Below are 144,179 nucleotides of genomic sequence, written 5' to 3'. Positions count from 1 at the left end.
ACTAATATTACAATATCTATTACATTATCAGATTCAATGACACCTAAACAAACCAGGAGCTCATCTGCATTCTTCGACCCCAAAATATTTTGCTGAAAAATGGTAACATTATTTTTTACTTCACTTTTGTGAGAATCTACTTTCTTATTTAATCCACCAATATTTTGGTTAAATATGGTAACATTATTATTTATTTTACTGTTGTGAGAATCTTGTGAGTTTTGGACCTCTTTAGCACCTGCCTGCCTGAACTTCTCATTGGACACTGATATTAGTCTAAAAAAGAGGTACATCCATGAGTACTAGTGTTCCCCTTTATGGATTTCGCTAAGAACCCTGCCAGTTTACACTTTCCTTTCCTATTGAGGTGTAGGCCATGCCTTATGAAATACCGCCATCAATAGCCTTGGCAATAGCCAATCCAATGTCTGACAGAGTGGCCGCCGTATGCAACTGATCCAACTCCATATTTACCCTCCTGACAGAACGGTTCAACTGGGGCTGATCATGCCACATGAGAGCAAGCATCATCCCAACATTGGTATGGCTCGTTTCCGAGGCTATTTTCACCAGGTCACACTCAGTACTGTAGCCCTGATCCCTATCAATACTGTTTCCCACTCCACCCACTATCATCACATGATCCTGCTTTGAGAAACCCTTGCACGAGGAACCTATATCCTCTACCATCTGGCTTAGACATGCACTTGGCTTGAAAAAGTTTGTGACCTGGTACCTGTCACCTAATTTTTCCTGTAAAATCTGGCCCACACCTCTTCCATGACTGCTACCTAGCAACAGAACTTCCCTCTTACTTTTTACTTTTTTGAAACAGTTGGTTTCCTAGAGAGATTCTATTGCATCTTAAGTACATCTACTTCTACTGGAGCCTCTTCCTTACTTAAGTGTGGTAGCAAGGCAAATCTATTGGTTGTGTCAATTGGGAAACTGTCAGGCACTGTTTTCTTTCTGTGGCCCCTGTTCTCAGCTACCACTTCCCACCACTGTTAACCCTCCTGCCTCTTAACCTCTTCAGTTCCTACATAGCTCTGTCAAAATCAGCCTGAAGGGCTCTAATTTTCTCCTCCTGTTCAGCTATAATCCTATCTCTTTAGCAAACCCTGCAAAAGAATGGAAGAGTCTCGTTTGCTTCCCCAATTCCCACGCCGCTACAATTTCCCCAATGAAACCATCAGTAACAACAGCTGCACAAAACTCCTGAACTAACTTTCCTACTGCAGCTCACACACTTAGCATTCATGGTAGTTCGGAAATTAGATAAGAGATTTACTAAGTGATAACGATAATATATTAAATACAGATTTAAACGGATACTAATTATGTTTTGGAAACTAATATGTAAGTAAACTATTAGCAAATGCACCTAAATTTGTGGTATAACGCTAAATATGGAAGTTCAAAAATTAGTCCTAAACAGCGGAATGTAACCAAAACGAACTTTTTCGATTACTGGAAGAATACGCAAATAAAGAAAAAGCCTTTGATGGGAAGCTTGAAGAGCACACTAATGAATGTATTTAATCAGTTAATCTATAGCAAATGCACTTAATATTGCGGTATAACGGTAAGTATGCACACTCGGAAAGTAAGGCAAAGCCGCGAAATGTAAACAAAACGAATTTTTAGCGATTAATGGAACAATACGCAAATAAAAGAAAAACCTTTAATGGTGAGCTTGAAAAGCACCCTAATGAACGTATTTAATCAGTTAAACTATAGCAAACTATTGCAAAAACTTAATTCTTCTTACGAAACTGACAGTGAGTGGGAACTGTGAGAGTTGTTATAGGGTATTCAGCTGGAGATTTGTTTCCAGCCTTGTAGGACATATTTTCACTGTAGATGCTCTCTCGCAAAACTGTAGGGTATGCAGCCAAAACATTTTGACTGAGGAACAGGAAAGGAAAATCAGTGTCCTTCAAACAGAGTTGAATGAACCAAGGTAAGAACTGATCAGAACCAAGTGAGATAGAGCAGAGGACAGTGGTTAGGAACTGGCTGTTGATAAGAAGATGGAGAGAAAGAGAACAGAAGCCGATAGTTTTATTATCAACATTAAAAAAGGTATCTACTACTGCCAGAATTAAGGCAGGGCAGGGCCAGCAGCAGGAAATGTGAAGCACATTTCAACTGATATCAGGAAGCCCAGGCATGTGCATAGTGTTTTGAAGAAGAAAGTGGTGCTACTAGGTAGTAGCCATGGGCGATGTGTAGGCAAATGACACATATGCTTCATATCATAAAGAAAACGAAACTGTTGAAAAAAACAACAGGGGACATTTCGCAGTCTTAACTATGCTTCATCAATACATGCAGTCAATAAAAACGTAGAATACAACAATTTTAAGTTGGGCCACTCTCTGTAAACTGCACAGTAGTTTATGTCATTGACTATTGGCATAGAGACACAGAAATCCAAAATGTAGTATTATCATTATATGAAATGACAGTCTCTACTACAAAGTGTGGAGGATCATGCATCAGTATCAGAAAAAGAACACAGTTCAAATCAAAATGTGATTGTAGTACTTCATTAAAGGCAAACACTATGAAATATCAGCTACTGAATTAACAGTGCTTCATTACGAGGAGATACAATCATAAACACATATATAATAAATGAAACCAGAAGCGCCCTTATAAATATCCTTTAGAGATTTGGCATATCCCTGTTGATCACTTGTGCAATGCCTGCCACAAATATGGATGGGGAAAAGTGTGATGTAGATCTTGGGCTATCAGATTATTTCTGCCAAATAATGACAGTAAAATTGTGGCATTTTCAAGAACAAATATTAGGTGAAGAACCTAGCTGTATCTATATCTGCATCTGTAACCTGTAGCATTTTATCAGGTCACAGGTAACTCTGCAATAAGTGTGATGTCCATTAGCATTTATTGTCAGGCCATAAAATACAGAATTAACAGCAGGGGCTCCAAGGCACTTTCCTGTGTCATGTCTAAAGTTACTTCACATCTGCCTCTAACTTCCCATCCAAGATAATATGTTGTATTTACCCTAACAAGAAATCCTTAATCCAGATGGACATTTTTTTGGTGTTGTGTATGATTGTACTTTTATTGGTAAGCTTTGGTGTGGTACTAAGGCAAATATATTTTGGAAAACAAGAAATACTGCAGTTACCTCACTGCCTTCGTCCACGACTTTCAAAGTATCATGCGAAAAATGCATAAGGTGCTTTTCACATCATCTATGTGTTTGGAAACTATGCTGATTGGCATAGAGGAGATCATTCAGTTCGAGATACCTCATTAAGTATCACATGATAATATGTCCTATGTCTCTTGGATGATAGTTTTGTGGATCATTTCTACTATCATTAATGTAGACAGTTTGTATTTCATTCTTATTTGCAGCAGTGTGAGAATAAAATTAGGGCGATACACTTGGGTTTTCCTTTTGTAAGTAATATTTGAAAACATAGTTCAGAATTTCTGCTTTTGCTTCGCTAACCCCACTTTTCAGTTCTGAATTCCTAGATAAGAGTTTTGGTGGCACTAACAGTCTTTACATATAATTTGAATTTCTTTTGGTTTTGTGAAAGATCTTCCCATTATATAGTGCTATGATAGTCATTGAAAGTTTCATACATCTCTGTCTTGACAGCCAAATGCTTTTTATGCAGCATCTCTCTGCCTATTATTTACTTATTTATTTAAATTCCGAAATCTTTTGGGTAATATATTGTACCCCAATGTCAGACTAAATTTTATTCGTTTAAACATTGTTAAATCGAATATTATTTGCAACGGTCATTTTTATGAGTTTTGCATAAGCATATTTTACAACAGAGAAAATTCTTTACATGGGAAGTTTATATAATTTTCTATTGTTAAGTAATATATGTTTAATATATAGCCCTACTCTTTGTTTTACATTCATCCTGCAGTAAGAGACGTTGGTAGGTACTGTGAGAGATGTGCTCTGAACTGAGTACCAACTTCAAGGGGGTGACAAAACTTGCTTTATCCTGTGACACAATTTGCAACCATTTTTTAAACCTATGCATGCTGACAGAAAATGTATTGAAAATAACTAACATAAAAGCCTTTTGCTACGTCTCCAATAGAGGACTTCTGAATTTCCATCACTGAATAATGTTTTGGCTGCAAGGAGTTCTTCCACCTGATGCAGCGGCTATAGGGAGTCACTTATGTGGCTACAAAACTGATGTCTTAAAGAAAAGAATGTAAGAAATGAAACTGTATCATCAGATTTAGCATTACTTTTTATTTTACATGAAAATATAAAAAAATCACCTTTTTTCATGTGTTGCAAGAGGGTTATCCCATTAAATCCCTTAAAGGTGATTTATCCCAGAGCATTATTCCATATGAATTTATGAATGAAAGTATGCCATATGTTTTAACTTAATTGTCTCTCCCCAAGATCTGCAATGATTCTAAGTGCATATGTGCGGAGTTAGGTTGTTTAGGAGATGTAAAGTGAGCTTCTTCTGGTCATATACTCATCATTATGGACATTTAAAAAGTTAGAGATTTCCTCCCTATTTATTATTTCCTCAGCATATTTTAGTCTTATTATTGGTTTAGTAACTCTAGATGTACAGAATTGAATGTGTTGTGTCTTCTTGAATTTGAGAATGAGGCCATGTGCAGATGACCAGTCAGTTATACCTTTTAGAACATTGTTTATAATATCCTCTGTTGCTGTATGTATGCTTAGAGGGGTAACAATACTAGTGCCATATCGAAAAGAAAATATTCTGCTTGTTGTACATTATGTAGAAGATTGTTTACATATATGAACGACAATAGTGGACCTAAGATTGAGCCTCAGGGAACCTAGTAGCAGATAAATATAAGGGCGCACGTGGCGCCCCCCCTCCCCCCCCCCCTTTGTGGGACTGTCCACATTGTCACCCCAGCCAGTCAGCCAGCATGCTGTTCATTTGTATCTTTCGTCAGTCGACTCAACTAAATTGAGTTATCGACTAGTTAGACATAGAGAAGAGTGTTCCTCATCTTAAAGGTAGACAAAGACACAAGAAAACTGCAATCATATGATAATGTTACGAAATATTGGAGAAGAGCTGTTTTTATTCCAACACTGGTCCATGTCATGACTGAAATCGTTTTGCTGAAGAAAATATTTATCTTTTAAAATTAAACATACATTTGCCCTCATACTACTGAAACATGACAGTAATGATCTGGCACATAAATTTAATAAGTGCTTAACTGAACTACCGATGTTTGAAGAAGAATCACTGTTTGTGATTAAATGAGACAAATACAATACAATACCAGCAAACGATCATAAACGCCCTTAATGATTGTGATTCTGTTATGCAAGCGTTGTCTGTTTCTCCTAGATCTGATATCCTACTTTGCACACACTGCACAAAATATTCGCCTGTCTACCTTCACCTATCGCTACAGTAGAATGAAGTTTTCCAACATTGCGACCTATGAAGACATGGCTGAGGTCGACAATGAAGGAGGATCGACTTAAAGGTTTACCACTGTCGAACACTCACCCTGACATTCACTGTCCTATTGATGATGTAATTACCAATTTGCCAGAAAGAACAGCTGCATAGAATTCATCATTTAAGGAACAGAACCAAAACTGTAACTTTTTATATCATAAGATGGTATTCTCTTGTATATGTGCATAATCAGTTTAAATAACATTTTTTTAAACTTTGCATGCAACTTGATTATCTTTTATTATGCTAAAAGTAAAGGTTGTTCGAGACATCTTTAGTGCCCCCTCCTTGAGGTTTTTCTGTATCCCCCACTGACGGAATCCCATACATGTTTTCTCCCTAGTCAGAATAACTTACCCTTATTGCATTGGTTAAACCACTAAGTCCAGCTTCCAGCATTCCTTTGGTTAGATATGACTTTAAACATTGATGGCTATACCATTAGTTTCATGAAACCTTGGTTTATACACGAAAAACTGCGACGGCAAAAATCATAATGGTAAACACAGAATGGACGAGGGTGGACATACCAGTAATATTGACATGCATAAAAATAAAAGTAAAGTAAATATATTATCTGATAGCCACGGTTACGACAGTGCACAAATATTACTTTAAGATCACTGAATGGAAGCTAATAGCTTTGTCAAACCAGGAGCATCTATCATTGAAATTGTAAAAAAATAAAAACTAAGGAAGATATTGTCGTCATTTCAGAAGCAAACAATGTTTTTAGAAATGAACTATGTGATGCAACACAATACTGAACTCTATTGGGAAAAAAACTGTCTTTGTTCTTGGAATTCCAGGTAGGCATTATCTCCTGGATTGGTCATGTGTAAATACAGAAATAAAAAAAGCCAACAGACAATACTTAAAAAATATGCAACGCTTATCAAAATACATATTTTGTAAGTGTGGATTACATACAAAGAGACTGCTATACAAGACATGGTATGCGCTTTAACAGAAGTGGGAAGACATTCTCATGCCAAAAATATTACCTGGATGCTGGAAGCAATAAATACTAGAAGATATAGTTGATGTTGTTCCAGTTCCTTCATTAATACCAGCAAAGTTTGAGGGAAAAGGGTACATCTCCCACAACAGCAAGGGCACGACAACCACCACCACAAGAAAATCATCAGCAGAAGAAGAAGCAGCATTCACACTATCACCATCAGCAAAAGCAACATCAGAGGACAGTGACAGAGTTCGACCCAAAAGAGAAACAGTTCCACCAACACATCTCAAGGATCTTTTATTGATAGGCAGTGTAACACAAATAACAAAGTGAATGGTTCACCAAAATAAGAAAACAAAAATATGTTAACTGTTTAGATGGTACAGAAGTCCTTCAGAATGAATATTTATAGGAAACTGAAGTCTTGCAGTGACTAAAAGAGATGCATTGACTAAAAGAGATGCAGACATATACTGCTGTTATTCATGAGTTTGAAACGATAAGTAAGTCTTGTAGAATTAACATTAAAGAAGGTGGTACACGCATTTATGTTACTAGAGGGATAGATGCAAACGTAAAATACGTGGGAGAAGACTTTGAATACTGTGTATGTGAGTTAAGCCAACTCAAAATGCTAATTGTGTGTGTATGTAGGCCACTGTCAGGCAATTTTACTTTCGTTCTCCAAAACCTTGAAGTGCAGCTAAATGATCTCAAACATGAACTAAAAATACAATTGTTCTGGAAGATTTTAATGTTATTTTTAAAAATAACTGTACTTAATAATGAGAACTGGTCAATCTGTTCTTATAATATGCCAACAACAGTATTCGAACATACTAGATGTGTGAAAGGGTCTGAAACAATAATTGATCAAGTATATGTCAGTAAACAGAAGTGTGAGTATATCAGTGCAATAACAGATACTGGGTTCTTGCATCATAAGACAGTCATGTTGATCTTAAATAATATATCTAATAAGGATCCAGTGGTCTGTGATAAATACAGAGAGAAGAGATTTTTTAATGATGACAGCATTGGTCTTTTTAATCACCTATTAAAAAATAAAACTTGGCACATGAAAGTAACCTATGATAAAGATAAAAAGTTTGAGTCATTTCTTGCGAGTTAGAGGCATTGTTTGCTATTAAGTGAGCCAGAATTAAAACTAAAGCAAAGACATGGGTAAACATGGGAATAAAAAAAAATCGACGAACACAATCAGAACTTTAAACATATCTGCCAGAAATAATACTGCATTAAAACCACATGTGAAAATTTACAGGAAATTCTGTAACAATGTATAATAGCACCTACAAAACTTAAAAATGGCTCACATATCAGGAAAGGGAGCAGCAAAATAAAATCAACCTAGGATGTAAAAAACAGGAGTATAGGTAAACAAAAAAGAAAGAAAACAACGATTTTATAATTTAAAGTGAACGGAAGACTCTTGAGAACCCATTACAGATAGCCAAGATATACAACTAACTCTACGTAAATATAATTTCAGCTCGAGAGTGCAACTCCCTAAGAATAATAATACCAAGTTCTTTTATCCTGTTACTGCATTAGAAGTACAAAATGCTATAAATCTGTTAAAGAATAAATGCACAGTGCAAGATAAATATTTCTCCAACTCGGTGACATCATTAATATATAATTTTAGTACAGGAGTGTTTCCAGAAAAACTAAAACATTCCATTGTTAAGCCAATTTACAGGAAAGGCGACCAGTCTGATTTTATCAATTACCACCTATGTCACTGTTATCTGTGTTTTCTAAAGTAAATGAAAGAGCAATGGATAAAAGAATGTCAAACGTTCTTAATAAAAATCAAGTATTAGCTAATGGACAAAAGGCTTTTAGGAAGAATAGATCACCTGACACAGCTGTTTATAATTTCGTAAAACTGATCATAGATTCCACAGACAAAAAGGAATTACAATGTGGCCTATTTTTGGACCTGACTAAGGTGTTTGTAGTCACTAACAATAATTTATTTCTCATTGATCTATTTTTCCATACGATTTGTGGAGTAACGTACGACAGATTCAATCCTCTCCTTCTAACAGGTATCCAATGGTACAGATACAACATTCAGGCAACGTTTACTCATCAGCAAACCAAAGAGTCAGATATGTGGTGCCACAGGGTTATGTCCTGGGAGCCTTGCTGTTCTTAATATTTATAAATGACATGTCAAACCATATATCAGCAACAGATACAGTATTGCTTGCCGATGACATCAGTCTTTTTGTTAAAGTTATGAATGAAGCTGCTCTACAGGAGAGAGCCACAGCAGCTACAGAAGAAGCAAAGAAGTGGTGTAGAGATAACACAGTAATTGAGAATGACAAGAAAACAGTTCAGATGAAATTGAGACATATAAGAAACAAACTGGGGACCAGCCTAACAATATAAGTTGGGCAGTGTCAGATAGAGCAACGCTCCTCTCCCCTATTAAATTTTTAAGTGCATGTCAAGATGAAATTTTAATGTCAGAGAAACATACAGAAATGTTAAACAAAAAATTAAGTCAGTATTATTACGTTCTTGGAATACTAAAAAGTTTCTGAAGTATTAATACAGTGTTATATTCGTACTTTTCACTCAAACATAGCATGTTAAGAAATGCCACCATATTTTGGGGGAATACCAGTCAGGTGCAACAAATTTATGCTCCAAAATGGTCTGATAAGAATAGTAAAAGGCGTGACACATAGAGAGTCACGTAAATTTTTTTTCAAGAAACTAAAAGTCATGAGCAACCATGTATCTATATTTATGAAAGTGTATGTATTCTAAAGGCACACCAGGGGAAAATATGTGTTAAACAGTCAAGTCCACATCGATAAAACAAGAAACAGAGACGATTTTCATAGAGAAATTCACACAAAAACCATGTATAAAACTGTGCTCTTTTTCAGTGAATTACCAAGGAAAATTAAAAGAATATAAAAATTCCACACATTCAAAAAAGAATGGTAAATAAGTAAATAAATAAAAATGTAAGAGAATATTGTGATTCTCACAATCCATTGCCATAGAAATTACCAACTGGCGCTATTTTTTATTTAATGCTTATGTAGTTTGGTGAGAAAACGTATAAATGGCATTCTCAGTAGAGCAAACTGTGATTAATAAAGATATAAATGCTGCTCAGGTGGGACACTATTCTAGAATGAATCACTTCCTCAAAATTTTTGAAAAATGGGGTCCGTAGTGAAACAGGTTAGTAGTTATTGACATCTTTCCTGTCATACTTATTGGAGAGAGGTACAATGGCATATTTCATCTCTCTGGAAAAATGCGTTGAGTTAGTGATGCATTACATATTTTAGATAAAACAGGGCTTATTGCATGGAAACAGATCTTAAGTACTGTTCGAAACGCCATAAAATCCAGATATACTTTCATTTTTGAGAGAATGTATAATTTCAGTTCAGTGCGAGAAGTTGGTAAAAGATTCTTATGACTCAATTTCATGAGCCCTTCTTTTTTAACATACTATTTTGATTTTTCTCTTGAACTGTTTGTCTCAATATTTTCTACTATGTTTAAGAAATGGTTGTTAGACACGTTTCTTACCCGTGACTCATCATTTGTAGCCCTTCCATTTAATTCCGTAGAGATGCAATCCTGTTCTTTGTCTGATTGTCATGTCTCCTGTTTCACTATGTTCAATATAGATTTAATTGTTGCAATTACTGATTTATTACAGAACGCTCACATTACTTGATTTTCAATAACTTTTCTTAGTAATGTGGGGTTGTTTTTGCAGAGTACAACGAATGCTAAATCTCAGCTTGTTCTTGTTAACAGACATATGTCCCTTTTCCTTTCACAAAATACTATAATCCCTCTAGTGGTCTATTGTTTTTTACATGAATGGTTTCTCATTAGCTTATACTGAACGCTATTTTCTAATAATGTTATGAATTTATCTTGGAACAGATTAAATTTTATGACAACATTTGTTTCATCATAAATTTCAACTCAGCTCATCTCTTGTAAGCTATTCTTAAAAACATTTGTTTTGGTGTCATTAATTATTGTAACTGATTTCCACTATGAAGGACCAGCACCATAAGGCACTATCTTATTTATCCTAACTAACTGTGTGTCATGAGAGAGAGAGCATGTGTTACTGGTATACGTTTATTTTCTTGCTTTCAGGTTCATAAAAACATAATCAGTTAACGTCCTACTGTCATTATCCATCTGCATTGGACACTTTATTACTGTTATTAACTCTTAGGATGCAAATAAGGTTTTCAGATCATTTTTCCTATCAGAATCCTATTGATAATCTACACTTAAATCCCAAAGATTATTAACTGCTTCTAGTGTAGCTAGCATTAAATAGCATAATCTAAAATCATCAAAAAACGTTCAGATTTTCCCATTGGGGACCTATGTACAGTAACAATTAAAACTTAACTATTTCTCAGAATTAATTCACTAGTTTAAACAATCTCTCATACAGCTTCAGTTGGTATCTCAGGGTGTTCCAGTTTCTTGTTTACTGAGAGAAATTGTGATATCCTTTTGTCCTACACTTACAGTTTCTGTATAATCTCACGGCTATCCATTTTAGGTTTTATCCAGATTTCTGTTCCTAGTGAGCACCACTGTTTTTTATGACTGTTTTTTCACTTTGATCTGAATGCTTTGGCAATTGATCACTCAGATTTTAGTAATTTTTGCCAGTGGGGGATAGTACTCCTTACACTAAGAAGTTAGAGTCTGATAAAGTTGTTGTTATATGGACTAGATGTATTCAAAAACTTTAAAAAACATCTGCAGATCACACACCATCATCTATCTAAGTAGCAGCCTATGATGTGTAGTGGACACCTCACTAATTTATGAGGAACTTACAGCTCTTAACCATAAGGTGCAAAGCTAGATAACTGCAGCCTTGCCTATCACAGAATCTTTTAAGTTACTGATTCAGGACTTCCAATCAGCTCAGTACCAGGACACTACGGAAATATTTCCTACTGTGTAACAGGGAATGCCTCAAAAATGGAGTAAAGTGGTTAACTGCACACATTTTTAATTCATGAAGCGCAGTACAATCATATGTCCACAACATATCATAGCTGAGATCGTAATGAAGTCTTTGATACATTCACAGATGTTTCTCTCCATGCCCACCAGTTATGTGTATTGCTCTCGGTATCCCCACAAGGTACACCCCCCACCCCACCCCCTTTTATATAGCATGAAGCAGTGAAGGGAAGATGTGAACTGCATAATTGCTTGGCTGGACTAGTGTGCACATGTGTGCATGACCAACTGATTGTGGCTCACTGCATGGCAGGACACAGCTGTGCTGTTCCACAGAGTTGTGACATTTATTGTGCTGGTGCTGTATAGCTGGCAAGGGAGTAGGTGATGCAGAAGGTGTCTAGTGCAACTGAACCAGTACTCTGGCAGGAAGAAAGCAGCAGTGGTGTGGTTGCCTCTGAATTAGGATTTGCTGCAGACTGAGGTGAGTGTGTAAGCAGCGATTGTTGTAGGAACTTCACACAGGTGTCAGTGAGGACGCAACCTATCGAAAGGTGGGATGATGTTAGTAGTAAGTGGGCCTGTTTGGTGCAATAACGGATTATTTAATGATCAAATACACACACCCACAAAAATAAATATAAAAATTAAATCAATAAAAATAAAATATAAAAAATTATTTTAATCTTATTAAATTTATAAAAAAATAAACATTTTTTAATATCTGTAGGGCACTGTATCACAATTTTCTGGAACTATTCTTTTCTCATACTGAAATCAGAATTCTTTCTTAGAGTGTTTGTTGACTAGATTGTTAGTATCAACATCTCTTGTCATCTTATTGTATTCTAATTGTACCTTTTCTATCACTTCTTTCTGAGTTAATCTTCACATAGATTCGCCAATCACCTTTTGATAATAAGTTTTAGGTCTGGTTGAAGCCCAATTTGTTATCCACTAACTCATCTGTCCATTCACCCAGCATACAATCTTTTCTAAATTGATTTTGCAATCATCAATGTATACCACAGAACTGGTATCAAAATGTGTAATATTTTTTCCTACTTTGCTTAGCATATCATACAATCTAAGCCTTGTGTTTGAATGCAGCTATAAAAATATTTATTGCTGTGTTATTTTCCACGTAACAATCCTTGAAATTAACTTCATCTGAACCATATTGTCAATAAGAAAATTTATATCTATATTATGTAATCGATCTCCAATAGTATCAAATAATATCACTGTAAATTTGTTACATATTCTTTTTGAGTCATATTTTGCGTTTGCCCAAATTTTCCCATAATGAATTATGACATGCCTTAGTAACAGTTTGTTTTCCTGGATTTTCTGTTATTATATTAGGATCTAAGTCAATATTTAATTTCTCTTTAACTGTTTTGTCACATTCTTCATCAGTTTCAAATTCATGTGGGCTGGTTTCTAACTTTATTTTCAGAAAATCTTTCACATGACTTATAAACAACATGTTACATTTATTTCTAAAATCCCACATTTCATGTTGTTGTTGTTGTTGTTGTCTTGAGTCCAGAGACTGGTTTGATGCTGCTCTATCCCGTGCCTATAATTCATAAACATTTAAAGTTTTATCTCCCATTTCTACAGCTTTTTCAGTTTGTATAGGTTAAATAATCACTAGCTATAGTTTCAACTATCTCATTTTAACTACTTGTTGAAAACAATTAAGTTTTATATCTTTTATCAATAATATTAAATAATTCTAACTACTTTTACACAAACCTAATAAATTTTTTCCTCTCTAAATGGGAGTTGAAAATAATACGCCTAATACTACTAAAAAGAAATATTCTATAACACAATGTTTTGGAAATAAAGTAAAACCAACCAACGAAAGAGTTGGATTATGGTTACTTACAGAAAACTTAGACAATAATAATCTTGTTATCAATGTTGGTGATACTGTCTGTATAAATGGACAACAAAAATTAGAAGGATTTAAACCAATTAGAGAACTATTCTGCTAAAATATTATGGTAGTTACAATTACAGATTTAATACGCTGTAAAAAAGAAGTTAAGAAAGAAATATGCGGCTTGTTAGATACTTTATTATGAGGAGTGTTTTCTAAAGTTTGTTCTGCAAAACATGTTGTTAAAGCAAAGTTACCTCTTTTTTTAGAATCGAATACAACAACATGTAAAGGGTTAAACAAGATATTAATGCAGATATGGACTTAATAAGAAGTAAATACACTTATACAGTTATTATTCCTTACAAGATAGTATTACCAGATGCCAAGATTGATACATTACTAAAAGAACTGCCACAAATATTGCAAAAACGTCGTAAAGTTATTTATTAGATTCAGACATAAGACAAGATTGTGTAGCAATTTTGAACAAAGAAGATGTAATAATTTTAATTTTCAGATGCGAGGAGTGCATAAAGAAGATTGTAATATAATAGTTAACAAATAATGCTTTTGTAGGAAAAGACTGTTTAACTGCGATTAATTGTAATTCTAGAGTGAAAGTGTACAATATATTTGTTTGCCATTACCGAGTCCAGGAGTTAATAAACAACTTGATAACGATAGAATAGACTTTTTTAAATTGTCCCAATAAAAGATTAAAGAAAACTTTAATTACAAGACTGGAAGCAACAATCTTATTAACCCAGATTTAAAAAAAAAAGGAGAATTCGTTCCATTAACACTGTTCAGAACTAACAGCAAATAACCGCAAATATTTCAAATGTTTTTAATTCTTTTCCAATATATAAAACGTGGGATAAATTAACAGATTTGATACAAAACAGTTGCTGTCTTATTTACAACAATCTCTTGCAATATGTATACTGGTGTAACAAAAATACTAAAAAATTACCTCGAATATAGATAAAAATTAAAACAGATAATAAAGAAGAAAGGAAAAAGTTGGTTTTATCTGAATTTAGCTTTAATTGTTCGCCCATTAATTGCATATAAGTTTTCGAAGAGACAGACAACGTAATTTCTGTAAAACATGCATGCTTTATAAAATCTGGCGACATATTTCTCGAAATCCTATAGTTTATTTTCTACAATACCCAAAGAAATAAATGTCGAAAAATTGGGACTATACAACAAATAGTATTATTCCATTTGTATGTAGAAAAAGAATAAATAAACACAGCAAACTTCGTTTATATATAATTTAAAAATTTGAACCAATTAATATGGTATATTTAGAGTCCCTTAAAAAAACATGAACAAGAATTAGAAAATTTAAGTATACCAGACAGAAAACTAGAATATTTGAATAATACACAATATTTAAAAGAAGAATACAAAAATATTTTGTAGAAGGAACAAAAAAATAAGAGAAACAGAAGAAAAAATAAAAAATTGTTTTAAACGACACTGGATAGATTTTCCTACAAGTGGACCAAATAAAATTTATGCTTTTGTAGTAAATGATAAAAACAAGCTTACATATATTGGCATATTGGGTGAAGAAAATGGTAAAAATTCGGTATATATTGTTAAAGGTCCTAATAAAATAAATTTATAGAAATGAAGAAAAATAACAATATTATTAAAAAGAAGGATTTATTTGTATACCATGTAGAAATAGAAATTTTTTACTATCGGAAAGGAGAGCCATTTTTGGAAATAAAAATACATGGTCATTCCAGTTGTAATGGAAATTCATTTCCTAAAATAATTTACTTGAAAACAATACCGAATTTCGAAGACAAAGACACTTTATTGTATAAAGAAGAAGATAAAGAAACAATCGAAAATGTGAAAATGGATCAAATATTAGAAAATATAAAAATACTAGAAGATCTAGAAGAAGGATTAGGATTAATTATGTTCAACATTACTGTCGAAAATTATTGTGGAAGGAACAGATACATTTTTAAATTCGAAAATATACCAGAATGTTATTATCCCAATTAGTTGTTGGGAGAAAAAATTGGAAACAAAAACATGGACATAAATTACAAGATTAAAATTAAATAAGATAACATTAAAACAACACCAAATAAGAATGTGAAAAGATTAGTGTTTGTAATTTAATTTTTATGTCCATTTCCTTGCAACTGTGTCAATTTTAACTGTTTCGAATATTTTTAGAAAACTATATTATTCTCTTTAAAAAATCTAACCTTAATGTTGGATTTTCGTAAATAAGTCCAACTAAGCTTGCTTTATTTGCGAATATAATAATTTCCAAAAATATAACAAGAACGAATTAAATTTCCATCTTCTGCAGAATAAATATTGTGAACAGTATATCGTTAATGACTAAATAATAACACAAACCATTCTTTATTCATAGTCTCCTTAGTTATTTAAATACATACGTTTGAGTGCCAGGGTGCTATATCTTTACGAATAATTAGTTTTTCCATTTATTTTAATTAAAATTATTTATAACTTACTAAAAATTTGTGGTAGTAAATCGAGGAAGGCAGAAATGCTAAAATTTTAGATGTACTCCACAAGAATAAAATTTATTACCAAGATAGGAAAAAAAATTTAATAGTTTGTTAGTTAAAGAATACCAAGTAGGATGTTTGGATTCAATTTCACTTAAGAATGGCTGTGTAAAAATTACAGATTAAGATAAAGAAAAACATGCATTTGTCTTTTTAAAAGATTAAATAAGATAGTAAAAGTAAACATATAAAAAAGATTCTTAAAGCATAAACATTAGCATAAATACAATTAACATAAATTTTAATATATAACGTTCATTTAACATTCGTTTAACATATGATTAGTTGTTTTGTGTGAATAGAACGAAATCGGCAAGAAGCATCAATGATTTCCTGTAAAGTATTTTGGTGAGAAACGCTTGTAGGTCCACCTTGAAGATGCCAAGTCGTACCCACAGCAAAGCTTTGGTCCACAATCTGTGGTTGCACATAAGCGTGCCTTTGAAGATCTGTTAACCACTCTACTAACCTATTCAGGGGGGTGGGGGGGGGGGGGTGATAGGTGTAGCGCAGTTGTGTTTGTTTCCACAAAGGTTGCACAGGCCACCAAAGAGTGCCGACTAAAACTGTCGGCCTTGATCATTAGCTATTATTTCTGGCATGCCAAAACATGCTATCCATGTTTCTACAAAGACAAGGGTGGTGGACTCTGTTGTGACGTCCTTGTGGGCGGTTGCTTCCATCCACCAGGAAACTCTGTCCTTTGATGACAATAAATTCTTGAATCCTTTTGACGCCGGTAAAAGGTGAAGGAAATCGATGTGTTTATGGTGGAAGTGGGCTTTTGCAATTTCAGACTGACCCAAATTGGTTTTTCACACCTTTCGACTTTATTGTGTTATAGGGATAGTACATATGTCTGTGCCCAGGTGCAGGAGGTTTGACGTTGGGCCACCTGAAACATTTCGTGCGGAATAGGGCTCTGACGTGCAGGTGCGACACACTAAGGAGTTGCTTGCAATTTCTAAGGACCATTGGTTGTGGCATTAATTGCCAAATCTCTTTATGGGACAGGTCGCAAAGAATAGGCATTTGGTCCCTGTGATTGTGCAACATTCGATTTGTAGACCAGTGTATTGTGACTACACATCAACTCCATGACGACAGTGTTGTTCCGCTGGTTGGTGGCTAGTTCCTCATAATCAAATTGGAGGGAGATCACACTGACTCGCAACAAGTAGATGGTATTGAGGTTACCAGCTCTGTGCAGGAGTTTTATGAATATCATGTCTAGGCGACATGCTACAGTTGTTAGTAACAATGAGGCTGACATTCTTTGACAGATGTAATATGGCATCGACTAGTCGTTTATGGTCTGCAGACATTGTAAAATGACTGCCTTTAATATCTTCCACAGAAGTATCTCATTACCTCATGAATGGCAAGGCTTTCTTGGTCAAAAGCCGACCATTTGGCTTGAGAGGATGCAAGTTTCTGCGAGAAGAACTGGAGATGCTGTGCCTTCCCAGCCACTAGTTGTTGCAGAATGGCGTCAAATGTGGTGTCACTTGCGTCAATAGTATCTATGACCTGCATATCTACAGTGGGGTGGGCCATCATAATAGCATGTGTGATGCCGTCCTTGCGAGTTTGAAAGCATACTTCTTCTCTGGGGTCCACTCAACATTTTGTGTCCCTTACTTATTAGATCCTGCTAACACATCGTTCAGGAGTGCTCATAAAGTTGTGGCTTACGTCACATACTACTGGTAAAAGTTCATTATTCCTAAGAGTCGATGGAGCTTGTGATGCTTCTTGTGGATGCGAAGTTGGATGATTGTGATGGCGTTGTTCAAGGACGGTTTGATCCCTGTGGCGTTAACTATGTGCCCAGTAAAGGTAACTTTGTTTTCAGTAATTGAGATTTGTCCTTATTGATCACCACACTTATGTCACTTTAGGGAGTGAGAAGTTTTTCAAGACTCTGGTCGCCATCTTTGAGGGTAGTCGAAAAATGAGGATGTCATCCAAATAAGAGTAACAGAAACTGGATCAAAAAAGTATCTCATAAGTGGGGTATTCCCATACCTGAGCAGCATTCTTCAAAATGTACAGCAAGAAAAGATATTCAACGAGACTGACCAGTATGATAATCGTGGATTTTGCAATGTTGCCTTTGTGCATGGCAATTTGCATGTAACCTTTTTACAGTCACAATGAATGCAGGTGTGCCTACTAGCGAGTGTGGGAAATCCTGCATAATGTATATTGGATAGCTGTCATGTATCGTATGGGTGTTGAGAACCCTGCAGTAGCAACTGAGTCTCAAAGTTATCTTATTTGTGGTACTAATTTGATTGATGATGCTCATGAGCTGTCTGATGGTTGAACAATGCCTGTCTGCAACAGTTGATCAATCACTGCATTAATGGTGTCTAAGTGAGCTGGGGCCAATCAGCGTGCCTTGTACTGTACTGGAGGCTCAGCAGTTGTTAGGATATGATGCACACATGTCATTACATATTTAACAAGCTTGCACCTTCACGCGAAGGTGAGTACAGAGAGTGGCAAGGTCTACCTCTGAGATACTGTGCATTGAGTCAGAGTGCAATGTACTAACCTTTGTACTGAACCATGCACTCAGTGTCACTGGCTGTACAGGTGCTGGTTGTGAGAGTGGAGAGCTGTGGTTGGTCAGTGGGTGCAAAGATGTGCACACTTCCTCATGTTCGTCGGAGTGGTGTTTGTGTGTGAGATGAGAGTGCCTACATACTAGCATGAGTGGATTGGATGTGTCCTTGATGCATTATAGGGCAGACAAGTCCTGCGCAGGGAGTGTGTCGGAAGCTTTGTGACAGTCATCATAACACTGATGTGTGACAGTACTTTTTCTGCCATCATGATACATACCATGAGTGTGTCGACATATCCAAAACCGTATTTCTGCTGCCCAGATGGAAAGTGTACTGTGTAATGTTAATATGGGGTTGTCAGGGCAAATAGCCTGAGATGCTGTGACCTGTATCGTGGTGTCTGAGAGAGGCATGTTGTATTTCCGGAGAGAGATGGAAGTGATGCAGAAAGTCGATTCCCGCTGTCAGTTCTGCGATGTCCATGAGATAACAGGTCCATGCAAGCTTATGATGTAGTGAAATTTGTAAGGTGTATGTGGTGGACCTTAGAAATACACTCCTGGAAATGGAAAAAAGAACACATTGACACCGGTGTGTCAGACCCACCATACTTGCTCCGGACACTGCGAGAGGGCTGTACAAGCAATGATCACACGCACAGCACAGCGGACACACCAGGAACCGCGGTGTTGGCCGTCGAATGGCGCTAGCTGCGCAGCATTTGTGCACCGCCGCCATCAGTGTCAGCCAGTTTGCCGTGGCATACGGAGCTCCATCGCAGTCTTTAACACTGGTTAGCATGCCGCGACAGCGTGGACGTGAACCGACAGGCGTGAATGGAGGGACGAATGGAGACGTGTCGTCTTCAGCGATGAGAGTCGCTTCTGCCTTGGTGCCAATGATGGTCGTATGCGTGTTTGGCGCCGTGCAGGTGAGCGCCACAATCAGGACTGCATACGACCGAGGCACACAGGGCCAACACACGGCATCATGGTGTGGGGAGCGATCTCCTACACTGGCCGTACACCACTGGTGATCGTCGAGGGGACACTGAATAGTGCACGGTACATCCAAACCGTCATCGAACCCATCGTTCTACCATTCCTAGACCTCCATTCGTCCCTCCATTCACGCCTGTCGCGACACCACTGGAGGCGGGCTGCACGATGTTGGGGCGTGAGCGGAAGACGGCCTAACGGTGTGCGGGACCGTAGCCCAGCTTAATGGAGACGGTTGCGAATGGTCCTCGCCGATACCCCAGGAGCAACAGTGTCCCTAATTTGGTGGGAAGTGGCGGTGCGGTCCCCTACGGCACTGCATAGGATCCTACGGTCTTGGCGTGCATCCGTGCGTCGCTGCGGTCCGGTCCCAGGTCGACGGGCACGTGCACCTTCCGCCGACCACTGGCGACAACATCGATGTACTGTGGAGACCTCACGCCCCACGTGTTGAGCAATTCGGCGGTACGTCCACCCGGCCTCCCGCATGCCCACTATACGCCCTCGCTCAAAGTCCGTCAACTGCACATACGGTTCACGTCCACGCTGTCGCGGCATGCTACCAGTGTTAAAGACTGCGATGGAGCTCCGTATGCCACGGCAAACTGGCTGACACTGACGGCGGCGGTGCACAAATGCTGCGCAGCTAGCGCCATTCGACGGCCAACACCGCGGTTCCTGGTGTGTCCGCTGTGCCGTGCGTGTGATCATTGCTTGTACAGCCCTCTCGCAGTGTCCGGAGCAAGTATGGTGGGTCTGACTCACCGGTGTCAATGTGTTCTTTTTTCCATTTCCAGGAGTGTATAAATGTGAGAAATACAAACTGCATAAACTTGCAACTCCATAAAAAAACCAGTGATATAATACTGAAAGTAAGCAATGATGTACTGGATTGTGCAATGGACACAAAATTATTGGGGATGAATGTGGATTGTCAGTTGAATATATGAGAATATTTTGGCAAAGAAGCTGTCCTCAGCACAGTATGCCCTGTGAATCCTTCGACCAGTATGTAACATTTCATGCCTAAAAGTAGCCTATTTTGGATACATTAATTCAATCCTGAGTTACAGGATAATACGTTGGAAAATAAGAGCTGGGAAGATACAGACTTTTTTTATGATGCAGAAAAGAGCTGCACGAATAGTAACAAATAGTTGTAACAGGACACACTGTGAAGAATTACTCAAAAAGCTTGAGATCCTGGCACTTCTGTGCAAATACATCTATCATAACATAATGTATGTAAGAGTAAACGTTAATCTCTACACCACAAACAGCACAATACATGACCATGGAAACAAATCCAGATATGTATACATCTAAACAGAAGAAACAAGTCAAAAATTCAAAATAGTCTATTATACTATGGAATAAAATTGTATAACAGTCTGGCACAAGAAATAAATGATGTAGGTGATCCCCACACCTTTAGACAAAGCCTAAAAAGTATTTACTAAATAATAGCTACTACACTCTAAATGATATTTAAAATAATTATAGTATGTAACTTAATGTTCATGAAAATTCTAGTGAGAAACAATTTATGATATTATTAGAAAAGTAGGACTAAGTATAGGAGATATAAATACTGTAAAATGGATGTTTATTTTAAAAAGAAATCTTGTACAAACATTTGATGACATCCATACCATGTATATTGTTCTACAGATGAATCAGTCAATCAACCAATCTACCTAGATGTCGATGTAGATTGTGCATAACCTGTTTAACTTAGTTATATTTCCATCCAGGAGCGAATCATTTAAAGCAACCCAGTTGTAAGAAACCCTCACTTTGACGAAACTCCTTCAGTCATTGGGCATAATAAAAAATTGCATTTCAGTAAGGTGTGTTTAATGTGTGGTAAAGATATGAGATCTTCTAATGCTGTTTATGTTGAAGGATTCAAAGAACTAGGCTAATAATTAATTGATACATATGTACATTATGGTGAAGTTAGAGTTACAGATGAAATTCCAGATCCCGTCTAGTATAAGTAGAGATGTCAAAAAACAGGCTAATGCAATTCAAAACAGCATAATGCTTTCTACTTTATTATGGAAGTTATTAATAAGGTATAGATTATGGCAGTTGATATGTGGACTGAGTTGCAGAGACAGATTCATTAAGGCTGATTCACACCTCACTGAATGTTATGTCACGTCACATCAACAATTTCCACAATGAATTTCAAATTGCGACTTTTACGCTGGTAATCACAAGCAAAGAAAGTCACTTTATGTCACATCAACTCAATGTCAACGTTTTTCGGAAATATAGTTTTGTCGGAGCCCTTGGCGGAGGGAACTGTCTCATCATCTGCTAATGTTGGAATATAACGTATTGTCATTGCCCTCCCTCAAGTTATAGAAAAGAATTTCGTGCTTTTGTTTCTTCTTAAAGTTTATTTTATTATTTTGCTTCATTTTCATGGCAAATTGCAAATGTTCCATGACAATTTGAATACTTTTCTATTGATTCTTCTTCTGTAAGCGAGGCCAGATCTCTGAAAGCAAAGAACGATTTAGAGTTTACAACAAGAGAACAGAGCTGACTCCTGCACTGGGTATAATTAAAAATGCAAGTTGATGAAGAAATTTTCGTTAAATAACATTTGTTTGAGTAAAAAAGGTAGCTTTATTAAAGGAGAAAAATACGGTTGTTTATGAAGTTATTCGCTACATAAGAAACAAACACAATGGATAAGTCAAACAGGCTCTATTTGATCCCTTATTAATGTTATTTGCTGTGTTTGTGTGCATATATTTTCCCTATCAAATAAAAATTAGTGTTTTAAAATGTTGTTTCATTTCTCAGCACATTATCACACAAAACCGATTAAGAACATACATGATGAATTTGCTTTGGTCATTAGTAAACGGTATCGCTATCAGTTTTCCAATTCTGATACTACACTCAAACTGTTTGTATTCTCAATGGTATTCATAAGCGTACTTTCACTGTTCAATACTGGTCTAAGCAAATGGATGTGATATGACATCCAATGTTAATACAGCCTGATGTGACCCCCTTTTCCATTGACATTTAGTTATGAATCAGCCTTTCTTTGATGTTTACCTCACGTTGTATAAACATAGATTGGCCTCATGTGAATAATATTTTTATTTACAACTAAATTCCCTGATCTTAAGAAGACTAAAGTGGCTATTACGAAAGAAATTGAAGAAAGGATGACTGATTGAAAAATTTCGACAGACATCTATCAAGTTGCAAATGTGAAAAGGTTATGCTTCTTTCCAAATATATAACTGTTACGTTTCTGTGGCTGTATTATTGTGTAGTGCCTTATTGTCAAATAGAAGTGTTATAATTTGTATAGTATTTCATCAATGCACACCAAATTTTTTCTCAATAAGCCTTCATAATTTCCGCATCAGTTCTGTACTACTTCTTTCTTCTTTGCTTGTTCATTAACATAGATTCTTAAAATGCAATGTCATCGCCAGTCAGAAAAAATCGGTAGTTTCAAGGACTGAAAAATAACAAATACTTTGCGGCAGATGAAGCAGATCTCTATATTTTAATGCACCATGAAGGTGATGATGACACTCTAAAGTGATGAAGCAGACATAAAAAGGATCTACCAAACCAGACTGCTGTTGTAAGAAGTATTTTATGTTTACCAGCAACAAGAGCAACCAGCGTTTTATTATCGACAAAATGTGTGAAAAGTTATAGATGTACAGGTTCCTCATATATTTGTTTATAAACACATTTGTGTCCAAGATTTCAGGGACAGTATTTATTTAATGTGAACATAGCCTCCTATCACTAACAACCAGAATAAATCTTATGATCAGAAATGATTTTTCTTTTTTCTGTGATTGCGCAGCGATTATCCATCGAAAACCGTACTTATCAAGTTTCTAGAACTAGAATCAAGTGAAGATACTAGGAACACGTGGAACCCCTCACATATCGCGTCCACAGGAACCGTAATGACGAGGTTACACTAATTACAGTACACAGACAGGCTTTTCAGCAGTAATTCTTTCCATGATGTGTGATGTGATGTGATGTGAGTGGCACGGGTAAAATCCTGATATATGATACAATTGGAAGCACCTTTCACAATGCATATTACAATGGTTTGCAGAGTATGTACTGTGACATTGAAGAATAAATTATGGGATGTAAAACGATAATGAGTGTTCACACTGCTCTTCTTTCTGATTCATATTGGAGGAATAATTATCTAATGGTGAAGTTAATAACCGTTGTTTCCACTGAACATCGACTCATGAGCCCCCAAGTACATTAGCACAAACTAACAAAAAATTGAATAAAAGCAAGCATAAGCTCTGTTCATAGGGCCTCCTTATGTGTGGTTAGATTTCAAAATATTGCCTATGCCACTGTCCAGGGGCCAACCAACACATGCATCCCATTAACAACAAATAAAATCAGTAACAAGTTATATATATGTAGGTACGAATTTGTGGCGAAATAATGCACGTCACACAGTGTTTTACATTATTTTTTAAAGAAACTGAGTTTATTGCATAAAACGAAAATGTCTCTTCATGCTATTGACAATCAACATCCGTCAGTGCGAGGGCCTTATTAAATTGACTAACATCACGTTTTCGCTTAAACTTTCGTAAATCCAAGAAAAAGTTTTGAAATAGTTGCAACATATTTTTAAGCTGAAGTTCTTTGATCACGAATCAACAATATTCTATGTGTTGAACACTCTCAAAGTTAACACAAGTACAGTTTTTTAAAGTTTCGACTAAGCAGCCTAACCTGGAATTATTCAGAGTCCACATACTGCAAGTATTCCAGAGTCTTTTCAACTGTTAAGCACGAAATACTTCAAGTCCCCACGAACCAGTCTGGCCCTTGTGGATTTCTATGTCCACACGAATTAAAGATATTTCAGAGTCCTTGTGGTCATCACACGTAAACTTTTACAAATCCGTTACCAAATGCTTAGAAAATATTTTGTTACACATATGAGGCAACATCCAAGCCCACATTCGTCACACCTATTCACAAACCCCACTCCAAGTGCGCATGCAACAATGGCCATCATTACTTACATCCTTGCACTGATGTAAGTCAAGATCACGCACTTCTATTTCCTAAATCATGCACAAACTATGAATTTAATTTTATATGTACATATTTTCTGAAAAATGCCTTTAGCAGGTAGCTCGGTAGCCTATATGCAATGGAAATAGCTTAGACCTTGAGCTACAAATAGGCCAGACCTTATCGATAACTTCAGCATAGAAAAGGGGATTAGCGATCATGATGTCATTATAGCAATTATGATTACAAAAGTTATTGAACCAGTGAAGAAGGCTAGTAGAATGTTTCTGTTAGAGCAAATAAGCAGTTGTCAGCATCTCACTTAGACAGTGAATTGACATCACATAGTTCCAGTAAGAAGGCCGTAGAAGAATTATGGGCAAAGTTCATGCAGATTGTAAATAGTGGTCTGGAGAGTTATCTGCCTAGTAAGTGAATAAAGGATGCAAAAGACCCACCATGGTTTAATAACGAAATGTGGAGGATGCTGAGGAAGCAGAGGCTGTTGTACTCTCGGTTCAAGGGACCACACAAAGTTATAGAGATTTGTGCTTCTGTGAAAAAATCTATGCGAGAAGGATACAACTACCACTGTCATACCTTAGCAAAAGATCTGGCAGACAACCCAACAGAATTCTGGTCCTATGTAAAATCGCTAAGCGAATCTAAGGCTTCCATTCAGTCCCTTGTTGACCAGTCTGGTGTGGCAGTTGAAGATAGCAAAACAACAGCCGAAACTTTAAATTTCGCCTTCAAGGAATCATTCACACAGGAGAATCGTTCAAACATACAGTCATTTGACCATCACACAGACTCCTGTATGGACGACATAGTAATAAGCATCCCTGGTGTAGAGGAACAACTGGAAGATTTGAAAATAAAAATCACCAAGTCCGGATGCAATCCCAGTTCAGTTTTACAACTTGTACATCATGACAATGGTCCCTTACCTAGCCTGTATTTTTTCGTGAATCTCACGTCCAGCACAAAGTCCCAAGCGACTGGAAAAAAAGCGCCTGTGACTCCCAGGATAGAATGAGGGTAAAAGACTGATCTGCATACCTAACATTGGTTTTCTGCAGTATCCTTGAACATACTCTCAGTTCGAATATAATAAACTTTATTCAGACTGAGAAGCTTACGTCCACGAATTTTTTTCGTTTTAGACAGCATCGCTCGTGCGAAACCTGGCTTGCCCTTTTCTCACATGATATACTGTGAACTACAGATGAAGGGCAACCGGCAGATTCCATGTTTCTAGATTTCCAGAAACCGTTTGAAATGGTGCCCAATTGCAGGCTGTTAACGAGGTTATGAGCATGTGGAATAAGTTCACAGATATGTGAGTGGCTCGAAGACTTCTTGAGTTATGTGAGTGGCTCGAAGACTTCTTGAGTATCGTCAGTAATGACCCATACATAAATGATTTGGCAGACAGAGTGGGCAGCAATCCGCAGTTATTTGCTGGTGATGCCGTGGTGTACGGTAAGTAGTCGAAGTTGAGTGACTGTAGTAAGATATAAGACCTCTTACACAAAATTTCTAGTTGGTGCGATGAATGACAGCTAGCTCTAAACGTAGAAAAATGTAAGTTAATGTGAATGAGTAGGTAAAACAAACTCATAATGTTCGGGTACAGCATTAGTAGTGTCCTGCTTGACACAGTCAAGTCGTTTAAATATCTGGGTGTAACGTTAAAAATGATATGAAATGAAACGAGCATGTGAGAACCGTGGTAGGGAAAGTGAACGGTCGGCTACAGTTTATTGCGAAAATTTTAGGAAAGGGTGGTTCACTTGTAAAGGAGACTGCATATAGGAAGCTGGTGTGACCTATTCTTTAATACTGATCAGTTGTTTGGGATCTGTATCACGTTGGTTTGAAGGTAGACATTGAAGCAATTCAGAGGCGGGCTACTAGATTTGTTACTGGTAGGTTCGAATAACACGTGTTACGGAGATGCTTCGGGAACTCAAATGGCAATCCCTGGAGGGAAGGTGACGTTCTTTTAGAGAAACACTATTGAGAAAATTTAGAGAACCGGTATTTGAAGCTGACTGGCACGCGATTCTACTGCTGTCAACATACACTGCGCGTATGTACCTTGAAGATAAGACACAAGAAATTAGGGCTCATACGGAGGCAAATAGACTGTCGTTTCTCCCTCGCTCTATTCGCGAGTGGAACAGGAAAGTAAATGACTAGTAGTAGTACAGGGTAGCCTCCTCCTACGAGGGCCGTACATTGGCTTGCAAAGTGTCTATGTAGAGGTAGATGTAGAATTCGGAAGCAAATTTCATCAGCACTCATCAAGGGTACACAAGTGGGCCTTCAGCTCTGAAAGCCCATATGAATGCTTCGCACGCTGACACTTGTTGATGGCCCAGCATTGAAATCTGCAGCCATTTGCGGAACTGTTGCACTTCTGTCATGTTGAATGAGGATCTTCAGTCATCGTTGGTCCCGTTCTTGCAGGATATTTTTCCGGCCAAAGTGATGTTGGAGATTTGATGTTTTATCAGAATCCTGATATTCACGGTAAACTCGTGAAGTGGTCGTACGGGAAAATCCCATTTCATCGCTACCTCGGAGATGCTGTGTCCCATCGCTCGTCCGCCGACTATAAGACCACGTTAAAACTCACTTAAATCTTGATAAGCTGCCATTGTAGCAGCAGTTACCAATCTAACAACAGCGCCAGACACTTGTTGTCTTATGTAGGCGTTGCCGACTGCAATGCCGTATTCTGCCTGCTTACATATTGAATACACATGTCTATACCAGTTTCTTTTGCACCTCAGTGTATATCTACAACATTAAACTTTCAACAACTTCTTTACTAAATATCGTAGCGAAGATACGTCTCTCTCATGCACTCGTCTAGTTTTTCTCTTTAAAACCAGGTGCCTGGCTTCTCTGTCACTGGTTTGATTTAATTTTCATTTAGAGGTTCTCTTATTTAATATTTTCCTTATTCATTTAATTCGACAATGGCAGTTATCCTCCAAATCCACTCCAATGCCCATGTTTTTTCCACCACGCAGCCTGTGTCTTCTTCTAGCTGACCTGTACTCGGGATTTCTCAGGCTTTGAGGTCTGCCAGTCACTGCATGCCATTTGAACAAGGAGGGGCAATTGACGCTCAACACAAGCAAATGTAACGTACTGGAAATACGCGGACAGGAAGACCCTTTCTCGTTTGATTACACAATTGCAGCACTATCGCTGAAAGCAGTTTCTTCCGTAAAACATCTAGGGGTATGTATATAGTGCGATTTAAAGTGAAACAACAAAAAAAAACTAGTGGCAGGAGAGACTGTGTCACACTGAGGATCACTAGGAGAATCCTCTGAAAATGTTGTTGATCAACAAAGGAGGTAGCCTACAAAAGCCTCATTGGACCAGTACTTGAATGTTGCTCCTCAGCATGAGATGTGTACCAAGGAGAACTGATAGAGCAAATAGAGAAGATCTAAAGAAGACAGCACATTTCGTTACCGGTTCATTCAGTAGACAGGAAAGCATCACATGTATCATCAACTAACTCCAGTGGGAGACACTGCAAGCGCGGTGTGCTGTATCACAGTGTGGTTTATTGTTAAAGTTCGAGGTGGATATGTTTGTAGATGAGCTTTCTTCTACATACATCCCACGAAAGAAGATCGGTAGTCGGTGTATATTGTTGGAATATGCAAGGGGCATTGTCGACATCAGCCCTGCACACGAAAGTGTCACTCTCATGTGCTACAAAAGGCGAGGGCTTTGCCTGTCGATGTGCAGCACCGAGCTGAACACTGTATAAGTAACTGCCTTGTATTCGTACTTCTCCAACACTATAATTGCGAGATTGTTCCATTGTTGTCACATATAAAATGAGATGATGAATGCAGGATAATCTGTAGTAGGTGGTGACATTCGTCACGGGTCATCAACGCGGAGAAGATAAGGTGAGGATGCTGCTGTAATGATTGTAAACACAAATACCGAATATTTACACTTAACTGCTTGGAAGCAACACATAAGAAAACGTCTGAATACAATTGGAGCTCAGAATGACATGACTGCAAAGATAGTCCTGCAGCACATATGCGTCACTGAGCAGACAGTTTTCTTAAACCAGCAGATGTAATCGCTGCTCTGTCGCTACAGAATTAACCATTGTAAAAGTCTGTATTGTCTGCTTCTATGCACCCCATACGTAGGTGCTAACTCTGCCACTTATCTAGGCGCTTAACGCTCCTAGTACACGATTGAAATCATACAAACTCATAAAATCTAAATACTTGAAAATGGACACATTCAGGCGACAATCAAAACTATAAAAATAATCTAGTATGTAGCACATCAGTTGTTGTAATACCTTATTGTACAATTAAAAAAAAAAGTATAGCTTCTAAATTTTTTGTTCAATCAATCAGTGCTGTACGTCAAAGTTTTCCATTTTAAATTCCTTTGCACTGTAGTGCTTGATTTTGTTATAGCTCAGCCAGTACTGAAAGGTGTTCGTTATACAAAATCTGCATATTGCTGATCTGCCATTATTAATTTTCAGTACGAGATGCCGTTACCATGTAAAACCATAGATTATGCGTATGGTGTAAGGTTACCATTCTCACCAGGAGAACTTCACCCGAGAGAGTTTGGGATGCTGGACTAACAAAGAAACTGATAGCTGCTTCTGCAAAAGTGGCTCTGAGCACTATGGGACTTAACTTCTGAGGTCATCAGTCCCCTAGAACTTAGAACTGCTTAAACCTAACTAACCTAAGGACATCACACACATCCAGGCCAGAGGCAGGATTCGAACCTGCGACCGTAGCGGTCACGCGGTTGCAGACTGTAGTGCCTAGAACCGTTCGGCCACTCCGGCCGGCAGCTGCTTCTGCAGTCAGAGTTTGGAGAACATCTTTCAATGATCCCGTAACACACACTTTCCGATGTGAGCCTTTTATTATTCACAGTTATATACATATACCCACATATGCAGAGAACAACTTCACAAACTTTTTGGTGAACAAAACGTTAGACAGTCAGCTCCAAACAGATTGCAAATCGTCCATACCAGTGCACCAGTTCACAACCGATCTTCAATGTATGTGTGCATCCATCACATCAGTCCTCCCTTTTTTGGGAGAACTGTACCTCAGTCATATTTGCTAAATGTTCATAATAGTGGGCACGAAAAACAGCATCATAATATTACAATGTTGTGGAGCACTAAGTGCTATGAATGCAAAACAATGCAAAATACAAGAAAAGATAAACGTATTACGAGAGCAAGGTAACAGTAGATAAAAGTATAATGGATCAAGAACTGTTGACACAAGAAAACACACATTGAAGCAAACAACATAAACACTTAAGTAATATATATCCTGCCGTCTGCAGGAAAACGTAGAAATTGTTTGTTCATACATGGATCTCTCTATTAATTTTGGCGTGAAAAACCAGGCGCACCAGGAATCCACGGAAAAGTACACCTCACTGGCCTGCCGGAGCATGTCTGCACTACTTGTTGGGTAGCCTGTGAAGAGGAAAGAAAGTAGAAATGCTCAGTCAAGGGACCCCTGTGGCTAGGGGCAGACAAAAACTCATGCTAAAGGGCATGCTGTTCATCCTCAATGTACGCCAGTTTAAGGTGGTCAGCCGATATCGTATCCCGCTTTCCATTCCTATCAATGCTGAAGGTTTCTCTTTGCTATCAATCATCCGAAAGTGACCCACATACTGGGGGGCAAGTCGTGGCTTGACTGGATCATCTTTGACCGAAATGAATTTACAAGTAAAGAGTCCTTGTGCTAGAAAACTGGCTTAGTCCCGTGTTGGATAGGATGTATATGCTGAAGACTACGTCTGTGAATTTGGAAGTACAGTATTGCAAAAATTCGGAATATTCTCCAACTGATAAAAGTGAAGGAGGAGTAGGGGAAAAAGTTCATTAGGTATCCTCAAAGCCTCGCCGTACTCCAGCTGGGTGGAGGAATATCCCAAATCGTCCTTGATAACAATCCCTAAGCCCAGTTAGCACTAAAGGGAGCGCAATGGTCCAGAACTCTGTCTGACAAAACAGAGCAGCCTTTAAAGTGTAGGTGCACACGCTCCACTATACCATTACTGTGCAAATGCAAGAGTTCCTCAAACAGCTGACAATCAAACTGCTTGCCTCTATCTCATGATTAGACCACGGATTTTTAGGTCGTAAAAAAGTGTTTTAGGCACCTAAAATAGGCTCCTTCAGTAGTTCATTTAGGCTATATAAAACCTAAAATAGGCTCTAATAAAAATGATGCAGAGAAAATAAAAATAAATTAAAATACACAGTGTTGACTGTATGAACATCTTATTAGTCATTAAAACAAGGAGAATGAATATTTACACAGTTACAGAGCACAGCAATCTACAACATTAATGCTGAACATAACTGCAAATATTTTTGAGTTCCTGCAAGATAAAGATCTCCGTAAAAAATGTGGCAATGGTTCAATTAATACATTCCTAGTTTCACATATTCTGACCTTAGTTGGCTTCACAATAAATAACCAAAATCTTTTCTAGGTTTTCTAGTGAAAAACTGTGGCGCTTGTCAGTCAGAATCAATTTATACGCTGAAAAAGAACGTTCTACTTCAACAGATGTGACAGGGGCGTACTTCATTTTCGGCACCTGTTGGACAGGAATGCTGCAGTCAGGAGTGCTGGAATTTCCATTAAGAATGTCGGCAGCTGCACACAACGCCTCCAGGCCAATGATCTTCTGCAAAACCGTTTGCATTTTTGCCCGTACTTTTTCCCCTACTTCACCTGGCGCTTCATCAATTTTCATTTTGACTTCTTCAAGCAAAGAAATATTGTCGTAGATAGGTCTCCCTGAGCCTTCTAATTGTGAAATTATTCTTGCCATAAATGTGTGGTGGGCCCTAATGTAAGTCCAGTTTTAAAGAAAAATCTTTGAGTAACTCCATTGCTGCAGTTACGGATGCAGCATCTTCCGGTATATTTTCAACCACCTTCTGGACAGCTGAGAGATGCGTACTATAGTATTCTGCTGCTATCAGCCACGTGCCACAGCGGGTGACAACAGGCTCTGGCGGCAATTACATGGTGCATGGGAGCGGTAGGGGAAGTACCGTACTCGTTGCTGGACATATGGCACCTGACAGATGGCCGCCCCTTCTGAACAAGCGAATGGAATCTACCGGTGCTTCAGATGAGAACATCTCACGACTGGCAAATTATTTTTCGAACCGGAAAATCAACGTATAATACCTTTTACGAAACAGAGTAGTTTGACAGGACTGCGTGTAGACAGCAGCGAGAAAATGCGCGAAGGGCATTAATTTAGCGATGGAGTGCGTCTACGATTAACACTGTGATTTTTTAATCCGTGCTCAGCTTAAAGCCTAAGAAACCGTTTCTTTGCGAAAATACACAGCTGGCCAGAATCCTACGAACGAAATGTTTTCAAATATAACATTTAGTACTCCCACGTTCGATTCTAATGTATAACTCAAATCTTTGAGCGGTTCCCATTCGCTCACCGAAGTTAAGCACTGTCGCGCTCGGCGCGTACTTGGTTGGATGACCATTCAACCGTGCCGAGTGCTGTTGGTAGTAAGGCAAGCAAAGGAATCGTAAACAGTCTCTAACGGCCTTCGCCTTCGATGAGACGTAAAGCCCTAAGTTTACTTCCTTTTTCTAATCATTTGAAAACACAAAAACTCTGTAATTAACCAAATAGGTACTTTTTAGGATTTTGATGCCGAAATAGGCAAAATTAGGCGTCAACGTCGAAATACGCAATTTTAGGTCCTAGAGAACTAACGGTATTCAGTTTAGTTAGTCATGAAATGCATAAGTACCAACTTATATGAAAATTGGAGCTTAGGAAAAAAAATAGGTTTTAACCTAAAGATCCGTTATCTATTTTTTACATATGAATAATAAAACACCTATAAAGAGTATTTGGTATTAACAGGGATAGCGATATAAAAGATAAAAAAAGACCGAAGTGTTAGGCAAATACGAAGCTTGAGCGCATATCAACTAGCCACCTTGCTGCACGCTAGGCAGAAAATATTTTTTTCCATCTGTCGTATAGTGTGGAAAAACTTGGAGCCACTGTTTCATATGATGAAATAGGCACTTTTTAGGATATTAAAGCCGAAATAGGCAAAAATAGGCACTAGGAACTCAGGAACAAAATAGGTTGTTACCTAAAATCCGCGGTCTACTCATGATATCAGCTTGGGAATCCGAAATGGGAATACTAAGAGCAAACAACAGCAAGCACGAATGAAACAGCGGAAATGTCAGAAACAGGAATCGCCTCAGGCCACCCAGAGAATCGGTCCACCTTAGTAACCAAGAAACGGAAGCCCTCTGAGGGGGGTAGAGGTCAGCAATATCCACATGGAGGGGAAAAAATCTCCCTAATAGTAGGAAAAGCTTCTACAGGGGCAAATATGTGTCAGGAGACCTTAGATTTCTGACATTGGATGCAGTTTCATACTCAACGATGACAATCTTTCTGCATACCTGGTCACACAACTTTATCTGATATCAACTTTGCGGATACCCTGATCCCTGGACGTGATAAATTGTGGAATTCTTAGAAAACAGCACGATGCCAACCAGATGGGATGAAAGGATGGGCCCTGCTGCTGACATGTCACACCAGATGTGGAGTGCAGATCCTGTAGTGGCACTTGCCTTAGATGCAGTCCAGTGGAAGCAGCGTTTGATCGGCATTTCAGGAAGAACGGGTCAGCCTCTTGCTCGGCAGCCACTGCTGCCCAATCAATATCAGATATGGCTGTGCAGTTACGGCTCAGACAGTCAGAAACCACATTCTGCTGTCTGGGAATGTGTTGGATATCCATAAAGAACTGTGCGATAAAATCAGCTCGGAGTACGTGTCTGGGAGAGTTGAGCTCATTAGCATGCAACCAGGAGTTTGTGATCTTGAACATTTGGCCCTCCAACCATGGCCAAAAGTGTTTAACTGCCAAATAAATGACCAAGAGTTCCCTGTCGAAAGCACTTCAACACTTCTGTTTCCCTGACAAGTTCCCAGAAAAATATGCCATAGGCTGCCATGTGGATGAAATCATTTCCTGTAACACAGCACCCACAACGATCTGACTCGCCTCTACTATCAATGCGATGGGTCCCAGGGACAGGGTGAGCAAGCAATGTTGCACCTGGTAAAGCTAGTATCAAAGACTCATAAGCTTTAGTGGTCTCCAGATTCCAAGAGAATTCCTGCTACCTGACGTGTTCTTGCCTTTAAGAAATTCATTTATAGGGCCTTGCATCTCAGCTAAATGTGGTAAATGTCGGCGGAAGTAATTGAGAATTCCAAGAAATCGGCGGTGGCGTTTAAAAGCTAAAGGAAGTGGCATCCACATGGCATCTGCTACCTTAACTGGATTTGGAGAAATGCCAGATTGTGTGATAATGTAACCAACGAACTCGATCTTGCCTTCCAAAGACACACTTGTCTATATTTATCTTGATCCCATATTTGTCCAGTCTTGATGGTAATGCACACAAATGTTTGATGTGCTCCTCCATTGTGTGAGAAAATGTCAGTATATCGTCAACATAACAGAAAAAGAAAGGCAGCCCATGCAGTGCTTCATCCATGAAACGCTGCCAAGTATGGGCTGCGTTTCGAAGGCCGAAAGGCGTAACATTGTATTGAAAAAGACCAAATGACGTTGTCACTGCTGTCTTATGTTTCTCCCGATCTGCCATCGGAATCTGTGTGAAAGCCTTGGTGCAATCAGTGACGCTAAAGAAACTAGCACCACTCAAATTATTGTTGAAGTCAGACACATTGGGAACTGGGTGTCTGACAGGAATAGTGCCTTCGTTGAGACCCCTATAATCCCCACAAATGCACCATGATACGTTTTTCTATTTTACCATTTGCAACGGCACTGTGTGATCTAGACATCGTCTCATCAGAAATCATTTCATCAAACGCACCTCTAGCGGCGCGTAATCTTTCAGGAGGTAAGCGCCTGGGCCCACTAACCACAGGTGAGCCAGCACTAGTGCATATGTAGTAGAGCGCCCCACTGTACCCTGGGCCACAGCAGGGTCTGTGTGTCGGGAACTCTCGAAGAATCAGCTTACCAAGGTCGTTGTCCGCTGGCGGTGAGTCCAAGGAGGGGCACCCAGAGGAAGGGGAAGAGGGCTGCATCACGCGGGCACCGTAGCTCCGCGAGCATGTTCTCCAACTGCTGTTTCCGTGTCGCCACCTTCAATTTCAAATCGGTGTTTTCTTGGCTTAGTATAGCAACATTCTGTACTTCCTTGGCATACAAGACGTTGATCTCGGAGATTTTTGCGCTAAGCGTCGCAAATTCCGCCTGTAATGCAGCACCCTCGGAACTGTCACGCGACAGCGGCGGCGTCTTCTCGCGTAGCGCACACGCGTGCGCATCCACATTCAGGCGAAAACGGAGGCGGTAACAACTCATGTGTCGCGGTAGGAAAACTTGACGTGCTCGAAATCGGCGGCATCCCGCAGTACGCGGCCAGCGCGGTCGCGAGCTCAGAAGACACACGTATGTTCATCAGGCAGCAGCGTACCAAATCAGGGACCAAAGAAAAGTGACTGAGAAAGTCTGCTCCCAATATCACGCCTGAAACATCAGCAATCACAATTGTCCATGTAGGGGAAAGCTCGTCGTCAAATGTCAACTTTCAAGTCTTTTTGCCAAACGTGGAAATGTGCGAAATATTTGCCATCACCAAATAGCAGCTGCATGCGAATCGGAGGACTGTTGGCAGTGATCTTCCTCTCATGGAACAACATTAGTCCCCGAGCCAGAATCCACAAGGAAATGAATCCCCGACGTTCTGTCAGTAACGAATAATCGTTCAGATTTGTCTACTGCCGACACATAGCATTCGGTGGATGAGGTAGATGCTCTGAGTAATCCGGACGAGTGCGCGCGCCTACTGGTGCTCGTCGATAGCATTTGGATAGTTGCAAGGACGGATGCACTGTCTTGCAGCTTTTCCAAAACGCCTGTGGTAACAACACCAAGAATAAGCCGTGCATTCAGCCTGGCAAATTCGTTGAGTAGTTTGTTCATAGGTGGTTCTGGAGCCGCGGCATGGGTTGTGCACTGTGAAATACAGGGATCGGGGGCAGATGCCGATGCTAGCATGCGCGGTTCGTGGCCACCGTCCAGAAGCCTGCTCGTCAAAGCACAAGAATTACTAATTGAACAAGCAATTGCCACAGCGTCAGATTAGCGCGTGAGTTCATCTAGAGAGAAGTCAGAGAAAGCAGAAAGGACAACCCGTACATTTTGAGGCAACCTGCGGAGCCAGAATAGCTGTAATGATTGTCCAGACAACAGTTCATTTCCCACCAACGAGTGCAAAGAACGGAGCACTTGGAGGAATCACTAACACAAACCTCATTATCTACAATACGCTGCAACTGCGCCTCTGTCGGTAAAAGGAAACGCTGCAGCACAGTTTCTCTGAACAACACATACTATTGATGGGTCAAAATATCGTCCAGCTGATAAATAGTCAAAGTAAATCTGTCAGTATCAGACGCAATGCCATACAGCCTGAAAATGGCTTCCACTTCCGTCAGCCAAAGTTGTGCGCGTGTGGCACAGAAGGGCGGAATTTTAATGTTTGAAAATCTGTTACCGTTGCTGCCGTTTTCGACATATGCAGGAGCAGCAGACGCCTGTACAACACCAGAAAAGGAGGCAAAACTGGATCTTCCGTCTTTACGTCGGCAGGATTCATTTGTGAATGGAGGTAGCACGACGGAGAAAATGAGAAAAATCCGTTCAGTACGGGGTCACCACTTTGGAGAACAATATTCAATGATCCTCTAACAGACACCTGATGTGAGCCCTTCATTATTCACACTTATATGGATACCCACATATGCAGAATACAACTTCACAAACTTTTTGGTGAACAAAACATTAGACAATAAGCTCAAAAGAGATTACAATCGTCGATACCGGTGCATCCAGCATGCTACATCAGTTCACAATCAATCTTCGATTTATGTGTGCATCTGCCACAAGAGTACCCAAGATCCTATACAGCGACAACCATTCCAGCAGATGAAGTAAAGCAACAATAATACTTTCATTGCAATTTCGAAACCTATTGTTACCTTTTCATCCTTCACGAGTGATACACCGCCAACTTGATTCGTAAGATTTACATGAGTTTCGCGAAAAGTGATAAGAAATTTCCTGCTAGTACAAGACTGCATAAGTATGTTTGGTTAAAATTTACGTCCAGGTTGGTAGCTCAGTTTATAATAGACAAATGTCCTGTAGGTTTTTAGTTCTAAACTGCACTACTGCAACGCATTTTTTCCAACTTACCACATATTTCACCTCTGACATCGGGATTTTTAACGTGATAAATGCCAACTTGCAACTTGGTATGGAGTCTGCATTGAACTGAGTGCGCCAGTTCTTAGATTGGAAGAGGGCAAGGGTTTATCAGAGGCAACAGGACTATTCCAGTGGTAGCAACATTCATTTGTTACAGTGCTCTCTGTCTCTACATCCTGAGATGGTACATCTAGGAAATGGCTACAAAGAAACTTTAACAACAGACATGGCGTCCTGTTGTAATTCTAGCAATTAAACTAGCAAGTGTTGTGGCAGCTACGAGAGTGGTGCCTTAACAGCTGCGGGGGACAATTCTGAGCTAGACGAACTTTGTGGCTTCGACACATCGCTCCTTTGCAGGTCTTCCCCATTTCGCCACGATTTCCTAGCATCATGACTACTCTATACACAGCAGAACCATCTGCGAAAAGCCTCGTGGAACTTCCGTTGTTACCTACATGGTCATTTACATATGTTATGAAAAGTAATGGTCCTATAACATTCCCCTGGGGAACACCCTAAGTTACTCTTATGTCTGAAGACTTTTCTCCACCCAAAATAACACGCTGTGCTCAGTTTGCTAGAAACTCTTCAGTTCAATCACACAGTTGGTCTGATATTCCATACGTTCGTATTTTATTCAATAGGTGATAATATGGAACTGTATTGAATGCCTTCCGGAAGCTAAGGAACACAGCATCTATCTGGGCTCCTGTATCTACTACTCTCTGCGTCCCGTTCAGAACCCATGCTAGTTCCTACAGTGGAGATTTTCGGCCTCCAGAAACGTCATAATATGCAAGCATAAAACATTTTCCAAAATTCTACAACTGACCAACCTCCGAGATATAGGCCTTTGGTTTTGTTCATCTGTTTGACGACCTTTTTTGAAAGCTGAAATGACCTTTGTTTTTTTCTAATCAACAGGAACACCTCACTCTTCCAAAGAACTATGGTATACCGCTGCTAGAAGAGCGGCAATTTCTTTCACATACTCTATGTAGAATCACACTGGTTTCCCATCATATACAGCGACGTTCCCTCTACTGAGCGATTCCAGTTGCTTTTCTATCTCACGGTCACTTATGTCAATACTAACCACACGCACGCACGCACCGCACGCACACGACGACGCAGTGCTGCTCGAAATGTCGATGCGAGAGGTGTCTTTCCATGCAAAGGGTGTGGCGGATCGTCGTCCGTCGGGGCCAGCTCAGGCGACTGAGCTGATCCCGGTGGCGGTCCCATCCGGCCCCCCACCTATGACGAGCCAGCTACCGACTCATGACTACGCTAAGGATGACTCTTTTACTGCTGACTTGCACTCTAGTGACCGAGCGTTCATCCTTATGAACAAGCTCGCTCATGGAGGCTCCTACCCTGGCCGAGAAGATTATGAAGCGGCCATACTCGCCTTCTGTAACATTCGGAAGGCTGCTGCACTACCGCACACGAGGCAGCAAGAGCCGGGTGTGCCACCGAGAGCCTCGCCGAGCGCAGTGCAAGAGTTTGCGGGCCCGGCGGCGGCGGCCTCGGCGGGTGTTGCGCCGCTGGACTCGACCATTCGAGACGTCGATGTGCCCCCGGTTGCCCCTCTGGCCCCAGAGACACAGGAAGAGCCCGTGGCTGCGCTAATTGATGCCCTGTCCTGCGCTATGGGAAACCGCGCGGTCTGGACGGAGGCACAGTCAGCTGCAGAGACCACCGAGATGGACGCCGTCGAACTGCCGGACGCAAATCTTGCTGAGGCAGTTGCCGAGGCAGAACGTCGCTACATCGACCCTGACGACGCCCGCGCGCCCAGAAAGCGCCGGGCTGTGACGCACGACGATTCCGACAACTCCTCCCTGACCTCTGACACCGCGAGGCCGCGGAAGAAGGCGGCTAGGGCCTCCCGTGCCTCCGCCACAGAGGCTGTGAAGACGGTTGCGGGCTCCTCTCGGAGCACCGCCAAGCCGAGACCGGCAACGAAGACGCAGCGACCCACTCGTTCGCCTGCTGTCTCCCGGCAGCCTGATACGGACGGCTTTGTTGCCCCACCCAGGCGGCACACCGCCAGGGCTGCTGCGCCGCAGCAAACGCAACCGCTGACGACCACCAACACGTTTGCAGGCCTCAGCGTAGACGCGACGGAGGACGGCGACGCGCCTCTGGCGCCGTCCTAGAAGAAGCCGCCACCCCCGCCGCCTATTGTCGTCCAGTGGGACGGCGTACACAAGGATTCGCAGCAGAAACTCGACAGGGTGGCCAAGTCCACTACTGTCAAGGCCGAAGCCGTGACCTCTACAAGGTCACAGTGACGTCAAATGAAGAGTACCGCGCGGTGGTGGACACCATCTACACGGAAGGCCTCCCGTGCTACACGCACCCTTCCGAGCCGCTCATACTTCTGAAGGTGGTTTTCCGCCACCTTCCCCTCAAGTTTGGCGCGGACTACCTCCGTGAGGAGCTCGACGGCATGAGCTTTGTCATCTGGTCCACCGGCCTGATGAAGGCCCCTCGAACGCACCGAGACATGCCGCTGTACCAGGTTGTCCTCGTTGACAACCTGGAAAACCGGAAGATTTTCCAGGTGCAGCGGGTCGGCCGTGTCAAAGTCGCGGTGAAGCCGCTTCGGGCCAAAGGCAAGAGGGCCCAGTGCTTCTCCTGCCAGCGGCTGGACCACGTCTCCCGCTACTGCCCCATGCTGCCCCGCTGCGTAAAGTGCTCGGGACAGCACGAGAGCACACCCTGCGGGTTCAACCGAGACGAAAAACCGATGTGCTGCAACTGCGGCGGGCCGCACGTTGCCAGTTACAGAGGCTGTTCGGCCTTCAAACGGGGCCGACACCAGCAACGGGGCGGGGCTGCTCCTTCTCGTAAAGTGCACCCGTCCACCAGCTTTGCTGCCACCACCGAGGGCGGATCGTCTGCCTCCTCCACCCAGCGAAAGGATCAGGAAGCTGGCGAAAGGCAGCAGCCGACTGCCCCGGCCGCGGCTTCGCCCGGGTGGGTGGCAACCACCGCACCCACGCCTGGCGCGCGGGATGCCGCCCCACGCAGGCGTCGCCATCGCGCGGGCCGGGCCACCACTGCCGCTGCGCAACGGACTGCCGCCGACACTCTGCCGTGGCAGCAGCCGGCAACTAGTGCTGCGCCGCCACTGCAACCGGCTGCCGATGTTCCACGACAGTCGGCTACTACGGTGCAGTCACAACAAGCCCCAGCGGCCCCCGCCGCCCCCTCGGCTCCCGACGCAGCTGAGCTCCGATCACTTTTGCGGTCGTTGAGCCAGCTGCTTGACCAACTCCCGGTGCTCGTCACCGCGGTCACGACAGCCCTCCAGGCCGGCGTTGCTACTTCTTCTCGCCATGGATAAACGCCACATCCATGGCCTTACCGTCTGCGCCTTCAACGCGAACAGCTTGGTCCCCCAGCAAGGGGAATTCCGGGCATTCTTGCGCGACGAGGTAATTGACATTTGCCTTGTGTGCGAGACATTCCTGAAGCCGGGAATTCATGTCAAGGCGGCCGACTATCGGTGCTACCGCACCGACAGACTGACCCACGGTAGCGGGACGGTCATCTATGTCAAGACGTCCCACAAACATCACGAAGTCCGCCTACCGCCCCTCACCGCGGTGGAGGCCACTGGGGTGGCTGTCACCACTACAGGCCGCCGAGGGTACTGCTCCAGGAGGCTGACTTCGACGCCCTGCTGGCGTTGGGCGGGAAGATCTTCATTGCGGGCGACTTGAACGCCAAGCATATGCAATGGAACTCCCGCATCACCAACGCCAGCGGCCGCCGCCTCCTTTGCGCCACACAACGGCGTGGCGCGATAGTACTGGGGCCCTACGACCACACCGTCTTCCCCCATCGCGGCCAGCCTGACGTGCTCGACGTCGCTGTACTCCACCTCCCGGTGGTCTTCGACATGGTGCAATTACAGGGAGCCGACGCAGGGTTGGCCTACTTCACCCGGCACGATCTCGGCGCAGCAGAGGCGGCCACTCCCAGGCGGCCGGAACTGCCGCTAGGCATGTCGTGCCAACTCAAGCCGCACATCTTGGAGGCGATCGCAGTCAAAAATCGCCTCTTTCGAGAGTGGCAGCTCACGCGGCTGCCCGAGACGCAGCGTCGCCTCAACAGAGCGCGAGATTCGGGCCGCCATAGATGACCACCGAAATCGTGACTGGGCTGGCCTCGTGGCCACCCTAATGACGACAGATGGCAGTGCTTGGCGGACGGCCAGGCGCTTCCTTCGTCGTCACCAGCGAGTCCCGCCCCTCCACGTGCATACGAACGTTGTCTGCGAGCCGGATGCGAAAGCCAGCATCCTTGCAGACACGTTCGCGGAGAATTTCCAGCCCGCCGATGGCGTGTTCAATGCCGACCACGCCCGCCTCGTGGAGGAGCGCCTCCCGGTTTTCCTCTCTGCGCGTGAGGAGGACGACGCGATAGAGGAAATCACGACTGCAGAAGTCGATCTGCAGCTCCGTCGCCTCAACCCCAAGAAGGCGGGTGTCATGGATGGTGTAACCAACTGCCTGTTGAGATTGCTACCGCCAGAGGTACACCAGTCTCTGGCGGACATCTTCAACAGCGTGCCCTGCTCTGGGACTTTCCCTTCCGCGTGGAAACACGGGGAAATGGTGGCCATCCCCAAGAGCGGCAAGGACCCACGTCAGGCAGCGAACTGCCGGCCGATCAGCCTACTCTCGTCCCTCTCAAAAGTCTTTGAGAGGCTGTATGTGGGGCGGTTGCTACGCCACGTGACGGAGCAGCAGCTCATCCCCGAGGAACAGTTCGGGTTCCGGAGCAGCCACTCAACCACCCAGCAGCTGTTGCGCCTCGTGGAGCAGGCGATGCGAGCGCTGGAGACGCGGGAATACCTAGGGGCGGTGCTTCTCGACGTCTCCAAGGCCTTCGACTGCGTGTGGCACGACGGCCTCGTGTACAAACTTTTTGTAGACGGGGAACCGACGTGGCACGTGGTCCTACTGCGCTCGTATCTCTCGGACCGCACATTCCACGTCCGAGCAGATGGTGGCACCTCCACCGACCGGCAGACTCGAGCGGCAGTGCCGCAGGGGTCGGTTCTCGACCCCCTGCTGTACTCCCTGTACACCGCCGACGCACTGCGGGTGGCACGCGTGGAGTTTGCGCTTTATGCTGACGACATTGCGTTGTTCACCCGCAGCATGAATGCGGCGGAGATTCGCCGCTGCCTTTAAGTCGGATTGACGTCCTGGGCGCCTGGTCCACGAAGTGGCGCCTGAAGTACAACGCTGCGAAGAGCCAGGCTGTCGTCTTCAGCAGGAAGAGGCTACCTCCGGACCTGCCGCCGGTCACGATCATGGGTGGGCCCCATATCATGGTTGCGGACCGGCAAGTACCTCGGGGTCACGCTGGACAGGCATCTGACGTGGCTGCCACACGTCCGCGACGTCAGAGAGCGAGCAGTGGGGAGACTACGAGCGCTGTACCCGCTGCTCAACCCCTCGTCTACACTACCTCCACGCCACGGCCTCTCCATGTACCTGGCCTCGGTACGGACAGTTCTGGAATATGCGGCCGTGGTGTGGGGCAATGATGCAGAGACGCACATTGCGACGCTCCAACGCGTCCAGAATAGGGCGGTGCGACTTGCCCTCCACAAGCCGCCTCGCTACCCCACGAGGCTGCTCCGTGAGGAAGCAGGCATCCCTTTCCTGCGGGATCGCTTCCGGCACATCGCCAGGGTGTTCTACAACAACACAGAACACTCCGACAGCTGTCTAATTCGTGGGATGGGCCAACAGGTCCACCACAGGCCGACAACTCGTTGGCCCGACCTACTGCGGGAGTAGTTCTCTCCCGCAGTCCCGATGACGATGCGAAGAGCGTCTCTATAGCCAGGGACGCTCACTGAGGACAGCTCGTCACGATATGTCACATTGCCAACACCATAGGTCAGCGCAGGAACAGCAGCGTCGCTGCTTACTCTGCCTCTACACCTGGCATATGTCGCCAGTGTTTTACAGCGAGCGAGCGAGCGTTCGTGCTACGATTTGAAGGACGCACTACAGTGCGATCTTCCTCTGTGAAACAGTTTTGGAAAAAGACTTTTAATATTTCGGCCTTTTCTGTGTCGTCCTCCATTTCAGTGCCATTTTAGTAACAGAGTGTCTGGACAGATGGCCTCGATCCGTATACCAGTTTAACATAAGACCAAAACGTCTTAGGATTTTGTGTCAACTTGGTAGACAGAATTTTACTTTTCTAATTCACTGAACTCTTCTTCACGCATGGCTCTCCTTGTGCTAGTTTTGGCTTCGTTTGTTTTTTGTTTGTCTGAGAGGCTTTGGCTACATTTAGATTTGCAGTGAAGCCCTCTTTGCTTTCATAGCAGTTTTCTAACATGGCACTCGAACCATGGTGGTTCTTTTCCATCCCTCACAATTTTGCTTGGAAGAGGCCTGTGTAAAGCCTATTGTACACTTCTCCTGAGCTTTGCCCATTGATACTCAACAATGTTAGTGTTGCAGATGAAATTTTCGTACTTACCCCTCAGGTCATCGGAAATCTGTTTCTTGTCGCTCTTGCTAAGGAGAAAGATCTTTCTACCTTTCTTTGTATGCACTCTTCACGAGTTGGTTCTCCGATTAACTGTTCAAGATATTTCTCTGATAAAGCACTTAGAACAATCTCAAATGGTTCTCTGTCGCTACCACCCATCCTAATCACTTGAGTTTCCCAATATACAGCTGGTAAGTTAGAATCTACACCTAAAACAATAACATGACCAGGGAATTTACGCGAAATATTCTCGAAGTTTACCCTCAAGTGTTCGGTGACTACTGCTTCTGTGGCAGGGGGTCTACAAAAGCATCCAGTAACCAAATTTGTTAACATCGAGTATAGATGTAAGTGTCAGGAAGTCGTTTCTGAAAGTGTTTGTATGGAGTGTAGCCATGTATGGAAGTGAAACATGGACGATAACTAGTTTGGACAAGAAGAGAATAGAAGCTTTCGATATGTGGTGCTACAGAAGACTGCTGAAGATTAGATGGGTAGATCATATAACTAATGAAGAGGTATTGAATAGGATTGGGGAGAAGAGAAGTTTGTGGCACAACTTGACTAGAACAAGGGTTCGGTTGGTAGGACATGTTCTGAGGCATCAAGGGATCACCAATTTAGTATTGGAGGGAAGCGTAGAGGGTAAAAATCGTAGAGGGAGACCAAGAAATGAATACACTAAACAGATTCAGTAGGATGTACGTTGCAGTAGGTACTGGGAGATGAAGAAGCTTGCACAGGATAGAGTAGTATGGAGAGCTGCATCAAACCAGTCTCAGGGCTGAAGACCACAACAACAACAACAACAACAACAACCATTTTTGATCCACTTTTAATACTTGTCTTCACCCAAATTATTTCGCATTCCGTACCTGTATTAATCTCACTAGATATTAACGTAGTGTTTGTGGCTATAAACACCCTTCCAGTACCAGCGTTCAGTCTTACTTTGCGATACGCATTCAACCGGAATTTAGAATTTCATATTGAGTTTCAGCCAGCTTTTTGTCCCCAGTACTATGTGTGCATTGTTACCCTTTGAAAGCAAAATTAGTTACACAGTCTTTTCGTAGATGCTCCTGCAGTTAACTAATATTATGTTAAAACTTTCTTTCTCTGGTCTGCTATGACAAATGCTACTCTGTCTGACTCTCAAGGCGTCATATTGGAAGGGATTTCTCTATCCCAAAAAACCCAAAAAATGGCTCTGAGCACTATGGGACTTAACATCTATGGTCATCAGTCCCCTAGAACTTAGAACTACTTAAACCTAACTAACCTAAGGACAGCACACAATACCCAGCCATCACGAGGCAGAGAAAATCCCTGACCCCGCCGGGAATCGAACCCGGGAACCCGGGCGTGGGAAGCGAGAACGCTACCGCACGACCACGAGATGCGGGCCCAAAAAACCCAGATGAGCACACAACATATACTCCACTACCCTAGTAGCCGCCTCCTGCGTGTGAGGCATGCTTAATGGGAACCCAACAGGTGTCCATTCGATAGTGGAGGTCGAGAAATTTGCATCAGACACCATCGCAGAATCATCTGAGCACCTGTTTTACACCTTCACTCTGGCCCAAACCAGAGCACCACGATCGATTCTGGAAAAGATGTTCTTCTTCCATCATATGGGCGAGGCTAGCTGTCTTCATCAAATCAGACCAAGAAACAGAAGATGACCTCTGAACCCAGATGGCAGGCTTGGTGACTTTGGTGAAAATTGCAACCTGTTTGCATACTAAGATGATGCTGTTGAACGAACCTTTACAGATAGACACAATGGAATTTTGCTCGATATTTGTCATGCGTATCACGTTGCATACAGCTCTGCCAAACCAGTTCTCATTGTCGTGTGGAACCTGTCCAGCTGGGCCACGCATGAACACTTTTGCAGAATTTTCTTCTGCGTCACAGTTGTCCCAAAAGAGCTTGTCCATCATTGCTGCCTGTCAGCTGCGATGCCACATGCATACCAGAATTTTCGTGACATACCTATTAGCCTCAAATAACAATCCAAGCTGCTCACCACAACTGGTTGTGTGGTTTGCTATCGCAGGGGCATTCTTTACAACCATGGAATGTCTGATGGCAGCTATATGTTTCTGACGTTACTAAGAAATCTGGGTGAATATGTCAACATTATTAAGACACTGTTTCGTCCATCCAACTAGCAGCAAATATAACATGGCGAAGATACGAAACAAGAGGACATTCTAAAGACAGCTGTTACCATCCCTTCCGAATTTTATGAATTCCTTTTGTGACATAGCCATGTATTTATTATGGTAGCCAATACCTTCCTACAGGTGATGAAAAGTTGCAGTTTTTGTTGCAGATGTATGTTTCCGACAGAACAAAAAAATGGTTCAAATGGCTCTGAGCACTATGGGACTTAACATCTGAGGTCATCAGTCCCCTAGAACTTAGAACTACTTAAACATAACTAATCTAAGGACATCACACACATCCATGCCCGAGGCAGGATTCGAACCTGCGACCGTAGCGGTCGCGCGGTTCCAGACTGAAGTGCCTAGAACCGCTCGACCACACCGGCCGGCTTACGACGGAACAGATCATAATTGCTGCAGCCGTGGCTGAGTGATGTCATCATCATAGGAAGTCCTAACCAGTCAAAACAATGTAAAAAAGGGTACTATACTTCTTACATCGAGAGAAGAGCTCTGACAGCTGGTAGCCCAGTTGCCAGTATTCGACATGGACAGGCAGCGAGCCAGCAGCGGTCTCCCAGTACTACAGCACGCTGGGGCGTTGCCACAGTAACGTAAACAAAAGCTCACTATTTCATTGGCCGTCTTGGATGCGCGAAGCACGTGCGCCAAGGTCGCGTCAACTGTAGAGCTCGTCTCTCGCCATACGTGCTGTAGGAAAGTTTTGCAATACGACGCAAAAATAAGTCGCTGGAGGCTGATTATTGCTGTGTTCTGTGAATATTTCATACTTGTACTGTAGCCGCCGTGCCAAGTCTGTGGGCGCAGTCGTTCACTAGCAGGGTTTGTTTGAAGTGCTTGCTATGACACCGTGGTCATGAAGTGAGATTCGTACGGTTTTGCGGTACACCTTCGAGTGTCATTTAAACATAGAACATTGCTTTGAAGAAATGACTCTTGCACTTGGTGATGTGTGTCCACATTGTACAAGTATATTCAGGTGGTGCAGAGAATTCCAAAGAGGAAATTTCACTCTGGAGGACTCTGAGAGGGCGGGAAGGCCATGATCATCAATTACGGAGGAAAACATTGATGCTGTGAGGAAAATGTTAGACAAAGACAGGTGAGTGACCTATAGGCAGATAGATGATACCTTAGGGCTAAATACACCATCATGATCATTTGTAAGTAATGAAGCTTTGTTTTCTCTGTGTGCCGCATAGACTGACAGAAAACCAGATGACATGCCGTCAGCCCCACCGCTTGTGTCATAGTGGAGACGTGCTGATGCACGCAGTCTGGGGAATGCGACACCACGCTCAGTCAGTGGCTGCACAGGTGGGAGGAGGTTAGTGGCATGAGGCATGGCCCAGCTCGCAGATGCGGCGGCTTGTGACGACGCCGGGAGTCGCTGGTGCAGCAGCGGGCAACGCCCCCAGCCGGCCGGTCCTTGGGGACAGCGTCACTGATGATGATGATGTGAAAGTGACCGAACGCCCAATCGGTCGAACCGAATGCTGACACCCACCTCTGATGCCCTTAAATAGTGCAGGCCACTGCTGAATCCGCCAGTTACGCGGCGGCGTGTTTATTAGAAAGTTCTCGATGAGTTGGCTAACGCAACCGCGCCACACGCGGCCCACGCCTGCGTAATTCTGCTAATGCGGCGTTCTGATGGCTGCCGCGCACGTACACACATACCTACGCTCATTGCAAAACTGTGTCACCTGCATAACGCGCCAGCCAGCCTTCGTCCGCCATATGCCGTGAGGCTGGTGCATCGTGCACTGAAACACACTAAATCACAATTTTGCACCATATTTCCTAAAAATAGCCCCTTGTCCTCTAGACTCAAGATATCTTTAGCGCCTCCTCCTTGAGGTTTTTCTGTATCTGCCACTGATGACACGGAATGTGACTTAGTGCCAGGAGATGTTAAAGAAGTTTTCTAAGGGACAATCTCAACATGTGAATAACCTCTTGTCAGATGATGAGACTTGGGTCATGCCAACTAAGACTAAAAATAAAGTTTGGGTGTTTGAAGATGACGACACACCTGTAGCTATCAGAAAATCCCGATCAGTAAAGAAGAAACTGATAGCTGTTTTTTCTCAAACCGAATAGAACTGTGGAGAATGTTGTTTTGGACACACATAAGACAGTAACAACTAAGTGGTACACTGAGCAATGCCTGCTCAGAGTCATCCAGTCTATGAGGAACCTGCAACTGAAGTCAAGAATTGACACTTGGTTTCTCCATCACGACAACGCTCCAGCTCAGCACGCCAAAGCATGCACTGAATATTTGCGGGTTACAGGACTGAAACTTCTTGAGCACCCTTCTTACAGTCCAGACCTTGCTCCTTGTGACTTTCACTGTTCCTGCATGTGAAAAATAAAGCTGAAAGAAGTGCAGTTTTCAAGTGATGAGGACCTCCTGAGAGCTTGGAACAATGAGTGCACCTTACTCCCTACAGAAACTTGGGAGAACTGGTTTAGGGGTTGGTTTCAGAGGATGGCAAGGTGTATTCAACATGACGGAAATTACGTCAAAAAAATTAAATAAATAAAGCTGTATTGCAAAACTTTCCTAGTACTCTTTGTATTTTAGTAATTATATTTTATCTTCTGCTAATATGATATCTTTTATTAATTACTGCGATTTAAAACATTTAGTTGTTAATCTGAATGAAGGTATGAATGCAAAGTAATTTGATAAATTAATATTGTTATGTCTATTAAGTGAGTAAATGATAGCATAGGAATTTGTATCTTTATAACATGAGTTACGTGCTTAGGGGAAACTTGTCATGTATAATTCACCAGTTTGTGCTACTGGAGAAACAAGAAACATATCAGACAATTTAGTTAGGTATTTGTGGGTTTTCTAAATTTGTGCATTTAATAAATCGCTCCAAAAACATATTATGTTGTAATTTCTTCATAGTAAAAGATGCAGGATAGGGTGGTTAATATAGAAAACTGATCGGATTTGATGTCTCTTCACCAATCAGAAGCGAAAAGATTCACACGTATATTATGGAGTCTAGAATTCATTTCGAGCTCAGTCATTATAGTTTTGTGATGCATATACTAGGAGTACTGAAAAGTGGTTGTAATTTTGCTGAATTATGAGTTAAAATTGACTGTGAAGTGCTGTAAGGTAATCGCAGACGACCGATAAAGACAAACGTGTGAATTCTGTAAATTCTGTGCAATCTGTGACTAATGAATAACTAAAATCTGCGTGGCGCTTTGTGCAAGTCGTAACCAAGAACTGAACATTCAAAGTGACCGATTTATGGGATATAGAGGGATTATTCAGAAACACAGAACATCTGCTTATAAACTTTCCGCTGATGGGACTGGTTAGACATGATAAGCTGGCTATTAAGAGTGAATGTGATAGTGCGTGAATGTCGAAACTGTACTCGTAACTTCAGATGGGTATGAACTTGATCGTTATTATATATCAAAAAGAAGTAATAATACATTATTATGTTCATTCGGTGTCTATTTATCACTTGGCAGCCCAGTTAACCTGATACTAGAAAACATTCGATGCAGACTTTAGAATCATTTAGAGTGACTAGTTCTACTACAGCTTAGCCAGTTGAGAACCATTATTTGTTTTCTAACAGGGCAGGTGTGTGAGCCACTGCAGGAGAAGATTCTCTGAAAGGTGAATGGAAGATTTTATAGCTGACAGAAGGAAACCACAATGTCTTGCTTCGTGTGCCATACGGAGTCAGACACGCAGTAGTACCTTGGCAAAGGTTAATAGATAATGTTATTTTCAGGTTTTCCTTTTTCTAAGCCTTCTTGGGTGATATTTTAATTTTCTCTATTTCTCAACACAAAGATGAGAAGCATATCAAACTACGTTTCAATACCTTAAATGTGCTTGGCATCATACTCAATAATGATCAGTGTCAACTGTAGCACTCAAAGGTTACTTTCCTTGGCCATTCAGTTACCAGTTGTGGCATATGGCCTACTATACAAAGGCCTGAGCTCATTAGTCAACTATCGAGGCCATGGAACTTTCAAGAATTAAGCCGACTTCTCTCATGGTAAAATTTTATCGCAGACTCCTACCTGGCACAGCTGCCATCCAGGAATCACTGACGAACGTGTTATCAGGCAAACACCCGATAGGCACAAGAACAAATTCAAGATTGCCTTTCTCAGGCTATGGTGTTGTCTCACTCACTGCCTACTTCATACCTGTCTGTCACTTCAGATACAAGCGGTTAGCGATTCCACGACTGGAGCAGTCACCAAACAGTTAGCATCAGGAAAATAACAATCAGTATACTTCTTTTCCAAAAAGGTGACCGACTTCAAGGGTACGTGGTTGTCTTGTTCCAGGGAATTGCTGGCGATGTATGAAGCAATGTGACATTTTAATGACGATGTGGAGGACAGACCTATGACCATCTATACTGCCAATTGGTCTCTGGCAGATTCCATTCGCAATCTAGCACAAGACTGTTGCCCACAGTGTTCTAGCCATTTAGATTAATTGTGCAATTCACAGAAGATATCTAACATCTTCACTGCACTGATATTGCTGTGGCAGATGATCTCTGGAATTTCAACACACTCTCAGTGGGTAATGATTATGGCAAACCAGTGTAAGTATAACTGCAGGATGTGCAATTATGTGAACTCCTACTTGACATATTAATCAGTTTACACATGCAATGGCACACTGATGGGAAAAAAACCTCAGTACTAAGAATCAGGTGTGCAATACGAGGTGCATTCAAGTTCTAAGGCCTCCGATTTTTTTTCTCCGGACTGGAAAGAGATAGAAACATGCGCATTGTTTTAAAATGAGGCTGCGTTCATTGTCAATACGTCCCAGAGGTGGCAGCACCATAAGACAGATGGAACTTTACCGCCAGCGGCGAGAATGAGAACTGTTTTAAATACTTAAAATGGCGACGTTTTCCTTACTTGAACAGCGTGCAATCATTCGTTTTCTGAATTTGCGTGGTGTGAAACTAATTGAAATTCATCGACAGTTGAAGGAGACATTTGGTGATGGAGTTATGGATGTGTCGAAAGTGCGTTCGTGGGTGCGACAGTTTAATGAAGGCAGAACATCGTGTGACAACAAACTGAAACAACCTCGGGCTCGCACAAGCTGGTCTGACGACATGATCGAGAAAGTGGAGAGAATTGTTTTGGGGGATCGCCGAATGACTGTTGAACAGATCGCCTCCAGAGTTGGCATTTCTGTGGGTTCTGTGCACACAATCCTGCATGACGACCTGAAAATGCGAAAAGTGTCATCGAGGTGGGTGCCACGAATTCTGACGGATGACCACATGGCTGCCTGTGTGGCATGTTGCCAAGCAATGTTGACGCGCAATGACAGCATGAATGGGACTTTCTTTTCGTCGGTTGTGACAATGGCTGAGACGTGGATGCCATTTTTCAATCCAGAAACAAAGCGCCAGTCAGCTCAATGGAAGCACACAGATTCACCGCCACCAAAAAAATTTCGGGTAACCGCCAGTGCTGAAAAAATAGTGGTGTCCATGTTCTGGGACAGTGAGGGCATAATCCTTACCCATTGCGTTCCAAAGGGCACTACGGTAACAGGTGCATCCTACGAAAATGTTTTGAAGAACAAATTCCTGCCTGCACTGCAACAAAAACGTCCGGGAAGGGCTGTGCGTATGCTGTTTCACCAAGACAACACACCCGCCCATCGAGCTAACATTACGCAACAGTTTCTTCGTGATAACAACTTTGAAGTGATTCCTCATGCTCCCTACTCACCTGACCTGGCTCCTAGTGACTTTTGGCTTTTTCCAACAATGAAAGACACTCTCCGTGGCCGCACATTCACCAGCTGTGCTGCTATTGCCTCAGCGATTTTCCAGTGGTCAAAACAGACCTAAAGAAGCCTTCGCCGCTGCCATGGAATCATGGCATCAGCGTTGTGAAAAATGTGTACGTCTGCAGGGCGATTACATCGAGAAGTAACGCCAGTTTCATCGATTTCGGGTGAGTAGTTAATCAGAAAAAAAATCGGAGGCCTTAGAACTTGAATGCACCTCGTATAAATGAAAGTCGGTACGAATGTTTCTACATCAGGAAGATGTTGTCTATTCAAATTTCGCGCCAGTCGCATGAGAGTGGCGCTAGTAGCGCCACTATGAGGATGCAAATCACGTTTGCTTTAAAAAAATCAATTGCTTGAAAGTTGCATGACAAGGAAAAAGTCTTTTGTAAGAGGACTTCTGAAGTCTGATGCATATGGTTGGGCACCTTAAGTTACAGAATCTTGTAGTTCATGGGAAGAGTTTCAGAAATTGTTTTTAAATAAATATTGGTCTGGAGGTGAACAACAGAGAATTTTCACTGACTTTTGGGATTGACATATATGATCCTTGGAGAGGTACTATTAAAGGTTTTTGTCAATTTTGGATTAACAAATTAAAGTATTAAAGTATAACTGGGCGACGTGGTTCATGGTGTGGGTTCCTGTAGTCATGTCCTAGTTCATGAACCACAGGCAACGTATGAGTGGCCAAGTAAGTGGTACCGACAGTCGGAATACCAGTTACTTTGGAATAATGCTGGGCATCTCGGACATATTCTGAGTCGTGGTCATCTTTGTGCTCATATGGCAAAGACTACCAAATCCAACGGTTAGTCCCTCAGCCGTTAGGGGTAAAACCCAATGGGACTCGGGGCAAGTAAGGCTAGCAACCTGCTTCCCTGGTACTTTAAATATGATGCTGGCAACAATCAGAGCAAAATGCCTCGGACCTTTGGAGGTGACGGAGTCCCACCTCTAACTGACAAACCAGGGACTCCTAAGATACGACTTGGCAAACAAATGGTAATGAGATGGGGAGCTATTAATATCAATGAGGGCTACTCTGGGAAGAAGGTAGAGCTGGCAGAGGCTGCAAGTAAGATGGGGCTGGACGTTTTAGCTGTTAGTGACATTCGGGTAAGGGGTGAGAAAGAAGAGGAAGTGGGAGAATACGAGGTCTACCTGTCAGGAGTCAAAGCAGGAATACCACAATGGGGTGTAGGGCTTTACATCAGGAAAGAAATGGAACCCAGCGTAGTTGCAATAAGGTATGTAAACGAACAACTGATGTGGATAGATTTGACAGTGTCTAGCAAGAAAATTAGGATTGTGTCAGTATATTCGCACTGTGAAGGGACAGATCAAGATAAGATGGATAGTTTTTATGAGGCACTCAGTGATGTAGTTGTTAGAGTAAAGGACAAGGACAGTGTTCTGCTCATGGGTGATTTTAACGCCAGGATTGGAAATCAAACAGAAGGGTATGAAAAGGTTATGGGTAAATTTGGAGAGGATATGGAGGCCAACAGGAACAGGAAATAACTCTTGGATTTCTGTGCCAGTATGGACTTAGTAATCACAAACTCCTTTTTTAAACATAAGAACATTCACCGGTATACTTGGGAAGGCAGGGGAACCAGATCTGTCATTGACTATATAATAACAGATCAGGAATTCAGGAAGGCTGTCAGGGACACACGTGTATTCAGGGGATTCTTTGATGACACTGATCATTATTTAATCTGCAGTGAAATTGGGATTGTGAGGCCAAAAGTGCAGGAGGTCAGGTCCATATGTAGGAGGATAAGAGTGGAGAAACTTCAGGATAAGGAAATCAGGCACAAGTACATAACAGCGATCTCAGAAAGGTACCAGTTAGTTGAATGTAGTCAATTACAGTCATTGGAAAAGGAATGGACAAGGTACAGGGACACAGTACTAGAAGTGGCTAAAGAATGTCTGGGAAAAGTAGTGTGTAAAAGTAGGATGAAGCAAACAGCTTGGTGGAATGACACAGTCAAGGCAGCCTGTAAAAGGAAAAAGAAGGCGTATCAAAAATGGCTACATACCAGAACCCAGGTAGACAGAGAAAGTTATGTTGAAGAAAGAAACAAAGCCAAACAGATAATTGCAGCATCCAAGAAGAAATCGTGGGAAGACTTTGGAAACAGGTTGGAGACTATGGGTCAAGCTCCTGGAAAACCATTCTGGAGTGTAATTAGCAGTCTTCGAAAGGGAGGTAAGAAGGAAATGACAAGTATTTTGGACAGGTCAGGAAAACTGCTGGTGAATCCTGTGGATGCCTTGGGCAGATAGAGGGAATATTTTGAAGAGTTGCTCAATGTAGGTGAAAATGCGATCAGTAATGTTTCAGATTTCGAGGTAGAATGGGATAGGAATGATGATGGAAATAGGATCACATTTGAGGAAGTGGAAAAAATGGTCAATAGATTGCAGTGCAAAAAGTGGCTGGGGTGGATGAAATTAAGTCGAAACTCATCAAATACAGTGGAATGTCAGGTCTTAAATGGCTACACAGGATAATTGAAATGGCCTGGGAGTCGGGACAGGTTCCATCAGACTGGACAAAAGCAGTAATCACACCAATCTTTAAACATGGAAACAGAAAAGATTGTAACAACTACAGAGGTATCTCTTTAATCAGCGTTGTGTGTCAAATCTTCGCAGCTACTGTTGAAAGGAAAGTGCGAGTATTAGTTGAGGACCAATTGGATGAAAATCAGTGTGGGTTTAGGCCTCTTAGAGGATGTCAGGACCAGATCTTTAGCTTACAGCAAATAATGGAGAAGTGTTATGAGTGGAACAGGGAATTGTATCTATGCTTTACAGATCTGGAAAAGGCATATGAGCGGGTTCCTAGGAGGAAGTTATTGTCTGTTCTACAAGATTATGGAATAGGAGACAAACTTTTGCAAGCAATTAAAGGTCTTTTCATGGATAGTCAGGCAGCAGTTAGAGTTGACGGTAAATTGAGTTCATGGTTCAGAGTAGTTTCAGGGGTAAGACAAGGCTGCAACCTGTCTCCACTGTTGTTCATATTATTTATGGATCATATGTTGAAAACAATAGACTGGCTGGGTGAGATTAAGATATGTGAACACAAAATAAGCAGTCTTGCATATGCGGATGACTTAGTTGTGATGGCAGATTCAATTGAAAGTTTGCAAAGTAATATTTCAGAGCTAGATCAGAAATGTAAAGACTATGGTATGAAGATTAGCATCTCCAAAACGAAAGTAATGTCAGTGGGAAAGAAATATAAACGGATTGAGTGCCAAATAGGAGGAACAAAGTTAGAACAGGTGGATGGTTTCAAGTACTTAGGATGCATATTCTCACAGGACGGCAACATAGTGAAAGAACTGGAAGCGAGGTGCAGCAAAGCTAATGCAGTGAGCGCTCAGCTACGATCTACTCTCTTCTGCCAGAAGGAAGTCAGTACCAAGACTAAGTTATCTGTGCACCGTTCAATCTTTCGACCAACTTTGTTGTATGGGAGTGAAAGCTGGGTGGATTCAGGTTACCTTATCAACAAGGTTGAGGTTACGGATATGAAAGTAGCTAGGATGATTGCAGGTACTAGTAGATGGGAACAATGGCAGGAGGGTGTCCACAATGAGGAAATCAAAGAAAAACTGGGAATGAACTCTATAGATGTAGCAGTCAGGGCGAACAGGCTTAGATGGTGGGGTCATGTTACACGCATGGGAGAAGCAAGGTTACCCAAGAGACTCATGGATTCAGCAGTAGAGGGTAGGAGGAGTCGGGGCAGACCGAGGAGAAGGTACCTGGATTCGGTTAAGAATGATTTTGAAGTAATAGGTTTAACATCAGAAGAGGCACCAATGTTAGCATTGAATAGGGGATCATGGAGGAACTGTATAAGGGGGGCTATGCTCCAGACTGAACGCTGAAAGGCATAATCAGTCTTAAATGATGATGGTGATGATGAAGTATAACTGGGAAGAGAATCAATAATTATGGCATTAGAAAATAAGTTTCCAAATAAATGATTTTTTGAACAATGTGGGGAAAATAGAAAGAATCAGGCCCAGAGTAGTCAGTAGTGAGAGAAACTTTGATATAGGAACCAATAAAGGATGAATTACCACATAAACAGGATGACTAGAGCAGATGCAAGAAGTAATCGTGGTTGTCCTCCGAATAATTGAGAGGATAATGATCCAGATGGAAGCAGAAATTAGTTACTTTGTATTTAATGTATCACACTAGAAATGAAAAATTAAATATAAGAGTAATAATTTGATGAAATATTAATAATTTTCTGCTACGTACCTAATTTTCTTGCTGTTGGCAATCACTATTTGTCTTTCCAATAAGAATGATGATCAGTAGAGGAACAAGGTTTTGATAATGAAGTGAAAGTAATTAAAAAGTGACTGGAAACTGAATATGCTGACCAGATTTGACATTAATGAGATAACAAGTATGAGAAATACTACATAGCATTTTGCAAATTTGACAGAAAACTTGACTTTTGAGTTCAGTAAAGTGAGATAGTATTTGAGTTAAAGTACAGACTAACATGAATCCGACTCCATCCTCTTTACATTATGTTAGATAATGAGTTATGTGAAACTAAAAAAAATAGTATGTATGTATGTGTAGCATCTCATTCTGTCCCCATAAACGCAATGACAGTGGTGCGTCAACATTCCATGTGACTAGTATTTGTCATTATCGTTGTTCTTTGTCGTTAGTGATATAGATGATTCCATGCCTCTCTTAACAGTTAATTGTTCAGCTTTCTTCATTTGCAAGCTATCAAGTACAGGGGTGTTTTATATGGAAATAAATGTTCAATTCTACCAGATACCACAGATTTATTGACCCCCACAATTACACAACAACATAAACCACGTCAGCTTCAGCTTTCCACATCGTATAATAACGCGAATGTTCCTTACTTATGCATCAGTCATGCTGTGCTCATTCTTGCACAAAAATGGACTATCCGCCAGGCACCACAGAGCCAGCTACAAGCAGCACAGTTAACAGGGTTATAATTAAACCACCACTGTTTTGGCAACACAACCTGCTGTTGTGGTTTGCGCACCTTCAAAGCCAGTTCATCCTAGCATAGATATCAGCATACCAAACGAAGTATAGCTATGTAGTTTCAGCACTAACAGAAGACTTAGCTGCTGAGATACGAGATATCCTTGCTGCACAAACAAATGCCAAATGGTATGTGTCAATTAAGAATGGGCTAGCGATGCGCCTATCACAATCGGAAGCAAAGTGACTAGAGAAACTTTTACACACTGAGGAGCTTGGCGATCGAAACCTGTCACAATTTTTATGCCATTTGTGCATAATGGCAAGTTATACAGTGAGTGACGATGCGCTGTGCAACATTTGGTTGTCCTGATTACCCTCTGACATTAAAAAAATTCTGATAGTGTGCGTGAGTGATCTGAATGCACTAGCGCAAACAGTATACAGGCTCATTGAGATGCAGCCCACAACAAATGTGGCAACACTGACACTATGCCCGCAGTGACACTAAATTGCTCCAGTCGCAAATAGCCACATTACGAACAATGCACACACATCGTCAACTGAGGCGACGAGCGTCAAGAAGTCGTAAACGCTCACCATCGGCACAAAATTTGTGTTGGTAACACAAGAAATTCAGCAATGATACGTGGAAGTGTACACCACCATGCAAGTAGAAACATGAACTGGAAAACGTAGCAGCAACAACTGCTCATACCGGTAATGCATGTAGACTTTTTGTCACAGACCACAACACAAAAGTAAAATACCTAGTGGACACAAGGGCAGAAGCGTCCATGTACCCGCTAAATTGTGTACCACACCAGAGCTGTGAGGATTCTTGTCTGTTTGCCGCTAACAACTCTAAGATTAAAACGTATGGTTAGGCCACATTGTTGCTTAACCTTGGACTATGCTGTAAATTTGAGTGGTGCTTCACAGTAGCAGATATATCACAGCTTATTATAGTAGCTGATTTTTTTATCCTTTTATGATCTGACACCTGACCTCTGACACAAGTAGCTGATCGATTCCACTACAAACCTGCACACTCCAGGGAAGCTGTGTTGCATCACTATGATGACGGTACTTGTGGTAGAGGAGATACGCCATACACACGATTACTAAAAGAATTTCCTGAAATGATGCAGCAGTTATCTACTCTCCCGGTGGTTAAACACACAACAGTGCATAACATTTTGACCATGCCAGGCCCGCCATCTCACCCTAGGCCTAGACATTTAATGCCAGAAAAGTTGCGAGTGGTGAAGCAGAATTCCACAGTATGCTGTCAATGGGCATTTGCAGAGTTTTGAGTAGCAGTTGGGCAGCCCCAATCCATGTGGTACCAAAGAGGAATGGATGGCATCCATATGGCGATTACTGACAGCTCAATGCGAGGACCATCCCGGATTGGTACCCAGTGCCACATATAGAAGGCTTCTCTGCCAACGTTCATGGTAAGGCTATTTTTCTACTATTGATCTAGTCTGAGCATATTATCAGATCCGTGTTGCTGTGGAAGATATCCCCAAGATAGCAGTGACAATACCATTTGGTCTGCTCGAGTTCAGTAGGATGCCTTTTGGTCTGTGTAATGCAACACAGATGTTTCAACGTTTCGTGGATGAGATCAATAGGGACCTACACTTCTGTTATGCTTACATAAATGATATTTTGGTGATGTCTGTTACAGAAGAAGAACACTTACATCATATGGCTCAGACATTTAATCATTTACACGCACAAGGCTTAATAATTAATCCTTCGAAGTGTACTTTAGGAGCGAGGGAATTGCAATCTCTGGGTTACACAGTTGACACACATGGTATTCAGTCACCGCTAGATAAAGTGGAAGCCATAAAAGGGTACCCTCAACCATTTTAATCAGAGAGCTACACTGGCTTTTAGGGGTCATAAATTTTTGCCAAAGATCTGTATACAAATACGCATCGAAAACTGCACCCCTGAATGAATTTATTAAGGGCACACCAAAGCCAAACAACAAGTTTCATTGGACAATTGAAGCAGATGACACTTTTCAAGCAGTATAAACAGCAACTACAGAGGCTGCACAATTAGCACACCCTGTGGCACAGGCTCCACTCACACTTATGGTTGATACCTCCTCTAAGGCTGTTGGCACTGTACTGCAACAAGTCGAGTATTGTTGGCAGCCCACAGCATTCTTCAGTCAGAAATCGTCACCTTCACAGCAACGTTGGGTAGCTTATGACCTCAAACTGTATACAGCTTATGCCACAGTCAAAAAATTCAGGCATTTACTAGAGGGCCAACAGTTCACTATTTATGCAGATCACAAGCCTTTTCTGTAAAACCAGAGAATGCATCACCGAGGCAACTACACGATTTAGACTGCATTAGCCAATTCACCACCTGCATTGTTTATATACAAGGGAATCTGAACATACCAGTGGATGCACTATCATGTGTAGAGGCTATGAAGGTGACAGCAGACACATGCTCACATGTTTAAGCTGTGTACAGGATGGCAGCCAGTGAAGGAATATTTTAGGGAATTGGTTTAAGAAATTTATTTCAAAGGCCCAGTGGAATCTTTACAAGTTTTCACCCAGAGTAATTCACGCCATGTCTACGTGACACAAGTCGCTTATCTTTCAAATCCGAGGCAGTTCTGTCCAGTTAAAGCTGCTGACAGGAGATGCCCTGAGCCCTCTGCTGAAACTGCTAGTGAATTCATGCCATTGATTTTAGCCAATAGCATGCGCGGAATACCGATCACATGTGTGGATGCTGGAGCATCCTGCGGTGCAGAACACACTTGCTTCTCTCTCCTGTAATCCAGACCTCGAGCAGAACAGATGTCTCTTCAGAAGGCAGAACCTCTGGCTCTGCTTTTCATGAATGGCCACCAATGTACGTTTACATGAACCGCTTCCCCTTCCATTGCCCATTTCAATCAATTGTTCGACCTCCTAGACTGGCCTAAAACTGGTAACTTCCGACCATAGGCATGCTCCTTGTACACCATACATTGAAATACATCCTCTTTATTCTACCTAATTTCCTGTTTTGTTATTTAACGGCAGCCCTGGATGCCCACTCTCTAATCCTGACTGCTCGACCTCCCGCACCCTGTCGTCATGAGGCATATGTAACAACCAGCTCCCCCCTACCCAAACCCTATATACATTTACAATTGGTGTCAGAAGTGCCCGTATACATCTACATTTGATGTCAAATGTGGTATAAACTCTACAGCTGTAACGGCTACCATTGATTTTGATGGCCTTGCACAGGTTCATCAATGTGATAATGAGTTACAAGATTTGTTGAAACAACCAGGATGACTGAATTTATAATTTGTCATGATGCCTGAAGCGAATGTTGAATTGTATTGTGACCTCTCTAGAGTGAAAGCATGTCCATTTGTGCTGCAACACTTTTGAGCACAAGCAATTGCATCACTACACAATCTGGCACATCCAGGAATACAAGCCAGTATTAGATGGTCAAACAAAGTTTCACCTGGCCTGGAATATATGCAGAACACAAAACATTTGTCAAGCAATACATTGTATGTCAGAGGAATACAATTAGACAGCATGTTGGAGCGCTGCTAGGCGCATTTATACTGCCGACTCATTTTGAACATACGAATGATGACATTGTAGGCCTGCTCACAGTCTCAGAAGGCTACAATTGTCATCTTACAGTTATGAATTGATTTAACAAGTGTCTTGAAGCTCTCCCATTGAAGGATATCAGTGTCAAACCTGTGGCGCAGATATTTCTTCACAGTTGGATCACCTGATTCGGTATACCACTACGGATTACCATAGACCAGGGACGACAATTTGAAGCCTACCTTTTCAGAACATTTGCTACATTATTAGGCATGAAGCACATACACACCACAGCCTATCATCCTGTGTCAATGGTATAGTTGAAAGTGTGCATCGCCAACAGAAAGCAGCTGTCACACGATGCAGAATTGGATGGAGGCACTACCTATTGTACTCCTCTGACTATGGGCATCATTCAAAAGCAATCTAAAAACTACGGCAGCAGAGATAGTGTATGGGCAAACATTACGCCTGCCTGGAGAATTCTTGCACAGTATGGCACGCCAGATTACGAGCGCACGTACGCCAACTTACAACAGTGGCACCAAGAAGTCAGGCTGGGAGACACTCCTTGAGAACTGCACACACGTTTTCTTATGCTCTTACTGACTCAAGCCTGCATTTTTTGACACATTGCACACAGCAAGTACTGCAAGAAGTGAATGAGAAGATACGAATGTAGCACCAGAAAATGTCCCCATACCCCACAGCCATCACAAGACACTACAGATGCCAGGCGCCCCGGAGAAGGAAACTACACCGAAGACTGGCACCTCACATCTGTCTCGAACCACTGGTTCCAGTGGTACAATGCCAGGTTTCAAGAAAGCAGTGGTAACGTGTGCAGGATGATGTTTGAAGTTTAACCTGCGATATCGTTAACACTAGGAGGGGAGTCATGTAGCATCTCATTCTGTCCCTGCAAATACTACAGTACAGTGGTGCATTAACATTCCCTGTAACTAGTATTTTTCATTATAGTTACTCTTTGTCGTTAGTGATATAGACAGTTCCATGGCTCTCTTAACTGTTAGTTGGTTAACCTTCCACCCTTGCAAGCTATCCTGTATAGAGGTGTTTTATGTGGAAATAAATGTTCAATTCTACCAGATACCACATATGTATATAACTGTGTGTAATGAATGTGTAATTTTAAAAATGAAACGTTCACTTGTTGGTGTAATTGTGATAATTATTAGTGTACTAAAGTAGGATATTTTCTTTGTTTTCCTTCCATGTGTAATGATGGAGGGTAACCCCCTCCAAGGGCACTAATGAAATCACATAACATAGCCCAACAATTTGGACCTGTCAGAGATGTGGATCAGTTTGCACCTAAGTGTTACAGTTAAAAGTGTATCTGTCATAAATAATTAGTGAAGTGACTGGAAGATAGCAAATTCCTTCAGTTTCCTGTTGTGTCTGTGTACAACAAAGAGTAAAACATGTTGTCTTTCCAATTTTGTTCTCTCTTGCTACATAATTTATGATTTTCAGAGACAACAAATTAAAATTAACTGAATTTAAAAAAGAAATTTTAGTAAGGAGATATGTTTTCTTATATGGTGTATGATTTTGTATGTGAATATGTTTTGAGCAGTTTGTATTTTTTGTATTGTAGGTTTAGGGCCAGTTTCAGTAACCTAAAATAATCTTGAATCTGAGTGTGTGATATGTTTTGCAAACAATTTATAGCTAATCATCTAGACAATGGACTACATACTCAGCTATTTGGCAATATCTATTTACATAACACAGTGTGAGGGTGATGTGACAAAGCAGCTAAACTGTTTACATATGTTACATTTAACCCCCCACCCCCTCCCAATCCCCCAAATTCTTTTGGTTTTTTTTAAGTTTTACAAATTTTGTGATATCTTCAATATTGTCATTTATAATGCATGTGCGCAGTACCTTAAAATTTCAATAATTTCACATTTTGTTATCATTATTCATATGTAAACATATACCCAGTTACTGTCTTCCTGATAATGTAGATAAAGAGCTATAGAAATAAGTAAAGTATTCATACATTCAGTAAAGAAAATATGTTTGTGACAATTACACTCAATTTCAAGATAATTAATGATTGTAGGTAAAACATTGTTACTGAAATAGAATAACCAGCATAAGTCAACCAAACATTATTACAGTATCTGGAAGTTCATTTTGAAGAGATCCATTATTTAGTTACTCAGAAATGTAATTTTGTAAATTATAATTTGTGAAAAATATTCATGCAAGAACTGACAAATTCAATTTCTGCTATTGTAAACTTACAAAAGAGGCACTGTTGGTAGCCATTTTAGTTATCTGTGTGGTGAGTTACGGAAAAGGCAACATATGTGTCCAAAAATATGTACACAATTTAGAACAAAAGTCAGCACATGCACTGCATGCTACATAAATTTTGCGTTGGAGAGTTTGTTCCATTATTCAGTGACTGTTTTTAATGATTGATGGTGAATTTGTGATTATATTCCTTGACAGTGTTTTAAACTTCAACAATGGCTAGTGAAAACTGTACAATAGGATCAAACTATGAACTGTGTTATTTCCAAATGATAATTACTGTGCACATCATGTTTGTACCAATATGACTGTAACATTTGAAAGATGGTGCTTTAAGAGTTTTATTCAGTGACTGTTAATTATGTGTGTTTACCACATATGAAGGTCTGTAAATAATTACATCAGTGTTAGGTTACTGCACTCAAACAATATTTCAGGACATCTACGAAGTGCAGTAAGTGGCTTCTCATTTATCTGTATTGTAATTAAAATAGATTACACTCCGATTGGTCACAAACAGTTGTTCATTCAGCATCCATGAGAAATTAACGTGTTTGAACTTCAATTTTTGGTGTGAGCTAAATTATTGACAGTAAATTATACCTACCACCAATTTTCAGCCAATTTTGATGGAGGCACTGCTACTGAGGATAACTGTGCATGTAAAAACAGGTAGGCTACCAGTTTCACCCAAGTATATGAACTTTTAAATTGAAGTTTTTAGTACCAATACCATAATTCTATGAAAAGTGTATGAGATTGTTACAAATATAAGATGTAGCCAAAGTACAAACATATTTAAATCATTAGGAAATTCAAAATTACTGTTAAATAATTTACCAGCAAAATGTGACCTTTATTTTTCAAATTTTTTTGTTAAATATACAATGATGTTACTGTATCACATAAATATATGGCTGTGTTTGGAAGACTTTATGAACACAAGCGTTTCATATTCAGTCTACTAAATTACTGACAATGAGGGCTGATTAAGCTAACAATATCTTACTTTCTTTAAAAGAAAAATTATAAAAAGCACAGTCAAAATAAATTCAGTCCTATACAGTGAAACTACCTTAAACAAATTAACTCAGCATCATTCAGTATACAACCAATCACTAGAATATGAAATCTAAGTTTCAATTAATATACTGACTTCATTAACTGTTTCATGCAGTCTGCATATTATGTGTCAATTCTAACAATTACTTTGATATTTTTCGATAAATACAATACCATAACAGAGAGTAATAAAATCTAGCTATCAGAAGTAATTACAATACTCGGGAGTAAATAAACTTTCTATATAATACAAGGCATTTATGTATGCTAACTCTCTCTCTCTCTCTCTCTCTCTCTCTCTCTCTGAAAAACAAAACATGACACATGAATTAGTATTGCTGAAACATCAGTATTTTGGAAGACTACCATACTTAATATCTATTGGTGACATATATGTATAGTCAAAACAGCTTATTTTCTTCATTTACACATGGGAAAGCAAATAATGTGCCAATTGACTTCTCCATGGTAACTAAAAAAATGTTACATTCATTTTGTACTTTTCTCATTCAGCCTTTACTACTCCTTTCATTATTTTAACTGTTTATATCTCCATAACATCAACATTTGGAGCACCACTGTGAAGTTGGAACAGCTTAATGACACATTCTTGAAACACAGGAGGAAAAGTTATGATACTGATTTTTCCAGCAGTCTATATAAGATATCATTAGCTGCCAACAAATAATAGAGCTACTGTCTCTAGGATGTTTTACTTGAATGTTTAAGATTAGTAATCAGTTTCATAAACATGTTACAGAGAAGCAAAAAGTGATGATCCTTATTTCAGAATGTGAACTGTGGCAAGGAAATAAAAGAAAATTTTATCTCAGGATTTTGTGAGGCTCCTATATATTTTTTTCTTTTGTACTTTCACTTCTTCAATTTTGTTACACAGTTCAGCATTTGGCATTGGACAGACCATGTGTAATGACAATAGGAATGTAAAAAATATAAAAGTGGACCAGTGGAAGAACACTAATTCATGGGAAATATATGTACAACATACATGAACTAAAGCACAAGATTAGATGCTAAACAAAAAAATGCATTCATCATAAGAATTTTGTGCAACACACAAAATATGAAAAGTAAAATGGGAAAAAATAAAACAAAATCAGCAAATGCAAATTACAGTCTTTAAATTGCAGAATGTTATTTATGATATAAGTGATTTGTCAGTTTTTAAAAGTATTATCAAATGTTACACTATATTACACCATCTCTGTGGAAACAATCTTCAGGAATATTGGTAACATTTCCAGATATTATTATTATTATTATTATTATTATTATTATTATTACTACTATTATTATTTGCATTTTTAGATGCCTTTCACTTTTAGTTGCACTGGTTAATCTCTTTAGTGTCTTCAACAATAGACTCTTTGTAAGACTGAACACAACAATCTTGCAGGAGTTAAAATCTCACAATCATAAAAATCAATACAAAAATTTTACAACACAAAGACATTATTATGCCAACAAAGCAGCAAGTGTAAAACAGTTTAAAAAATTAATAATAAAAATAGTTAAATGTTTGTCGTGTCAGTAAATAAAGCTCTATTAATGTAGTACACATCAACTTCAATGAATTATTAAAATTTTTACTAATAATATTAGGTAAGTATAAAAAAACATTTGCAGACATGTTTTTTCTTCTGTTTTCCAAGAAGATAATGTATTACAATTGTTTGCTTCTCCGTGCTGTGTATACAGCTTATTGTTTATGTAAAGAAATTTAAAAATCCAATAAATTTCTGTAGAGAAGTCACACTGTTAGGTTTTTAAAATTAGGCCCCAGAACTGATATCCACAACTGGGTTTATTTAGTTTCACGTAGAACTTGTCGGAATTGGTCCAGAAAAATTTCAGCATGTTGGGTCTGGAATATCAGAGCTGGTCGTATACGAATGCTGTATTCTCCGCATCCCCCAGATTGTATTCCTGTTAAAAAGAAATCATACATTTGAAGATAATAGCAGCTTGTGCTATCAACGAGCAAGAAGTTTTGATTCTAAGTTAAAAGAAAAGTTTCAATCAAGACCCCTAACAGATTATCCTGGTGTTGAAACCAAAGACAACAGATAGACGCAAATTATTAAATTCCACATTTAGTAACACTTTTGTGCACACAAATACTATTGCCATACCAATGTTTGAATGCTACATATAATGATGAATGATAGATATTGAAATAATCGCTTCTGGCATTGGAAAATGAGAATGTTGATGAATGTGGGCCACATAACAGCATGACCACCATCACCATTACTGTCAGTATGTCATACTTGTGGGTGGGGGGGATGAAGGCTTTCCCCACAGGCAGAGTTGTGGATGATGATGATGATGATGATGACGTTAAGTCTGGTTAAAAATGGAAAGTGACGCGGACCTTGATCAAGCGTCACTTCCTTTTAACTGTACGGTATATGTTATATTGCATTTAGGAACTTTCGGGTAATTGAACATGTATCAATAATTGCAGATTTCTGTAATTGTATATATAAGTTTGGATGTAGCTGTATTGCATTGATGTACTGGTGGATATTGTGTGGTATGACTCCTGTAGTTGATAGTATAATTGGTATAATGTCAACTTTATCCTGATGCCACATGTCCTTGACTTCCTCAGCCAGTTGAATGTATTTTTCAATTTTTTCTCCTGTTTTCTTTTGTATATTTGTTGTATTGGGTATGGATATTTCGATTAGTTGTGTTACTTTCTTCTTTTATTGTAGTGTAGTATTTATATCATTACTGAATACTTCTGTTATCTTTAGTAATTGGTTGAGTTGTTGATTTGTTGCTGCCAGTAGTTTATAATCACCCATGTATAGCAAATGTGTGATTTTGTGTGGGTATGTTCCAGTAATATTGTATCCATAATTTGTATTATTTAGCATGTTGGATAGTGGGTTCAGAGCAAGGCAGAACCAGAAAGGACTTAATGAGTCTCCTTGGTATATTCCACGCTTAATCTGTATTGGCTGTGATGTGATATTATTTGAATTTGTTTGGATATTAAGTGTGGTTTTCCAATTTTTCATTACTATGTTTAGGAACTGTATCAATTTAGGATCTACTTTGTATATTTCCAATATCTGTAGTAACCATGAGTGGGGTACACTATCAAAAGCTTTTTGGTAATCAATGTATGCGTAGTGTAGCGACCTTCGTTTAGTTTTAGCTTGATATGTCACCTCTGTATCTATTATCAGTTGCTCTTTACATCCTCGTGCTCCTTTGCAACAGCCTTTTTGTTCTTCATTTATAATTTTGTTCTGTGTCATTAATTTCTGTGTAATGACTGAAGTTAATATTTTGTATATTGTTGGTAGGCATGTTATGGGGCGATATTTAGCTGGGTTTGCTGTGTCTGCTTGATCTTTAGGTTTCAGATAAGTTATTCCTTGTGTAAGTGTATCAGGGAATGTGTATGGGTCTGCAATGTGACTGTTAAATAATTTAGTTAGATGTGAATGTGTTGAGGTGAACTACTTTAGCCAGAAATTTGCTATTTTATCTTTTCCAGGGGCTTTCCAATTGTGAGTAGAATTAATTGCTTGGGTGACTTGATGTTGCAAAATTATCACTTCAGGCATTTGTAGTATCGTCTTGTATGTATCTGTTTCTCCTTGTATCCACCGTGCATGCCTGTTATGTTATACCGGGTTTGACCATATGTTGCTCCAGAAGTGTTCCACGTCTGTTATGTTTGGTGGATTGTCTATTTTAATGTGTGTGTTATCTATTGTCTGGTAAAATTTCTTTTGGTTTGTGTTGAATGTTTGGTTTTGTTTCCTTCTATTTTCACTTTTTTTGTATCTTCTAAGTCGTTTGGCCAATGCTTGTAATTTCTGCTTCTTTTCATCTAATTGCTCTATCGCTTCTTGTTGTGAGATTTTACCTAACCTTTTTTGTTTTTTTTCTGACATTTCATTTCCTATAAATTGTGTTAGCTGTCCAATGTCTTTTCTCAGTTTTTCTATTCTGATCTGTAGCCTGTGTTGCCGTGCTGGTTTTGTGGGTTTCTTCTGTGTGTTGGTTGGTTCTGATCTCTGCCTAGTGTGTATATTTAGTGTAGTGAGTGCTCCTATATAAACCAGTAGTTGTAACTCTTCCATAGTTATGTTTTCATTTATTTTGTTGTGTATGATTGTGTTGATAGTTTTTATTGTTGTTTCGACTTGTGGGTTATTTGGCGGTCTATGCAAGAATGGTCTAATGTCTGTATTTGTGTCTTTGTATTCTATATATGTCAGCTGAAATTATTCTTCTATATCTAGCATGTGTTTTACTTCGAGTTATATTTGTGCTTGTTCTGGTGGCTGTCTTAAGATTTTGTTTTCCTCTGATTGTTTAATTGACACATTTTGTTCTTTGTTTGTTTTCTCTGGGATGTTTGAGTCCGTTACGGTATTTTCTTCTTCTTCTGATTGCACATTATTTTGTTCTAGTATTTGTTGTACTTGTTGTTTGATGTTTTCTAATTCTGACTGGGGTATCCTGTTATTTTTTATTATTACACGGATCTGATCAGCTAGTCGTCGTTCTGTTAAAAATTTTAATTCTAGGTATTTGATAATAAATGTTGTGTATACTTGTGATCTGTATCCAGTTGTGTTGGTTCCTAGGTTTGTTGCTTGGTAATAACAGAACATGAGGTGTCGATTACCTTCATCTGACCATCTCATCCTCTGTCTGTTTTCCTTCTAGGGTGGTTGCAGGAATCATATCCCGCAAAACACCTCTATTTGGATTTAAATCATTTTCCAGTTGGCTAGCAGTGTCATTACCACTGTGGGCGGGCATAGGGTTCAAACGTCGTCCCCGACCATGATGGCGCTTGTCCGAGGCTTCTTTAGTTCTGTCCTGAACCAACTAATCACACTAAAAGGGGGGTTAGCCCTATTAGTGGTTTGTTCTTTTCGTTGCCTTTTACGACTGGCAGAACATACCAGAGGCCTATTCTTTTCCCGGGCCTCCACGGGGTTTATTATTATTATTATTATTATTATTATTATTATTGGAAGGATATCAGTAACTGAACTGTATGCTCAATTAAACAATTTAGGAAGAGAAAGGGCACAAACCTGAGAATGCTTCCGACACTAATATGTTGAGTGTGTCACTCTGAGTGAGATGACAAGTCCTGAATGATGTATTCTTTTGCAAGTCTAAATGCAGAGCTTCAGGCGTCAGCCAACAGGGTGTTGTAAAAATCTGTTTAAGGGTGTAGCGCTATAAATAGCTTTCTTCTTAAAATTGTCACTGTAATCACAGTACATCTTCAATCTGGGATGCTGACAGTAAGCATATAAAAGTGGAATTGTGTGTGTGCGCATGGAGATATGCTAAAAACACAAATTTTAATAATTTGTGAGTAGGAGACTTAAATGAAAGTTGAAAAAATTTCAGGGACACAGATCATGCATAATGAATCATCATTTGGAAGTCACATAAACTGAACAGATGCACCTTGTTGGATTCAAGTTAATACTACATTATGACATGTAAAGTAGACTAAAATTCCGGATCTTAGACCTAAACGAATACTGCATTGATCAGTTCTTTGAGTGTTGTGTTTCAGTAACATGCACTGAAACATACAAGATTGCAGGCCTAATAGTTTACAAGGACACACTTAAAAAAATGTTAGTCAGTTTTGAAGTGTTGTATTTCAGATAATTTGACCCCAGATGTTACCCACCCTCACTCTCAGCTTCCAGTGTCGTTATCCCTGATACCATTGTAAAAGGAAACAGGATTCACAGTGTTGTCTGAATATTTTTATGAAATATTTGAATTTCTTATCTACCATGTGTCCTTGATAAACTTACTTCCATTGTTTGCCCAGTACATTATCTGTGAACAATGGACCGAGTCAGCATTTATGATTCTATGAAACAGTTTAAACTTCAGCAAGCAATTAGAGAGAATAAAACCTAATCGAAACAACTGGAAGACATGGTACGTAGAAATTTCAATATTTTTTTTCATTTCAGATAGTACTTATCAAGAGCACCTAGCATAAAGTAACATTTATAATAAGAATACGAGAACACAGTGCAACAGTAATTATTAATTTATTTCTAAATACAATTGAGTTTTATGAAAGATGCATGCATCACTTAGTATGTGGTTCTCTGAACATGTTAGCCAAATGGCAACAATAAAGGATCCGTATCAAGCAATTTTAACTAAAAAGGTAAAGGTACAGATTCATATAATCATAAATGCTGACTTGGTCCACTGTTCAGGGATAATTTACTGGACAAACAATGGGAAGAAGTTTATCAAGGACACAAGGTAGATGATAAGAAATTTAAATATATTCTACAAACTGTCAGGATGCTGTGTTCTGTGTATCTATATAGTCATTCGACTGCTGACCGCTTCTGTGTGTGAGCCAATACATGATTCCAGAAGAGAGTGCCTTGCTGGTGGTGGGGCAACATGGCACAGCTCTGCTGCAGGCAAAGAGTACTGATGTCTATCCATTCTGTCCAGGGATGCAACTGCCTTCACAAGAGAGCACTCATTTTGTATTTTCTTAATGGTGTGATCAAATGCTGTGCCGGAGTTGAAATCCTCCACCCCACTTTACTAGGTTGTTGTGCAGGTTTTGACAATCAAGCCCCAGAACCCACTGACACTGCATACTTTCTTTATTTCTTCAAAATAGAAGGTGTGTTCCTTCTTGAGGCTATGCTCTGGCACTGCAGACTTGTCTGTCTGCTATAGTTGAATGTTCCCAATGTGTTCTATATGGATCTGAGATGCATTGCTGTGTCTGTTCAATGCACAACATCCCACATTTGCACTCAGTGCTATAAGCACCTGGTGTCTGCAGTTTTAACTGGTCTTTGGTTGAGTCAAGCATGTCCTTAATTTTCTTTGTTACATAGAAAACAATCTGCATTTGATGTTTCTGTCCAGAGAAAACCTGCAGGAGTTTCAATGCCATCTCAAGGGCACATGACAGCATCAAGTTCATTATGGAAACTTATCATGATGGAAGCCTACCCTTCTTGGATATTTTGACCGAGTGAAATCCAGACAACAGGTCAGGAGACTCGGTTTATGGGAAGAAGACACATATGGATCTTTACCTTAAGCTCAGAGATCTCCGAATATATTGCAGTGCAATTTGGTACCAACCACCTTAGCACACAGAAACAGGACCGTCTGCAGCAGGATGAGCCTGCCGCATGAGTTACAGCATCTGCGCAGCACTTTCCACAAAAATGGTTACAATAAGAAGCACCTTAAAGGCAGATAGGAAGACAGAAGAAGAAGAAGAAGAAGAAGAAGAAGAAGAAGAAGAAGAAGAAGAAATCAAATGTGTCACATTCCTGCATATGAAAGACCACCAACAGCCAAGATCGCAAGAATATTGGAGAAAACATCAAACTAATGCCGTTTTCCGTGCAACGCAAAAATTAAGGACATGTTTGGCTAAGCAAAAACTGGCTAGGCCTACAGATGCCACATGTTTATAGCACTGAGTGCAAATGTCTGATGCAGTACATCAGAAAGACACAGTGGTGCATCTCAGTGCCATACAGAACATAAGAAATAGTCATTTAGGATAGACAGATGAGCCTTCAGTTGCAGAGCATTGAATTAATGAGGAACACACCTTTGATTTTGAACAAAAGAAGAAGCTATGCAGTGCCAATGGTTTCTGGAACTTCATTGTCAAAGACTCAGTAGAAATACACCTGCACAACGACCCAGTAAACCAGGGTGGACGATTTCAAATCGGCACAGCATTTGATCCTGCAATTATGAAAATAAGATAGGGACACTCCGTTCTGAGTGCAGTGATATCTGTGGACAGACAACGGTACAGTCTGCCCACAGCAGGGCCATGCAACATTCCCCTACCACTAGCATGGCACCCTCTTTTGGAAGTGTGTTATTGATTTGCATACAGAAGAGGTCAGCATTCCAGTGGCTACATAGACATGCAGAACACAGCAAGACAACACTTTACCTGAAGATGATGGGTACAAAACTCATCTAAATGTTGTGACAAGATGATGCCACCACTCTGTTAATCACCTAAGGAGATTTTATCATTGGAATATGCTGAGAAAGTCAGCAATCCCAGAGAAACACTCAGTTTCAGACAGTGATTACATTGATCCAAAGAATACATTCTCCAAATTCCAGTCTCTGGGGCAATCATTCAGTGAAAATTTGAAGTAGTTTTAACATGGGCATGTAAATTTGTTATTAAATAGGGACAATAACCATAGTATGGAACACACTGAACACAGCAGTGTATGCATGGTAAGCTACTTAACTTTGGTTAGGAGGCTTGGACCTTTGCTCCCATTCTGATTATTTAGAACAGTCAGTTTCATATGCCAACTGACAACAGGTAATACTATTCCAAGATTTGAAGAATTTATTGTCACAGGCCTAGTTAGTCCTCTGGAAGGATAATAAATTTTAATCTTTCTTTGGCAATTTATTTATAAGTTTTACTTTATTGTAAAAGCTGAAGGGCTCAGTATATAATTGCATTGGTTACTGGGGTAGTGGAAAAGATGAGGAGGAGTATCAAGACTGAGGGTGCACTGGTGGAATAGAGGGCCATGTAGTTCTGGGATGGGAACAGGGAAGGGCAAGATGGGTAATGACAATGACTAACGAAGGTTGATGCCAGGAAGGTTACGGAAACATAGGATATATTGCAGGGAGAGTTCCCACCTGCGCAATTCAGAAAAGCTGGTATTGTTGGGAAGGATCCAGATGGCACAGGCTGTGTAGGAGTCATTGAAATGAAGAACGTTGTGTTGAGCGGCATGCTCAGCAATGGGATGGTCCAGCTGTTTCTTGGCCACCGTCTGTCAGTGGCTATTCATGTGGACAAACAGCTTGTTGGTTGTCATGCACACATACAATGCAACACAGTGGATGCAGCTTAGATTGTAGATCACATGGCTGTTTCCACATGTAGCCCTGCCTTTGATGGAATAGTTGACGTTTGTGACTGGACTGGAGTAGATGGTGTAGAAGTATAAGACAGATCTTGCATCTAGGTCTATTACAGGGATATGAGCCATAAGGTAAGGATGGATGAGGATATTGTGTAGGTCCAGTGGGTGGTGGAATTCCTCCATGGGAGAGGTGGGAAGGATAGTGTGCAGGACATTTCTCACTTCAGGCCACAACGAGAGGTAGTCAAAACCCTGGCAAAGAATTTAATTCAGTTGCTCCAGTCCTGGATGGTACTGAATCATGAGCGGATTTCTCCTCGGTGGCCAGACAATGAGACTTTGGGAGGTGGAGAGATAAGGTATGGGAGATATATTTTTGTACAATGTTGAGAGGGTAATTACGGTCTGTGAAGGCCTCAGTGAGACCCTTAGTATATTTTGAGAGGGACTGCTCATCACTACAGATGTGATGGCCATGAGTGGCTAGGCTGTATGGAAGGGATTTCTTGGTGTAGAATGGGTGGTAGCTTTCTAAGTGGAGGTATTGCTGATGGTTGGTAGGTCTGATATGATCAGGCGTACTGATGTAGCCATCTTTGGAGATCAATGACGAAGGTGGCTTGCTGGGTTCAGTAGGACTGGGTGAAGTGAATGGGGGAGAAGGTGTTGAGTATCTGGAGGTCATTCTCAATCCAGTTTATTAAGATGTCATCAACAAAACTGAACCAAGTGAGGGGTTTGGGATTCTGGCTGGTTAGAAAGGATTCCTCTAGATGGCCCATGAATAGATTGGCATAGGAAGGTGCCACGTGTGTGCCCATAGCCATACTGTGGATCTGTTTGCAGGTGATGCATTCAAAAGAGAAATCATTGTGGGTGAGGATATAGTTGGTCATGGTGACTATGAAGAAGGCTCTAGGTTTGGAATCCTTTGGGAATTGGGAAAGGTTGTGTTTAATAGTGGTAAGGTCATGAGCATTGGGGATCTTGGTATTAAGGGAGGTGACACAATAGTGACGAGCAGGGCATGATGTGGCACAGGAACAGGGACTGTGGAGAGTTGGAGGAAATGGTTGGTATCTTTTATGGACTTTAGGAAGCATGTAGACGGTAGGAGTGCAGGTAGTGGTAAGGGCGAGGAGAGAGATGGATTCCAGGGAGAGGTTCTGGGATGGGCCTAAGGATTTGAGGAGAGATGGGATATTTTGTTGGATTTGTGGAATTGGGTCACTGTGGCAGGATTTGTAGGTGGATGAATCTGACAGCTGGCAGAGTCCTCCTGCTAGCTAATCCTTGCGGTACAAAACAACAGTGATGGACCCTTTTTCAGCAGGTGGATTATAAGGTGGTTCTTTCTGTAGATGTAAGGTTAGTTTGAATGTTGAGGAATTTGGAGAATGATGGTGAGGCAAGGTTTTACGTGAAGAAACTCTGAAAAGTTAATGGCAGGTGGTTTGGGGCCAGTAGGTATGGATCACAGGTGGATGGAGGCCTGAACTGAGTCAGGAATGGTTCAACATTGGTCTTTGGCTCAATCTGATTGGTAGTGTTGGTGGCAAAAAAGTGTTTCTTTAACAAGTCCGGCATGATTGAGTTGGGGAGTGGGGCTAAAGATGAGACCTTTGGAAAGGACTGATACCTCTTTGGGTCTAAGGCTTTTTGAGGAAATGTTCATGACTGTGTTTTGGGTCTGTTTAGATTCTGGATTTATATAGTGGTGGTACACAGTTTTTGAGGGTAAGATAAATGTAGTAGGTCTATGAGACAGGGTTTGTCATCTATGAGGGGACTTGGCGGGGGAGGTTTGGAGGTAGTTGTTGAGCTGGTGGATAGTTGTAGTACGAGGCAGGAGTAGGTAGTGCAGAGGGTGGAGAGTTTTTTGAGGTGGCATTATGCATGTTGCTTTAGTTCCTGGAGGACAAGAACTTTAATGTGTGTTACGAGATTGCATAGCAGGAGAATTTTGCGCATGGAGAGAACGTATTGCGAGGAGGTTTGAGCCTCATTGATATGGTTTTGCAGGACTAAGTTGGCGAGGGTTAAGGACTGGCAGAATCTGAACAGATTGAGGTCACTGTGCAAGGAAGGGTGGCAGCTGGAGATGGTTAATTTGATGGTAAGACTATTTGGGGGGGGGGGGGATTCCATGAGCCAAGCAACAACACAGGGACAGTATGTGGGACTGGGTTTTGGCTAGGAATCAGGAAACTTTTCTGTATTGACGCAGATGAAAGGAGCAAGGATCCATGGTGGTGGATAAAAATGCGTAAAAGTACGTAAATAACATAGCATTACATCCAAAAAGTTTTCACAAATGTATACCCAAACACAAAAGGAAGAAATGGATGAAATAAGGGGAAATGAAATGAAATCTGAGGGAGTGGGCAATGTGAAAGGTAAAAACCAACTAATTGGCTTGAAGACACAATGAGATCAAAGAAAAAATAAATAAAAAGATTGAACTGTGGGTGGATAAGTGTGAAGAAGCGGATGGCAGATGTGACTAGATTATATGAAGTTAGTAAATGCAAACTGCAATAGAGAGGAGAAGGAGTGAGGTGATGGGGAGGGACTGGTAGGATGAATTACAAGTTTGTGTGGCACAGGAAAGGTATGAGAAATAATGTGCAAAAATACGCAATAGTGATACACGAAGAGTGATCAATTTGAATGTACAGGATTAATGATATAGGCAGGAGTAATGTGGGACATGAGATGCTGTACCAACTCAGCATAGTATTGTAGCCATCGGTTGTGCCCAGCCAACATGGTTGATACAGTGTGGCTTGTAAGTAGACCGTGCACTGCCCTATTCCCATTCCAACAGTACACAGTCTTCTATTCCACTAAGGAACCCTTTCAATGTTTTTGCTTCACTCCTTTCCTGCTACCACTGCCTACTCTCCGACAGTACCTAGCTGCCCTACCCTCTCTCCACCTTGTCCCTGTATGCTTCCACAAGCAGCACTTTACCGTCCCCCACCACTACCCCACTAACCCTCCCCACCCCAGCCGCCTCCTTATCCCCACCACCTGGTTGCCTCTCCCATAACTCACTGCTGCTCGCAGCCTGGCTTCAGCTGCCAGGGACTGTGGTTGTGTGTGAGAGTTGGGTTTGCGTGAGTGTGTGCATGTGTGTTACATTACATGCTGGATTTTCCATAGCTTAAATTTTCTAATTGAAAGTTTTCATAAATGAAAACATTGTTGTAGTAAAATTACACATTTTTGGAAACACAAATTTAGAGCTAGAAGACGACACTGAATTTTTGACAGGATTACATTTGAAGATTAGAATGCTCTACAATTTTCAGCACAATGATAAATTATGAGTAGGGGTACCTTTCAAAATACAGAATTTCCAATGTTCGCTAGAAACAAGAAAATAAGGATTTCAAGTATAGTGCATCTATTCTAAAGCAAACAGTTATTAGTGGGTTGAATTTTCAAGTGCATATGGTTTTGGATGGCTGGTTTAATGATTAAAGGGACTAAGTTACGAGGCCATTGGTTCCTTCTACCTGGAACAGCCAAGTCACCAAAACCACACAGCAAAGAAGGGCCTTTTCTGCAAAACTCAAGAAAAGAAAATCCCAAGGTCTACCAGATGCCCTCAAAGGCAGAAAATGCAATGGAGGTTATACCCCATCAAGTTACAAGAGGCACCCCATCCATCACTACACAGAAAAAACTAGTGACACGGACAGTGTGATAGAAGCACAGGAAGAACACCAAGTAAAAGAGAACATGCAAGAAGGGGAAGAAGAGTAAACGAATGTATAGTGTTAGGGCTGGGGCAAACCACCAAACCCAGACAGCCATTACCTGGTTGGGGCAGAGGAGGTAACAAGGCATTCTGCCAACCCCTCAGTGGGCTGACAAGGCTGAGGCGGCCACCCTCAGAGTGATAAACCCCCCTTCATGAATGAACTGTAAAACCAGGTCAGCCACTGATGCATTGTCCGCTAACAGCAGGAGTAGAGTGTCAGGAAGATCAAGAGTCTGCCACACGGCAGCTAGGTTAGGACAGTGCAGCAAGATGCAGACCATCATCATATGGGCATCACAACAACAGTGGGGTGGATCCTCATGATGGAGGAGACGACCCTGAGTCAACCAAGTATGGCCAATTTGAAGCTGGCAAATGAGGATGGAGTCCTTCCGGGAGGCCCGCATGAAGGACCTCCACAAATTCGTTGTTTCCTTCATCACTAGTAGTTTGTTTGGCGAAGTCAGAGTATGCTGTTCCATATTTCAGATCTTTAGAACTTGATGACATAATACCAATCAAAGGTCCGATTCCCGAATACTTATCTCAGGAGGTGGCTTGCCGGTAGCCAATTTTGCCAGCCTGTCAGTTAGTTCATTCCCCTGGATCACAACATAACCCGGGTTCCAGACAAAGAGCACTTGTTTGAGGGGAAAAAGGGAATCACGGATAGTGAGGACCAAAGGATAACAAGGATAACACTGGTCAACAGCTTCTAATCTGCTCAATGAGTCTTTACAGATGAAGGACTCACCAGTACAGGAGCTCAAGAGAATGACAAATGGCTACCAAATCCACAGTGAAAACTCTGCATCCATCTGGCAAGGAGTAGAGTTCATTACCTCCCACATGAATCAAGCCATTAGTGTAAACTACTTCTGTGTCAAGAATAGAGAAGAATTGGCCCAGGAGGACCTTGGGCAGAACAGAGTCTTTCACGCATTGTGATAGGTCAAGACAGAGCTGTGGACAGTGGATGAACCACAGAAGTTTATGTGAGCTGTCCCAGAGAAGAGATGGTAAAAGGGTAAAGATGGAGCTCTGAAAACGAGGGACCCAATGCGAATGGCATTCACATCCCCAGACCTGGGCTTTGTTGAGAGATTTGGATCACTATCTGGAAATAGGAGATAGCAGTTTGGGTGTTCTGGGAAGCAGTGCACGCATAATGTGCAAGTGTTGGCACAGAGCCTACAATGGTTAAACCTCAGCCGCTGCTAGGTTGATGATCATGGGGCTAATCCGAAAGGTGCCAGCTGCCAGTCATACCCCACAATGGTGTATCAGGTCTAGCATCTGTAATGTCAAAAGTGATGCTGAGCCATATATTATGAGACTCCCATAATCTGGACAGGACTTGACTAATGATTTGTAGTGCCAGAGCACAGTAGAGTGATATGTACTCCATTTGGTATTGGTGAGGCATCAAAGAGCATTGAGTTGCAACCAACTTGTCTGCTGTAGTTGGCGAAGGTGAGAAAGCCACGTCACCTGGGCATCAATGACCAGCCCAAAAAAATAATGAGAGTCCACTGCCCATCAAGGTATCAAACCTGGTGGAGATGCACTATATGACAACAGAAATGCATAACACAGGTCTTGTCAGCCAAAACTTGGAGGACATGAGTGAGAGCCCAAACCTACAGTCCATGTATCTGCTCCCTGCAGTCTGTGTTCAGCAATGCCCATTATGAATAAACAAAAATAAATGCAAAAGTCATCATCATACAAAGAGAGAGACACTGTGGGTCCTACAGCCTCCACGACCATTGACAGCCACTAAAAAGAGAATGACACTCAAAACAGTACCCTACATAACCTCATTCTGCAGCAGGTGGGAGGTGTTATGGAAGGCGCCAACCTGTACTTGAAAAGTCCAACAGGGAAAAAAAAGTTCTGGATAAAAATCGGGAGCAGGCCATGGAGGCCCCACTCATGTAAGGCGGCAAGAATGTTGTGATTCCATTCACCATTATAAGCTTTATGATGCTCACAGAAAATTTCAACAAGGTGTCAATGTTGATCAAAAGCCATTCAGATTGCAGACTAAATTACAAGTATCTGCAGCAGAATGACCTTGGCGAAAACCTCCCTGGGTCAAAGTCAAAAGGTCTCAGGAGTCAAGGATCCAGTACAGCCTTCAATTCATCATAGATTCAAGTAACTTGCAAAGGGCATTGGTTAAACTGATTGGACAATAGCTGTCCATCAGATGAGGCGGTTTACCCAATTCCAAAACTGGAATAATGACTCTTTCTTGCCAGTGGGATGGAAATTCCCCCTCGCTTCAAGGCCAGTTAAAAAGGGGAAGTGTATGACACTGGCTAGCCATTGATAAGTGTTGAATTTGGTTGTGCATCCACTCCAGTCCAAGAGCTGTGTTGGGGGGCGCAGAACAAGGGTTCTCACAAATTCCCCACTCACTAAATGAGGTGATGTAAGGCACGGGTGAATGGGAATGAAAGAAATGGAATTGTTCCAGATGGTGTTTGAGAAGACAGAATGTGGACAGATGCTGAGGCCCAGGTGAAATGCCAAGCAAAATGCTCTGTGACAGAGTCTGGGCTGGTGAGGATAACACCATTCAGGAAAATTCCCAGGACACTTGTTGGAGGACAGCTGGCCAAAAAAGCATCTGATCTTTGACCATACCTGCAAAGAGGAACCATTCCCAACAAATCCATTTCTGGCATTTAATAAGATAATGGGCCCAGGTGTCAAAACTGTTTAAAGGCAAAATAGGTGGTCAAGAGATGGATGCTGTTTATAGTGTTGGAGGGCGTGATGTCAGTTTTTAACAGCTGTAGCAATTTTGGGGATCCAACAAGGGACAGTCTTCCATCAGTGAGAACCCGAGGAAGACGGAATCACTGAAGTAGCTGCCAAAAGGATGGCATCACTCAAACTCTGTACAGACTCACCAATGCTGTCACATGGTGGAATGTGTGGAATGGCGGCCAATGAAAAGGCATCCCAATTTGCATTAGTAAAGGCCCACTTGGAAGGTCTTCCAGGTGACTGTCGCTGAAGAAAAGATAAGACAGTCAGAAAATGATCGCTGTCACATAGATCATCATGAATTCCCCATTGAATGGAGGAGAGGAATCCAGGGCTACAGATGGAAAGATCAATGGCCGAGAAAGTGCCATGTGTCACATTAAATAGTTGTGCGAACTCCACTTTTGAGAAGGCAGAGATCAATCCTTGCCAGCAGGCCTTCAACGATCCTGTCACTGTCAGTGGTCACAGCACCACTCCACAGAGGGGTATGGGCATTAAAATCTCCAAGGAGAAGGCAGGGAGGAGGGACTGTCTAAGGAGGGCAAGAAGAGCAGAAAGCATAGGAGGCCAATCTGGGGGGAGAGGGAGGGAGATAAAGATTGCATATTGCAAGTCTAAATGGACCCAGATGGCCTCTACTTCCAGTGGAGTTTGAAGAGAAATCCAAGAACTAACAATGTCCATATGGAATCAATGTACAGACACTACTAGAGGCTTGCAAAGGGCTGACCTAGTTCTGGCAAGAGGCTTAGAAACCACAAATATTCACTGAATGAGTATCTATTAAATGAGAGTCCTGCAATACAACACAAGCTATAGAACAGAGAGAAAGAAGAGTCTGCAATTTCAGAAAGTGACAATAGTAATCATAGTTCCATCAGAGGAGAGTAGTACAAGAGACAGAGAGACAAGATGGACACCAAACAGGCCAGAATCGACCATTGTGGTAAGTCAGTGTCCATCACCAATAAGGACTGAGTGACATCCATGAATGTAAGATCTAACCTTGATTGATTGAGAGAGAGAGAGAGAGAGAGAGAGAGAGAGAGAGAGAGAGAGAGAGAGACCCCTGGGGATGTTGTGGGGGGTCATCTCGACCCAAGACTTAAGCATATTTTTCTTCTTCTCCTTTGGAGGGTGAGAGGAGGTGTGGTCAGGAAGACAGCAAGTTGCAGCAATATCAGGAGTGTGTGTCTATGTGTTTGTTGAGAGAGAGTGTATTTTGAGATGTTCAGATGTTCCAAGGTCGCATTGTGCTTAGACCCTAACCAATTCCCCAATTTTTGATTTTATGACAAAATCCACAAATTTTGTCAATATATATGAACATAAGGGAGGGGGGGGATATTCTAAGTTAAAAGAAAAAAATTCATAAAATGAACAGTTTATTTTAACTGAGAAATAGACATATCAGGGTCTGACAACAGGATTAAGCGTAAAATATAATTTTAAATAAGAAATCACAGGAAAATCGCACAGCCCAGTCACATTAATGTGACCATCATCTACTTATGTTAGATGTCATTGTGCAAAACCACTCACAGGCAGCAGCACTAGCAGTGGGAGGGTATACAAAGCATGTTGGGGGATGCTGAAAACACTGCAGTCATCATTGTAATGCGGAAACTTAGTGATTTATCTTATGTCCAGAAGGGCACAATCATTGGCTTTTGGGCCAAGAGTGGAAGTATTTATGGTATGGCTAAGTTTGTACACTGTGCTTGTTTTGCTGAGGTTAAATTATACTATGCATGGCAAATTGGCGGTACACAAAATTGGCATTGAGGCAACAGTGGTACACCACCAGCCATAGATGAAAGGGATGAACAATGGCAGCAGATATGTGTATGGGCAGATAGACATACAATTGTGGAACAACTGACCATCCAGATGAACTAAGGGGCTACCAACAGTATCTCATCAATCATCATTCAGTGAACGTTGCTGTGTATCGGCCCCCAAAGCAGGCTCCAACTGCATGCACCTATGCTGACTGCTGTTCTTCAGCAACTAAGACCACAATTTTTCATGCCAATACAGCAACTCAACACCCAATGAGTTGTGACAGGTGGCCTTTCCAGATGAATCAAGTTTTACGTCCCACTGGATAGATCGTCAGAAGGGTCCAGGCTGGAGGATTGAGTGTTACGGTCTTGGAATTGTTTACATGGCATTCCCTGGGTGATTTCGTCATTCTGGAAAACACAATGGACCAACCCAAGTATGCATCTATTCTTGGGGGACATATTCAGTATTTTGACAGATTGTCACATTAATGTGACTGGGCAGTGTAGAATGAGACTAGGAAATAAAATATTAATAAACATTTACAATAGGAACAATCAGTTGTTGGGAGCACATGGAAGACATTGTCTACTTCAGTTAAAAATTACACCTTCTCTAAACAGATCTAAGAATATAACCCAAATACCATTTGAACACAAAGATTATGGAAAATATAGTAATAATAATGATGCATACATGGACATTAAGTGAAGCCACAAGCAGTTAGTTTTTAGTGACAGAACTACTACTTCAATCTGACACACTACTTTTACTCCATTGAAGAATGTTTAAATTTATAAAATGTGTTGTTTAAATACTTATGTATAATGTGTATTATTGTAACCTTAAATAAGTATGCCTAGAAATGATTTTCAGCTGTATGCTTATAACTTGACCTGTCCAATGTCTTATGCATAACCTGCTTTGTAGACAACAGGACCAATAAATGCAATACAAAATATAATACATTTCTTTCTCAGGACTTTCTATGAATTTTGTTTTCATACTTTGTAGTGCTCTTGGCTTTTTTTCTGGTCACTTTATTCTTTCTCTCATTTACTTTTGAGGATGTCTCAGCTGTCCTTTTCTCCAATAATGTTTCATTGTACCTACCAAGCGCATTTTGGAAGCTGTGTATTAACTGCTTGCAAGAGTTGCAGACCAATAATCCTAGCATCCTTGACTGCATTGTGAACAGCTTTAATGGCTATGATAGCAGTGTCAGACAATTTTTTAACTAGAATGAAGTTTTCAGGGACACCTCTTTCAAGGCTAGCATTGTCATGGAAGAGACTGCAAGCAACCTTGATGAATGTCTTCACATTTTCATGTCCACTCCTGACTCCAGTGACCCTCCTCCAGAACTTATTGATGCGAACACAGTCTCCACCAAAGGCTTTGAGGATTTCCTTTACTGATATGATCTCCACAGGGTTTTGGAACTCATGGCAATAGCATCAGCCTTACAACCACCAAAGAAAATTAAGGCAGTAAGATGTGTCAATGCTATACCTAACTGTCTCTTCTCATGGTTAGCATTAATTGCCATGTCTGAGACTAAAAGACGAATGCCCTTCATAAAGAAACAAGCCAAGAGTGATTTATCCAGGATTTTGGATATCCAACTCTTTATAGATGTAAGGCACTCATTCCATAAAGCCAAGATATCTTTCCCCAGAGCTTTTTAGGTTCTTACCTGATGTTCACTTCCGGAGGTTACAACAGATTTTTGTTGTCATTCAGATCTGTTTTGAAGCTAGTCTGTTTCCACAAACTTTTGGTTTTTTCTCATTAATTCTCTCTCTATAGACTGGAGACAAGAACAGAGGATAGGAGTCAAGGGGCAACTGACTGAAATGACTCCACCTTAGCAGCCACAATCTCAATAAATATGAGATAAGCTATCAGCATCTTTCCCCACAAAGACACATACTTCTTGGTAGCTATGTCTCTTAGGAATTCCAGTAGTGACCTTAAGTTTATGGATATACCTACTTCTGTTCCTTCTCTACTCTTTCTATTTCCTTTACGTATTTTTACACAACTCTTAATATTTACTGCACCAAGACTGACACCATTTTATTTTACACCCATCAAACAGCACAAAACCTCTGTGGGAAAAGAGGTGCTTGTAATACTGTTGAAATCAGCTTGGTAGGGGGGAATTTTTTTAACTTTAACATTACATAAAGCTCTCATAAAATGAACAAGATTCTAACCAACAGAAGTACAACCTGCCAAAGCCACCACACACTGTATATAAGCCACATGTCCCAAAGTCCAAAAGCATGGGACCCTTTAGATTACCCTCAACTTTGGGCTTGCTTTTCAGCTCTCTTCAGAATGTGGTATTAACATTAGGCCATTCATCAACACCTGAACAACTTGTCTTTTCAGATTTATCTCAGACTGGGATGCAGCTTGAACTAAATCTTTGGCAACACTTTTTCTCAAAAACACTGAAGCAAGATATCTGCTCAAAACTTGGCCCAATATACTATTCCAAAAATGTATAAACACATCAAACTATCATACCGCATTACAGGCACCAACAATCTCCCGTAGTTGTTTAGTGAAAAACAGGTCCAGTCCAAACACACTGCCATAATTCACTTTGACTTTTGAAGCTCCATTTTGGAGTCAATGTTACTGTCTGGGGACATATCTGGTAAGAGATTAACAACCTGCCAATATCCCAAAAACATCAGTGCCTCACAGCAGCCAACAGACACAAATGGATCTCTGCATTCCTCATGACATCCCTCTTTGTGCAAGTGAGCATAATTGGCTATCATCCAGAAGTTTCTGCAGTAGGTGCTCGGCACGATAGGCTTGGCATAACACCTTGTTTCTGTGACACATGCAACTGCACGATACACTCAGCAGACTAAAAATACACAGAGGCTAATCATAAATGCTACTTTTCTTCATCAAAACTGGTAATTGCATTTTCCAATGCTCTTGCTGAATTGAAGACACCATCAGGATTGTCCTCTCCATTTTCGGAGTTGACTATCAACTGGGTGTGTCCAAAGGTGGCGGGTGGCAACCACAGTGGCTATGCCTGTTGCAACAGCACTGGAGCTGTGGCCACTTGCAGTGGTTAGCATGGATATAGACACTGTAACTTTCCTAGTATCCTTGAGCCCAGCATGCTTTATCCCTCGTATGACTGGTGAAGGCCAGCATTCTTATATTTCTGAGCGAGAAGTTGGTTGTACACAGTGTGAATGAGACAATTTCTCAGACATGTTCTCTCCAATCCACAAAAATTCTGGACCCTCAATCCTGGGAGGGATTGAATGCAAACTTCCAGTTCATCATGTAAACCCTGAGGTAATATAATCTAGGAAAGAATTTCATCTAAACAATGAAGTGAGATGTGGCCAAGAGTTCACAAAGATGGGAAGTCACCAAACATTTTTGTGACCCACGCTATTTTTCTTTCGTATGAGTAACTTCCACCCCACTCCCTCACCCACATCTCTCCCTGAAAGCAGTTTCTGTTAACTAAGACCCGCAGCTGCCCTGGTACCACTCACTCTGATAAGGGACTAACCCTGTGGGTGCCACCAAGCAGCAGCAAGGGCTGCCTGGCACAGCGGTCATTTCCAGAAGTTCTCATATCCCAAAAAGATGAGCAATCACTTCTAGGTATACATGAGGCAGTGACAGCTGAGCTAGGATACACAACAGCTATACCACACGAACTAGATATTGTGCTGGTTATCTTGTGTGTGTGTGTGTGTGTGTGTGTGTGTGTGTGTGTGTGTGTGTGAGAGAGAGAGAGAGAGAGAGAGAGAGAGAGAGAGAGAGAGAGAGGGGGGGGGGGGGGAAGATGGTGGTTGCTACAGCAGGGAGGTAGGGGGAAGGAGGGAAGGGTAGTGAATCCCACAATGAAAACACTAGAGAGGGGGTTCTTCCACAAACAATTTTGGAGTAACCTGTGACACTGTCTCTAGTGGTCACAGGCTCCTTTCATTGTCATGATACACCACAACACCATCACACTTTGTTAGTTGCTAATGCTTGCACACACTCAAGAAATTCCCTGGTTCACATTATGAAAGGTATTTAACAAGTAAACTATGTTACAGTAAGTGAAGATTTGTAACAGTTATCAGAATATTTAGAGGTACTGAGAGTATGTTTTGATTGTTTCCATGGAAGATAACGATTTTATGAGTGATCACAAGTTGTTGTAACTCTTCAGACAGGAATCCTGTGAGTGAAAGGATGAAAGAATAATCAGTACATGCTTGTCAAGTTTCTGAGTCTATTGAATGAAAGTTCAGGTCTGATGCTGTTCCAATTAATTTTAGGGGTAATAACAACCTTTAGAGATTCAAGCACACGTGGATGTTTACTGGCAACCGTTCTTTCCACAAACTATTCATGACTGGAACAGGAAATGGGGAAAGGGACAGTACACAAAGTACCACACATTGCAAATTGCTTGCAGAATATTTACGTAGATTTAGAATAACCAGAGAAAAATTCAGGCACAAAAACAAAGAGGAGGAGGAGAAGAAGAAGAAGAAGAAGAAGAAGAAGAAGAAGAAGTGGAAAATAGTTCAGGTATTTCATATAAGCTTTGAAACACATTTTGGAAATAAATAAACAGTGATTGCTACCAGTGAACTGGTTGTTTCCTTTGATATCTACAATAGTCACAATAAAGCCTTGCCAAAAATATTTGTATTTAAAGGCATTGTGGATAATGCCACATTCAATTACTCCCAAGTTGCGATAATGCACAGTCACTTGTGGAAAGTTCTAATCATTTCTTTGTCTTTGGATTATGAATTACAGGCATTTGTTCATATAAATTATACTCCTCAGAGTCTGTGTAGCTCAATGATATTTTAACTGCCAGTATGTAATTTTCTATCTACAAGTTGATTGTCATCAGTATGTATACTGGTGCTAAATTTGTATCAAATGAAAATAAAGTTCAATGGTGCTATCTGAATTATCTAAAAACTGCTTGCAAAGGTTCTCAGGCATTGTGCTGAATGTTGTCACTGAAGCTACACTACTTCAATGAGGTAGCTGCTAGTCATCTTCAGATGAGACTGGAGGAGGAGGAGGAGGAGGAGGAGGAGGAGGAGGAGGAAAAGGGGGAGGAGGAGGGGGGGGGGAAGTGGGCTGACTGGTTGCTTCATTGAACTGTATTGTTTCACAGGATACATGGGAACCTTATAAGTAGTTATTGTGCTGGGAAAGTTTCATATAGCATATTTAAACAGTTTTGAAGGAAATAGCAGTCCTTGATTGGACACAATGATAAGATGACTTATGAGACATCAAACTCTGATTACTACCAAACACTTTAAACATAGTTAATTACCTTTCTGTTTTAACCTGTTCACCAAGTCATCACGCAGCTTTGTTGATGTGCAGCTGATAGCAAGAAAAGTCCCCCGGCCTCTTGCTGCAAAAAGCAGAGCAGGAAATTCTTTCTGCAAATCATATAATCCATTGAGAAGTTTCTCTCCTGACTTCTGGACAACTGCGAGAAGTGAATCTCTCTTTATAACTGAAAGAACTCCTTGAAGCAGCAGTAGTTTACCAGGGTCACCCATCCATGTATTAAATACTCTGTATGGTTGTGAAGGCCTGTTAAGCAATGAAAACAACAGCATTAGGCACACATTGAACATTTTCTCAGGGGAAAATGTAAGAAATTATAGAAACAAAAAATACATACAAATATCAAATCATATTAAATAATGAAAATATTGACAACAATGTACGAGAGAATTTGTTGGGACAGTCTTAGAAGTAAAAAAAAAAAAAGTATCACTCCACGTGGGAAAAATATATCTAAAAGTAAAGATGCTGTAACTTACCAAACGAAAGCATTGGTATGTTGATAGGAGACAATAAAAAACACACAAACACACACACAAATTTCGAGCCTTTGAGACCCAAGGTTGCTTCATCAGGAAAGAGGGAAGGAGAGGGAAAGACGAAATCCAGGTAAAGGATGCTGACAATGACAGACTTTGGCTTTGGAGACTAAAGGTGAAACCATGGGGACAAACTTCAGTAGGATTGTTCCGTTGTGATGACACACTGACCGCAGTGGTAGTTGTGCATGGTTTCTGGTCTGCTGAGGAGGGGAATCTAGCTCTTTAGCTGCACCAGTGTAGCCAGGTAGGGGATTGTGGCTCTGACAAGTTTTTGTAGTAGTCTGATGGAGTGTTTTATGGTCGTGGTGAGCAGGCACAATGCTTTTTGTAGTAGTACACTCAACTGTATTCCTGCCCCCACTGAAGGTGCTATCCTCCTCCTTTCTAACAAACTGACATGTTCCAAGCCAGCATGTTTCCTAGCTCTGTCCCCAAATGTTTCTCCTGCACCCTATTTCCTGTCTCTTCCATAATCTTCCCACTCATCTGAGCCAAGACAGTTAACCATCCCCTTGGTAGTTGGTATTCTTGTAGGGGACATTGTGGCACAAGATGAACTTTATGGTAATTCACCAGTTATTGGTTAACCAACAGAAGCAAGAATTGAGGAGTATTGCAGTTTAACATTCCATCTGTGCTTATAGAATACTATTAAACTATACATCACTCCAAAAAGTCATTTACAACTTAGTGGACATATAGGCCACAGTGTGTCAAATCAGCTCAAATTCAATACTGGACAACAGTACAACATCTGGTGAGCAGCATCAACATCTAGCTGCTGATCTACAAGCTGTCAGCTAGCACTGATGGTTCTGGGCTTCAAACTGGATCTGTCAAGGTGAGGCCGCCCAGCAAATTCCATAATCTGAGATTGCAGTTAGTCTCCAAGTGTACTGGGTTTGATGTGGGATCTACACTGCACCAGCTGTCACATGCCACAGGCGATGCACACTGGCTCAGCCACCCAGCATAACTGTGTCACCAAACTGACAAGGTTGGATCAGAAAGATCACTGCCCACTACGTATGTTACTCACTGCCTGCTAACCACAAGTGGCATCAGGCCCACTGTCCTAGAAGTATTGTACGGAAGGTATCAAGTAATGAATATTCCTACTGATTAGGCATTTTTGACTCTGCAGTTGCCACAGTGCTGGCAAATCCACCCACAGCTTTGCGCACACACAGCTCCACAGACAAAGTGGTCATCCCATAACACTGGAGTCCAAAGTGGCTGCAATGCAATAGGTCACAGTAATCAATGTGTATGCAGCAAAACTGCCACTGGACACTGCAAGCCTAGAAAAATATCACCTGTACTGTTTAGTCATGATTCACATTGGGACATGTTGATGGCAGGGTACAAGTAAGACAAAAACTTCACAAGATGATGGATATTGCTTCTCAACGGGTCACTATCTGAGTACGTGGTTGAGTTTCTCTGATATGTGGGATGTTTAAATGGGGTAAAATAGGGCTTCTGCTATATGTGCCACTGGTGAACGATTCTAGAACTTTCTGTTCAACCACCTGCATCTGTCTGTTAACCCACAGAACACTGTGATGGCCTGAACACTGAAAGTCAATGCACTATCCACTATGGTTTGAGGAACACTCCGCACACAAAACAAAAATGCTTTTGTGGTCCTCCAGTTACTTAACCTCAATTCTTTAAACCTATTGAGCATGTCTGGAACAGCACCAAGCAAAATATATATACCTTGGACACCCTTAACTACCATTTTCCATGAGTTGTGGGTGGCAGAGGAGCAGCTATTAAGTAGGGCGGATCCTCAATACTTCAGACATCTTTGTAATCCATTTCATATTTCATGACATGTTGTCACTGCCGTGTGTGTGTGTGTGTGTGTGTGTGTGTGTGTGTGTGTGTGTGTGTGTGTGTGAGAGAGAGAGAGAGAGAGAGAGAGAGAGAGAGAGAGAGAGAGAGAGAGCGCATTCTACTCTTCTTAAATTGTGCCTCTGATTTAATTGCAGATTCTATAATTATTCTGTTCCAACCATTACTGGACCAAGACAAATATTTGTGATATCACTGGTGTCATGATATGATAATCTTGGTGGTGACCACGGGTTGTAAAATGGGTCACTCAGCCCCGAATGTTGCATCTGTGCGGCATGTGTAAGACAGTCAACAAATGCAATTTTTTAAGATTCTAAGTGGAGAGATACGCTTGGTTTTATTAGCTCTAAGAGTCAATTGTGACATTAGGCTTGTTAATGGAACACAAAGAGGTTTCATTTTCTTTACTACTATTCTTTACTAGTATTGTGCAGTGGGTTCTGTGTAAGACACTATCGCTTTCCACGTATCTAACATGCACACATTCTTTCCCACATTTATTTCAAATATCTGTGTTTGAAAAATCTCCATTTACTGGAATTCAGAGGTGTATTCCACTTTTCACGCCCTGTGTCCAGTCAAGTGAATGGAAGAGTGCTTAATACAAACATAGTGCACTCTAGACAAACTTACTTCAATACAATAATAGCGAAATGAAAGCACAAATAATTAGTGTTACAGACTCTCAACTATTCTATTTTTCAGAAAATAGAAGTTATCATTATTGCCTACAACTTACAATTAAAAATAAAGGGAAACCACTATTCTGTTACTTGCCTAAACTCTTCCTTCATGTAGTATCCTCCAAGCTGCATCTTTTTGCTGAAACTCACAATATCAGGTGGGGAATCCAGATTGAAATGTTCATGGCACCACATTTTGCCTGTTGGACCACCACCTGTTTGTACTTCATCCACGAAAAATGCACAGCCATACTGAAAGAGAAGCAGACTGAAATCTAATGGCAGTAATTATATTTGTTCACAGCACAGAAATGCTTGACAAGAAAATATCAAGTGACAGTCAATGCAGTACTGTAGTCCCAATTAATTTATAATCTTTAGTGTGTCAGTGAACCAATGAATCCATCAACACAATGTGAACTTTATTTCTTTTGATAATATACACCACAAAATTCATTCAATTGCTAGTATCTATTAAACAGCCTACATAATCTGTTAAATATGTTTTACTACCTGGAAAATAATACATAAAGAAAGTGGGAAACAGAATTCCTATGAACACAGCAACATAACATTAAAGAAAATGGTGAAGAAATAAATGACCCAAAAGAAGTGTGTGAGAAATTTATACAAAAGTTCAGTACAGTTGGTACAAATAAAGTTCACGTCAAGCCACAAAATTTTAGTCTTGGAAAATCTAGCCAGTCCTTTTATATCCACAGCATTACTGAGAGGGACATCCTAGCAATCATATCAGCACTTTGACCAAAAATGTCTTGTGGCTGTGTGGCTGGGATGACATTTCACCCAAACTGCTAAAGGAGTGCAGGGATGAATTAGTGAAACCCCTGACTCACTTGATAAATACCTCCCTCAGAAATGGAGTATTCCCCGACCTTTTGAAAATTACTGAAATTATACCAGTGCATAAAAAGGGATTAAAAACTGACACTAAAAACTACAGGCCAATATCATGAACCTCAGAACCAGGCAAATTGTTAGAGAGAGTAATACTAAATCAAGTTGAATCATATTTCACCAAACACAATCTGTTAAACAACCTACAACATGGATTTAGAAAAGGGAGATCTACTACAACAGCAGTAGCATCTTTTATACATGAAATATTAAATAAGCTGGACAAAAGTGACAAGGTAATAGGCACTTTGCTAGATATGAGTGAAGCCTTTGATGCTGTGAATCATACCATTCTTCTGTGTAAGCTAGAAGAGTATGGGTTGAGAGGACTAGCCTTGAAACTACTTACCTCCTATTTGAAAGACAGGAAACAGTGTGTAAAGCTAACTTATCAAAATAATGAGCAGCTCCTAACAACCAAATCAAACTTCAGGACACTTCATTGTGGCGTGCCTCAAAGAAGCATACTAGGGCCTTTTCTGTTCCTTGTTTATGTAAATAACTTATTTGAACCCCAAAATTGCATGGATGTAAGCTATGCCGATGACATATCCTTCATCAGCTGTGGCAGTGATATGCAGTCTGCAGCTAACAGTACCGAGATCAGTTTCAATACTCTGTCCGCATACCTTACAGCAAACAAGCTTCTTGTAAATAAAGACAAAACGGTAATAATGAAGTTCATCTACAGTTATAATGCTGCCATAACGGATACTGTACTTACATCCCCATTGGGTCTTGCATATGCAAATTCACATAAATTTTTGGGCATCGTTGTTGATGAGAACGCTTATCATGGAAAGAACATGCAGATAATATTTGCAAGAAAATCATTAGAAATGTGTATCTACTGAAAAGGGTCTCAGCCTTCTTGGACCATGATACTTTAAGGCAAACATATTTTGGGTTAATTCATCCGCACCTTCCGTATGGTATTGAGATATGGGGTGGGGCATCAGCAGTTCATATAGATAGACATTTTAGATTACAAAAAAAGGCAGTAAGAATGGTAGCCAAGGTAAAGAAGAGAGAGAGCCTTGTAGAGACATCTTTAGAAAATATGAAATTCTTATGGTGTGCTCCATGTATATACTGCAGACAGTCATGTTTGTGAAACAAAATCCCGAATTTAATATGAGAAACAGTAATGTACACAACTATGATACACGGGGAAGGGAAAATTTTCATAGAATTGTGAACAATAAAAAGGCAACGGACCACTGCCCACACAGAATGGGAGCAATTTTCTACAATGCACTGCCCTGTGAACTCAAGAAAGTAAATCTAAATATGCTAAAGAGTAGACTGAAGCAATTATTAATAGAGAAGTGTTGTTACTCTATAGAGGACTTTAAGTTGTAGTGCCATCTTGGTAAACAGTGTATATAGATAATGTCTCCGATCTATCAGTGGTATGAAAGAATGTAATTATACACTGTATTATGTGTACTGTACTATTATAAATATAAGATAAATTGTGTTACACTATAGAGGAATCTACTTGTAGTGCCCTTTTGAAAAATAATGTGTACAGACATTTGTCTGATCCATATGTTGTTATGAAAGAATGTAAATATTTTTACTATATATGTGTAATGTAATCTAAATTTTCCTGACAATGTCCGAAAACTTTTTGTTATATGGACAGAAAATAAATAAATAAATAAATACTTAGCTGCCTGTATGATGTTCCACTTCTACACCTCACTCAACTTTTGAGTTCACTATTCTTGCATGTTACAGCCCATCTCACTACAGTGTCCCTTCTTTGGTAAGGGTTTTCCACAGACTACTTTTCTGTTTCCTTTCTAGTGTTTCTATATTTCATACCTTAGCTGTCACATTAATTTTCAGCATTTTTCTGTACTGTTTCCACTTCTACAAACTTCTTAAGACTGTATCTACATTTTCTTCCCCTTTCAACAGGTTTTTGATATCACCCTCAATTCACTCACCTTGTGTACTTACTTCCAACATTACAGAATACTTTCTTTCACTTTCTTCACTGCTTATTCAACATATATACTAAGAGTGCTGAGAATTGTTAACCATTCTCAGCACAACCAGATGTTGGCTTTCTTGATTTTTCACCTATTACCCTCACGTGGTTTGTGTAGATTTTCTCTCACCTAGACTTCAAGCTAATTATTCTAAAAACTAGCTCCACCTTAAACACTGCTGGGTTTTCTTCAGCCTTTCTCTGCAACAGCTTGATCTTCTTTATTCAGTACAATGTCAGAATTGCTTCTCTACTATCTTACTACTAATTTTATTAGATGCCAGCAAAGGACAACATCTGAGCTACTAAGTTAGTAACATACTTTCTCCATTGCTCCATCTGTTAACTTTTTTCCTCTTCTCTCTTTTACTGTCCACTTTCTTTCCTTTCTTCTTGAAGCTGTGTTATCTTGAAAGCTTTTCAACTTCTAATTTTATTCTGTCTCCAGTTTATTGCCTCTTTATGCCAGTCCTGTCCAGTCATTCATTCACTTTGATTAGCCAATGTGGTTTGAATTTTAGTGTTTCAAAAATTTTTTACAATATTTTCCTCACCAACCAGGTAGGACTCCCCTAGATCTGCTCATTTCTAGTATATTTCTTGTTTATTCTGACAAAAAACAGATACTTATCCAATACCTATCCATGTTTTGTCTTATTCCTCTGTGTATTACTCCAATCAGTAATTTACAAAAGATGCATCAGACAATATCTGACAGTCCTCACATTTATTCACTCATAAAATAATAAAAATCCCACAGGAGAAACTTTTTACATTTGTTGTAAATTTAACTTTTCTATTTGTCAGGTATTTTATAGTTTTAGTTAAGTGATCAAAGATTTTGATAGCAGCATTAGTCATCCATATTTGAACTAAAGCCAACATTAGTAAATGGTAGTAAACACTACTGCAATATCTCTCCATATTTAGCTCAGTTTATATTACACTGACTCTCTTGGCAGCATTCACACGTGTTGTTTTAAGAAGTATCATAATACACCTTTCATTGATCATCTTTCAATTCCATGCCCTCTCTAAATAAACACATCCTAATTTCAAACAGTTTTTCAAAGAAACCCAGTTCACATTAGAGAGTAAACACATGTTGAATAATTTAATGAATACACTTGTTCTGTGCTAAGAGATTATCTTTGAAGTGACATAGTATAATCCACAAACTGCAGGTGTCAAGAGAAAAACAGATTTCTTTATAAATTGATCGTGTAAACTGAAGAGTGTTCTGAAGCAAAGTTCAATGATATGGTAGAAATTGGCTTCAAACCAAACACCTTTTGTACCCCACATTAAAGTATTGTGGCTCATCGATAGTCTTAACCTCACAACTGTAACAAGATACTATACACAATACATTTTATTTTTGCTTCAGGTAACCTACAACACTATCATCACAAGTCATTTACACTGAAACAAGCTCCCTATCTGTCTGAATTACACCAATTTTCTAACATAACATTTTCTGTGGCATTTGTACAAAAAATCAGTCCAACATTGGATGACAAACTAAAGGGTCAAGCCATTAGTATCAGTTATTCAGGTTGTCAGGATAAATGCCTTACTTTGCTTCATATATGTTTATGCTACGCCTACTTTTGACTTGTTAATATAGTCTTCATATTGTCATTCCCTGGATGTCTGCTATAGCATGCACATGACTCAAAATTTTGTGTATTAGAGTAGCATCTTAAAATGACCATCTGAAGATAAGTTTAAACTGGCCACAGTACATAAAATTTTCCTTCAAAACTAAAAGCTGTTGCTGGTATGTCATTCTGCACTTATGCTTGTACCTCAGTAAAACACATGGAAACATTATATTTGTTGAGTTGCAATAGATTATAGTCAAACTTCAGTCACACTACTTTCCATTCAATATTTCATTATTTTCAATGCACACAAGTTTATAGTATAGGTAAAAACAGAATCAGCATCAAATTGTAAATAATGAGATTCAAGTCAAAACTTGAATCATTTGGGAATGAACAAATCTAATACTTTACAGAGATGCAAGCAACAAGGGCAAAATGACATAACTGCAACTTATTACGAAAAACTATTTTTTAAATGAATAAACATATGAGTTCAGGTACATGTTAATAATTTCTAGATGGTCTGATACTTCTCTGTAAGCTATCTGATACCAACCTTTTTACAAATTCTCTGCAACTGCTGAAAGAATTCTGGAGAGGCAGCATTGTCTCCACCTTCTGCTTGTATTGGCTCAACTATTACTCCTGCTACATTCTTCCCATGTTTATTATATTCAGTGATACGATCCTCAACCTGTTGTTCATAAAACATTTTGTCACATTGGGGGCAACAATAATAATTTACAGAAATGGCACATACTATGTGGTTACAATTTTTCACATCATACACACCATGGACTATGGGATGTGGAGTTCATGAGCACAATCTGGTCCTTCATTTCTAAAGGAGAGAAGATGTGGTGCTGGTACATATAAGGGTCACCACATATTTAACAACAGGTGGTGAATCAACCATCTCAGCAGTACCATATCACCACATTTGTTATCATTTACCTAAATATATTAATTTGTAGATCTCCTACACTACATTGAGCTTTTTGTAAACTAATAACAGACATAGAACACTGTGTTTCTGTATTATCATTCTGTAATACTACAAGAACAATACAATTCTCCCAAAATGTAGTGACTGCCCAGATCTCTCAACTTTTCTCAGATACCCTCCTTCAATGACAGCAATGGTATTTCATGAATTGGGGGGGGTCTTCAGTAAGAACATCATTAGTACACACAAATTAAGATACAATTATTGTTAACACCCTATATTTGCATGGTTACTATGGGTTTTTGAATTAGAATTAATTGGCACATACACCATGTGATCAAAAGTATCTGTACACCCCCAAACATTTTTCATATTAGGTGCACTGTGCTGCCCCCTACTGCCAGATACTCCATATCAGCGACCTCAGTAGTCATTAGACACCATGAAAGAGCAGAATGGGGCACTCCGCAGAACTCACGGACTTTGAATGTGGTCAGGAGATTGGATGTCACTTGTGTCATACATCTGTACGCGAGATTTCCACACTCCTAAACATCCCTAGGTCCATTGTTTCTGATGTGATAGTGAAATGGAAACATGAAGGGACATGTACAGCACAAAAGCATACAGGCCAACCTTGTCTGTTGACTGACAGAGACCGCCAACAGTTGAAGAGTGTTGTAATGCATACCGTAATAGGCAGACACCTATCCAGATCATCACACAGGAATTCCAAACTGCTTCAGGATTCACTGCAAGTACTATGACAGTTAGGTGGGAGGTGAGAAACTTGGATTACATGGTCGAGCAGCTAGTCATAAGCCAGAAATCACGCTGGTAAATGCCAAACGATGCCTCACTTGGTGTAAGGAGCATAAACATTGGACGATTGAACAGTGGAAAAACATTGTGTGGAGTAACGAATCACAGTACACATTGTGGCAATCCGATGGCAGGGTGTGGGGTGAATGCACACGTCATCTGCCAGTGTGTGTAGTGCCAACAGTAAAATTTGGAGGCAGTGGTGTTATGGTGAGGTCATGTTTTTTTGGAGGGGGTTTGCACTCCTTGTTGTTTTGCGTGGCACTATCACAGAACAGGCCTACACTGATGTTTTAAGCACCTTCTTGCTTCCCACTGTTGAAGAGCAATTTGGGTATGGTGACTGCATCTTTAAACACGATCGAGCACCTGTTCATAATGCACGACCTATGGCAGAGTGGTTATACGAGAATAACATCCCTGTAATGGACTGGCCTGCACAGAGTCCTGACCTGAATCCTATAGAACACCTTTGGGATGTTTTGAAATGCTGACTTTGTGCCAGGCCTCACCGACCGACATCAATACCTGTGCAGCATTTCATGAATAATGGGCTGCCATTCCCCAAGAAACCTTTCAGCACCTGGTTGAATGTATGCCTGTGAGAATGGAAGCTCCCATCGAGGCTAAGAGTGGGCCAACACCGTATTGAATTCCAGCATTACTGATGAAGGGGCACCATGAACTTTTAAGTCATTTAGGTGTCTGGATACTTTTGATCACATAGTGTAGGTATAATTCACCGTGACAAGGGCATAATATTTTATTTTATGCAAGCACTATACAAAACAGTTTTAGTTGGACTGATTTTAAGCAAAAAGGTAATTTGAGTACCTCCTGTTGTTTTTGTTGTCTCATTACACTCAACACAGGAAATTTCTCTCCACCACCACCACCATCTGTATCACAGACTTAATTAAATGGTAATATAACTCTCACATATTCAAAAACTGATTAAGCTATACAGAACTCAATTGTGAAATCCTGCTTGGACCAAAAATATATTTTTCCTAGAACTTTCAAAAACAGGTCACATTTTATGCTTTTGAAATAAAAAGTTTGTATTATGCTTTCGAGCCCACATGGAGGTTTACCAGTAATCATTCTTCCCATGAACCATATACAAATGGAACAGGAAAAGGGCAAAGTGACAGTGGTACACAAGGTGCCTTCTGCCAGACATCACAGGATGGCTTGTGGAGTATACAAGTACGTGTATCTCTAATAACGTAATACTGTCACATTGAAAGCAGCACTCTGGCTGAAAACGGATTTAATAACTCAATACTCAAAGTGAGGGCGTTATGTAAAAGATCAGTTAAGGAGGCGAACTGCATCAATCGATGCAGCAAACCTTAGTTCACTTAGAACATGTAATCACCAATATTTCACTTAACAGTAGAATTACAATGTAAATAAATGCTCATACCAGTAATCCCTACCTTTTGAATGATATGAAATGTGTATTATTTTGAAGCAGCAATGCACCAAACCTAAAGAACTCAATTGATTGGTAGGAACAACTGAAATTACCACATTATGATCTAATAATAATACAATGAAATCATAAAATGCAGTGTTTCTTAATTTTCATCCATTGACATTTTTCGTTGTGATAGTATCTTTTTGTGGAATTTCAATCATCAACTTTCTCCTCAGAAAGTAAAAAAAAAAAAATTGTTGTCTCCGGGAGAAATGATGATCATAATAAAAAAGAAAGGCAGAGTTCACACAGAAAGATTTAAGGGTTCATTTTTTTCCCATGCACCATCCAAGAGAGGAATGGTAGAGAAATAGCTTGAAAGTGTGCAATGATCCTTCTACCAAGCACTCATTTGTGAATTACAGAGTAATCATGTAGATGTAGATAAGGGTAATAACAGACCATTGAACAGTCATGAAGTTTCACATGAAACTTGGAAAAACTCGTACTGAAACCTATCTTTTATGAAGAAAAGTGTATGGCAAAGACTGGTTATCACATACACGAGCTTTTGAGTGGTTCAAGTATATCAAGATGGTCGAGAAGATGTTGAAGATGACACACACCCAGGATGCTCTTCAACATCATAAATGGATGAAAATATTGAAAGAAGTATGTAATCTAATTCAATCTGACCCTCTATTGAGTTTTTGATCTACTGCTTGAACTATGACATTCAACAAAGAATGCATAAGGCAAATTTTAAATAACCATTTAACATGAGAAAATGTGATGCTGAAAATTCTCACCCTCAAACAAAAAGAAGCTTGTGAAAATGTTTGCACTGACACTTTGAATGCCATTGGAAAGAGTGATAATATGTGAAAAATTTTGGTTTTTTTGCTTGTGATCCAGAACCTAAGTACCAGTCCATGCACTGGAAGGGCCTAATCTCACTGACAGCGAAAAAAGCTCTAATGGGCAAATCAAGATACACAGTTTGCTTTTTCAATATTCATTCAACTGTGTATCTTCAATTGGTTCCTGAAGGTCAAAATATTAATCACATTACTACCCTGAGAAAACAATCACCTGAGCTGTGGAAGAACAAGTGAGGCCGGTATTACACTATCATAAGTTGATATGTCAAATATTTATTTCAAAGACATTTGATGGTGTAATAGGGAACTTTGTCAAATCTCACCCATCATCAAATAAATTGATCAAATCTACGGCCTCTCAGTCAATTTGATCATAAAAGTAACTTGTCTTCCCTTCACTGCAATGTGAAATGTTACCACTTTGAGCACTAGCACGGCTGCAGCATTCTGTCACCAGTAGTGTCTTTGTGAACATGGCTGCGAAGTTTAATTCCTGTGTGCCGTCAACTACAAAATTAATAGAAATGTATAAAGCTGATGAGGTGCTTTACAGCAAGGCACCCTGAGAACAAAAATAGATTACGAAGAGTTACAAAAGAATTGCGGAGGTCATTAGCCGTAAGATATGGCCCAGTTGCATTGCTGACGACATAAAAAAGAAAAGTAATGGCCTCCGCTCAAGCTGCTCTCAAGAGAAAGCAAAAGTTCATATCGACATACTTATTTCATTATATATATCTATTTTTGTACTCAGGATGCCTCACATTGTAAAGCACCTCATCTGGTTCATACATTTCTATTAATATTGTAGTTGTGGGATATAAAATGTAAAACACAATAAAAATAGTTCTTAACGCAAATAAAGTGTATTGAACATTTATTTACTTTCAGATATTGGCCCCTTAGTGCTTTATAAATTGCTTCACATGTTTCAGGTATTATTTTAGTTAATGTGCACTGTGGAATTTGAGTTCTGTACTGTAAGCTAGACTAACTCTCGCCTGTATCAAGAAATCGGAGCGTTGCTGTGAGCCTGTCTTCTGCAGGTATAGCAGTTCTTCTGTGAGTATTGTCCTTCGTGATATGACGAGACCTTCACTGACCAAATACTGAAATGTATGCTCATCCATTCTTAAGTAATTTATGTACAACTTTACGTTCTCCACTAGAAGCTCACGTAACAAATTTTATTGAATGCTTTTATTGTCTCGCCATAAAACCCATGGCTTCACACAGGTACGTTACAGTTTTGTTCCCCGCTTCTCTTCCAAATGTGCAGACAGTACAATTTTGCTACACGCAACTGCTGTGCATAATAAGTTGTTGTTGTCAGCAATCTTGAACTTTGATTAAAAATACGATGACAATGTAATACCCTTTTTAGTGCCATATCAAATATCTTTGTTAAACAAATTTGATGAATGTGAGATCATATCTTTGATCAAATCTTTCTCAAAGAAATATGATAGTGTAATATCGGCCTAAGGGGTTCTGCATCAACACAACGTATAGACTTATATTACACGCACCACGCACGCACATTATCCCCGAAAGCACTGGCAGGTCGACAGACACACAAACACACACAAAATTCAAGCTTTCGCAACCAACGGTTGCTTCATCAGGAAAGAGCGAAGGAGAGGGAAAGATGAAAGGATGTGGGTTTTAAGGGAGAGGGTAAGGAGTCATTCCAATCCCGGGAGCGGAAAGACTTACCTAAGGGGGAAAAAAAGGACAGGTATACACTCGCACACACACCCATATCCAACCGCACATACACAGACACAAGCAGACATTTGTAAAGGCAAAGAGCTTCAGCAGAGATGTCAGTCGAGGCGGAAGTACAGAGGCAAAGATGTTGTTCAAAGACAGATGAGGTATGAGTAGCAGCAACTTGAAATTAGCAGAGGTTGAGGCCTGGCAGATAACGAGAAGAGAGGATATACTGAAGGGCAAGTACCCCTTCTTCGGAGTTCTGACAGGTAGGTGTTAGTGGGAAGTATCCAGATAACCCGGACGGTGTAACACTGTGCCAAGATGTGCTGGCCATGCACCAAGGCATGTTTAGCCACAGGGTGATCCTCATTACCAACAAACACTGTCTGCCTGTGTCCATTCATGCGAATGGACAGTTTGTTGCTGGTCATTCCCACATAGAAAGCTTCACAGTGTACGCAGGTCAGTTGGTAAATCACGTGGGTGCTTTCACACATTGCTCTGCCTTTGATCGTGTACACCTTCCGGGTTACAGGACTGGAGTAGGTGGTGGTGGGAGGGTGCATGGGACAGGTTTTACACCGGGGGCGGTTACAAGGGTACGAGCCAGAGGGTAGGGAAGGTGGTTTGGGGATTTCATAGGGATGAACTAAGAGGTTACGAAGGTTAGGTGGACGGTGGAAAGTCACTCTTGGGGGAGTGGGCAGGATTTCATGAAGGATGGATCTCATTTCAGGGCAGGATTTGAGGAAGTCGTATCCCTGCTGGAGAGCCACATTCAGAGTCTGATCCAGTCCCGGAAAGTATCCTGTCACAAGTGGGGCACTTTTGTGGTTCTTCTGTGGGAGGTTCTGGGTTTGAAGGGATGAAGAAGTGGCTCTGGTTATTTGCTTCTGTACCAGGTTGGGAGGGTAGTTGCGGGATGCAAATGCTGTTTTCAGGTTGTTGGTGTAATGGTTCAGGGATTCCGGACTGGAGCAGATTTGTTTGCCACGAATACCTAGGCTGTAGGGAAGGGACTGTTTGATGTGGAATGGGTGGCAGCTGTCATAATGGAGGTACTGTTGCTTGTTGGTGGATTTGATGTGGACGGACGTGTGAAGCTGGCCATTGGACAGATGGAGGTCAATGTCAAGGAAAGTGGCATGGGATTTGGAGTAGGACCAGGTGAATCTGATGGAACCAAAGGAGTTGAGGTTGGAGAGGAAATTCTGGAGTTGTTCTTCACTGTGAGTCCAGATCATGAAGATGTCATCAATAAATCTGTACCAAACTTTGGGTTGGCAGGCCTGGGTAACCAAGAAGGCTTCCTCTAAGCGACCCATGAATAGGTTGGCGTACGAGGGGGCCATCCTGGTACCCATGGCTGTTCCCTTTAATTGTTGGTATGTCTGGCCTTCAAAAGTGAAGAAGTTGTGGGTCAGGATGAAGCTGGCTAAGGTAATGAGGAAAGAGGTTTTAGGTAGGGTGGCAGGTGATCGGCGTGAAAGGAAGTGCTCCATCGCAGTGAGGCCCTGGACGTGCGGAATATTTGTGTATAAGGAAGTGGCATCAATGGTTACAAGGATGGTTTCCGGGGGTAACAGATTGGGTAAGGATTCCCGGAGTTCGAGAAAGTGGTTGGTGTCTTTGATGAAGGATGGGAGACTGCATGTAATGGGTTGAAGGTGTTGATCTACGTAGGCAGAGATACGTTCTGTGGGGGCTTGGTAACCAGCTACAATGGGGCGGCCGGGATGATTGGGTTTGTGAATTTTAGGAAGAAGGTAGAAGGTAGGCGTGTGGAGTGTCGGTGGGGTCAGGAGGTTGATGGAGTCAGGTGAAAGGTTTTGTAGGGGGCCTAAGGTTCTGAGGATTCCTTGAAGCTCCGCCTGGACATCAGGAATGGGATTACCTTGGCAAACTTTGTATGTGGTGTTGTCTGAAAGCTGACGCAGTCCCTCAGCCACATACTCCCGACTATCGAGTACCACGGTCATGGAACCCTTGTCCGCCGGAAGAATGACGATGGATCGGTCAGTCTTCAGATCACGGATAGCCTGGGCTTCAGCAGTGGTGATGTTGGGAGTAGGATTAAGGTTTTTTAAGGAGGATTGAGAGGCAAGGCTGGAAGTCAGAAATTCCTGGAAGGTTTGGAGAGGGTGATTTTGAGGAAGAGGAGGTGGGTCCCGCTGTGACGGAGGACGGAACTGTTCCAGGCAGGGTTCAATTTGGATAGTGTCTTGGGAATTTGGATCATTAGGAGTAGGATTAGGATCATTTTTCTTCATGGCAAAGTGATATTTCCAGCAGAGAGTACGAGTGTAGGACAGTAAATCTTTGACGAGGGCTGTTTGGTTGAATCTGGGAGTGGGGCTGAAGGTAAGGCCTTTGGATAGGACAGAGGTTTCGGATTGGGAGAGAGGTTTGGAGGAAAGGTTAACTACTGAATTAGGGTGTTGTTGTTCCAGACTGTATTGATTGGAATTTTGAGGTTTTGGAGGGAGTGGAGCTGGGAGTGGGAGATTGAGTAGATGGGAGAGACTGGGTTTGTGTGCAATGAGAGGAGGTTGAGGTTTGCTGGAAAGGTTGTGAAGGGCGAGTGAGTTGCCTTTCCGGAGATGGGAAACCAGGAGATTGGATAGTTTTTTGAGGTGGAGGGTGGCATGCTGTTCTAATTTGCAGTTGGGCTGTAGGAGGATGCTCTTAACAGCCGGTGTGGATGTGGGAGAGGAAAGATTGAGGACTCTTATTAAGGATAGGAGTTGACGAATGTGTTCATTGGCTGAGTTGATGTGTAGGTGAAGGATTATGTGGGTGAGGGCAATGGATTGTTCAGTTTGCAATTGGTATAGGGACTGGTTACCAAGCCCCCACGGAACGTATCTCTGCCTACGTAGATCAACACCTTCAACCCATTACATGCAGTCTCCCATCCTTCATCAAAGACACCAACCACTTTCTCGAACACCTGGAATCCTTACCCAATCTGTTACCCCCGGAAACCATCCTTGTAACCATTGATGCCACTTCCTTATACACAAATATTCTGCACGTCCAGGGCCTCACTGCGATGGAGCACTTCCTTTCACGCCGATCACCTGCCATCCTACCTAAAACCTCTTTCCTCATTACCTTAGCCAGCTTCATCCTGACCCACAACTTCTTCACTTTTGAAGGCCAGACATACCAACAATTAAAGGAAACATCCATGGGTACCAGGATGGCCCCCTCGTACGCCAACCTATTCATGGGTCACTTAGAGGAAGCCTTCTTGGTTACCCAGGCCTGCCAACCCAAAGTTTGGTACAGATTTATTGATGACATCTTCATGATCTGGACTCACAGTGAAGAACAACTCCAGAATTTCCTCTCCAACCTCAACTCCTTTGGTTCCATCAGATTCACCTGGTCCTACTCCAAATCCCATGCCACTTTCCTTGACATTGACCTCCATCTGTCCAATGGCCAGCTTCACACGTCCGTCCACATCAAACCCACCAACAAGCAACAGTACTTCCATTGTGACAGCTGCCACCCATTCCACATCAAACAGTCCCTTCCCTACAGCCTAGGTATTCGTGGCAAACAAATCTGCTCCAGTCCGGAATCCCTGAACCATTACACCAACAACCTGAAAACAGCTTTCGCATCCCGCAACTACCCTCCCAACCTGGTACAGAAGCAAATAACCAGAACCACTTCTTCATCCCTTCAAACCCAGAACCTCCCACAGAAGAACCACAAAAGTGCCCCAATTGTGACAGGATACTTTCCGGGACTGGATCAGACTCTGAATGTGGCTCTCCAGCAGGGGTACGACTTCCTCAAATCCTGCCCTGAAATGAGATCCATCCTTCATGAAATCCTGCCCACTCCCCCAAGAGTGACTTTCCGCCGTCCACCTAACCTTCGTAACCTCTTAGTTCATCCCTATGAAATCCCCAAACCACCTTCCCTACCCTCTGGCTCGTACCCTTGTAACCGCCCCCAGTGTAAAACCTGTCCCATGCACCCTCCCACCACCACCTACTCCAGTCCTGTAACCCGGAAGGTGTACACGATCAAAGGCAGAGCAATGTGTGAAAGCACCCACGTGATTTACCAACTGACCTGCGTACACTGTGAAGCTTTCTATGTGGGAATGACCAGCAACAAACTGTCCATTCGCATGAATGGACACAGGCAGACAGTGTTTGTTGGTAATGAGGATCACCCTGTGGCTAAACATGCCTTGGTGCATGGCCAGCACATCTTGGCACAGTGTTACACCGTCCGGGTTATCTGGATACTTCCCACTAACACCAACCTGTCAGAACTCCGAAGAAGGGGTACTTGCCCTTCAGTATATCCTCTCTTCTCGTTATCCGCCAGGCCTCAACCTCCGCTAATTTCAAGTTGCCGCCGCTCATACCTCATCTGTCTTTGAACAACATCTTTGCCTCTGTACTTCCGCCTCGACTGACGTCTCTGCTGAAACTCTTTGCCTTTACAAATGTCTGCTTGTGTCTGTGTATGTACGGTTGGATATGGGTGTGTGTGCGAGTGTATACCTGGCCTTTTTTCCCCCTAAGGTAAGTCTTTCCGCTCCCGGGATTGGAATGACTCCTTACCCTCTCCCTTAAAACCCACATCCTTTTGTCTTTCCCTCTCCTTCGCTCTTTCCTGATGAAGCAACCGTTGGTTGCAAAAGCTTGAATTTTGTGTGTATGTTTGTGTGTCTGTCAACCTGCCAGCGCTTGCGTTTGGTGAGTCGCGTCATCTTTGTTTTTGGATATATATATTAGTCATTTGACTCAGCACCATATGACTTATGTATTCCCAAAGGTCAAATCTGCATTAAAAGGAACAAGATTTCAGTCTGCTAAACCAGCAAAAGAAAGAGCAACATGTGTCATCAAGGAGCTCACAAAGGAAGACTTCCAACACTTTTTCCATCAATGCAAAATCTGAATGGAGCATTGTAGGGATAGAAGAGGGTAGTATGTTGAGGGTGACAATAATTAAATATGTATGTTTTTTAAATAAAATGTTTTACAGCATTAGTCCTGTTAGTTTATAGTTACACCTCTTATGTTCTGCTCAAAGCAGAAGTAATTTTGTGTGCCTTAACTCAAAGAGTATGTCTGAAAGCTAGCAAAGTTTTCAATCTTTTTTGTGTGTGCCTGTTAACAGCTCTATGTAGTGGGTTTTTCTTTACTACTAAATTATTTTTATTTTCCCAGAACATATTTTAATCTTCTTCTTCTTCTTCTTCTTCTTCTTCTTCTTCTTCTTCTTCTTCTTCTTTTGTAGGCAGCAATGAGCTAAAGTTTGTAATGTAATTTCTCTTTTTCAGAGGATTCATAGTAGTGGAAAGGTGAAAAGTAGTAACACAACACTGAGAAGGAACACTGTTTTGGAATCCATGTTAAGAGAACAGTGTTGAAAGCATTTTTCAAAACATAAGTCGCTGATGCCAACTGATGATGTCAGACCATTTACAATTTGTTTCCTCAGCAAGCACGAGTCCATTACATGTTTCTAATGTAGTATGTATTGCTTAATTTTCAATATATTTACCTCAGCCAGACATCTTCTGTCCTCAGCTTCATTTTCTGACTTGTGTTCTTCTAAAGGATATTTGTACTCTGGAAATGATGCAATTGGCCAGTCAAATGCTGGCACATCAATTTTGTGAATATATTTTGAATGTGTGGTAGATAGTGCACCAAGGGTGCGTCCATGAAATGCACCTGCAGGTAAAAAAATGAACAAAAGTTTAGACATGAGAATGAATATAAGAAAATAGAAACTGTTGCGATACTTAACTGTATTACGAGAATTCTCCAAGTGATCGGCACTCATTGCAGCTTCAGACAGAAACATGATAATGCATCATTATTGCTTGGGCAGCTAGCTTAATGACATTGCTTACTAACAGTCCATATCAAATCTTTAAGATTATGGTTTACTGAACAATAGGAATAGGAAGGGGAGGGAGAGAGAGAGAGAGAGAGAGAGAGAGAGAGAGAGAGACCAAGCCATCACTTGTCAACAACACACTATTATAATTCAAATCATTATTACATTCAGTTACTTAGAACTGTTTAAACTAGATATTCAATGAGAAAATTGATGATGCAACAAAGCAGTATGGCAAAGCCAATAAAATTTTAAGATATGTATAAAGGGACAGGGTGATGGGGCATCTACTATGGCATCGAGTGATAGATGGGAAATAATAGTAGTGGCAAATTAACACTAGAATGTGCAAAATAGACTGTAGAAGAGATTGAGTGAGACACATTTATTTTTAATGATTTGATAATTAATTAAAATTTACTGCCAACCGTATCCCTTGTCCAGATATGTCATGCTTCTCTCTGAAAATAAATAAATGGCTTGCTCTGGTAGTAACACTTCTGCCTTTACTTTAATTAGATGGTGCTAATGATTAATCATATTACATCGACACAACACAACTGAAACTGTTATTACCCATTCCTACATAGGGTTCCCACAACATTTTTAAGCAAAGTATTGACTTAAAATATTGTATGAAAAGGCTAGAACAAATGAGTAAAAATCTGAATGTCAGAATTTCCATTAATATAGATATACCATTAATTTATTTTGATGAAATCTTACCTATCACCAGTGGAAGTTAATAATATTACGGAGCATACAGTCTAGATATAAAAACAAATAATGTAGGCTCATTAGTAACTGAGCAGTCAGTGCATACACTCTAAAAGCTTATTTTATTGTCATTTTTCAGGGTAACTTGTGTTTTGCTATTGCAATCCAGCTGTTAAGCTTACAATAGCATCCAGCAAAAAATTCCCCTGTATCTACACCAAAATTAGAGGCACTAGAGCTATCACAGTAGAAAATACTGGAATCAATTAGAAAACTGCTACATTTGACACTATAGGCACTACCCCTCTTCATGTCCACAACAGGACTTCCACAGGACACACTACATGTTATGTTATTTGGGAGATGATGATGATGATGATGATGATGATGATGACAACATTTAAATTAAAAAGTACTCAATATAAGATGACGATACCTTTTAATTTTGGTGTGTGGGGTCACATGGTCTACATTCCTCAAAGTTATACAATAATTGAAACAATGTAAAGGAATAGGGTACTGTGTTCATAGACAAATTATCTTAATAGGATTGTTAACTGGTTTCAAAGTAAAAGATAAGCTATATAGTAAGAAAATTCACAATATTTTATTGTGTTTTATTTCTTGTACTGCAGCCTTCTCTCCAGTAAGGGTTTCTGAACATTTTATTTTAATATACCCACTGTCCACAGATTTATGTAAGCAAATCTCATGTATCCCCCAATTGATTTTTCTGTTCAATCACTTCCACTGTGAATACCTTACTACAGATTTTCCCCTTGGGTAACAAATAGTCCTCAATTTTAATGTCTCTAGTTAATGCTTTTCTAAAACATGTAATGTCGTACGCATCATCTGAAATCTAACACTGTCATATGGTTTTCAGTTTGTACTTCTGCGATGCACACGTGACCATATCTATTTCTGGCATCAGTGCGCCTTTACGCAAATAAAATTGTTCCGTGGTTAGAGATGCCAGGTGTGGATAGCGGTTCTAAGCGTGCACTGGATGAGCCTTAGGGTGGAGGGGGCATGGTCTGGATGACAGAGGGGAGAGTAAGCCATGTAGTGAGAGCAGGCCACATGCTAGTTGTGTCTGGAAGCATGGCAAGAGCTACGAGGTCATCTGAATGATGGGTCAACGGCCCGGAGATTGCTGTTTAGTCAGCAGATGGTGGGAAGTGCATCACATCGGAATTAATGCCTCACACTCCTACTGAATTGGGCGAGTGTTGGCATTCAGTTTGGAATTTGAACTGAGTCATTTATCTTCGCTGGAACAGTAATTCGTTCATCTGTGATCTGATACAGGTCACGAGAAGGGTCATCCTGTAAATTACACTGTTTTCAGTTAGCAAGTCTTGGGAGTAATTTTATTATTTCTTCTGGGACACATCACATTGGACATAGCGTCAAAGAGAAGGTTAGACTCATCATTGACTGTAGTGCCATGATATTTTACGCTGACAGTGTTCTGCAAATTTCTATGTTATGTGTGGCTAATCTGATGCCTTTCCATTGTAGACTTTCTGGGCTGTGCAAATCATGTTCAACTATGTGCAATGTATCGTAGAGAAGCAATGTCAGCTTCAGGGCACTTTGTAATTGTGGAGACATGTTCTCAGGTTCAACTGGCCAAAATTTTGCATGAAAGGGGAGTTAGTCAATTTTTGTGATTGCAAAGCTGCTTTTAAATGTCTTGCTCTAAATCACCTCATGTTCAAGAGGCAGGGTGAAAGTAAAGTGCTTAAGATCGATAGTGATAATTTATTGTTTGCCGTTTTTGTTCTTAGCTTGGGACTTTAGTAAAGAGCCATGTACCAATGTATCTGATACTGACAAAATGCTGATTTGTGTGCGACTGCATTAGTGCATAATTTTAAATGTGATCATTTTAGGATAGGTTTTACCATGACTGTTACTGACATTAAATGAAACAACACGTTTACTGTTACCAGTCACTGTTTATTTATCTCCACGGCGTGTTTCAAAGGATTAAACCTACATCATCAGGTGGATTTACATTTGTTAGTATGACATTTGTGTGTGTGTGTTGTGCTATGATTTTTTGGAGGAACTGTCTAGTGGAGAAAACAAAACACGATTTCAGAAATGGTTTTGGGTTTCTTTTGACAAAAAATTAAATGTATATCTAACGGTAAACTTAAAATAAAAAAAAATAGAGTACCTCCAGTGGTCACAGGTTCCTTTAGCTGTCTTAACGCATTATGTGTATACTGTCATACTTTGTAAACAAATATGGTGTCTGGAAACTATTGGGTGCAAGGAATGTATAGCAGAAGAGAAAACATTATCACACAGTACAAAGAATATACATTGTAACAACATTATTATAGAATATCTTTAAGGATTTGGAGGTGCTTGTTTTGAGGTGTCTAATACTTGCATTGGAATAAATACTTCAGGTGGTATATAAATCCAATTTTGAAAAGTTAAAATAGCTTAAAATTCATACTCATTTATACAATCAGGTGAAATGTTACAAACTTTCAGTACAATAATCATATTGACTACACCGGTAAAATTATACATAAATAACAATTTTGACTGGGATTAATAGATAGATATAAGAAGCTGGAGGCAGAGGGAGAGAAAGAGAAAGTGGGACAGAGAGAGAGGAAAGATTGATTGCATGAGAGAAAACTTATACATGGCACGTAGTATTAAGATTATATCTGTTACATGTAAGAACTGCCTAAAGGTTGGGGTAATACATTGGTTAATGCTTTAAAATATGCAGATGGATGTACAATTTGTGCCAGTAGTTGATGTACATATAGTTTCAAGCTGACAAGGGGTACAAGCTGTTTGTGTGATGATATATATGTAAATGAGGTCAATCTCTTGTACTCTTGGCAACTGTCATGGTAACATAACTATTTATGGTAAATACACTCCTGGAAATTGAAATAAGAACACCGTGAATTCATTGTCCCAGGAAGGGGAAACTTTATTGACACATTCCTGGGGTCAGATACATCACATGATCACACTGACAGAACCACAGGCACATAGACACAGGCAACAGAGCATGCACAATGTCGGCACTAGTACAGTGTATATCCACCTTTCGCAGCAATGCAGGCTGCTATTCTCCCATGGAGACGATCGTAGAGATGCTAGATGTAGTCCTGTGGAACGGCTTGCCATGCCATTTCCACCTGGCACCTCAGTTGGACCAGCGTTCGTGCTGGACGTGCAGACCGCGTGAGACGACGCTTCATCCAGTCCCAAACATGCTCAATTGGGGACAGATCCGGAGATCTTGCTGGCCAGGGTAGTCGACTTACACCTTCTAGAGCACGTTGGGTGGCACGGGATACATGCGGACGTGCATTGTCCTGTTGGAACAGCAAGTTCCCTTGCCGGTCTAGGAATGGTAGAACGATGGGTTCGATGACGGTTTGGATGTACCGTGCACTATTCAGTGTCCCCTCGACGATCACCAGTGGTGTACGGCCAGTGTAGGAGATCGCTCCCCACACCATGATGCCGGGTGTTGGCCCTGTGTGCCTTGGTCGTATGCAGTCCTGATTGTGGCGCTCACCTGCACGGCGCCAAACACGCATACGACCATCATTGGCACCAAGGCAGAAGCGACTCTAATCGCTGAAGACGACACGTCTCCATTCGTCCCTCCATTCACGCCTGTCGCGACACCACTGGAGGCGGGCTGCACGATGTTGGGGCGTGAGCGGAAGACGGCCTAACGGTGTGCGGGACCATAGCCCAGCTTCATGGAGACGGTTGCGAATGGTCCTCGCCGATACCCCAGGAGCAACAGTGTCCCTAATTTGCTGGGAAGTGGCGGTACGGTCCCCTACGGCACTGCGTAGGATCCTACGGTCTTGGCGTGCATCCGTGCGTCGCTGCGGTCCGGTCCCAGGTCGACGGGCACGTGCACCTTCCGCCGACCACTGGCGACAACATCGATGTACTGTGGAGACCTCACGCCCCACGTGTTGAGCAATTCGGCGGTACGTCCACCCGGCCTCCCGCATGCCCACTATACGCCCTCGCTCAAAGTCCGTCAACTGCACATACGGTTCACGTCCACACCGTCGCCGCATGCTACCAGTGTTAAAGACTGCGATGGAGCTCCGTATGCCACGGCAAACTGGCTGACACTGACGGCGGTGGTGCACAAATGCTGCGCAGCTAGCGCCATTCGACGGCCAACACCGCGGTTCCTGGTGTGTCCGCTGTGCCGTGCGTGTGATCATTGCTTGTACAGCCCTCTCGCAGTGTCCGGAGCAAGTATGGTGGGTCTGACAAACCGGTGTCAATGTGTTCTTTTTTCCATTTCCAGGAGTGTATTAAGGTAGGTGTGTGTGTGTGTGTGTGTGTGTGTGTGTGTGTGTGTGTGTGTGTCTGTGTGTCTGTGTGTCTGTGTGTCTGTGTGTCTGCGTGCCTGTGTGTCTGCGTGTCTGCGTGTCTGCGTGTCTGCGTGTCTGCGTGTCTGCGTGTCTGCGTGTCTGCGTGTCTGCGTGTCTGCGTGTCTGCACGCGCGCTTGTGGTTTTAATGGTGTAGACAATTGTTGGAAACAGAGATGATACTATTGCAAATATTGTCATTTTTGTCATTTAATATGGATTCAGGTTTGTGTGTGTGTGTGTGTGTGTGTGTGTGTGTGTGTGTGTGTGTGTGTGTGTGTGTACACTTGCCAGTATTTCAAGGATGTCTAGTTTTCTGCCTCTTGGTTGGACGTGTAAGATGCTGACACTTGTGTTGTTAACATGGTGTTTTGTTTGTTTCATGCAGGTGGGTGGCTATTGCTGATGTGTGGTATTTATTGTTTCTTAGTGCTGCCACGAGTTCTTTGAATCTAATTTCAAATGATCTACCTGTCTGGCCTATGTAGAAGCAGTCACAGTCCAAACATTCAATTTTGTACACACCTGTGTGATGAAGTGGGTTTCGTGTGCTGATGTGAGGTAGCTTCTGTCCAATCTTGTCTGTGGCCAAGGATATGCTTATTCATTTTTGTTTGAACACATTGGCAATCTGAAATGAAATGTTACCTAGAACGGGGATTGTGTGGAAGATGTTATTTTCTCTTTTTTTGTGTTGTGATTGCTTTGCCATTATTGAATGTTTTAGAATGTCTACTATGGAGCTGTTATAATCATTTGCAAATAGCTGTTTGCTTTATTATTTCAAGTTTTGATCACATTTGTCTTCAGAGAGTTTTAGTTGGATAGCTCTATTGATCATGTACTGGAATGCTGCCATTTTGTGGGCTGTGGGTTGACAAGAGGAGTTGTGGATTGTAGTGTGTGTTGTGGTAGGCTTCCGATAAATTTCAGACTGATGTCTGTTATTCTTTATTCTAATGATATGGTCTAAGAAATTTATACTGCCATCTGTTTGGTGTTCAACTGTGAATTTTATGTTTTCATGGGAGTTATTGAATAACTGGTTCAACTCACTGATGTCATCTTTAGTGCCTTTAATTAAAATAATGGTATCATCTATGTATCTGTAGTAGTAGATGATATTTTTGAGAAGGTGGTGATTGGAATTCAGGATTTTGTCTTCTAAGTTACTTAAAAATATTCTTGCTAGCAATCAAGAAAGATTCGAGCCCATTGCCAGACCATCTGTTTGTTTGTGGACTTTATTGTTAAATTTAAAATAGTTGTGTGAAAGTGTGAATTCAAGCAGGTCCATTAGTTCAGTAATGTGACTTGAAGGGATTTTTTTGTGCTTTTGCAGGTTGGCATTGATTATATGTAGTGTGTGATCTACTGGCACAGAGGAATAAAGGTTTTGTATGTCAAATGAGGCAAGTGTGGCTCCATCAGGTGCTTCTATTTTTTTGACATGTTGTGTAAATTCTGTTGTATTTTTACGTGTTCTCTCATTATTGAATGTGTATGCTTCTTTGCGAATTCTGAAGAGCATTTTGTTGAGTTTGAATGTTGGGCTGTTCCTACAGTTCACTTAGGCCTGATGGGGGTCCCATGTTTGTGTATCTTTGGTTGTGATCTAAGGCAAGGTGCTTGTGGGCTCAACCATCTCCTTTAAGAAGCAAAATAACAGAATAGCAGCGTGCCACAAAATTAACGAAATCATTGAAAAGGAAATTGCAAAACCATTCCCAGCATACAAGACAAAAGAAGATGCCCTTACACATACCATTAAGACTAAATTAAACATCAATAATGCAATAATTGTAAAAGCTCACAAGGGTAACAACTGTTGTAATGAACAGAGCAACATATGTAGAAAACACTTTAGACCTCTTCCAAACCAACAACATAATAGAAATACATAAAGATGCAACAGCCAGAATACAAAGAGAGATTAAACACATTTCAAACAACATCAACTTTCTACTCACCATCCAACAAGCAAGAAACATTGTAATAATGAGCCCACAAGCACCTTGCATCAGATCACAACCAAAGATACACAAAAATTGGGACCCCCAACAGACCTATACTGTCATTTCAAATAGGTACCACACTCATATAATTGTAGTTGGTGACGACTTCAATCTACCCTCAATATGTTGGTAAAAATACGTGTCCAAAGTAGGTGGTAGTGATACAAGGTCATCCAGAATCATACTGAATACCTTCTCAAAAAATTATTTTGGAAAACTAGTTTAGGAGCCTTCTTAAAGTGTAAATGGTTTCGAAAACATGTTTGACCTTTCAGCAACAAATAATCCAACCAAATAGTGAACATCGAGCGAGAGATACAGGGATTAATGACCACAAGGTGGTAGTAGCTAGAGTGAACACCATAAAATCCAAACTTACCAAAAATTGACACAAAATACATCTATTTAAAAAAGTAGATAAAAATTCTTCCTGACACCTTCCTAAGAGACAGTCTCCACTTCTTCCAACATTACTATTTTAGCATTGAGTAGATGTGGTTTAAATTCAAAGAAATAGTATTAATGGGAACTGAGAGATACATACCAAATAAATTAATAAGGGATGGTAGTGAACCTCCACAGTACACAAAACAGGTCAGAACACTATTGCAAAAGCAATGAAAAAAGCATGCAAAAAATATCAAGATTGGCAAAGTTCTACAGAAGCTCCAAATTTAGTGTGAACTTCAACATGAGATGCTTTAATAGTTTCTCTGTTTTCAAAACTGGCAGAAAACCCAAAGAGAGAAACTGGTCGTATGTAAAGTATTCCAGTGGCAAAATGCAGTCAATACCTTCAATGTGCAACAGGTAAAGCAGAATTACTAAACATGGTTTTCTGAAATTCCTTCACACACAAATAATCTAGAAATAGATATGGTCAGGGTAGCGAAGCAGTTTAAAACACTTAAGAAAGGCAAGGCTTCCAGTCCAGATAGTATACCAGTCAGTTTCCTTTCAGAGTATGGCTGATACAGTAATTCCATATTTAGCAATCATACCAGGTGTACCGGTATGAAATGAGTGTTTTTTTGTGAAAATGAAACGCTAATTTTGAATTGAAAAGTAAAAACATTTTATTCAATGTACTGACCATTGCTTTCTATACATTTTGACCACCTTTCTGGCAATTTGTGGACACCATGCCAAAGAAATGTTCGTCTTTTGAAGCAAACCAATTAGACACCCAATTTTCGACTTCTTCATAGGAATCGAAGTGTTCCTCAGCCAATGCGTGTCCCATTGATGGAAAAAAATGGTACTCAGAAGGTGCCAAGTCTGGTGAATACGGTGAGTGGGGTAGCAGCTCCCACCCAAGTGTTTTGATTGTATCCTGAACCAGTTTTGCTTTGTGTGCAGGTGCATTGTCGTGTGAAGAAATTACTTTGCCATGTCTTCTGGCCCATTCTGGTCTTTTTTCAATCAATGCATAGTTCAAATTGATCATTTGTTGTCTGTAGCTATTGGTGTTCACAGTTTCATCAGGTTTTAGAAGCTCATGATACACCACACCTTTCTGATCCCACCAAACACAGAGCATTGTCTTCTTGCCAAATCGATCTGGTTTTGCATTCAATGTTGATGGTTGTCCCGAATTAACCCATGATTTTTCCCATTTAGGATTCTTAAAATAAATCCATTTTTCATTGCTGGTAACAATTCGATGCAAAATTGATTTTCTTTCATGCCAAACGGTCAGAAATGGTTTGTTGTGCAACATTTAGCATTGCAGCCATTTGCTTCTGACAAAGTATCATCTTCATCCAATATTGCTTGCAATTCGGCGTCTTCGAACTTTTTTTGGTGGTCTTCCACGTTCTTCATTTCTCACATCAAAATCATTATTTCTGAACCATTGAAACCATCTTTTGCATGTTGCTTCTGATAGAGCATGATCACCTTATGCCTCGACAAGCATTCAATGTGGCTCTGCAGCACTTTTTTTAAAATGAAAACAAAAAATTAATGCTTTCCGCAAAGCATCACTTTCTGGTACAAAGTTCGACATTGTTAACACGATGAAAACATGATGATGTTTGTTCCATGACTTGGTGTATACTAAATATCTTTGACAGATGTCATACCAACCAAACAAAACAAAAAAATTAAGGCTCGTTCACAACAAATGTTCCCTATCGACACATTTGTATCTTAATGCTCATTTCATATGGGTACTGTTATACAACCACTCAATCATAGAATGATCATTATCTAACAACTGGAAAGTTGTACAATTCACACCAATACCCAAGAAAGAAAATAGGAGTAATCTGCTTGAATTACAGACCTATATCACTAACATTGATTTGCAGTAGGATTTTGGAACATATTTTGCACTTTAACATTATCACCTCGAAGAAAACAATTTACTGACAAATAGCCAACAAGGATTCAGAACTAGTTCTTTATTCTCATGAAGCAGTGAGTGTTGCTGATGGGGGGACATCAAATTGATTCCGTATTTTTAGATTTCCAGAAAGATTTTGAAACCATTCCTCACGAGCAACTTGTATTAAATTGCACGACTATGAAGTATCGTCTCAGTTGTGTGACTGGATTCACAATTTCCTGTCAGAAGGGTCACAGTTCACAGTAACCAATGAAAAGTTATTGAGAATAACAGAAGTAACATCTGGCATTCCCCCAAGGAAGTGTTAAAGACTCTCTATTTTTCCCAATCTACATAAACAGTTTATGAGATAATCTGAGCAGTCCTAGTAGATTGTTTGCAGATGGTGCTATCATTTACCATCATGTAAACTTCACCAAATGAACAAAACAAAATGATTTAGACAAGACACCTGTATGGTGCAAAAAGTGGCAACTGACTCAGTCATGAAAAGTGTGAAGGCATCCACATGAGTATTAACAAGAATTCACTAAATTTCAGTTACACGATAGATCACACAAATGTGAACACTAAAAACTCAACTAAATACTTAGGGATTACAATTCTGAGTAACTTAAATTCGAAAGGTCACACAGACAACGTTGTGGGGAAAGCAAATCACATACTGCAATTTATTGGCAGAACACTTAGAAAATGTAAAGAGTCTGCTGAAGTCATTGCTTACAGTACACTTAACCGCCCTCTTCTGGTGTACTGTTGTGGGGTGTGGGATCCACATCTGATAGGATTGACGAGACATTGAGAAAGTTCAAAGAGCAGCAGCTTGTTATGTATTATTGCACAATAAAGCAGAGTGTGCCACAGGCATTCTAACGGTTTGGACGGCTTAAAGTTTTGAAGTATGTGTGCAAACTTCAACTTCTTTAATGAGATGACTTACTTGAGATGTTCGGCCAACCTTCCTAGGTGCTTAGCCTGCTGCTGCTAACACTCTTTCTCTTCTTCTTTGAGTCATTTTGTTAGTTACAGGAATTTCTCAAGACTTTTGCTACTTATAAAAATAAGTAGATGTACAAAGTTTCATTTGATTCAACCAATGATGTATATTTGTACTTCAGACATTTTACACAATCCCACTCTTCACATAAATAAATACTGGTCAGTAAGTCTCTCGAGTGTCCAAACATCAGAAACAAAGTTAATTTACATATAAGAGAAAGTTGGCTTAATAACCATGTCCATTCTCAACATGAATCTTAACACACATCTTCCCTTCAACGAGGTTCCCCCCCCCCCCCCCCCCCTCAACTGTCCTCTTCACTACAATAGTCATGGACACTATTATCACAGAGTTACATAAATGCACTCGCTAAACATCCATGGACTGCCCGACAGGTACTTGTCAGTGCTGTTCGACCACCGCATCTTCATTCTTCTTGCAACCGATATCAAACCTACATACACACACACAAACACGTGATACGTTGTAGGTAGGATTCTATCATCCCAACTCAGATCTAAAATATTGTTTGTTCAAGACAGTAGAATGCCAAGTGGTTCTACGATTTACACTGAAATTCTCGAATCACTACAGTATGATACATGATTAAAACAAGGCAATTTTCACTGTGGCCGGACCTTCTCATGAAATTTCAATCACCAATTTTCTCCTCAGAGGGTGAAAATATTTTGTTAGCACTCACCTACATAGAGAGAAATGATCATCATAATAAAATAAGAGAAATCAGAGCTCACATGGAAAGATTCAAGAGTTTGTTTTTCCTGCACGCTGTTTGAGAATGGAATAGTAGAGAAGTACCTTAAAGGTGGATCGATGAACCCACTGCCAGGGATTTAATTGTGAATTGCAGATTAATCATGTAGATAAAACTTTGTTCAGCTCTTCTTCAATTTCTCTCTTCAGTCTGAGGGTTCACAAGAATCACTTAATTGATCAATAGCAAGTGGTCAAGTGCAACAATTCCAGTATAAGGATAATGGTTTCTTCGAAACCCAAGAAGAATGCATCTCTTTTTGATTGTACTGTATTTTGTCAAAAACTAATTTCTACATCTTTAATTGCCTCTAAAATACATTAATCAATTCTTGTGTTTAGTCAGATTTTCCATATTATATAGCAGACTTTAAATGTAAAGTCTCCCACAGTCTTAATTTCTCTTCTGCCATACTACTGGATAACAATTTTGCTCTGCCACTACTTCTTGATTTGCATTTGGGAAGCTGTTGCTACACTGGGTGATTCACAAATATATGCAAATATTTTAATATGTTATTCTACGAGTAAAACTAAAGAAAAAAGTTCATATAAACATAGGGCCACAAATGTTTAGTTATGGACTTATGGCTAATAAAATGTTTTGCCTGAAATTTAGCAACTTGGCTAATATGAAGGGATCACAAAACTGTATAAGGTTAAAGTAAAGCACGATTTCCATTTATTTTGTTGTTATTGATCTGGTGAATCTAATAGAACATGTCTCAGACGTGTAACTGAAGTAGTTTTCCACAACATCCAGAGAAGCAAAGGCATAATTTTGGAATATTTTTAATTTATTAACTACTTGGTCCAATTTGTTTTTTAAATTACAGACAATCACACAAAGTTTTCAACAGAAGTTGCAGAGAATTTAATTTTGGAAAATGATGGTAATAACACTAACTGAAACTGTATGAATGTGTCGGATACTCTGCTTTCATTAATACCATAGCACATGTGAATTCATGTTAAACTGGAAAAAACAAAGCTTTCAATGAACAATACAGGAAACAAATTCGTTTCAAGGTCAGGAAACAACCAAAACAACTCACTAACAGTTACCAACAATGACAAATTTTTCTACATTCTTAATGGAAAGTAAGCAAATTTATTTGTATAATAACCTTTGCTTCTCTGGATGTTCTGGAAAACTACTGCAGATACACACCTGGGAGATGTTTTATTAGATTCACCAGATCAATAACAACAAAATAAATGGAAATCGTACTTTACTTTAACCTTGTAAAGTTTTGTGATGGCTTCATAGTAGCAAAATTGCTAAATTTCAAACAAAATCTTTCATTAGCCACCTCCGTAACTTAACATTTGCGGACCTATGTTTATATGAACTTTTTCTTTATTTTTACTAGTAGAATAACATATTATAATATTTGCCTATCTTCTTGAATCACCCTGTATACACACTAGCGGAAGAGAAAAGTTATGCACACAGAAGGACAGGAGGAAACTAAATGAAATTTCTCATGTTGAGAGGATGTGTGATGTTATTTTGGTGATAACAAATCTGAGTTGAACTTAGAAAGAACTAATCAGTATGACATTGCACCAGCTCTGGCCTTGATGAATGCACTGATTTGATAGGGAAATATGTCAAATCTGTTGCATCCTCTTCTAGACAAGCTGCTCCACACCTGTTGTAACTGGTATTTGATATTCTAGATACTGGCATTGGGATGGGGTTGACGTCTGAGCAGGTCCCACACACATTCTATCAGGGACAGATATGATGATCTTGTCATCAATGATAGTATCTCAAGATCATGCATATAGTTCATAGAGGCATATGCCAGTTGAACATGAGTATTGTTCTGTTGAGAAAAGGCACCACGATCCTGTCACATGACAAGTCTCTGCACGAGAATGCAGGAAATCCATGACATACTGCTGCACCATCAGATTTTCCTCTGCCACTATCAGCCATGCACTGACATCATACCCAATGGCTCCCAGCTCCTTGATGCCAGGAGTAACATTGTTGTGCCTCTACAAAACATTGGATAAATAGGTTTTCTCCCAAAGTCACAGCCATACTCACCAATTATGGTCATCCAATATAGTGCAGAACCTTGATTCATCACAGATGCCATTTGCAGGCATTCATGTTTCCTGGTCCTGGCATCACTCCAAACACAGACATTTGTGTGGCAGTGTTAATGGCAGCCTACACATGGAACAGTAATTCCCTAGTCCAGCTGTTGCTAGCCTCTGACAAATGGTGCTTGATACAACAAAATATTGTAGGGAGTCCATTACTCATTCACAGATATGGCACACCCAGATGTGAACTGGGTTACAATGTGCTCAGTGCACAATATGGGATCCCCTCTTATGGTGATCAGATGCGGTTGATAGGAACATGTTTGGCTGTCAAGAGGACAATGTGTGAGCCCTTCAACGACTACCTTAGCAGAATACTGTCAAATGATCTTTCACAAAATCTGAAAACATTTGGGTCAACCCTTGAACAAGAAGCCATGCCCAGCAGTTGGAAGAAAGCACCCAACACCCTTAATGAGTTGTTGTAAAATCTTAGAACATATTTGGAGTTGAAACATAATGAGGTATCTCTGAATAGAATGACTTCCTCCATGGCAACCAGAATGGGTTCTGAAAACATTGATCATGCGAAACACAACTCACACTTTCTTCACATGATGTAATGAAAGCTTTGGATGAAGGTAGTCAGGTAGATGCAATATTTCCTGATTTCTGAAAAGTGTTCGACTCAACATCACATCCGCACTTATTGCCAAAAGTACAATCATATGGGGTATCAAATAAAATTGTGACTGAATTATTTTTTGTAGGAAGGGCACAACATGTTATCTTGGATGGAGAGTTATCTTCAGATGTAAAAGAAACTTTGGGTGTACCCCAGGGAAGTGCGTTCGGACCCTTGCTATTCATTCTGTATATTAATGACCTTGCAGACAATATTAATAGTACCTCAAACTTTTTGCAAATGGTGCAGTTACTTATAGTGAAGCACTGTCTGAAAGAAGATGCATAAATATTCCATCATACTCCTACAAATACATGGATGTAACACTTTGTAGGGATATGAAATGGGATGACCACATAGGCTCAGTTATGAGTAAAACAGGTGACAGACTTTGGTTTATTGGTAGAGATCTAGGGTAATGAAATCAATCTACAAAAGAGATTGGTTACAAATCACTTATGGCATCCACATTAGAATATTGTGGAAGGATGTGGGACTAAATAGAACAAGCAGGGGATGATGAATGTATACAGAGAAGGGCAGCATGAATGGTTACAGGTTTGTTTGAATCGTGGGAGTGTCAGAGATGCTGAAGAAACTGAAATGACAGTCTCTTGAAGACAGATGGAAACGATCCCAAGAAAGCCTACTTCAGGAACTGCCTTTAAAAGATGATTCTAGGAATATACTACAAGCACCTACATACCTCTCCTGCAGGAACTGTGAGGCCAACTTTAGGTTAATTCCAGCACACACAAAGGCATTTAAACAATCATTCTTCCCACACTCCATACGTGAATGGAATGAGGAAAAGCCTCAATAACTGGTGCAGTGCAACATATCCTTTGCCATGCACTTAGCAGTGGTTCATAGAGTAGGGTGTAGATATACAACATTGACAGTGAGTATGCCTGCCCTCACATTCCTACGACATCCAACATCAGCACACAGTCATAATATCTGAATGGTCCACAAATCTGGATATTGCATGATCCTACAAATGAAGACCCAGAATGAGGCCCTTTTGGAACTTTGTAATGTTAGGATAACACTGTCTCACATGAGTATGCTGCATCTCTGAGAGCTTCACAGTGGTAACTCAGCTGGTGCTGTTCAAGTCCCTAATATGCTCTATCAGGCCCTCTAACAACACTAAACCTGAATGACACTAACACACTCTGGTGGCCAGTCTACCTGTCAGAGAGAACTGCATCTCTAATCGTTTACACATCTGCCAGTGATATGTATATGTAAGAAGCAATACTGGCATATGACCATGTCTTCTGGATGCTATATATTCTTTTTCCCCATGCAGTGTATTTTATGTGCATTTCACCCCCCCCCCCCACTCAAGGAACCAATGAGTTTGAAAAGATAACCATTCTTCAATCCTACATTTGACATGATGTAATTCCTGGTTAGAATCATTTGCTGACATTGGATGTGACAGCCATAGGTAAATAATGAAATGAAATGCAGCTCTGTTACATAGAACTGTATGCATAGAATATGAGGTGCATTCAAGTTCTAAGGCCTCCGATTTTTTTTCTAATTAACTACTCACCTGAAATTGATGAAACTGGCATTACTTCTCGACGTAATCGCCCTGCAGACGTACACATTTTTCACAACGCCGACGTCATGATTCCATGGCAGTGGCGAAGGCTTCTTTAGGAGCCTGTTTTGACCACTGGAAAATCGCTGAGGCAATAGCAGCACGGCTGGTGAATGTGCGGCCACGGAGAGTGTCTTTCATTGTTGGAAAAAGCCAAAAGTCACTAGGAGCCAGGTCAGGTGAGTAGGGAGCATGAGGAATCACTTCAAAGTTGTTATCACGAAGAAACTGTTGCGTAATGTTAGCTCGATGTGCAGGTGCGTTGTCTTTGTGAAACAGCACACGCGCAGCCCTTCCCGGATGTTTTTGTTGCAGTGCAGGAAGGAATTTGTTCTTCAAAACATTTTTGTAGGATGCACCTGTTACCATAGTGCCCTTTGGAATGCAATGGGTAAGGATTATGCCCTCGCTGTCCCAGAACATGGACACCATCATTTTTTCAGCACTGGCGGTTACCCGAAATTTTTTTGGTGGCGGTGAATCTGTGTGCTGTCATTGAGCTGACTGGCGCTTTGTTTCTGGATTGAAAAATGGCATCCACGTCTCATCCATTGTCACAACCGATGAAAAAGTCCCATTCACGCTGTCATTGCGCGTCAACATTGCTTGGCAACATGCCACACGGGCAGCCATGTGGTCGTCCGTCAGCATTCGTGGCACCCACCTCGATGACACTTTTCGCATTTTCAGGTCGTCAAGCAGGATTGTGTGCACAGAACCCACAGAAATGCCATCTCTGGAGGCGATCTGTTCAACAGTCATTCGGCGATCCCCCAAAACAATTCTCTCCACTTTCTCGATCATGTCGTCAGACCGGCTTGTGCGAGCCCGAGGTTGTTTCGGTTTGTTGTCACATGATGTTCTGCCTTCATTAAACTGTCGCACCCATGAACGCACTTTCGACACATCCATAACTCCATCACCACATGTCTCCTTCAACCGTCGATGAATTTAAATTGGTTTCACACCACGCAAATTCAGAAAACGAATGATTGCACGCTGTTCAAGTAAGGAAAATGTCGCCATTTTAAGTATTTAAAACAGTTCTCATTCTCGCCGCTGGCGGTAAAATTCCATCTGCCATACGGTGCTGCCATCTCTCGGACGTATTGACAATGAACGCGGCCTCATTTTAAAACAATGCACATGTTTCTATCTCTTTCCAATGTGTGTGTATCTGTATTAATTAATATCCATGACATTAATGTCTATCTATGTGGATAATGAGACACTTTCTTCCCTGGTATAGAGCAGTGTCAGTATCAATGAAATTTTATGCACTTTGTTGTTAAATTCACCCAAAGTCAATATCTGTAACTGAGCTGACTTTTCCTACACTTTGAACACTCAATAAATGGATAGCAGATGACAAGCATGACTGTACTTCTCCACAGGATCCATGTAATGGATGTCTTAAAACTGCTACCTCTGAAGAAAATGTTGAGAAAAGTATACAATGTGATAACGGATAATCAGCTATCAAAAAGTAGTGTGAATTAACTTGTACCACATGCATAAGAAGAAAGCTGTATTCTGTTTCCTTTATACATATGCTTGTGTTTGCAGGAGGTATTACTGCTAATTTTCAAATATATTTGTGAAGCTATCAAATACCACAAACCTTTGAATGATAGAATGCTCAGAGGTGGAGAGCCAGGTGATTGATTTATCATGCAAGATGACCTTTCATCTTCAGTGAAATCTATATTTTCACCTCTCTGAGTTTTGCGATACCAGATGAAGATGTTCTTGAATGCATTTTCATTTGAACATGAACCACACATCATTGTAGTGACGTGTCTCAGTCCCTTGGGGGCAACCTAAAATTAACACACAGTTTCTGTTAAACCACAAAATAGGCAGTTTTAAAATAAAGCATCCAACTAATATATAGTAATCTGTAAATATAAGAACAATGCTTAAATGTCCAAATAAATATGATAGCTCTATGAAATGGTGGGAAAATATTAACAGTTAAAATGAAAAACCACTATATATTCATTTTCTGACCAAGGGGTTGTTCTAACTTCAACCTCTTGCTAGTTGAGCATAAACCAAATGGTAAAGTACCAGTAGTGTCACATGCTTGGACCTGTAACCAAGTAATAGGAGAGGAAAGAGACCAATCAATACCAATGGAAGAAATTTAATGTAGATTACAGAACACTAAGTTTATCAGCAGATCGTTCTAATGGACAGATACTGGTAAGTATCGTTACACCTGGAATCGAGGAAGATGCAGTTTTTATTTCTGAAGGAAGATCTTACCATTTTCAAGCCTTCCTTTTTGCCTTAAATGTATCAGTCTCTGTATTTATGAGAGCTCTTGATATGGCACTTGCTAAAGAATTGTTGTGCAGGGTGATTTTCGATGTTGATGATACGCTAACACTTAATGAAAGATGGGAAGCATACAAATGTTTATTACAAAGAGTCTTAGAAATGTTCCATGAAAAAGAATTGACAAAAGAAATAAAATTTTAGGACATATTCACATGACCTGACCCAAACAATGTTGAAGCAGTCATGTGCTGTCTACTGCCTCAAAACTGAAAACAGTCAAAAGTCCTTCCTGGCTCTGGTCGGATTTTATAGAAGATTTATACCAGGCAGAAGTATATCAAATGATCGCACATTAAATTTCTTAAAAGAAAAGACTAAGTAGGGCTGATGTCCCAGAGGAATCAGCACTTTCAATAAGGTCAAAGAGAAAATGAGTTGAGTGAAAAGTCTGAGCCACCTTAATTTTGAGGAAGCATTTAAAATGTGTACTGATGCATTGGATTTTGGATTAGGCTGCAACATCTTTCAGGGAGGCTTCAATAATGAAGACAAACATTACAACATCACATTTTAAAGTAGAGTCCATAATAAACATTAATGTAATAATACAGTAGCTGAAAAAGATGGCTTTGGCTGTAGTATGTGGCTTCAAACACTTCCAGTATCTTTTAGCAGGGACAAAATAACTTTCAACACATATTATCAAGCACTGGCATTTCTAAATCAATGTGGAGAGTTTTGTCCTGCAAGAATACATCAAAGGTCCACAAAATGTACTACTTCCAATAGAACTGACTGACGAGGAAAGGTCAAGAGTAGAAATGAGAATTTACTTTCCGAAAACAGAAGAGCATAAAAAGAGAGTAAAGGTAGTTGGAAATAAGATTATGAATTTGCAAACAAAAGAGTCCAAATTCAAATTAATCATTAAGAAAAGCTGGGTGATATCAGGGGAAAAAAATAGGTAAGGAAATTTTAAAACAGTGTGTTATAGTGGAATGGAACTATTAACACCGAGCTTGGTGTAGCAGACGAAATTGTCCAAGCCCTAATTGTATATGTACTAGAAGGATATGGTCACTTTGAAATTAGGAAATGTATATAGCCTTATGAGCAAAATTTACTATTTTGAAAAACTGGGAAGAAAGGTAAGGAACAGCATCTGGACCTGTCTATTATGCTAAGAAGTTAAAATTATGCTGATATTTCAAAATATAAAAGTGTACACTATTATACCAAAGGGATTGCAGGGCCTCTTAGATGTGGATTTTTTTGGTACTCTACCCAGGCGCATGGAAAAAGTAAGCTATGTATCTGTGGCACTAGAATGCTGGTCCAAGTTGGTAGCACCATATCTAGTACAAACCACAACTACATAGAGAGTTATTAGATGCCTAAATAAGGATTATTTTGTTGAATTGCAAGTACCCACCACATACTATTGGATAAAGGACCATAATTTGTAAGCTTTGAGTTTAAAGAATTCCTCAGCAGTCAGGGCATAAAACAACTGCTAACCTCTAACAAGGGAACATCCCCATCGCACCCCCCTCAGATTTAGTTATAAGTTGGCACAATGGATAGGCCTTGAAAAACTGAACACAGATCAATCGAGAAAACAGGAAGAAGTTGTGTGGAACTATGAAAAAATAAGCAAAATATACAAACTGGGTCGTCCATGCGTAAGATAGGCAATATTAAGGGCAATCTGAGGCGATGAGCGCCGTGGTCCCGTGGTTAGCGTGAGCAGCTGCGGAACGAGAGGTCCTTGGTTCAAATCTGTCCTCCACTGAAAATTTTGCTTTCTTTGTTTTCGCAAAGTTATGATCTGTCCGTTCGTTCATTGACGTCTCTGTTCACTGTAATAAGTTTAGTGTCTATGTTTTGCGACCGCACCGAAAAACCGTACGATTAGTAGACGAAAGGACGTGCCTCTCCAATGGGAACCGAAAACATTTGATCGCAAGGTCATAGGTCAACCAATTCCTCCACAGGAAAACACGTCTGATATTTTGTATACGACACTGGTGATGGCATGTGCGTCACATGACAGGAATATGTTGTCGACCCACCTAACTAGTACACTTGGCGAATGGGTGAAAAGTTTCTTCTACCTTGCCCGATTTAGATTTTCTTGTGGATGTAATAATCACTCCAAAAAAAGTGATGAAAACATAAGAGTTTTTCACAGGAACTCAAAATAAAAAGTTAAAATTTTCATAGTGTAATCCTACCGCATGCATAATGTAAGTACTTGGAAGATTGTGTCATGCCTGTTTTACAAGGTTAGCAAAGATCAGGCGCAAGAATTTTAAAAAATCCTCATTGTGTTACTTGACTCCTTTAGAGATTGTAGGCAAGGGAGTAGTATGCGAGACGTTACCCACTTTATTGTTACGGTCATCAGGAAATAATTGTAAACATGAGTGAACTCCTCAAGCAGTAAACGCTGATCTGATTACAAGTTCAGAGCAGCGACTGACAAGGCAATATAAAAATGTTATGGAATCTCATTATAAGAAAGGAGAATTGTTTGTGGTCAACAAGTATTTAAAGAGTTCCAGGGTGGAAAAAGGAACTGGAAGTTCTTTCACCTATATAGAGGAACTTACCAGATAATGAAAGTGGCATTGGTGCAAGATTCCATGACTGTACTGCACAGGGCAGATGAAGAGGTATACTGGAGGAATTCAGACAGCACCCAGTGTCACAAAAGAGCTGACAGCTATAAATCACAATGATTACACTAATTTTTATATTTTTGTTAACTCTGTATTGGTTCTAGTTTCACTTTTAGTTACAGGGAAGGGTTTCCATAATTCCTGTAAGTCTTTTACTGGCATTAGTTAAGAAACTGGGGTTGTTAGTGCCTGAGTGGGGCAAAGTACTTCTAAACTATGAACATGCAGAAAGGCTACTAGCAAATCAAGGCTGACTGGAAAAAGACTGCCTTCACAACACCCATTGGCCTCTACAAGTTCAAAGTTATGCCGTTTGGATAATAGAATGTTCCAACAACCTGTAAATGTATGGTGGGCCACCAGCTTTGACACCATAAATGGACGATGTAGTTTTGCTATCTGGATGAGATTGTCAAATGTCATCAAAAAATTTGAAACTTGTACGCTGCTTGACAATCACACTGAGGTGTGTTCAATCTGCAGGCATTCATATGAATTTGAAGAATTGCCTCATCACCCAAGAAATACCAATTTTGGAGCACCTAGTTAATGGTGATGGACACCGTCCTCGTCCAGACAAAATAAAAGCAGTCACAGATTTTCTAACTTCTCGCCCATTTGTGATGAGTGAAATTTTCTGAAAATGTGCTCGTACTAATGGCATTTCACAAAGGAGTTCTATACCAATGTATATCTCATGCAAGAATTACCACAATGAGATGCCAAATTTTCTTGGAACAAGGAGCCTCTAAGATCTTTCCTTGTCTTTAAGGAGATCTTTACATCTTCTTCAGTCGTAGCAGTGTATGATGAGAATGCTGAGATAGAACTTCTCCTCAGACAAGTGGATATGAGGCACAAGCAGTCTGAGTGCAAATTCAATAAAGCACAGAAAAGTGTCTTGCAGATGCTTGGATTATTGACAAGCTCCAGCCATATTTACTTCCCAAACCATTCACCATTGTGACAGGCCACCATTCTCTATACCTACTGACTGTCTTGCAGAATCCATTGAGTTGGATGATAAGGGCACTGAGGCTTCCGGAGTACATCACATTGGTATACAAAAGTGGACACAAATATAAAGACACCAAACAGCTTTTCAAGGAATCTTTTTGTGGAACACAGCAGCATAGATGAAATCTCATCAAATGATACTGCTGCTTAGCAGACAGAAAATCCTACACTGCTGAAAACAATAGAAGCCTTAAAGAAGGAAGAAATCACTGAATGGGAATTAAAATTAATAAATGGAACATTTATAAGAGGAATTATGATCCAGTAGGGCAGAAATGGCTGCTTGTCATCCCAGATCATCTTTAGCCACTTATCCTGAAGTAATTCAACAATGATCCAACATCTGGTCACCTGGGATTCATGAAGGCTCTAGACAGAACTAGATGCCAAGGCCTCCACCAATCCGTTAACACCATGTGAGCCACTGTAAGGAATGCTAGTGATGAAAGCATTTGCTGCAAATACACTCCTGGAAATGGAAAAAAGAACACATTGGCACCGGTGTGTCAGACCCACCATACTTGCTCCGGACACTGCGAGAAGGCTGTACAAGCAATTATCACATGCACGGCACAGTGGACACACCAGGAACCGCGGTGTTGGCCGTCGAATGGCGCTAGTGGCGCAGCATTTGTGCACCGCCGCCGTCAGTGTCAGCCAGTTTGCCGTGGCATACGGAGCTCCATCGCAGTCTTTAACACTGGTAGCATGCCGCGACAGCGTGGACGTGAACCGTATGTGCAGTTGACGGACTTTGAGCGAGGGCGTATAGTGGGCATGCGGGAGGCCGGGTGGACGTACCGCCGAATTGCTCAACACGTGGGGCGTGAGGTCTCCACAGTACATCGATGTTGTCGCCAGTGGTCGGCGGAAGGTGCACGTGCCCGTCGACCTGGGACCGGACCGCAGCGACACACGGATGCACGCCAAGACCGTAGGATCCTACGCAGTGCCGTAGGGGACCGCACCGCCACTTCCCAGCAAATTAGGGACACTGTTGCTCCTGGGGTATCGGCGAGGACCATTCGCAACCGTCTCCATGAAGCTGGGCTACGGTCTCGCACACCGTTAGGCCGTCTTCTGCTCACGCCCCAACATCGTGCAGCCCACCTCCAGTGGTGTCGCGACAGGCGTGAATGGAGGGACGAATGGAGACGTGTCATCTTCAGCGATGAGAGTCGCTTCTGCCTTGGTGCCAATGATGGTCGTATGCGTGTTTGGCGCCGTGCAGGTGAGCGCCACAATCAGGACTGCATACGACCGAGGCACACAGGGCCAACACCCGGCATCATGGCGTGGGGAGCGATCTCCTACACTGGCCGTACACCACTGGTGATCGTCGAGGGGACACTGAATAGTGCACGGTACATCCAAACCGTCATCGAACCCATCGTTCTACCATTCCTAGACCGGCAAGGGAACTTGCTGTTCCAACAGGACAATGCACGTCCGCATGTATCCCGTGCCACCCAACGTGCTCTAGAAGGTGTAAGTCAACTACCCTGGCCAGCAAGATCTCCGGATCTGTTCCCCATTGAGCATGTTTGGGACTGGATGAAGCGTCGTCTCACGCGGTCTGCACGTCCAGCACGAACGCTGGTCCAACTGAGGCGCCACGTGGAAATGGCATGGCAAGCCATTCCACAGGACTACATCCAGCATCTCTATGATCGTCTCCATGGGAGAATAGCAGCCTGCATTGCTGCGAAAGGTGGATATACACTGTACTAGTGCCGACATTGTGCATGCTCTGTTGCCTGTGTCTATGTGCCTGTGGTTCTGTCAGTGTGATCATGTGATGTATCTGACCCCAGGAGTGTGTCAATAAAGTTTCCCCTTCCTGGGACAATGAATTCACGGTGTTCTTATTTCAATTTCCAGGAGTGTAGTTCCAGGGCATCTGGTGGAATTCTGCCTGCAACAGCGGCATTACACTAGATGAGATCAACCTACTGGGGAGATTCCTCAGTTTGACAAAGAGGTATCAGTGGTTAAACATCGATGAACTCTGATCATTTAATACTTTTCCAGTCGAGACTAGTATCATATGTAATTTCTCATAGTGACATCACCCACAGAATGAAAACTATCCACCAGCACCAGAAGAATGGCCTTACAGAATACTTTAACACGACATTGTAAGAAATGCTCTTGATGTATGTTGATGTCTAACAGAGATTGGATACAATACTGCCTATTGTGACAGATTTAACATATTGAGGCAATTATCTACAGGCTTCACACCATTCTTCATGCTTCATCCTCCACAGTTGCGAGGCCAAAACAACAATGAATACACTGTTTCCGTTTCAGGGATGATTTTATGAATCACTTCATCACAAGGAACAATGAAGCAAGACACACACTCCTTGGACACTTCGGAGGAAGACCGAGTGTGCTATGATTCTGAGCTCTGGACAGTGAAATACAGCCCCGGGAGATTTGGTATGTACTTTTATGACTGTGCAGGGATATAAGGAAAATTACTAAAATGTTACTTTGGGTTACATTACATGCTCTGTCGTACATCAGACTTCACATATAAAGTCTATGATTTTGACTTGCGATCAAGAAGATAAAAGCACAGACACATTCTCCACGTCCTGCATATGAGATCCTACTACTGTAAAGGGGCATAAATCAAAGATGGGGGCTTCTTGGTTAATGGAAGTGAAGGTTTACTGTATGACTGTGAAGCTTTGATGGAAGGAGCTATCTCCGATATTTATCTCAGTGAAGAAGATGTGACAGCACAATTCAAACAAGAGGTTTTTTTGTTTGGTTTGTGGGGCGCTCAACTGCGTGGTTATCAGCGCCCAAACAAGAGGATCCTCAGTACTGCCATACAGAGGACCATTATCTAGGATGCTGTAGTTGGTGCCAATGAGAACTTCTGAAGAAGTCAGTCATTGTTTCTCCAGGAGAGGGAGCAATGCAATGAGGTGTACTGCATGCAATATGGAGTAGCGATTAGCACTACCGGCTGGCATGCTGTGGGACCCTACTTCAAATATCACCACCAGCAAGTATTAATTTTTTAACATTTATTGTTTCTAGAGGGTCCTCAAAATTTCTTATGTATGTTAAGTTTGCATTTTCTGGAATATTCAATGTCTGTATAAATTGCAGCATTCTCCATCCAGGAGAAAGTTCCGTTGTGTCTTTATATTAGTCTCCATAACAAATATGGTTTCAGTGGTAAATGTTTTATTTCACTGACAACCCTGCTCCCAGTTTCAGACTTAATTGTGGTTACAATGTGTATTAGTCAGGATAATAAAATGAGATATAGCAGTCCATTGGAACCAATATTAAAGTCTCCTTAGGATAGTGAAAACGGAAACTGGCTGCAAAAATGGAAAGAAAGGCAAATCATAAAATCACTATGAAATTAAACAAAAATTAACTTCACTGATTAACACACCCAACAATGAATTATAGTTTCACTTACATCAAGAAGGATATTTTTAACTTTTTTTGGCCAATCAGATCCTGGGAATACTCCAAGTGCAGGTCGATTTACAATTGCTTTCTGAAAAAGAAATAGAACAATGTCAAAGAAATCTAAAAAAAAGAACCAGACTGTTAGCACAGATTCTGAATGTGTCACTCTAAACACTAAGTCTCCAATTCACACAAGTTTTCAATGCATTCTCTCCCTTCCTCCCATTCCTATTTTTCCTGACTCACATTCACATGTTCTTGATAACCATCAATTTTGCTCTCTTTAGTGTTTCATTTAACTCAGCTTCTGATAGAGATTGTATCCTGGGTAAATATTCAGTACTCTTCCTTTAATGCATTCAGTTCTTTTAATCCTGGGAATAAGACTTTTTGTTTCATGGATCAAAATAAGGTGTATATTTTGCAGACTATCTGTATGGCTGTATTGCATCTCTTGTATTCCATTAATAATGCGAGTTCTCTTTTCAGTTTCTGCATACTTAGAATTATGAGCACACAAGAAATACAAAGGAATAATGGGGAGAGAACAGGAATCCAATGACGCACTCCAAACAGGTCCACAATACAAGACGCAATGGGCTCTACATTTAACACCAGACTCTAGCATTTTGTGTAAGCCTGTCCCTATTATTAGTTATTTTAAAACCAAAAGAAAATCTAAATTATGACTACTTTTAATACGCAATAACAACAATGCAAGTGCTGAGATATGACATTTAATAAGTAGTTGTGAAAACGAAAGCTTCAACTGTGTGAGGAAGAACTTGCTGAGGTGTCTACAAAGTTGAGGATAACTATTGTTAAGCCCACAACCATCATATTATGAATATTAAGTTAAAGCAGCAAGGTCAATCTACTGATACTAAGTAGCAAATCCTGTAACTCGAGGTTCTCTCTATGCAAAAAACCCCTACCATTTTATCAGTTATAGCTTGATAGATTAGAAAGAACTAGTCCCTACACATGATGTCCTCACCAAGTGGCCTCATTCTTCTCACACCATCAGTATTATTTTTCCCCCCTTGCTGCCTGGAACGAATATTTTAATGCATCAAAAAAAATCACAATTCATTAATCACTTCTTCATTAATTTATTAATGTTTATAAAATTTGATGACTTACCACATTAAAAGGGTTATCAAGCAATTTCAAAAGATCTGGATGATTGTACCCAAGAGGCAGTGACGATATCTGAGTGTACACATCAAGCAGAACATTTCCATCAACATCTGCTATATAATTACCAATGGAGCGGTCATAATCAACAAAAAGTTGTACTGATCCAGTTTGCTGTGGAAAGAAAATGGTGGCTGCAATAAATTCAGTGCAGATACTCTCTTAACATACAGGGTGGAGAAAAATTGTGTCACGGAATTTTAATCTTGGATAGCTGATGCCAATAGGAACCAAAATTACTAATGTCGTGTAGTCAACAATGCACCATTTTTAAACTACAGAAACTTGGTGCCACACGCTCAGATTGGCTGTGGGATTGCCCCGTTGCTGTTCATCAGTTGACGGGCAGTGCTATGGTTGTCAGTTCACACATATAAACTTCCTCGCCCCATCACTGCGCCAACGTGATACTCACATGGCAGGTAAAGCATTCACGGTCACGCATTGTCCAGAGCACCCAGTAACAGGGCAATCCCGTGACTAACTGGAGCACATGGCGCCAAGTTTCCATAGTTCAAAAATGGTGCACTGTTTACCTACACAACATTAATAATTTTGGTACCTATTGGCATCAGCCAACCAGGTTTAAAATTTCATGACAATTTTTCTCCACCCTGTATAGTGGACATTATAAATATGTGCATGTATATGGGTGACCATGTGCTTTCCTTTGTGCTGTCAGTGTTATATATTCTGTGAAAAATGTGGTATATATTCATTTAACTGCTTAGGCTATGCAATGGAGCTATTAAAATCAATCTCTCCTTTGGCTGAAAAAATGCTTTACAAGGTAATCCGCATGAAGCTGCGATGCCTTCAACAGCAGCACTGTATTTTAATACATATCCAAAAGGCAACCCTATTTTTGTTTAGTATAAGAAATAAGGCTTGTTTACAACACTTTTGGATAGTTACACCACAAGTTTCACTCACTGTATAAATACAGATTTGGTCAGCTCTCCTATAATGTAAACTACTGTAAAGCAGTCAAAAATTAAGTAGTACAGGTGTATTATGAGATCTAATTCTTTTTCCTCAACTTATAAGAGCCCCACTAAGAATAGCATACTGAGTATATTTGTTAAGATTTTCCTAGTTGGCTAAACCCAAGCTGATGATGTCCACATACAGACGTTATCAAATGTGACCTAGTAACTAGTGTGTGTCTAAGAAGCAAGGCACCAAGGCATGCACAATAGACAATAACATAAAGGTTTTCTTGGTGTTACTGATTAAGTGTACTTCCAGATTTTTCTTCAGAGTTCATTTCAATGTTATGTAAAATATTTCAATGACCAAGCCATCCGGTTTCTTCAGGTGCTGCAAGATTTGCCATTATGTGCACGTGCTACCTGTGCCACTACCAGACTGAGCCATTGTTGGTTTCACAGAACTACTCATAGCCAAATTGACCCCAACACCCGCTACACCATTTGATGCTCTTCTTTCTCAGTGCTTGCATCAATATTCTGTGAAATGCAAAGTCTCTCAGCAGTTTACGGCTCTGGTGGACATGATGACTGACAAGATCTTAATAACTTGTGTGGCAGACCAAAGCCCAGTTTAAATTGAAATGTCCAGTCCTGTGTAACAGGGATGACACTTTTCGCATTTTCAGGTCGTCATGCAGGATTGTGTGCACAGAACCCACAGAAATGCCAACTCTGGAGGCGATCTGTTCAACAGTCATTCAGCGATCCCCCAAAACAATTCTCTCCACTTTCTCGATCATGTCGTCAGACCGGCTTGTGCGAGCCCGAGGTTGTTTCGGTTTGTTGTCACACGATGTTCTGCCGTCATTAAACTGTCGCACCCACGAATGCACTTTCGACAAATCCATAACTTTATCACCACATGTCTCCTTCAACTGTCGATGAATTTCAATTGGTTTCACACCACGCAAATTCAGAAAACGAATGATTGCACGTTGTTCAAGTAAGAAAAAGTCGCCATTTTAAGTATTTAAAACAGTTCTCATTCTCGCTGCTGGCGGTAAAATTCCATCTTCCATACGGTGCTGCCATCTCTGGTACGTATTGACAATGAACGCGGCCTCATTTTAAAACAATGCGCATGTTTCTCTCTCTTTCCAGTCCGGAGAAAAAAAATCTGAGGCCTTAGAACTTCAATGCACCTCGTAAACTACCCCAAAGGACCTCATCAACTGTCTTACAGAATTCCATAGATGTTGAGCAGTATGGGCCATTTGAACAGAACAATCACTGTATCAAGAGACAACAAACAGCACTTTGTCTGTTTCTGAGTTAATCCTCAGGGACAAAACCATCTCCTGTCTGCAATAATTCTTGTCGTGATGGTTCTCAATCTAAAGCAGCTCTCCACTCTAGTCAATCCTGTGAAAGATTTTTCATCTCTGCACAACATGTCCATTTGAAGCTACTTTCTGTATTATTCAAGCCTTGGTATACTTCTACAATTTTTACCCCATCCTCCCTCCTTCTCTCACACTTCCTCCCATTATGAAATTGACTATCCAGATGTCTCAAGATGTGTCCTAGCAATAAGTTCCTTCTTTTAATCAAGTTGTGCCATAAATTTCTGTTTTCCCCAATTCGGTTCTGTATTTCCTCAGCTGTTCGTTGATCTACCCAACCAATCTTCAGTATCCTTCTGCACAACACATTTCAAAACCTATTCTTTCCTTGTCTGAACCACTTCCTGTCCCATTTCACTTTCATGTAAAGCTCCATTTCAGACAAATACTGTTGGAAAAGGCTTCCTAACAATCAAATTCCTCCTTTTCAGAAATGCTTTACTTGGTTATGCCAGTCTTCATTTTATATCCTCTCCTCTTTAGTCATCATCAATTATTGAGCTGCCCAAATAGCAGACAGTGTCTATTACTTTTAGTCAGTTATTTCTTAATTCCCTCAGCATCACCTGATTTAATTTGGCTACATTCTGTTGCCCTTGTTTTGTTTTTGTTGATATCCACTTTCAAAGCTCTTTGCAACACACATTTATTCCATTCAACTGCTCTGCTCAGTGTTCTTCCAATGTCATCATCATCAGCAAACCTCAAAGTTTTTATTTCTTCTCACTGAACGTTAATTCCCTTTTGAAAGTTTTTCTTAGTTTCCTTCACAGCTTACTGAATGTACCGAGTGAACAACATCAGAGATAGGTTACAACCATCTCAGTGCCTTCTCAACTGTGACTTTCCTTTTGTATTCTTCAAAACTTATAACTGAAATCTGGTTTCTATAAAAGTTATAAATAACCTTTTGCTTCCTGTACTTTATTCCCACCACCTTCAAATTTTCAAAGAATGTAATCCAGTCAATGTTATCAAAAAGTCTCTCTAAATCTGCAAATGTTATAAATGTAGGTTGCCCTTTTCAACTTACCTTCTAAAACAAGTTACAGGGTCAGTATTACCTTGTGTGTTTCTACACTGTGCCAGAAGCCAGACTGACTTCCTTTGAGTTGGTTTCCAATTTCTGTAAATAATGTGTGTCAATAGTTTGCAATGTAACTTACAAGGGAACCTCCCCATCGCACCCCCCTCAGATTTGGTTATAAGTTGGCACAGTGGATAGGCCTTGAAAAACTGAACACAGAACAATCGAGAAAACAGGAAGAAGATGTGTGGAACTACGAAAAAAATAACCAAAATATACGTACTGAGTAGTCCATGGCAAGATAAGCAACTTCAACGACCGTATGAGCACAGGAGTGCCGTGGTCCCGTGGTTAGCGTGAGCAGCTGCGAAGCGAGAGGTCCTTGGTTCATGTCTTCCCTCGAGAGAAAAGTTTAATTCTTTATTTTCAGACAATTATTATCTGACAAACTCTCATGTTTTCATCACTTTTTGGGAGTGATTATCACATACACAAGAAAACCTAAATCAGGCAAGGTAGAAGAATCTTTTTACCCATTCGCCAAGTGTGCAAGCTAGGTGGGTCGACAACATATTCCTGTCATGTGATGCACATGCTGTCACCAGTGTCGTATAGAATATATCAGACGTGTTTTCCTGTGGAAGAATCGGTTGACCTATGACCTTGCGATCAAATGTTTTCGGTTCCCATTGGAGAGGCACGTCCTTCTGTCTACTAATCACACGGTTTTGCGGTGCGGTCGCAAAACACAGACACTAAACTTATTACAGTGAACAGAGACGTCAATGAACGAACGGACAGATCATAACTTCGCGAAAATAGAAAATTAAAATTTTCTGTCGAGGGAAGACTTGAACCAAGGACCCCTCATTCCACAGCTGCTCACCTTAACCACAGGACCACGGCGCTCCTGTGCTGACATAGTCCTTAATGTTGCCTATCCTGCCCATGGACTACTCAGTTTGTATATTTTGCATATTTTTTTCATAGTTCCACACAACTTCTTCCTGTTTTCTCGATTGCTCTGTGTTCAGTTTTTCAAGGCCTATCCACTGTGCCAACTTATAACTAAATCTGACGGGAGTGCGATGGGGAGGTTCCCTTGTTAGTAAAATGATTGTTCCGCAGTATTCACACCTGTCGGCATCTGCTTTCTTTTGAATTGGAATTATCTGATTCTTCCTGGAGTCTGAGGGTTATTTTGCCCATCTCATACGTCCTGCACACAATATGGAATAATTTAGTCATGGTTAGTTCTTACAAAGGTCTCTATAATTCTGAGGGAAAATGATTGGTCCAGGAGCATGGCTTGCACTTAGATCTGTCTGGGCTGTGGAAAACTTTTTCCACAGTATTGCATCCACTATGTCACCTTCACTGACTTCCTATTCTCTGTCTTCAAGTATGTTTTCTTTGTATAGACCCTCCTTCCACCTTCTGGCCTTCCCTTCTTTGCTTAGTATAAGTTTGTCACCTGCACTTGTTGTATTCATTGAGCTGCTTCCTTTTTCACCAAAACCTCTAATTTTCCCACCTTTCCCTAGTTCATTGTGTTTCTACAGCCTTGCAGCTATCTTCTAACCACCTCCGCTTTGACATTTTTCACTTTCTGTCAATCTCATTTGTTTTTTTAGATGTCTGTACTTCTTTTTGCTAGCTTCATTTGCTGCATTTCTCATTTTGTCAGTTAAATTCAGTATTTCCTGAGTTACCTAGGGATTTCTAACTACACCGTGGCTCTTTAATTATGTAACTGTACAGAGGAGAATTACAAGGCAGTTATACTGACTGTTCTAACATATTTTATTCTGTATAGAGGCAGTTTTAGAGTATGACATTTGGGGGAATTAAAAGACTATATGTCAATAATATGGGACATTTCATCCAATATTTGTTTTGACCAATGTAACAGAGATAAAACACAGAGATAAAACACACACACACACACACACACACACACACACACACACACACACACACACACACACACACACACACACTCTCACTACTTACACAAGTTACAGAAATTTCTTAGTGTAAAGATTTAATTGTAAACTACACCAAATATTTTAGAGGAAAGGTCTGAAATTGTGTAACTGTAAAAATACCTGTATAGCACTTAGTTCATCTAGTAGCTGCTTTGACTTTGGACCTGGAATGGATGTTTTTACACTTGGTCCATCAGGTTCTCCAACAACCAGGCTTGAAACATTCCTTATATAAATGTTTTGGCAAATGGAACCTATGAAAATATACATTATATGACACACACTTTCAGGGTACTAACAACAAAATACAATGATATTGTTATGCATTTCTCATCTTGCTCTTCCTTTTTCTGTAATCCACACATATTATAAAAATGTACGTATGTATGCATACATGTATTATGTACATATGTATGTATTTTCCACGTGTTGTCCTAAAGCACTGGACCGATTTCAATCAAACTTGCTACACATACCCCTATTATCAAGCAACAATCGCTTCCAAGGTAAGAACCACCTACCTACCATATTAAGTCAAATATCAAGATGTGTGAAAAAATTAAGCATTACGCATGAATTTTTAATACTTATAGTTTTTACTATTAAGAAACTGCTACAGCCGACTCAAAAAGGAAATCCTAGACACCTGCCAGCACTTTTGACAGCTTTCAACTGTGAACTGCAAATGGCTGCAGGCAAAAACAATAGAGAAAATGTGTTGGTACAGAGACATTTACAAAATTGCATTGTAGATATGTGAAGCAGTTGCAGCCAGTGTACAAAAATTCTCCCAGATCATCTTACGGTAAGTCTACTGCACAATTACATATAATATATATAAGATTTTGTTTCTAATTGAAAATTGACAAAATTAATACCCAGACATTTGTCAGCTAGTAACATGGTAAGAGTTTTATTAATAGTTATCATGTTTAAAGTTCTCTTCAGTTCATAGTTTTTGCAAATTGTGTCTACTCAGATTGCATTAATTTGTTTGAAGGCTTTTGTTCTAGAGCATTATAGATTGTTGAGCAAGAAGAGCTTACTTGTGGTGAACATAGTAAGTAATTCTCTGTTGTTCTTCCACTTAAAGAAATAAAAAATAAATAAGTATAAAATAATATATATATTGGTATCAGTTGGAGTCACAGCAATGTCATTGTGATAATTTCATAACAATTTGCATCCAAACTTCCAATTTAAAACTCTATTCATGAGCAATGGGAATAAAATTTAACATCAATCTCATACAGGACACTTACAGTGCCAAAAAAGACAAAAGTAGTTGTTCTCCCACCTAGCAACAGATCTAACAGCCTGTTGGAATTTCAGTTCTGCATTGATGTATCTTCTATTTCGTCTGACAGAATATCTTCTTTCTCCTCAGTTGTAATGGAGCATTCTGTAACTTTTCATTGGACTTACTTTATAACAGTTCCATCACTTGTTTCTATACACTACAATTTTTTCCAAAGCATTAAATGTTCACATGTTTCCATTAGCCCACATTTCTTATTCTCTTCCCTTTTGCGATGTATAGAACCATCAAGCATGCAAATGATCAAACCATGTTGTTCCATAAAAATGTCATAAGGAAAGATTTCAGTACAAGTGAAATATTTCAGGTAGTTAAGAAGTTTAAAACAAACTCATCCCTCATGGAGGCCCAATGGTATCAACAGTACTGACTGGCCACCGTGGCATCCCCAGCCCTCAGGTGTCACTGGATGCGGATATGGAAGGGCATGTAGTCAGTACACAGCTCTCCTGGCCGTACAGAGACCGGAGCTGCTACTTCTCAGTCAAGTAGCTCCTCAGTTTGCCTCACAAGGGCTGAGTGCACCCCACTTGCCAACAGCGCTCGGTAGACCGGATGGTCGCCCATCCAAGTACTAGCCCAGCCTGACAGCACTTAACGTCGGTGATCTGACGGGAACCGGTGTTACCACTGCGGCAAGGTGGTTGGCAGTTAAGAAGTTTGTTGATGGAAAATTGAAGCTGTGAAGAGGAAGTAAGAAGTACATCTATGCACAGAATGAGCTTTTGTAAAGGTGAAATGTTTGTCATCAGCAAACATAATTCTGAAAGAACTAAGAAAAAGATTTGCCAAGTGTTTTCTCTGGAGTTATATGGCAGTGAATCAGGGGCAGTCAAACAGAAAGAGGGAAAATGCTTGGATAGTTTGAAATGTGATTTTGGAGAAAAATGACAAATGTGAAATGGACCGAGAGGATTTTGAATTAAGTACTTCCAACAAAAGGAGAGGAAAGAAAACCAATGGAAATAAGAAACAGAATATCTTAGCTAAAATATGTACTGCAAAGAAATTGCCTGCAACAATCATAAAATGAAAGACTGCAGGGAAAAGATGAAAAGGCGGAAGAGAATTTGTTGTTAAACATGAACAAAGTTACCAGCAGCTTAAGGGAGAGGCATAGGACAGGAAAGGGGAGAGCATGCATATGATACCTGTTGTAAGGAAGTAACACAGCAGGAGGTGGTTTTCAACCAATGGATATTACACTGTGTAGTACAGTAACATAAGTCATGACATTTATTGTGTAAATAGAAAAATTTTAGGTTTGATTCCACCAAGTCAAAGTCAACATTGTAAGTGATGGTCAAAGAGGACTGTGCAAATATAACCTTGAGACAAAGTGCTAGCCTCGTAACTAGATCTCCTCCAATTACGATCAGTCAGCAAAAGTGATATGAGTAAGGAACGGGAACAAAACATTGGTGTACACTTTCTTCCTACAAGGAAACATCAAAATAAACACATTGAAAGATAGGATGGTATTAACAAACTGGTATACTGGAAGATTTTTTCTTATGCTTTTCAAGACTCAAGGAGAAGTGTTCAAAGATGTCCTGCAAGTACATAGTTCTATAGACATCACCTATCCTCACAGAAAAAAGTAACTTATAATGAGAATCGTCTCCCACTTAGATCTGTAAATATATATAGTTCAATTTTAGCTCTTTTAATTAAAACAGAAATCAGCTGAAAATGTTCGCTATGAAGTAATGTCAATTTTTCTGGATGACAGACAATGACTTCATCACAACATACAATTGTACCTGTAACTGGTGCTAAATAGATCCATATGTTCCTTCCACACTAGAAAATATTACCAACAAATTTCATGAAATAGTCGGTGCATTTGCACTAACATGTAAAAACCTTCAGCATTTTAAATAGTGGTCATTATAAGGTCGATGAATTAATACAACCCATGGCCTGGTTGGCACACTTTTGGAATAAAAATATTCTTTCTACTTGTACCCAATACATTGCGCAATACATTGTCAATGAATGACAATTTGGAAGAGAAATCAGCTTGGCTATCACTGAAGACATCAACTGGCTGTTGAGTAGTTGAAATGACCTAGCAGATTAAAACTGTATTTGGGACCAGAACCTAGTCTTACTGACTGTGTTATCCAGGCATGACTCATTATCTGTAGTTATTCTTAGTTTCCGGAGTGATCATGAATACACACTGCCTTCTTTAGAGGTTCTCAACCATCAACAGTCACAGAAATCTAATGTCTTACCGTTAACTATTGGAAGAAGTCAGAATATTAACCTTAACAGAATTATTTGCACTTGTTAAAGATTGAGGGTATTGCATTTATTGTCAGTCTACTATGTCCAAGGCAAGGCAAATCATCTTATTTTGCTTTGTGACACAAATCAGAGTGAGCCACAAAAGATACTCAGTGAGCACAATTATGTTTATCAAAATCTTCCATTGTTTTATGCAAAGACTTAGCTGGCTCACAGATGAGGTCTCCCCGATACCAAATCATGGGGCTGTCAATAAGCTATTTAATACTGTTTTCTCATCTAAAAAAACTCCAGAATATATACATAACTATTTTGATTCTTAATTGTCAACTTTATATCGTTTACTTTTCTTATAAACTTATATCATTACTGATTATTAAAGTCTTTCTGATAAAAGAAGATCCCGAAAGGACATGTTACATGAGTAACTAGGTACGCTGCAAATGTGTGTCACATCAACATTCTTTATCATGTTGCAACACTTCTCACTTTTTCTTGGCAGATCTGTTGAATATAGAGTTGTTGGAACTGCCACTAGAGCACGTTGTGCAATTCCCACAATATTTCATTCAGACAACTGTATAACATCTTCAGGATGTTGCTGCTGACCGTTGGTAAGTGGCAACTGTTGGTTCCTCACTAAAGTAATATTCTTACTGAGTCCATGCTGGAAGGGGCTTATACAGCAGATCCTACTCGCCAGCAGTCACCTGATGCTGCCCTGATTAAATACTGTGGGATTTACACAACATGCTCTAGATGCAGATGTATGAATCATTTTGATCACATCCATATTCAGCAACTGTTCAACGAGCCTTAACACCAATGACTTAATAATTACTTGCCGTGAATTGCTTAATCTTTGCTTTTCCTTTCTCATGATGAAATTATTGATAATTTGCAAAATAGATATCCAAATATGTTTTCTCTATCTGTCAGATTTGTTCCAAATGTTATGACTATCTCATAAGTCCCAGAATCGTACTAATGCATTGGTTCATGTGTGTATAACAATTGATACTTTTAACCGAGTTTGAATTTTTAAAGCTTTTGAATTTCCTCACATTTATGTGGGCGGCTTCTAAAGTCAAAGTCAGACTACTCGCATCTACTCTGAACCATAGTCAGCAACACTAAGTCTATACGAAAATTATTTTTGTATCACTAGGTTGTCTATACCACAGATCAGCTGCACATGTGTAAAAAAATTTTTTAAAAAGTTTTAAATAATTTCAACAACTAATTTCTTACCTTGTAAATAAATGCTACAAGAGGTTCTATTACTGACTTTAAAAACATTCATAATGCTACTTTCTGGAGTATACAATAGTAAAATACAGATGTCTGCACAATTTTCTCCGAAAAGTAGTTCATTAAATGATATTAATGACAGTATGAAAAATACAAAATTATTTTTATATGAGGCCCAGAGAATAAGAGCATTAGTAAGTACAAAGCTAGATGGACTGATTGCTATTATTTCATGAAAGTGTATATTCCATTTAAACTCGTCAATTACTGAACATCAACAAGTCTTACAATTTCAGTCTTAGAGATTATTAATTTCACAAATATTCAGGTCAGTGACATTTTCACAATTACAGACTGTAACCAAAAATCAAGAATTAAGGGTATGATAAAAAAAATCATATAAATGAGAAAATCTTACAGCATCTGTTTCCACACAAGTGAAGGTGGGAACAAGAAAACCAACTAAAGCAATAGGATAGTAAGCCAATGATTTTCTAAACATTGTTGTAGCAAAAATCAAAATCTGTTACATACAGATGATGTAAGGGATTAATATTACAATGATGATGATTGCAGGAAGAAAAGATTACTGTAACTTAAATTTTGATAGCCATATGGGAAGTACAGAATGTGGTCTTCTTGCAAAATCATTTGTGTAGTCAACTAAAGCGTACAGAATACTGTAACTTTTCATACAGTCAATACATCACAGCAAAGCCGGAAAAATCTGCAAAGTATTTACAGTTTATGATTGGATGTAAATTGATATCAACTACGATATTTTCCAACATACATGAAACTACAATAGCCGAATTTTTTGGTGACACAGTCACAAATCTTTGCAGCTACTACACAATAAAATAAACAACACAATAATTCAACAGTAGAGGTGATGTATTCGAGTTCCAAATGTTATAAAATTCGCTACAAAAATTGTGTGTGCTGCGGCAAACAGCTTTTTCATTTTTATTTTTTTTTTGTTCCAAACACAGTACTGATATGCGAGAGGCAGGGGCTACAAAAATAATTTTTGCCCCTTTAATTTAGTTTTCTACAAGGAATTCCGAAACAAGACAAGGTAAAAATGGTGTATCTTGAGCTGTACTATGCAACTTTTCGTGTAAGATAAAGCTTGCTGATTGCACATATGGAACAGAAGGAGTTATGCGTCTTCTCAAGAGGAATTGTATCTTGACTTAAGAGTAACTGTATTTGCAACGGTAACTTGCATTAACACATTGATATTTCAAGATGCTGAACGTCTAACGCCGGTACTAACGTTCAGTCGATGTACATGTTAAAACAGTTCACAAGATCTGTGTGCATAAAGCGTTAACAAATTATAAGATGATTTTCATTTCCCAGTCTTCGGACGACTTGAAAATGCAGTCTCACTGTATTTTTTTCTCAAAACACTCATATTGTCATTTAGGAAAAATCTTTAAAGGAACAAGTGTCTAGTCTTTACCTGATTTCCACCATTGCTTAAGGCACAATCTACCAAAATTAATTGTGGGCGTTACGCATCCGCCGCATAGCTGTGCCATCTTCCCTAAACCTTCAGGTGAGCGTCGCACACTGAATACGCAAACGCCGAAGCAGACTGATTTTATTCGGGCGTGCGTACTGATACGGTGCACGGCGGATACTGGCGCTGTGTTTGAGCGACCCGCGCAACGTGACGCTACTGAAGGGGAACATAATTCAATTGCCATAAATTACTGTGTTTATGAATTTGACCTCGGTTTAACTTACGGCGCTCTATTGTGTGCTGCTCGACTTTAAGTGGACGTAGCAGCATTACTTGATATATTTATCTTGAAATACACGTTCTCAAGCTGGTATCTGAATTAAGGGTTGAATTTACACTGTGCTTCGACATGTACATTAGCTAGTAAAATGCGCTATTTTAATGCAGTAGAAGAATTTTCATATTGTCATTCTGAAATAGAAATAAATTGCAGCTTGCAAGATAGTAATATTGTAGAGTATAGACCTATTGCATCCAATAGGAAGGCATCGAAAGTTTGCGCACAATGTACAACACGTGGAAATCAGTGTAGTGGAAGGTAAGTTTTACGTAAGTTAATGAAATATTTCATTTAAAAAAATGAAAAGCTCTTCACATGTAAGTTTCTGCAAAAAATATTTATATTTATCTGAAAAAATATTTTGATCCTTTGTATTGGACTCACGACACATGGCAGTCGCACATCCAATGAAGAAGTGTAGTGAACTGTCATTCGTATTGCAAGTATTTAAGTTTTTGTGTTCCACAAATATACATTTTAAGTCCAAACATGTC

General features: G+C 40.5%; 1 protein-coding gene across 1 annotated transcript; it reads right to left on the bottom strand.

Moving 5' to 3' along the window:
• Window positions 1–63,296: 63,296 nt before the first annotated feature.
• Window positions 63,297–143,534, bottom strand: LOC126190889 (4-aminobutyrate aminotransferase, mitochondrial). The gene is made up of 10 exons (XM_049931502.1): window positions 143,343–143,534; window positions 137,173–137,306; window positions 131,649–131,816; window positions 130,513–130,593; window positions 122,702–122,900; window positions 105,127–105,299; window positions 94,354–94,491; window positions 89,368–89,525; window positions 86,163–86,431; window positions 63,297–65,470 (listed from the first exon to the last, which is right to left on the bottom strand). The coding sequence occupies exons 1-10, from the start codon at window positions 143,419–143,421 to the stop codon at window positions 65,349–65,351; spliced, it is 1,521 nt and encodes a 506-aa protein (XP_049787459.1). The 5' UTR covers window positions 143,422–143,534; the 3' UTR covers window positions 63,297–65,348.
• Window positions 143,535–144,179: the final 645 nt, after the last annotated feature.

The sequence above is a fragment of the Schistocerca cancellata genome, chromosome 1, assembly GCF_023864275.1.
Source record: "Schistocerca cancellata isolate TAMUIC-IGC-003103 chromosome 1, iqSchCanc2.1, whole genome shotgun sequence".
Classification (NCBI taxonomy): Eukaryota; Metazoa; Arthropoda; class Insecta; order Orthoptera; family Acrididae; genus Schistocerca; species Schistocerca cancellata.
This window is presented reverse-complemented; position numbering and strand designations above follow the sequence as displayed.

Excerpts from the sequence above, each read along its gene's own strand:
- LOC126190889 (XM_049931502.1), bottom strand. The coding sequence starts at position 143,421 with ATGGCACAGCTATGCGGCGGATGCGTAACGCCCACAATTAATTTTGGT. Across the intron at positions 131,817-137,172 it reads ATGAACTAAGTGCTATACAG|CAAACTGGATCAGTACAACT; the intron begins GTATTTTTACAG and ends TTCTTTCCACAG. Across the intron at positions 86,432-89,367 it reads TACATGAAGGAAGAGTTTAG|GCCTTCACAACCATACAGAG; the intron begins GCAAGTAACAGA and ends ATTGCTTAACAG.